Below are 127,929 nucleotides of genomic sequence, written 5' to 3'. Positions count from 1 at the left end.
CTTTATTGGACACCCTTTGAACTCTAGTTAAATTAATTTTCCTTCTGCTCTTGAGATTTTCAAAGACAGATCTGGCAGTTCAGCCGTCATGAGCCGTGCAAACATCTCACCCTTTGGAGATCAGTAGCTAAGTACAACATCAGTGACTAAATACTGGACCCTGGACCAGGGAGGGCATCTCTTCCCTGCCACTGTTGGTGACCACCATACCATCGTGAGAGACCTCCCCTGCCCAGGGATCTCCAAGGTCCCCACAAGCAGCCTTGACCTTTCAATCCCTGCCAGCGCTGGTGACCACCATGCCATCAGTGAAAGACCTCCCCTGCCCATGGGATCTCTGAGGACCCAGCTGGCAGGCTTAACCTTTCAGTTCCCCCTCTCCCTCCCAAGTGGCAGAGGAATTTGTTTCCTGGTTGTTCCTCAAGATGTTCTCATCAAGATAAAATCCGAGGGGAATGGCTCCTCCAGTCCTCACTGCTCCACTCCCTGGTCACCCCGGGGCTGGCACAGCCCCGAAGGCACCGCTGGACCCTGGCTCTCAAACCACCTCATCCTTTCCAGTAATTACTGTTTTGCAACGTGGAAAATAATAAAAGTCTTGGGACTATTAAGATCTCTGGGAGGAGCAGAGAGGGGGGAAGCAAAAAGCCAAGCTGAGCAAATTTCAAACCCCCTCCTGAGGGCTTTTAGACTCCCATGGCATTTTAATCCTCTCAGCATTTCCAGCTGTAGGGATAAAGGAGCAGAAATCCTAGGTGGAGGTGTGGGGGCCTCAGGGCACGTGTCTCCAGCGGGGGCTGGTCCCAGCGGGGAAGCTCTGGGGTGGGTGGTCAGCAGGACGCAGCAGCCCTCTTCCAGAGCCCCCGCAGCAGCAGCCCGCGGCCCCTTGCCCACACGCTCTGCTCATGCAGGTGCCCCAGCGGGTGGTAAAGCCCAGCTAAAGCATGACGTGGCCCTAACAGCTCCCTGTTGCAAGAATAAGGAAGGAACCAGAAAAACATCTTGCTTCAGATGCTTTGCTAGAAGTTGCCTAAGGTGGGGGCAGGCGGCAGTGCTCTGTAGGTGTGTTACAGACAAAGTGTGCTGTATGGGGAGAAACGGCTTGGTGTCACTGACCTTCCAATCGCAGTGGAAAAGGAAAACAAACTCCTCTCGGGGCGTCTGGTCACTGGCAGTGACTGAGGCTCTCAGCATGGCTGTGTCCGTAGCCCAGCAAGACCCAAGCTGAGATCTGTTGTTCCCCCCTCCACCAGAGGCTTTGCCCTTCGACACGCACCCAGATGAGGACCACCAGCACCCTCCTCCCATCCTCTGCATCTGCCAGTGGTGCCCACCACAGGCAGAAAAGCCCTGCCACGCTTCTGCCATGCGACACCTGGATGGACACCACAGCCAGAGTGCACCGAGAGCACATGCCGAGGGCAGAAAGAGAGAGCAAGCCTTGGAGAAACACCAGCCAGCTGTGCAGCGCTGCAAAAGGCATCCCTTACCAAAAGGCATCGCTAGCTCTTACAGCCCCATCCTCCCTCATTTTCAGCCTCACAGAGGGCCTCCAGTGACAAGCCTCCGGGAGCCCGTTCATGCTCAGCCCATCAGTCCCTGCCTGAGCAGCACTGGAGGAGCGCTGGTCCCCAACTCAACCACAGCTCTTACCCTGCCTGGCCACGGCCCCGCTGGTCCAGACCCCAGACCACAGACAGACTTCTCAGCCTTGGACCTGCCTGGTGGTCCCCAGTCTGTGTCTGACCCTACTACTGTCCCCAGACCCGATTCCAACCCCAGACCTGCTTCATCACCACCAGCTTCCCAGATCTGGACTCTGGCCCGACCCCAGCTGCTATCCCGTTCATCATGCATGGAGACAGTGATGGACAGGTCCCCTGCCCTCCTGGCTGTGCCACCACGCTAGGGTCCCCATCCCTTTGGGAACAGTCAGCCCTTGCAGTACCCTGGTGCATAGGAGAGAACACATAATTATCTCCTGGTTAGACCAGGACACAGAAAACACAGCTCCAACTCTCTTGTAGAGCTTTGATCCCACACTTCAGTCTATTTACATCCCACTTTATCCTGAGCAATTATTTTTGGTAGGCAGCAGTAAAGTTTTTCCCATTGAACCAAACGTCTCTACTGAGTGCTGGCTCTCGAAGGAGTCCCACAGCCCCGAGATGACATCAACTCCATCTTCTATAAACATGCCATGAAGAAATAACATGAACAAACATCAGGAAAGGCTTTATGAAGATCCTATTACAAACAAGTTATTTGTTCCTCTCACACATTCCCCTTGAGGTGGGAAATCCCCGTGAAAAGACCAGGCTGGCCTTTAGTCAAGGACATCAGACTTGTGTAATGATGATGGGCTGAGGGAAGCTGAAACTACCAGCCCATGTCTCCTTTCTTGTCTGCCACGAGGGATGCTAGCACAGGTTTTAAGAGCACAGCAGCAAACAGCTTCTCAAGAAGCCAAAAGAGCAATTAGCTTTTTACTCATTAGCATATTTTTATTAGTAACACTTGCAGGCTCTGTTTGTGACAGAGGACTTAATAAATTGGAGAAGCCAAAAGAAGGGACCGTCTCGCTCTGCCTTACCCCTCTAAAAGTTAAATCTAGGCTGCCTCTGTTATCCCAGGGCGTAGACATCTTCAGAGGCCAAGCCACCCCACTCTAGCAGAGGTAGCACAAAGTGTCTCATGGACAGTGGTAGAGGACACAGATGTGGCTCAGACAGGGCACCCACTTGCCCAGTGGCTAGGGGAGGTTATTCCCACCTTCAGCAATCAAAGCTGAATTAAAGGATTAACCGATTGCAAGACAAGCTGTCCTGATTTTAAGGAGAGACATAGGCACCTGGAGCAGTTCAGGGTTAAATCTACGGTACTCAGAAATGCTGAAGTACAGGTTGCTCATTTATCCAGCAGCCACGGTGAAATTTCTTCTGGTCACAGGTGACCGCTTAAAAATAAAAGAGGTGGGGGAGGGAAACGCAGAGGATGTGCCACGGCCGGACTCTCGTGGCAGGGACATTCCCCCTGGCCGGGACACCTTGATGGAGATCTCGGAACTGGGCCAGCTCCTGTCCCAGCCCATGCACGGCTAGCACGTAGGGTCTTGGCTTGAGGGGACGAGCCAGAGGGCAGTATCCTAACCCCAGCCTGGGGCATAATCATCTCCTGAAGGTTTTCAGCAGGATGTTGAGTCTACTCAACTCACTTTTCTGCATCTGCAATCTTCAGCAGCAGAGTGCTGACCCAAGAAGCAAACTTCAGCATCTTGGGCACAAGACACAGCCCTCGTCTCCAGGAACAGCAGCTCTGTCTCCTTGTATGGCTTGACCTGGGACTGCACATTGAGCTCTAACACATGGCAAGATGGGTTCCCAGTTTGAGGAAGGATCCCACTTTTCTTTTTTTTTTTTTTTTCTTTAACTCAGCCCTTACCCAGTTCACAGTTGTCAAACTCTCATTTCATGTGTCTCTTTTTCAGAGACTTACATCTGTAAGATCATGGGCTGTAAGATTAGCTAAGGTTAAGGAGCAATGTAAAGATGGAGAAAGGCCTTATTCGCTATCTGCTGGTGTTGGTCTCTTCAAAGGAAAATAATGCTCCCAGGCTGGCTGGGGAACATCTGGAAAGAGACACATCCTGCAACAACGATGCCCCAAAGGTCTCTGAACACCCATATCCATTCCCTGGGGCACGGGAGCTGTTGCAGAGGGGCATCATGCCAGCTCCTCCCTGGAGCTACCACACATGGGAGCACACAGATCACCTCCAGAGCTGGTCTTCAGACTCTCCAAGGCTGGTGGAAACTGCTGCAGCTGCACAGACACCAGCAGAGCTCTTCCATTCCTTGGGTTCTGACCTCATGTCTGTAATTTGTCCTAGGCCACTTTACGCCATATGTATGTGTATGGCTTCTCCCTTTGCTCCTTTTGATGCCAAACAGCCTGAAGTGCCTCTTTCCTGGGGCTCAGTTCCTCATCTCTTATCTTCTTCCCAACCTGGACTTGCATTCTCCTTATTCAGAAATTGCTTCTTTGAAGAGAGGTCAACAGACATGAAGAGGGGATGGCTCCTCCTGGGAGGTGGCGTCCCACTAGACTGTTTGCAGCACTTTCCATTCCATTCTTCCCTGCTTCCCAGCTGGTTGAACTGCTGAGCCTCATGGGGCGAGCGTCTCCCCTTGGTTCCCTTCAACACAGATCTTCTCTCCAACAGGGGAAAGATGTCTAGAGCCCACTCTGCTGCACGACCGGTACCAACGGTGGTAATACGTACCCTGTGCCTGCCTGCTTCTCGCTGTGACCAACACTGCATGGCACCCGCATTTCCCTCAGCCTTGTTTTGCAGAGAATTGCTTGTTTTCCTAAATATCAGCTCTCACCTCCTTACAGCATCCGGGGAGAGGCACCAAAGCATGCGTTGACCCTGCCCAGCTTTGTGTCTGGTGGGACAGGAGCCCCTCCAAGGTGTCCTGCCAGCTGCCCTGGGTCAGCGTATTGCAGAAGATATAGAGGATAAACATGACGAAGAAACATAAAGCAGCAAAGATAGAAATAAACGGCCCAGAACAAGGTCATTCCCTTGGCCCATGGCAGAGAAAGGGATCCAAAGCCAAGGCAGCGGAGGTGAGGGGGGCACAAGCTGTAATATGTGATCGCCAGAACAAAGTTCAACCAGACTGTAGCCTGATGAATCCCCTCTGTGCAAACAGCGGCTGCTTGCTCAGCAAACACCCCTACCCCACCCCAGCTGCCGCAGCCTCTTCCAGGGCTTTTGGAGGAGGGGATGTTTTAACATCTGCAGAGAACTGGTATTCGGAGCGGTTTAGGCAGCTTTTGCGTGGCGGGGGGGTGTACCTTCGCATGCACCCACAGTGTACCCCCATCCCCCTCACTGAGCCACCATCATCTTCAGAGGTGCAACCGGGAGTACCCTTGCTCTGCTGGATCCAGGAGAGTCCACCAATGCGATGTGGTAGAACACCCATGTCCAAACCCACGGCACGCAAGGAGATCCATCCCCACCTTCCTCAGCTTTCTGCAGGACTGCATTTGCGCAGCAGTTGTGCACTTGCTCCCTCTGGAACAAACACACCCTCAGACCCAGTGGGAAGGGAGCGAGCCCTCCAGGCCCAGGGGCAAGATGAGAAAGGACATCAGAGACATCAGGGCGGGAGGAAGGAAGGCAGGCAGCCAAGGAGATGGTGCAGGGGCAGAGCGCCTGTGCTCCAGCGTGCAGGAAGGAAACAAGTGGATCGTGCTCCTTTTCCTCACTGCTGCATCCACCTCAGTCTTCTCCTGCCCCGCAGGTCCACACGGAGCACCCGCTCTGGCTCTTGAGACCAAAGCACGATGCTCTCCGTCCCCAGACCCCATCGCCTCTCTGATGGGTCACAGCTCTCCTCACACGTACATAGACTCTGGACCCAGATCTGTCCCTCTGAACCTCCAACCTGCCGCTGCCAACAAGAAATGGCAGCGGCAGCCGTGGCCTGGCACACGGTGCTGTTTGCACAGCCCGTGCTCAAACACAATGGCCGGAGCTGGCCCTGCGGGGGTGGCAGCTCCCCACCAGTACCACCGCCACCTGCCCCCACCCTGACCCGCTGCCATGGCAGGATTACAATGCCGCATTGTGCGCCTCCGTCTCTGCTCCAGCGCCTGCAGCAGCTTGCGGGCAGGTGGCCACAGGTCAGCTGCAGAGGATGAAGGTTCACACTCGCTCCGCGACTCGCCTCGTTGCTCCTCAACTCACCTGTGGTGTCTCAGAGGGCACTGGCATGTGAATTAGCTTAATTATTGTGCTTGCATATGGTAATCAAGCATAAACTTCCGACAGTGTTGTACAGGGGGGCTTTTTTGGTCTTGGAGACAACAAGAGTGACTTGGCCACTGTTCAAGCCCTGGTTACCTGCTGTGTCAACACTGTCCTGAAGGTGAGAAGTGATGGGAGTGTTGTCTACAGCCTGGATGCCAGCGGAGCTGCGGCAGAACCAGACAAAGAGCTTGAGAGCCCCAGCAGGAGCCTGACTTACAGCTGTCTCTCTAAGCAAACGTTCCCCACGTAAGCTATGAACCCCCACCAAAGCATCACCATCGCATGCAAAAGCAGTGAAAATAAATAAATAAATTAATAAAGAAATCAATAGATCCGTCAGCAGGCACTGGGCCTCCAAAAGGAGCAACTCCCCTTGTAGGAAAGCTTCAAGTCCAGAGTCCTCATGGCCAAAGGAGGAAGCAGCAGAGCCCCCACCTTTGTGTGCAACGGGTAGGAACAGGGCATCAGCTTTTCATACATCAAAGGTGTCACACACTCCCTTGTGGAAGCTCCAGGGACCAGCCCAAGAAGCTGGTGGGCCCAGCACAAACACCTGAAAGCCTTTCTGTGGGGTTTCAATTTCAAAAGTCCTTCCTTCCTTCTTGGGGTGAAGAGGTTGGTGGCAAAGGAGCCAGGCCAGAACAGACCAGCACGTGCTGGTGGCAACCAGAGGGGCAAATGAACTTCCTCAGCATCTCTGCAGCCTTCCAAGGCCTGAAAATTATTTTTCTTGCCCTGAAAACATTCTGGACATGTCAACAAATTCCTCCCTTACAGCCAGGGATAGAAAATGCAGACCTCAGGGGCTTTTTTCCTATGAAAAGTAGCTCTGATCAGGAAATACTCTACTGTGCCTGTTCTTTGGGCAGCTACTTGTGATTTCCACGCTGCTTTGATGACCCCTGCAGGGGCAAGCAGTAAAAAGTCCTGAGTTTTTAATCCCTTCCTCACCTAGAATAGCTGTGGTGTGGACATGAGCGCTGTGGGTTTTGTAGCCGACAGCTGTCAAGGCCGGCCAGACTCTCCTCTCAGGGGGGAAGCAAAGATTTGACACTAGCAGGAAGCTCCTGGAGTGTGAGGTCCTTGTGCAGGGAAGGATGGCTGCTCTCAGCAGCATCCAGCTGTGGCTGGGTGTGAATGGAGGAAGCAGATACAGCTTCTGATGCATGGAAATCACTGCAGAAGAGCCAAAAATATGAATGCATGGACATTGCTGACAGCACGGCGTGGTGCTGGCCATGTCCAAGGAGATCTCCTGATGTTTTCCGTCTTTCCCTTGCCTTTGACATACAGAGGTCCTCCATCCCATCCAGAACTCCCAGATCTCTAGATAGTTGTTTTGAAGTTCATCCTTCTGCATAGCCGCATAGCCACTGCTTTTTCCTTTTCCCTGTCGGGCACTCTGTCTTCTCCAAGGCCCTGAAGGACACTAGCGCTAGTTTTCCTCCTTGCTGATGGGACTCCATGATCAAATTCCCACCCAACAGAGCCTCACCCAAGGACTAACGCTCTCGGTGTATTGAGGAGGCAGCTCTACTGTCATGATCTACAGGAAAATACAACTGCAAACCCAGGACTTCAGCATCCTTCCTCCTACTGAACTGAGGTTTGCTTGTGCGTGGCTAAGACTTGGAGAGAGCAGAGCAAACTTTCAAATCCCACCTCCCAGACACGAAGAGAAGATAGAAAGATCTGATTTAACTGCAGACACCTCCTCCAACACCAGCTGACCATGACCCACACAGTGATGACATTTCATCATGGCCACGGGTATCTCTAATGTGAACTGAACCAGTGTTTTAGGAGATCTCAGACAAAAGGCTGTTAAATTCATATCAAATGGCACACACCCTGCTCTGATGCCCTCCTTGCAGGGTGCTGGTGGGAGCGCTTTGCAATATCTCTCCGTGCACCCTCCACCACTGCCAGCATTTTCCTTCTGATCTCGTTGTCAGGGGCAGAAGGCAGGACACTCTTTGTGGCATGACCCTGCAAAGACATCTCAGTCAGCAGGGCAGGTATGCAAGGGATACTCCCCTCGGAGACCCAGCAGAGTAGCCTGTCCTGGCTATCATCTTCAGATGATGAGCCTCAGCTTCCTTCCATAACCCAGGGAATACTGCTCGGTGAGAGGTGAGGCCAGGGTAACTTGCACATCTCCGCCTCTAGGGCAGCTGTTTCATACTCACATGTCAATGCTGTAGCTTTCCTAGAAACCATAAAATCTCTCCCAGATTTCACTCTGTTTTGGTTTTTTTTCCAGGTGAGGCATTGACATTTATCTGGGCACCCTGTCCTGCTTTCCATAAATAGGAGGTAGCATCAGACCCTGAGGTCCCCACCCTGTTTGCCTGCTGATTTGTTTCAAAAGGCAGTTGCTCTGTAAACACCTGCTCCACCTGGCTTCTCTCCGTCAACATTGCTTTTCTAGCCAGGCTTCATATGAAACCCACAGTTTTGTTGCAGGCACCGGGTGCCTGCAGAGCCTGCACTTAGCCACTCCTGCAGGTCAGACGCAGATGCACAGGACTCCCGCTGGTCACGGAGAGTCCTAGAAACATCTCTGGCCATCCCCAGGTCAAACACTGCTTTGCAAGCTCCAGCAGCCTCATTTCCCGCTCTGCTCAGTACTGGTGAGGCCACATCTGCAGTGCTGGGTCCAGCTCTGGGCTCCCCAGTGCAAGAGAGGGATGCACTTATCTCTCTGTCCAGTCCAGTGCAAGGCCATGAAGGCGATGAAGGGTCTGAAGCATCCTTCGTACGAGGAGAGGCTGAGAGAGCTGGGGCTGTTCAGCCCAGAGTAGTCTCAGAGGGACCTCATAGATGTCTATAAACATCTGATGGGTGGGAATGAAGAGGAGGGAGCCAGACTCTTCCCAGTGGTGTCTGCTGACAGGACAAGAGGCAATGGGAGCAAACTAAAACGCATGGAATTCCCCCCCGGGGGCTGCCTCTCTCCACCTTTGCTGAGGAGAGCCCATGCACCTCACAGCTGGGATGCCCACTTTCGTTTCTGCTTCCAAACACCTACAGATGGACCGGCAAGTCCTCCCAGTAACTTGTAACCTGGTGTCTTTGCTTGGAAAAGATGACACGGACAACCATCGGGAATTGTTCGGACTTTCCTGGATCCTACAAGGCCTTGAGGGATCTGGACTAATGCCAAAGCCACCCTAACATGCACCAGTCTCTCAGCACCTGAGCGCTGCTGATGCTGCCGACTTCAGAGGCTTCGACAAAGCCCAGGTCTGTAAAGGGGTCACTCTAATCTCTCGGAGGTCTCTGGCATGGAAACAAAACCAACCGACAAGAAACGGCAAAGCCGGTTCCCAAGGTGAGTGGAGATGTGTTTGGTTGTTCAAAGGCTCCTGATAAGGTGTCTGAGATTAAAGAACAAATAAGTGCATGGCTTGGGCCAAAGTCCCAGCGCAAGCCGAAAAGCATACAGCCGGAGGCAACGGCGCGCCTCTCACCTAAACCCAAGCACATCCAGCTGTTCTGCAGCCTTCAGGCCCAGGAGGAGCTCTGCCTGGCACTGGCACAGGCTCGGCCATGTCCCCTCTAGGACAAAGTCCCCATGCCAGTGGGGATCCCATACAGCCCAGCAGCGTCAGCATGTCAGCACCAGCCCTGAGCTTGGCTCTCTCCACGCTTTGCTCCTGACTCCCCAGCTGGACGCACTTGCTCCCGTTGGCCCTGAGCATCCTTTCGGGGGAGCTGGTGTCCATGGGCATGTCACCATGGAGCGGACTTCAGTGTCCTGGGAGAGCTGCTGAGGGACTCTAATATGAATTGAACCAATGGTTTAGATCTAAGACAACAGGCTGCTAAATGTCAAACAGAAACTAATTAAATGAGCATGCCTCGCTCACTCTGCAAAATGTAAAATTAAATAAATACTCACTTAGGTATGAGCTAATGGACTGGCGGCTGCCCAGCAGTGGAAGGGCAGGTCTGGTGTGTGATAGATTTCAAAACAACACGGAAATCAAACTTGAACTTAGCTGATAGCGTGGTGCGCTGGATCCCCCAGAGAACGTAATCTAGAAATTATCGTTGGGTCGTTTCATGAACAGGTCTGTCTGGAAACCGGTCTGAAAAGCAAACAGAAAGCACAAAGAGTTTGTTGGGGGTCAGGGGAAAGCTCACCCCTCTCTGAAGTTTTTCTCCATTGGGGTTTTGTGGAACGACCTAGGAAACTGGGATGTCCCAGACCCTGATTTCCCCAATCCGCCACTGCATCTGGGGCTGACTTGCTGCTGAGGAGACACACACAAACCTCTTGCCATTTCATCTGCCTGTGAGATCCAGCGAGCTCCAGGCTGCCAGGGTACAAATGGCACGGCCAGACTGACCACGTCTAGGCAGAAAATGATGAAGATAAATCCTTGCTCAAGCAAAGTGCGCGCACACGCACACAAACAAAAAAAAAAAAAAAAAAAAAAAGGGAGGAAATAAAGACAGAGGGAAAAACATTGCTGAAGGGATGTGGGCAGGAACACACTGCCAGGCTTCGCAGCACACAGGGCTGTGCTCCTCTCTTGCCAGGGTCAGAACGATGAGCTGTGGCATGGCTCAAAGGTTCAGTTCCATGTGCCAGCTCAGGTCGTACTGCTGTGCTGCGAAGCACTGAGGAGAAGCCTCAGCCACAGCACATCTGCTTCTTGCAGGGTGGGAGGAGGCAGCAGCACCGGGTGACCTTAGGGCTGAGGACCCAAACCAAGAGGCAGGGGGGCTTAGGGGTTTCCTGGTGGGATGCTGTGAGCATGCGACGAGAGTTGGGCCGGTGGAGCCTGGGCAGGCAGCATGGGCAGCACAGGCACAGTGGGGACCAGACAGTAAGAGACAGGACTTTGTGGTCATCCCATGAGGAATGGGACCCAGTCCAACATCGGACGTGCCTTCCCTGGTTTATCCCAGTGGCAACAACCTCCTTCCAGGTCCTCAGTCCAGCTACCTGCCTGAGGCAAAGGGACAACAGTCTCAGGCCGGGAGACTCTGGCTTCAGGTACCTGGACTCCCCCCACAGGTGCAGCCAGTGCCACCTCCAGCCCTCCCCTGTGGAAGGGCTCCTTGGCCCCTCTCACCAGCTGGGCTTCTTTGGAGGTCTGCCCCACCATCACAGCACTTCCATGAGGTCTTCCAGGCTCCTCTAACATGAGAGCAGTAGTACTTTTACTCCTGGCCCTTCCCAGGATAATTTTAATCCTGGATATGGCTTTTCTGTAGCACTCTGGTTTCCACCCTGCAGCTAATGGCTTCACCTGGAATTTAAGGAGCATTGACTGCTTCCATTAGACACAAAAAGATTTTAATTTGTTTTGCAGATGTTCTGCTTTGACACTAAAAGCTAAGGAGCCATTTCCAGCAGGAGCTCCATCCCTCTCCATTCCCTGCTAAGAAAACCTCTGGGGGCCACTCCCATCCCAGGAGATCCCCAGGGGCTCGTCCAACCTCTGTTGGCAAAGCCCAGAAGCAGTTTCCTCATCCGCCCCAGAACCCTCGTCTCTGCTCTCTGCAAAGACACCTCCCTGGCTGCCTGTACCCTCCAGGCTACAGCTGCCTCCCTCTTGCCAACACACACAGGGACATCATTCCCCACCTCGTTAGCCAAGGAAAACACGGTCCCAGAGAGCAGCGGTGGCCTTTCTCCCACACCTGGCTATTGCAGCACTGTCTTAGCATCACTAGCTCTTGCAGGACAGCACAGCTTGGCTGCTCCTGCCTGTAAAGCCCTTGCTGGATCGTCAGCTTTGCAAAGGAGATCTGTCATGCCACCCTTCTGAAGGCGGCTGTTCATGCCTTGGGGCTCAGCAAGGAGCATTGTTGATGGCAAACATATCTGTCTTTAGCAGGATCAAACAAAACCCCACACACAGCTGTCTGCTGGGTTATTTTGGTACTGGAGTAGTTCCCACCTAGCAGGAAAAGGAATAAGGTGCGGAGGAAGGGAGGCAGACAGCTTGTTGGTGTTACAGCAAGGGTCAACCCCTTGCAAACCCCTTTGCTCCAGCAATCGGTCCAGCTCCCAGGGTTGGAAATCTGGATCACAGGCCTCCTCTGCTCCTCACCAGAGAGGCAGTCTACACCTCGGCCACGGTTACAGGCTTGCAAGTGGACCAGAGGTGCAGGTGCAGCTTGTCCAGCAATGCTGTGAAAAACCCACCAGCAGCCCCTCCAAGCCACAGACAATCCAAGTAGAAAAGCCGTTGCATGAGAATGGCAAGGTTCTGGGTGTCTTGAGGCAAGCTGAGGTCTCCTTGCTCATCACCTTAAGCAGGGGTGGGAGTACAGGGATGGGGGACAGGAAGGAACTGGAGCCTTTGGGGCTCTTCGTCTGCCTCCTGCTGAGATCAGCCCATCGCCAGGTAACCAATGTGCACCCACCTAGGACGGTGCACACACATCACAGCATGATGGCCCTATGAGGATCATGCTCAGCAGCCGGCAGCTGGGGCAGCCCTGCACCATCAGGACGGTCCTCACACCTACGCAAAAGTTATGAGCCTGTTAGGTCACCCCAGCAGGACACAGCTGCCTGGTGAGCAGAGACAGAGCCCAACCCTCCTGCAAGGGCACTTTTTCCTTCTCAAGAGGGCAAAAGACAAGTGTCTGCAAAAGACACATTTGCGTGCTTGTACCTTGACCCCTGCTCCAGCATCTGCAGGAGAGTGTGACTACCGGGTGTGATCTCAGATGACTGCCATCTCCACCAAGGCCCTCAGGTGCTGGTCCACAACTGTAGCCCAATCCCACCCAGGTCAAGCTCCAAACCAGCCTCTCTGGGATGCAGCTGCACGGTAACAGAAGCAGCCAAGAGAGCTGTGGGGGCCTGGCAGATGCGGCCCCCGACTCCAGAAGCATGCAGGCAGATGAGAGCACGTGCTGTGCTTCACGTCACTGTATCCCAGCAGGAGCAGACAACTCTGCCTTTTGAGTTTCTCTTCCACAGATGAGTCAAGTCATGCCCAAGAAAGAGGCTGCCAGGCAGCAAACAGGAATACAGGAGATCCCGACCAGGATTACATACCGGAATGGGACTCCCATGAGGCCTCCATGGACAAACAGGCTTGTCCTTAGGGAAACAAGTGAGCTGAGCCGTGGCAAATCCCACAAGTGACAATCAAGCAAGAGGAAACAACCAAAGAGGAGAAAGGACCGGCCTGTTGGGCATCCCCACATGGATGAGCTTCGGGATGCTCCCAAGTGCCCCATGCCCTGCAGGTACAGTGTGTCCCCCAGGGTTCTGGCAGGGGGATGCTCACAGACCCCTCAGCCACCTACCCCACATCACCATGGCACCTCACACAGGCGTATCCACCTCAGATTGCATGGGGCATGGTGTGGCAGAGGGAAGGAGCGGGGAGAAACACCAGCCCTCAGTCCCAACAGCACAAAGGGGTTTGATCCCTGCAAACGGCGAGCTCACCCATGGCTCTCACCCAGCCCCAGGCCCCCAGATAAGCTGCCAGCCCGGGTAGATAGCCAGTGCGCAGGATGGGTGGAGAACTCAACAGCCCCACAGTAAACTTGTGGTTTTGATGAGGTGGATGGGGAGAGGCAGCACCTGCCTGTGCCAGGGCGCGGGGAGCAGCTGCCTGCCCGCCTGCGCCTGGGAAGGGGCGAAGATGGGTCCCTTTGTCCCTTGGGAAAGCCAAGGTCTGGGCTGGAAGTCTCTTACCTGCCTGGTAGGCATTTCCTGAGACCCATGGGCATGGGTAAAGGCAAGGTGCACGTTGCCAGGGGCCTCCCCACCGGTGCCAGGAGGCACATGGGAGCCTGGTCCAGCCCGAGCCACTGGTCCTCATGGCACACATCACAGCCGTTCAGCCTCCACCCCAGCCCAAAGGGTCTGGTGCCCAAATACGAGAAGCATGTGGTCCTGCTGCCTTGGCTTAGGGCCCCTGGTCACACAGAGCCATCCATGGCTGTGTCTTGCTGATGCTGGGATGAGCCTCAAAGCAGAATGACGTGGAGGAAAAGCTACAGAAGAGGGACAAAATCATCATCCTGGCACAGCACAGTCCCAGCATAGCAGGGTGAGGACTTTGCTGGCTCGGGGGAACATGGGAGGCCAGTTTGCAGATGGCAAATATAGGCATCAATGCGTTAAGCAGTAGCTGCAGATGGTTAAAGGCTGTGCCTGGAGCAGCGAGTACAGTGAGAGGAAGCAAAGGAGGGAGCTGGGGATTGTCATGGCCCCAGCCCAGGGCGGATGGAGCCAGGCTGCACTGGAGAGGATTAGCGCCGTGCCATGCAGGTGTGACCCAGCCTGCACAGGGTCTCAGCAGCCCAGACCTAAAGGCTGTACCAGCGTGGGGATTATCAAGAGCTAAACAGTCGTGACCAAACCATCTCTGTCCTCAGGTTTGTCAAGAATTAAAAGCAGGACACAAGAAGGGACAAACACAAAGAGCAGAGCAGGAGGATATGGGGGGTCAAAGAGGAACATCAACAGGCACGGCCACCCCCCACAGTGGCCACAAGCACCCGGACAGCCTGCCCACCGCTCTGCATGACATGGCAGTGGTCTGCAGAAGGCAGCTTGCTGCCAGCAGCCCTCAAGGCCATGGCCGCGTAAACGTGCCACTCACCGGAGCAGAGCTGGTCACTCCCTGGGGCAGGAGCTGGAGAGCAGGGCACGGGTGGGAAGGTCCGTGGCAGGCTCGCCGTCCCAGGCGCTCCCCCTGGGGAGGGGCCACCGGCCACAGGCACACAAGTCAGGCTCCGGGTGTTTGCTTTCCATTCTCCCAGTCCGACGATAACCACCTACTCCCCAGCCAAGGCACTCCAGCTCACCATGCTGAAATTCAGAAGGCATCTGATCACGTAAGTGGATTTCTTGATTTATTTATTCAAGTAAAATACTACTTCCTTCAGTGAAATTCTGTTCCCATCCTACTCAGAGGTCATGTCCTTGTAGGTCGCTCTGTGTTGAGAAATGGTTGGAGATTGAAGTGATGATGGGAATGGGCAGAGGAGCGCTTCTGCTCCACATAAACATGGGGAGGTCTGGGTCGATGGGGCGATCTCTTTTCCAGTGAAGCCCCAAGGGCAGCTGCTCCCTGCATGCCAGCCAGGAAAACCGCATCTTTTGTAAGGCCTGACACCGCAAAGGAAGAAGAGTGGCAAAGACCTTGGTGGAGCACGTAGGATGCTGATCCCTCCTGCCTCATCCCAGGCGAGGGCTCACCACTCTCAGCTCTGCACACTCCCCTGTGGAGTAGAAACGTGTCGCCGTGCAAGTCTTTTCCATGGCCAACCCAATGAATGCTCGTTCCACAGCCTCTGTTTTGGAGAAGATGGACGAGGAGCAGAGAAGGGCAAGGTCTGACTTTGGAGCAGTGCTCTTTTGCTGGGGGAGAGCGTTTTGGGGCAGGACATCCCTTCCACATGTGCCTGCAGTATCTGGGGTGTTGCACACCCTGCTGCCACACAGCAAGCTGCAGCGCTGGGGGCTCGGGGTCTTTCCTAACCCCGCTGTCGCAAGGGTAGGCACAGGCAGGCAGCGTGTGCTACCTTATCTTCTCCTGAGCGCCCTGTGGACCGCTGTGCCCGTTTTCTCTTTTTTACTGCAATGCAATGGTCAGAGGAAGCAGGCTACCACTGGCGTACGTATCACATGAAACCCCCGTGCAACACTGCTCGCTGCCTGGAGCACATCTAGCCACAGCAAATCAATAAAGTCATTTTCTGCCGCCCAGCTGCCCGGTGAGCTCAGCCTCGGCACCGCCGGCAGCACCCGGCAGGCGGCTGAGACCCTGCAGGGCTCCGCAAGTGCCAGCACCCCCAGACCCATCCCACCGCCGCATTCATTTTTGTGCTGGATGGGGAAGGGGCACAGGTCAGAGTCGTCCTCTCCACCTCAGGCAGAGGGGAAAAAATGGAAGGGACATCTGCAGCACCGCTGCAATCAAGCAGCACCTGCTTCCGAGCTGCACCCCAGGCACCCCCTCCCCTGCCAGGAGCAGGCGGTGAGACAGCTGTGGGCATCATCCCTTGCAAATAAATGACCAACATTTATGGGTTTGATTACATCCATGAGCCAGCACAGCAGGGTTCAGCTGCTGTGGCTCTGCTGCTGAGCCCTCGCAGTCAAAGCCATCTTTGGGGTGCTGCATCCATCTTTGCACCCTGCTTTGTCGCTTTTGTAGGTGACAGCACACAGGCTCTGATCTGCGGGGACTCTTCAGGAGGCTTTTCCAAAGACTCTGTGGGTTGCTCTTGCAGCCCCACCCGCCCTACAGGGCAGTGTTGACTCCCGCCAGCTCTGACTGCATCTTGGACATCTTCCCGGTGCTTTGATCTCAAGTACTTAAAACTCTGCACCAAGACACCCACACCCATGATCTCACCCTGGCATGTTAAACTGCGAGAAGGCTGTGAAGGAGGCACCCATGGAAAGCAGTCAAGCCTTTTGAAGGCTCCTTGTCCAGCTACAAATCATCCAGCTGCTCCAGCCTCCAAGACAAAGTCTTCTCATGCTGCATTTGTCCTGGTTTTATTCTGCCTTCGGTGCAACTTCTTGGCATCTCCAGTGCAAACCCCCAGTGCTGCCACAGCTCTCCCTTTCTCAGTGCACCCACCTTGAGGCACGTGTGTCCCACCAGAGCCAGCTGGGAGCAAGGGCTCTGGTTTTACACTAGCAGACCCAAGCAGCCAGCAACACATTGTGTGTTCTCCAACTAGGTGTTCAACCAACACAACAGCAATCTCAAAAGAGGCAGCATGCTATCAGCAAAAGGATCTGAACCTTCCACAGGTCCTCTACAGGCTGAAAGTTGAGTACTGACCGGGGAGATCTGTGGAAGCGAGTCCAGAATTACGCCTGCGGATTTGATAGGTAAAGAAGCCGCCGCACACGCAAGCAAAGCAAAGCAAAGAATTCATTCCCCACTTCCCATCGGCAGGCAGGTGTTCAGCCATCGCCAGGACAGCAGGGCTCCATCACGCGTAACAGTTACTCATTAACAAATACAAAATACAGGTACCAGAGTAGCTTAGGGCGCTGCCTACCTCAGCGCCGCTCGCCAGGGAAGCGCTGCATCGTTCTGCCTCTGCTACTGGTGCTCATGCAGATCTCCCCAAAGAGAGAGTTTGGGTATATCACTAATCACCACAATTAGTTAGATCTTCATTCCCTTCTTGCCTCTTTTCTTAGGCTGGCCAGGCAGACAAACTTATCATCAGCTGTGCCTTGAGTGACGGAGGAGTTGGATCAAGTCTCCAACGAGCTCTGTCCGGCAACATCACTTCATCCTGAAGCAACTCCTCCTTCACTGCCATCTCCCTCTTTGGTCTCCCTGGCCATCAGTGATCTTCCACATGGGTATTTCAACAAACCATGCCTTGCAGCAGCTCTGCAGCAGCCTGGAATCTCCACTTCAACCCTTTCCCTTTAATACATCTTGGCATTTTAAGCACTGCTTCAGCATTTGGCATTTTTCTGATCCGTTGCTCGTCCTACCCATCATTCTTTGACTGCAGGAGGTTCTCCTGGCGTGCTTGCGTGGCCAGGCAGTGAGCTGTGCGTGTGTTCACCAGCCACCTGTCTCTCCTCTGAGCTTGGCAGTCTGCTCCTCAGGTGGAAAATGAGCATGGATACCCCCAGGCTGCCGTCAGGTTTGGGGGGTGCGGTGCTGCTGACGACTAGCTTGCTCACCGTGCAAGTGATTAATGTGCCTTTTGAACCCTCAGCAGCACTGCTGTGACCAAAGACCCCTCAGCCTTCACAGTCCCAAGTACTTTAGACATTAAAAATCTCCCAGGAGGAGCTTAAGCGTTTCAGCTCAGTTAAGTGACATTTCTGAGCGCAGGGCAGAACTGTACCGGCGAGTGTCCCCGCTGATGCACAGCCACTGGAAGTGGTGCTGCAATAAGCAAACTACAGTTAGCTGTAACAGTCGACACTTTTTCTGTTTCTGTTGAAAATCCAGTTTTTCAACAGCAAACCCAGACTCCTGACCCGTAGCGGTGGGATGCATGTGATCGCTTCCAACAGCCCGTATTTGCACCATTGCTAGCTCTTCAGGCTGGGTCTTCTCCCACGTGTCACAAGGCTGCTGAGAGTAGGAGGTAAAGAGGGAGATGAAGACGCCCCGGGATGAGCAGGTCTGTGCACTCCCAGGCTCAGCCTCTTGGTCCAAGGCAGAAGGCTAAAGGAAGCGGGCAATGCCAACACAGATCAATCAGCTGTCAGAACGTGGCTTCCAAGAAAGCTCTGGCCAAATCTCTGCTTCCATTAAATCCTCCTATTCGGAACCCTCCGTTTCATGCTCAGCAAAGCAGCCTGTGCCTCTCCCTGCCTCTGAGAGGGGGAGAGCCGACACCTGGGGCTCGCAGGCTGGACCCCCACCCAAGGAGGAGCCCACAACAGGAGATCTAACCAGGTTCTCGGTACAAATCATCTCCTGTTAGGCAACAGTAGGTTCCCTGGGTAGAAACCAGCAGAAATGAAATGCAAACTAATCCTTATTTCCAGGGAGCTTAGTTGCCCAGCTGCTCCACTTAAGATTAAGGCTACAGTCAAGCTCCACCAGGAGTTTGCTGCAAGCCCTACAACCATAAAGTCTTGTGGCGATGTTTTTCATGGCCTGAATGTCCCCGCACACAACCCAAAACCCCAGAGCGTAGTGCTGAGGACTTGAAGAAATCACGCTGCTGTTGTAGACTTGGCTAAAACCAGACCGAACGCCAGGTCAGGCGCCGGAGAGGCACGGCTGGGGCCACCGCGGTGGCATCGCAACCAGCCCCAGCTGGAGCCTGCGCAGGTGGCCGTCACCTCCAACAGTAGGCATTGAGAGGAGGGGAAAGCAGGGAAAACAGTTTGTTGCCTTTGTTTATAAAGATGGGGTCCTGATGTTTCTAGACAGGGCAAGGCAGGAAAAACGCCGGCAGTGCCTGCTCCTGCTGCTCGGGGAGCCACCACGGGAGCTCAGGCGGTGCCGGTGAGGTGTCCCCGTGCAGCCAAGGGACTTGGCAGTTATCGCTGTTTACCTTTCGGTGCGATATTTGTATCCCAGCTGGAAATTTCCACTAGGCTGCACGGCCTGAGCACAGCCTCTGAGTTTCATCGGTTATCGCTGCCTCTGCACCTCTTCCACCTGTGAAAGCATGACCTTAAAAAAAAAAATATATAATTTTCTTTTAAGTTTCAAGGTATCTGTCCCTTCTGCCTCACACACACATTTCCTCTGTCTACTAACGGTCTGAAATGTCTGCTTCCTTGCAGGAATCTGAAAGCAATATACAGGTGCCAGACAGCTCGGCTCTGGATCTTCTTCAGCCTCCTCATCCTCCTCTTGGTCATGCTTCAAGTCATGGAGAAGCTGCAGCCTGCCAGGTAGGTCCCAAACAGGACTGCAAACCTGCACCTTGTCCTCCGACCTTTCGCTGACCACTGAGGTGGGCTCAAAACTGCCCTCCTGAAGACCACCCAACAGTGTCTTCTGTAGACAGGAAGGAAAATCCAGGTGGGAGAGGACCCCTCCGGGGCTCTCACGTCCAACCCCTACGCCCTGGCCAGAGCTGAACCCACCCTGGGTTCAGACCAGGCTGCTCTGGGCTTTGACCTGGCTGGCCTCAACACCCCACAGCCCTTGAGCATCCTCCCAGCCTGGGGTCATCTGCAAACTTCCCTCCGGCTTCTCCAAGCCACCCGCCCTTCTGTCTCCTTGCCTCCTCATCCTTTGCCCCTTTCCACCAGCCCACCGTGCTGCAGTGGGACAGGGGCATTAGTACGTCACTGCTGACCTCTCCTTCTCTTCTTGCACCCACCCCAACCTCCCGGGGCAGTGGTCCAGTCCTTCAACCACCCCAAGAAAGACGGGGGAACATGTCCTGGGGTGCCTGCAGGGCGGGGGTCTGGGCTGCAGAGGAGCTGCCCTCTCTGCATGCTCCGTCCATCCTCTGCAGCTGAGCCTCGCGTCCTCCCTGTTACAGAAACTGCCAGCACGAGCTGGAGCGTGCCCTGCAGCGGACCATGGACCGTCACCAGAAGCAGCTCAGCTATGCCCTCCAGACCCCCAGCCTGCTGTGGGAGGACGATTCCCTGCACTGGCAGAGGGAAGCTGTGCCAGACCCCACTTCGACAGAGAGTGCGCAGGATGTTTTTCAGATGCAGCTGTACTTCAGCCAGGAGACTCCACTGGAAAACAGCCCAGGCAGCCAAGAGGAGCACTGGACGGGGCAGCCTGTGAAGAGCAGCAAGAAGGTGAAAGCCCATCTTTCATCCGTGAGACTGAAATCCCAACTTCCTGGCCTGAGAAAAGCAAACAGAGAGGGTCCTTCTCCAAGGCTTCCTGGGAGGATCTCTACAGTTTTGGGAGATGCTGATGCTGTCACCAGCAAGTTCATGATCTTTGCAAACAGGATGATCGCAGAGGAGCCCAGGAGAACGTCACCACCAGGAACGATGCAGGTGGTGGTACGGAGCCAGTATCAGCTTCCAGCCATAGGTTCCCCCCACCACCAGTGGGGCAACTTGCTTAAACGTGCTGTGCCAAATTCAGCTCAACCTCCACAAACAGAGGACTTCTACAAGACAGACCCGGCAAGGGGATTTTTCCCAAGCTGGACAGAAGTCTCTAAGGTTGGGGAGGTGACACTTGGAGAAGGCCAGAAGGCTGTAGGGCTCTTCTCCCAAGGAGAGACGTGTAAGCCCAAGACTGACATTGTTTTCCTGAAAGTCCACAAGAGCGCCAGTAGCACCGTCATGAACATCCTCTTCCGCTTCGGTGAGATGCACAACCTCACCTTTGCCTTCCCCACTGGGGGTGGCAACCAGCTCTTCTACCCGCACCACTTCTTGGCGAAGTTCGTGCAGGGCTTCTCCCCCAGGAGCCCTCGGCAGTTCAACATCCTCTGCCACCACATGCGATTCCTGCAGCCGGAGGTACAGGCAAAGCCACAACGCCTTGGGAGGGGCAAGCGGCAGGAGGGAGAGAGGGGGCTTGTGGGGAGCAAAGCGGGACAGCTGCAGAGCATATAAACTCTTCAGGGATGAAGCTCAGGAGAGACAGGATTGTCCCTGGGTGCCCTGCATGCTATGGGCATTTCCTAAGAGCTTCTGTAACCGGGTTTGGTAAATCATTCTGCTGTGACCCAAGACAAGCCAGGAGACATCATCTGTAGCAGTCAGCAGCTATCATCTCGTTCTTGTCTGGTGGGCCCTTGGAGATGTCTTGCTCCCTGGACAGGCCCAGAGGGTACCAGCTGCAAGAGGAGAGCACCTTAAGCACATTAGATCAGCTCAGCTGTGCCCAGCATGTACCCTTCTGGATGCCAGGGCTGGCGGATCTGGGGAAAGGCAAGGGGACAAGACCTGTCTCAAGCCTGGACAGGCCACCCAGCTGTGACAGCATGTCACAGGGAGCTTTGGTCACTGCTCTCCCTGTGTCCCCACAGCTGGCACAAGTGCTCCTTTGACCAGCTGCACCCTGAAATGCTCCCCAGCACCCACCATCTGCAACCCCAACGGGCGTTGCTGCTTCCCAGCGGAGCGCAGGGCTGTGCGCAGGTCCCTTCTCCCAGCCTCACCCTCAAAACCTTCTTTCTCTCCTCCGCAGGTGCAGAAAGTGGTGTCCAGCTCAGCCGTCTACTTCTCCATCCTGAGGAACCCTGTGCAGCTCATGGAGTCCTCCTTTGTGTACTACAAGGGCGCGTCGGCTTTCTCCCGTGTTCACAGCCTGGAGGAGTTCCTCAGCCAGCCCCACCACTACTACAACCCCACAAAAACTGACAGTCACTATGCCAGGAACCTCATGACGTTCGACTTTGGCTTCAACCCCAATGGAGAGGTCTCTGCTGAGCGGGTGCAACTGATGATAAAGGCCATTGAGGCGTCCTTCGACTTGGTCCTCATCACAGAGTACTTTGATGAGTCCATGGTGCTGCTGAAGGAGATGCTCTGCTGGGACCTGGACAGTGTCGTCTTCTTCCCACTCAACAGCAGGGACAGCAGCACCAAGTCCCCTCTCCCAGACACCATTGCGGAGAAGATAAAGGACTGGAACAGGCTGGACTGGGAAATCTACACTCACTTCAACAGGACCTTCTGGGAAAGGATCGACAAAGACATTGGCAGGGAGCGCATGCGGCGGGAAGTAAAGGCGCTTCGGGAGAGGCAGGCAGAGCTGGCAAGGGTCTGCCTGCAAGGGATGGGCAGCGTGGCCCCGAAGGACATCAAGGACTCTTCCCTGCAGCCACTGCAGCACGGCAGCGCAAAGATCTTGGGCTATAACCTCAAGCAGGGCTTGGATAAGGAGATGGAGCACATGTGCCGGCGGCTGGTGACACCGGAGCTGCAGTACAGCAGGGCTCTCTATGAGAAGCAGTTTCCCCAGAAGCCCCCCCCAACCCACCCACCCACCCCCTCTCAGCACGGCAATGCCATGCATCAGAGGCTGGCGGGCACCCAAAACTGAGGCTCCTTGTCTCCTCCAGGCATCGTTCTCCAGCTGCCCTCGCTGAGGATAGTGAGGCACCCGCCTCCTGGGCTCGGGGGCTGCTCGTGCCCCGGGAGGGACAGGCAGGCAGGGACCGTGCTGCCCCCGAGAGCCCCCGGTCACCTCTGCCTGTGCAGGACTGCGCACATGTTGGGTGCTACAAGCTGCTGCGGAGCGGGGCGGGCTGCCACGGGGGTCCCAGGGGCTCGATGCAACATGACTCTTCAGGGTAGGTCATGAGCAAACAGGGCAAAACCCCTGAGCAGGGGCCAAAGCCATGGACGAGGCCACCCGGGGCTTTGTGCTGCGTGGCACCGACTCCAGCCGCAAGGGCAGAACCAGGACGGCAGCCCGAGTCTTCGGCCCTGTGCCGAAGGCCATGACAGTGCAGGGCAAAGCCATAAATCAGAGCCACAAAGCTTGATTTACAGCTTAGGAACAAGTCAGTCTGTCCAGCTGCAGCTCTCCTCCACTACGCCCTAATGCTGCTGGAAAAGCAGCTTCTTAATTAAAAATAACGATATTCACCGTCACTCCCATTAAGTTCCACTTAATTACATCAATCTGCCCTGTAGACGATCTCCCCAGCAGCCCAAGAAACAGACCTCAAACGTCTGAGGATGTTCTAGAAACAATAAAAAAAAATAAAAAAAAATAAAATCAGTGTTTTTCTTGCCCTGCCTCTGTGGTTATACACTGCCTTCGGATCCTGCGCTCGTACGCTGCATTTGTAGGATCAGCACCCTACCCCAGCGCTGGTGCCGACGCCACGGTGTCAGGCTGCAAGTTAAATACCCACGTGTCTGGGAGACATCTCATGAGCATCTCTGCAGCCATGCATCCTGGCCCACCACTTGGAGAGGGTAGGAATACCCTACGCACTGCCTGGGGAAAAATACCCCAAGAACAGGCTGTGGTGGGCCAGCCAACCTCACTTTTCACATCCTACGCTTATCCTCAAATCAAAAGCAGAGCCAGCAAATCAGTTTGGATAAACAAAGGCCCCATCTCAGGATTTCCAGTATGATTTCCAAACTAAAAGAGGTTCAGAAAAAATTGCCAGGGGATCCGAGCACCCCAGGCTCTCCCTTGGCCAGCCACGTGGAGCCTCAAAGGTGCTGGTCTCCACCCGAGGGTGCCCTGTCTCTGGCTCACGGTTTAACCAGGATAAAAGCCAGAGGGACCAGCAGTGCCGAGCACCCAGCCGGGCACCGTGCGGGCCTTGGTTCTGGGGCATTTGCTGCTCAGGTTTTGGGGCGTTTTGTTCCCTAAAGTTTCACTTCTGAGGCTTGTCCACGTCCTTGGTCCCTTCTCTCGCTTCTCCTGTCGGGATGCAGTGCGGCCTCATGGCTTGCAGAGGTGCAGCTCTTCCCTGGGTCCTGGGCGGGCTGCAGTTCGCCCCAGAGGGCAATCCCACAGGTGAGCCACAGTCATCCCCCCAAAATGCACAGGGGACATCGCAGGGGTGCAGGGAGGAGCAGGGCTGGCACCCAGCTACCAAACCTGCCTCCGACACCTTTGCTCCGGATTTGAGCTGGGTGCCACTTCCTTACTCACTGCTTGCACCTCAGTAAACAGGAGCAGAACTTCCCCGCCCGAGCTCCTGCCAAGGTGACCCAGGGCAGGGACACCCGTACACCCCGAGCATCACACCCCCCCATGCCCACTCGCATGCAAAGCACAGCCGGCCCCACACACGCACCCCGCACCGGCTCCGAAAAGCCGTGGTGCATCAAGGACGTATTCAGCTCAGGACTGTCCTGCCCAGAGAGGTGCTGCAAAATTGACTGTTTTCTGCGAAATGGGGGAACTGGCCTTCTGCGGCACAGCAGGGGCGGGGGGGGGACCTCGGGCAGCAGCTCGGTATCCAGCCGTGCCCCAGGGATGCTGCACATGGGATCACCCCAGCTCCCGCTCTTCCCCTTGGAGAGACCCCCAGGGTGCAGCACCCATGGGGTGCCCTCCCCCAGCACTGCCTGGGGGGAGCCCCGTTTACCCAGCAGGTGTCTCCACCCAGATTATCCCTCTTTCAGAGCAAGCAGCAGGCAGGGCAGGCAGTTTGGACATCTCCACCACGGTGTCTCCCATTTTCAGGGATCAGATGGGGCTGATAGCCCTCTGCAGAGCTTGCAGGAATGACATCACTCACCCAAATGCCAATCACAACATTTATTTTCATCATCATTATTATTATTATTGCCACAAACCATCATTTTATCTTTAGGAACATTTCATGTAGACACAGAGAGGAGCCCAGGGATGCACTTGCTCACCCACACTGGCTGCGCACCAGCTGCCTGGGTCTCATTTTTTAACCGCAGACACTGTGCGCTGTGTCCTGATGCCTTACAGCACACAAAACCCAGACTAAGCACCACATCCACAACGGAGCAGGGGCTTCTGTGGCCAGTGAACCCCCTTGCCCTGGCGCATTATTAATTCTTCTCCAAGAACTGACAGGTTCAGCCTACGCAATTCAAGGAGCTTAGTTTAACTCAAAGAACACCAATTTTTGACCAACATACATTTAGTACCTTGAAAGATCAAAGCCTGCTTCCTCCTCACCCGAAGTTTCCAAGGTGGTTTCTGATTTATGCTTTGGTTTTATGGCTGCAGGAGACCCAGCCAAGGTGTTTCAAGCGTTGCATCGCGCAATACCCTGGGAGTTGCTCAAGCCTACCCATGCCACGGTCCTGACTTTCTGTAAGCTCCTGGTAATATAAGACAACCACCAATTTAGGCCAAAGTGTTAGGTTCCCCCCCGCCCCTGCCCCAAGCTAGCGATGCAGGCTTGAAACATTTAGGGCTCTCCAGGGAGACTTCCAAAGCTATCCCCTAAGGAGCGCAGGGATTCAGACATCCTGCAAGGTCAGATTGGCTGATTCCTTTGCAATGCTTAAAAAAAATAATCTCACCCTGCAGGTGGGACTGAACAGGCAGGACAGATGCTGGGTGGGACGAGCAGCAAAATCCTCTGTGCCGGGAAACCCAGGAGAGGGGCTGCGGGGGCCTCCTCAGCTCAGGCTCATGGCTCAGGCACGAGGCTCAGAGTTGCTCTTCTCCCCTTTTCTCTTGCGCTGCGGCTCGTCACCCTCTGTGTGCGCTGCCATCCTTGCCTTGGGTATCTTGTATTTGCTCTTCTGACTGTAAAGGAGGTTTTTCTGGAAGAGTCGTGGGATGTTGCCTTGGTACAGGAAGAGGGCAGCGAGCATCCCTGCAACGAAAGCACCGACCCCTTCCGCATGCTGCATCCAGCAGCTCCCCATGGCTCAGCAGTGATTTTCAGGTCCTTGCCACAACCTCCATCACGACTGAGAAGTAGCTCCAGCACCACCAAAGTCCTCACCGACACCTAAAGACCCTTGTTATATTACTTCAAAGAGGGTTTAACCATTGTGTCTGTAATGTAATAAGCAAGGTGTGTTTTGGCCCAAGAGGGTCATAAACCACGCCAGCAGCCTCCTGTCCCCACTCCCTGCGTCCAGAGCAGCACGTACCCAGCTCCCCGCGGTCACCCTGAGGCTGTGCACAACCTCAACAGCACAGCTCAGCCTATCGCTGCCCTAAAACACCTTTGCTTCACACCCCCCCCCCCCCCCCCCAAACTTTGGCCTCGTGGAGAGTTTTGCCTACGCCCCGCGTAGAAACTGAATCAAAAAAACCAGACAGCAAAGAGTTGACTCAAGTGACAGGGAAGCAGGACAGAAAAGGACCCTTGCCACTGGCGAGGCCCAAGTTCAGCCCCTTCCCAGGAGGTCTGTGCTCTGCCCGGCATTTCTGCCCTGCCCATTGCCCCCAGCCCCCGCCCGCCGGTACCCCCCGGGCAGCCCCTACCTGCGAGGGGCCCCAGCCAGTACACCCGGGCGTAGTCCCAGAAGCTGCTCCCCGAGCAGTGGAAAGTGGTGGCTGTGGCCAGGGCAGGGTTGAAGAAGGCCCCCGTGAACGGTCCGGCTGCATGGGAGGAGAAGCGTGGTCATCAGTCTCACTTGCACCCTTTGAAAGGCCGATAAAGCTGGGTCCTCCTGCCGCCCCTCCTGCCGCCAGCGGCGTCTCTGCTGCATCGGCAGCTGCATCCCTTGGCCCGCGCACGGCAGCAGGTGGGGGAATCCCCCCCTTGCCGCCCGGAGCTTTGCAGGAAGCAGAAGAGCTCGGTGTGGGACCAAGGGGTTGCGTTAGGAGACGTTCAAGGAGCGGTCCCAGTTTTGGGGCAAGCGATGGCTTCCCACGTGCTGACATTTCACCTGCTGCCTAGATATCCTGAACTGCTGTCTTCATCCTCAAATGACTATTCTCCAAAATAACTGGAAAATAAATGGCTTTGTAATCATTACCTATGAAGTCCTGGAAGATGAAAAAGGGACCGTTACTCCCCCCCAAATTAGGTATTTTTCTAAATGGCTTAGAAAAAGAAAGGCAAGTGCTGCTCACCTGTGTAGGTCAGGAAGGTGACAGTCGCTGCCAGCACAGGGACCTGGTACATCGGGTGACTCTGCCGCAACTTGAGAAGGACAAGGTGGAAAAAGAAAGAGCAGATGCCTTCCACAAAGGCAGCGTGGTGCAGAGACGTGTGGATAGAGGAGCTGCACTCTGACGCTATCAGGTTCTGGATGAGATGGAAATGTGTCAGCTCCCAGGACCAGTAGAGCTTGGTGACAGCCCAGCCCGCCCCCGCGCCCGCGCCCTGGGCCAGCAGCTTGGTGGCCGTTGCTGCGAGGCTGGACTCGAGGAGCAGGAACTCCTGGAGAGACACGGTCGGGTTGGCGGATGCTCCATCGAAAGAGACACCATGAACAGCGAAGAGGAGGAAGAGCAGGGTCAGGACCACATCCGGGCCAAAGCCACCACCCCACGGGCCGATCTCCATCAGCATCTTCAGCTCAAGGCAGCTCGCGCACAACTGTAACGAGCCAGCAAGTTCTCTGGCAAGGCAGCCATACGCTCCAGGAGACAGAAGCCTCTTGGAAAGCTGCCTGAGAGCCTGGCACACCCCAGCCACCAGGAAAAAAAAAGCAATGGAGACATTCAGGCCAGCCATAGCAAAGGCTGCGCTGGGGAAGAGACTGGACCAAACCCCAGGAAGGAGCAGCGAGAGCCTCTGCGCCTCCCCTTTATAGGGCTGTGTGCAAGCAAACGTGGCGCAGCCCGGCAGGCTTGGGAAACACCGCACGTGCTGCCTCCTCCTTTGCAGGGCCAGGCCTGCTGCCACGGGGCACTGATGCACTCACCCACCTGGATCCGCCAGCAAGGTGTTTGTCCCAGCACGCAGGTCCCGGCGTTATCTCAGCACGCGGTCGCTGAGCCTCCAGCTCCCAGCAGTCACATCCAAGAACCCGCAGTAGCTCCCCGGAGCTGCTCAGGTCTTCCAGAAGCAGCAAAAACCTTCATTTTTTTTCTGCTTTGCACCAAAAATCTCGACCTACTGCCCCAGTCCCCAAGCCTGGGAGGCAGGGGACCCTCAGAAAGCCAGCAGCCTGGGCAAGGAGCCCACGTTTCTCCGGGGCAGGGCCACCTTCAGCCACAGCGAAGTCCCTCTTCAGCCAGTCTGAAAGCCCAGCTTGCTTACTGCTTCCTATCCTCGTCTTGATGAAGACCTCGCCTCGTTTGTTGGTAGCACTAATTGCACGTGCCGTTGGTCTGCAGGTGGCATTTTAGTGACAGTGACATTTCAACTCCTCCTGCTGGTAACACACATATCAGGGACAGGATCTTTCCCAGCTCCACCAAAACCACCCCATGGTGTTGTCGCTACCAAACTTGTGAAACCCACACCATCTAAACACCTATACACATCAGGTTACACCTCCGAATACACAACAGAGCCATCAGCAACTACAAGTGGCAAAATACACCGTGTTTGCTCCAGCAGTCGCAGGCTCTGCACCAGCTCCGGCAGGTCACTGGGGACCCCCAGGATCCCACATGGCCGGGGTCTGCGGGAAGAAAGGGGACAGGGAGTGATGGGAAATGCAGGAGCAGCACAGGCCATGGCAGGAAGGGTGGGATGGGGTGGATAATGCTGCATTATCGGGAACTCATGGTTAACAGAGCATAAACAATTCTTCATGTGTCTTCTGGGTCACTTCCCTGCTCCACGGCAGCAGTTACCCCACCCTGAGCCCACAATTCCTCTCCCTACAGGGAGAACGGCATTTCCTTCATCACCGGCTCCGCTGCCATGGGAACAAGTGATGGGACAAACTGTGAAACAGCTGCCGGGCACTGGGACCACCACGCTGGGTACACCATGCCCGGGGCAAAGCCTGGTCCTGCACCCTTGCACAGGTGGGTGACACAGGCTCCCTTCATCACCCCACCACATGCAAGGAGCCAACAGCTTTTATTAATGCTATTTTATCCCTCTCCAGTCATTTATAGAAGACATTGCCAGGAGAGAGGTTTGAAGCACACTTGAGCCAGGGATGAGACATTAAATACAGCTCAAGCCGGCTACGGCAATGCAGAGCGGCCCGTGAGAACCCGGAGCGTACACTTGGAAGGCACCGGAGATGCTCAGCCTCTTACGGTCCTTGCTGCAGCGGAACAGAAACACACTGGTTCAGCAGGGCCTTTTGGAGATGTCTGGAAAGGTCACAGCCAGCCTCAGCATCTCCTCCTGCAACACTCTCCCTCCTTTCGTCTTTGTTCCCACAGTCATTTCTATCACCTAGTGCCCGCCCGAGGGCGGCTTTAGGAAGGTACCACACCCCCAGCGATCGCCACAAGCAGCACTTGCTTTGGAAGTCTTTGGAAATGTGAGCGAGGAGAGGAACCACGCTGCAAACAGCCCATTGTCCAAGCCCTCCCCTCCTTCCCACCAGAACTGCCCTGGCTTTGGTTGACCTGCCTCAAAACACAGCATGATTTTACCATTTTTAACCCGTTTCCCTCTCCAGAAGACAGGCTATGTGTGCATCTTTCGCCTCAAATGAGCAACCAACCTTGCCCAAATAAAGGAAGATGACACATGCTTTAAGAGACTCATAAAATTAGTATTTTTGGCCTCATGAAAATTCACTTCTGGTAGCATCAAAGTGCTGGTCAGATCAAGCTATATGGCACTGCAGAACACACCACTAAAAAAACCACCTAACATCACAATCCAATTAGTTTGTGTCTCCCCTACTTCTGTGTTTCTCAAAAGCAGAGAAATTATTTCAGTTTTATCTTCAGAAACAAAGCCGTTCGGGGATTTGCATTGGGCTGATGCCCCTGGATCCTTGGAAGAGAACCACTGGCTCACGGGACGCAGGAGACAGACGGGCAGTTTGCACAGAGGAACACCACGGCTGCCCCCACGCCACGGCTCAACCGCTCCCATAAGCAGCTGAACCGAGCAGACCAGAGCCTTCTTCCAGCTCCCCTCTGGAGAGCATCTCCAGAGCTTCCCTCTGGAGAACACCTCAGCCGCTGAGCAGGGTTCATACAGATCAGCAAAAAATGGGGGTAACAAACGTCCCTGACGCCAATATTTCTAGCTACTCTTAACAGGGGAAAGCTGCCACACACCAATGCCCAAGGAGCGAGTGCATTCGCATCCCCTTCCTCCCAACACAGCTGTGACAGGGAAAACACTGTGACACCCATGGTAAAACGGGAAAAAATCCAACATCTCTTCCTTCCCGCAGGAACCGACTTTTCCCTTCTTTTCAAGTGTTTGAATTGGGCCTTCGGAAGTAAATGTTCAGAGATCTTTAAAACCGGTTTCCCATCCATCGCCTGTAATTATGCCCACGGCACATCCTGTAATTGTGGGACGCTTAACACCAGCTGGAGAGAGGAACTGCAAGCTGTTGCTTACGAGGATAATTATGGGATTAAATAACGCCAGTGGCAGAGGCCAAAGCAGCTGGTGGCAGCGCTGGTGGCAGGCAGGGCGCGCTGGGCGTTCCGTGTTGGAGCAAACCTTCACCCCCTGCAACGGCAAAACACCTCCATGAGCCCATGCAGCTTCGTACGGCTGCTCTTCTGGAAACAAGACTAAAAAGTCAGATACTCCCACTGAAAACCACTTTCCTGTGGCTGAAATACTGGGTTGTCTTCTAAACCAAATTTGCTTTCAGGGCTGCTTAAAATGCAGGTATTTTAAATGTTTTGGGTTTTTTGCTTTTTTCTCTTTTTTTTTAAGCCATGGGATAGGAGCAAGGTGGCATCTCCAGTTAAGTAAAACATGCATTACTCTAAGCCACCCAAGGGTAACAAAAGCTGAGCAAACCTCCCCGGCTGCCCCCCACCGTGCTATTTTCACCCACAGGAGGTACTAGCCAGCGCCCAGTACAGCTGTAAGGTTATTTAAGGTGAGTTTTACTGGGCAGGGAGGTGGGCTGAGAGCTTCCCAGGAGCAGCCACCGGTCACCAGCTGCTGCACAAGGCAGCAGAAACCCAGCACCAGCCTCAATTGTGCTTTGTGAAAAGACCTGAATCCTTACAACAAGCATTCGCTGTGAGGAAAAAATAACAAAAATGGGTTATCCCTGGCTCTGTAAACCTTGAACTCAAGGGAGACATCTGTCCCTAGAAAGGTCACTCTATACCCAGTATGGGAAAAGAGCATCTATCTGTTGTCCCCTCCCCACCCCCACCCCCCGAGCAGCCTGGGGAGATGCCCTGGGTCACATCAGCATCTTCTCCACTGATGTGCAGTTACACCAAGCCAGATTCATCATTCACAAGCCCTTCAGAAAACACCAGAAATTGGAGTCTGTGCATTGAGACATATCTGTGCACTGAGACATACTGTCTGCTATTCCAGCCCCATTCTCCTCTACTGACTCAATACATCTTCTCCAAAGCAGAAGTCTGGTGGCCTTTCAGTGTCCTGAAGAGAATGAGCAATCATTAACTTCCCAGTGGGAAAATCCCATTAAAAAGAAAAATTTAAAAAAAAAAAAATCAAATCAGCCTCTACACACAGTTTCAATAATCAGGTCAATCGGTAAATGGGATCTGAAATGACATTACGCTGTGCTGGAAGATATTCCCCCTGCAGACCCCGACCGACAAACAGAACGGGGAAAAAGCAGCATCACCATTGCAGTAAGGGAGCGAGCGTGAAAAGCTGCATCGGCACTGCCCACTTCCCTCATAACAAGACTGCAGGTAGAGACATTAGTCAGAAACTCATTGTTCTCACTTGTATTTCCCCCGCTCAAGGGAAAAAAAAAATAAAAAATAAATCCTTCTTAAGGCTGGAGTTCAAAGTAGGGAAAAAAGCTCTCAGAAGAACCTGCTTCCTCCACGCATCTGGAGGGCAACATCAATAATTTCGCTGAGCTCAGCACACTTTCACATACCTCTCTGACTGAAGATGGCTATTTTTATTAAAAACAATCTTCACAGCAAAATACAAGTTATAAAAATAGGGAAACAAACCAACTGGGAGCAGGCGTTTGCAGACCACTGCTGTGCTTGCACACAAGCCATGAACTGTGCTGAAACCCAATGCTTTTCTTCAGGCACCGCTGTGAAAACACTAATTAGAAATAAGGATGCTCAGTTTTCAGCCATCCTGTTTTTAACCAGCGCGTTGCTGGCGAAGTCCAAATAATTGTGCTCAGCTCTGCAGTAAACTCATGCAAGCAAACAGCAGGCCCGAAAGGGAGAAATCGTTGCCCCCGACTTAACTATCTTGAGTACGTTTTAATGCCCAATCTTGAATAAACAGATCCAAAAAGATGGAGCTGCTCTTGGTTCTAGTCTAGGCCAAGTATACGCAAGGGATGAGCAAGATTACACAAGACTTAGTAGGATTTATCAAGCAAAGACTAGCAACTTTCAACTTGTGCAAGCCATATTCAGCCAAACCCCTGCTCTCCTTCCAGCAGCACAAGTACCAACACCTAGCTAACTACGGAGTTCCGCTAAGCGCCTTCTTCCTCCTCTTGTCAACTTCCCCACCAACCCCCCCCCCATAAATTAAATGCAAAATCACTTAAATGCAGTGTTAGAGAACATCAGTTTAAATGCATAAAGGGTCAATTATATATAAAGACAAAAGATACTACAACAAATTCATTAACCTGAAGAGACAGTGCTTTGTGCAAAACAACATTCTCATGTCTGGTTGGAAAGGCTTCTGAAGACGAGTGGTTTCTTCATTTCCCTTGTCAGTGGTATGAGCAAAGCTTGTACAACATGCAAGAAAGGGGAAGAAAATTTCCCAATAACACACGGGAAATGCACGACATGGTGAGTCCTCGACATTCGCAACCAAGACGGAAACTTGACCCGGATCTTAACTGAACCGCTCTCAACCCCAGAGTAAATTCATTTAGACGTCCGTTCCTGTAGCTAGACTGCCACGCCAGCACGCCACAGCATTTTTACTGTTGCAATGACAAACACAAGCGACTCTCTGCAGCCAGCCAGCGGGCACCAGCAGTCTCGTCCCAAGTCCCAGGCGAGCTACATCCTTGACCCTTCGGCTCTGCTGGTCCAGCGCTGATGAGCGGAGGCAGGGCAGAGCCAAGAGCCATGCCTTTGGAGTGGGCATCGGGACAGGTCATTCCCCACGTAGCCTGTGCAGACACACGTTTGTATGTAGAATGCTGGATGATATTCACAGTGCAATAGAGCAGTCTTGTTTGGAACAGTTACCGGAACATCATCACATTGCCACGATGGCAGTTTACTGGCCCATCAGTCCCACCCCAGGCACTACCAAAAGGCTACCGTACAGCGAACGGGTGGTGGAAGATGTGACCGTGATGAACTAGGCTGGTCTTTGCTCTGCTCCCTTCGCAAGAAAGGTGAGGATCCTTGCTTCCCCGTTGGGTGAGAAGGGTGTTTCAGAGCTGCTCTCCTCCCGTCGGTGACCTGGAGCTCTGCAGGAGGCACAGCCGCCCACCAGCAGCGCGTGGCAGCAAGGAAAGCCTGCAGCTACCACGAGGCTGGTACAGACACCGATGAGCAGTAAAAATTTATAAAGAAACAGGGCAGGCTAGTATAGCATAAAATTATATCCATCGTAATTAAAGCATTCATAAGCTTAATTACAAACAAATACATTCTGTTAATCTCATTAAGACATCTAAACATGTACTCTTTTCAGCTAGTCTTGTCTTAGAAGGTATAAACTCATGATGGGGAACGGGGGGAAAAAAACCCAAATGTTTTTTAAAAGTTTATTTCTAGCCCTGAAAGAACAGTTATTAAACAAAGTCAACAAATACAGTAGTTAATATTGCAGTAACAATTAAATAACATAATGGGATTAAATTACACAAAAGGCAACATTAAAATCTGAAGACAGTTAAAAAAATAAAAAGAAAGCTTGCACCTACTTCCATCTCCATTGACAGCATGAGGAACAGAGGGAAGAACAGACCAGAGACATTTAATTATTTAACCCCAGCTGGAGACCCTTAACAACCCTCTTGCCTCCTCCCCAGCCCACCCACCACCCCTCCGACCAAGGGACCCAGCCTCTCCCATCTGCTCCAGCTACACTTTTGCACCTCCCTGCACTGGAGAGCCAGGATGAAGCCTACAATTAGTCTCATTAACACCTAAGGCAGGTCAAAGTGCACGTTCCCAGCGCCACGGTTGCTTTAATGAGGAGCCCGGTTTATTCTACACCAACAAGCAAAGCCCAGGAGTCACACGTTCCCTGCACACTTGCGTCTCTGCCACAAGATGCCCAGCTGCACACCCCCCCAGCCGAGCACGCCACACATGGTGCGCTTCATACCACCCCACGCATCTTGGATCCTGACTCAGGATCTCATGCTGGCACACGGAAGTGAGACACACAGGAATCCCAGCACCTTCCGATGCAATCCCTTGTCATCTACACAAACTCTGGCTGGTCTCTGTCTGCCCGCCCTAGTGACACAGCAGAGTCGAACAGCCCTGCAGCAAGTCTTAAGGACACTGATCTGCTCCCATCAGGGGAAAAAAACCAAACACGGCTTGCATTTTTTATTCCTGCAGACACATGCAGCTGACGTCACTGGAAAACCAATGCCCGCCACACTGCGAGACAAAAGCACGGCACAGCAACCTCCTCACGGCTCTCCTCTTCTGCCAGCCCCATCTCCGACCCCGATTTCTGGCAGTGGGGAGAGGAACCTCACCGTCCAACAACAAAGCTGCTGGGGGAGCGGTGGGCATGTCTCAGCCTCAGAGCTAAGCACCTTCCAGGTCACCCGGCCAGGCACTGGGGTATGTTTTGGTAACCTCTGGACTGGGCCAAGTTTTGTGTGCCAAGACGGCTGAAAGTCTGGAAATCATCTCCAAAGTAGACTAAATCGGACAAATTTTGTAACATGTTTTAAACCGTTCTCATTCACCAAGAAAAGTGAACTAATAAGTTAAAATTACTTAAGATTTCTTGGTTTTCTATTTAAAAAAATTAAATTTATTGCAAGGTATCTTACTGCCTAGATTGTGCCATAAAAAAATAAGGAGGAAAAAAAAAAAAAAAAAAAGAGAAAGAAGAAAGAAAGAAAGAAAAGCTCCCAGTTTAACTCCGGCACAAGGAGTTTCACAAAGTCCACTGCCAGCAATGGACAAAGAGGGAATCATTGGTATGACAGTTCTATTTTCTCAGCCAAGCTTCCTCGCTACTTCATTTGGTCAGGGAGCCAGACGCGCCCAACCCGGGGCATTGCCGTTACAGTGTGTACAGTGTCCGTGGCTCGTAATACATTTTGCCTGGGAAATGCATCTAGGTTTCCTTGCCTGGAATGAGACACTTCCTTGAATTTAAAACTGTAACTATTCTTACACTTAGAGCTAGAGGGATTTATTCCTGTGATGGAGCAGCTAACATAATTTACCCGACATTAATTTTTACTACCACGCAAGAGTAGCATACAAGCTGTACTGCGCTACTGTAGTGCCCTGCACAAGGCATCGTGTTGGTACCACACCAATTCCCAGTAGCTAGTGAGCCGCAGCAGCTGATGCTGCAAGACCCCAGCCCCAACTCCCCCTCCACCATCGGCACAAATAACCCCCGCTGTTCTGGCCAGCTGCTCTCAACTGGAAGTTGGTTTTGTCATACCTTGGCTACCAGTCGTCTCCAAAACATAGTTACCTCTATCACTATACAAATACTGAAATTATCTGAAAATGTCTTCTATCTTCTGCCAGCAACGTTTGTAAAAGTGTGCAAAAAAAATTTTATTCAGGGTCCTCTGTCCATATGCAGCCATAACCCTACCTGTCCCAGGTCCTGCCCCACTGGGAACGCGGTAAAATCCCACTAAAGTAACGGTTGTTCTTTCACAGAATCATTTGGCACATTGTCACCACAGTTGGCTCTTCGTTAAACTGTTGGGGAAGTTGAAATGCATAGACTGTAGCACTAGAAGAAGCCGCAGCACAGGCTCTTCTACACTTGCCCCTGGTAACACCCCAAGAACTCAACTGCTCAAGTTGCTCACTGTCCTTCAGAGGGAGGCACTTTTTCTTGCATTGCATGTTTGACTTCAGCCATTCTAGTTGGTACAACGTCTTTAGTGAGAAAGGATCAGCGTGACACATCATGTCTCCTCAACCTTGAATGAGCCAGTCAAATAAGCCCCATGAATGTCTGACAGCGCTGTTCTCCCCCCTCAGCTTTCGTCTTCTCAGAACAGCGCTCTGGCATTTCCAGGTGTTCATAATCTTCTTTTTGAATCATATTTAAAAACTCATGTATCTTCAGTGTCCTCAGATCCGATTATTCGTTCTTCTGATTTCATTAGTACAAACGGAGCACATACAAAACTGGAAAAAATAGCTCTAATACTTAAACTGACAACTCCATAGGTTGATGCATTATTTGCTTGGGGAAAAAAAATACAACATATACAAAAATGTATTTGATACAAAGAAGGGAAATGTAAAATAAAAAAGCCAAAGGCACCAGCATAACTTCCAAAGCCCAAATCAGAGCACAGATACAATACATGTTTTTGAACCACCCACCGCACCAAGCACGTTATCCCTCAAGCTTCTGGCCAGCAAGTCTAACAGGGAAAAAATACAGAGCAGACAGGAAGACAGCTGGAATTTTTTCTTGCCCTGACTATAGCTGATCATTTGATCATAAATAAAGTATCTGACCCCTACCTACATATCGATAAACCAACATCCAAAGACTCGATCCATCATTAAGTTTCCACAAAGAGGCCACACCTTTGATTAAAAGTCCCCAGAGCACAGGCATATGAGAAACAGCTGAATACTACTCTTCCCCCCTCTCCATATTCATCTTAAAAAGTGAAAAACATCTCAACACGTTACGATTTCTTAAGTAGCCGGGTTATCAATTCTACAGTACAGTGACAGCTAATCTGTAAAGGAAATGAGGGGCAAGATGTACCTTCACATTGTCACACTTGCCGTGAATCTAGTCATATGGGAGCTTACTAGAGTGATTTGAAACTAGACAGGTAAAGGGGAGGAAGAGGAGAGTGAAAGAGACCAGCAGGCAAAATTAGTACTGCTCTCTGAAAGCTTGAATCTGTCATTCAAGTATTGAAAGTACCCAGAAGGGTACAATGAATGGGAGTTGTTACAGTGAAGTCATTAAAAACCCTTAAAACCCTGGGCACAGTAAGTGGCATTTCTGGGCTGTGTGGAAAAAAAAAGGAAAAAAAAAAAAAATAAAAATGTCCTCAGTTCCTTCTGGACCCCAGACAGGGATCACTAGAGTCACCACAATTCATTTTGGGTGTCTTCTGGATGACAGTTTCTTCCCTTTTGCAGACGTTTCCCCCCCACCAAAATCCCTTCCCACCCCCCCGAGGTGTAACAATGTCATATATTATAAAGATTTGTAAAATACAAACAAACAAAAAAAGGATGAAGGCTGTGGCAGTAATGTTAGCGGTTACTCTTCATTGCTTCTTTGGCTGCCAAGATCAGTGGTGTCAAGCTAGACAGAGGTTTGGCCAGTTTCAAGAAGGGATGCTGCCAGGAAGAGAGAAATACAGTAAATTAGTGAAAGACTGTTTAAAAAGCCAGCAAAAGCCATATACCTATCCAGCCCTTTTCTTTCCAAGGTATAAAAAGCAATGCAAATGCTGTCAGTGCCCAGCTCCTGAAGGGACAACTCCAGAGCACCTCAAGCCCAGTAATCATTCCTCCTCCTCACCCCAGAAGAGCCTAGGCCTTTTTGCAATAATTCATTACAAAGAGGTTTCCTGCTCAAACATCTCTCAGTCGCATTCTGCTCACTTCAATGTCCCTATTACAGTCAGTTTGTAAACTGCTGGATGCTTCAGCAGCAGCAGAACAAAGGCACTGTTCTTTGTTACCGAGGGAAAGACTTCAGAGTACGTACTACAATCTTCGACGACTGTAGTTGCTACCAACTCCTCCCCACTAGACTCCAGAGAAAACACAAAAAAGGGTGCAGCCTATGCTATGGTTTATCACAGGCTGACCTTACTCACGGCTTCTCTGTCTGTCTGTGAGAAGAAGGTGACTCTCACCTGTAGCAGTTCTTTGGCTGATCCTCTTTTCTCTACATCCATCTCCAAACATCGGTTCAAGAAATCCCGGAATATTGGGGACAGTTTCTCAGGGTTCTGTAGCTCTGGTGTGCCATTAGTTGCTATCAAATATAAAGCCTGTAAAACAAGGAATATTGTATAACCAAGCCAAATCTTTAAAAGATGCCAAACTGACCTGCCTAGCGGTAATCCCTTAGTCTAGATGAGAAAGGGCTCTGCAGTCCACTTCTCTCCCTAGCGAGACGAAAAACTGTAAAAATGCCACAATTATAGACAGTCATGACCTACTCTGGCTAGTAGCAAAATAACCTTCAAAATCTTTTGGCAACAGATACTTACCTTGGCAAAGAAAATACCAGATTCTGACACAAGCAGCATTTTTCATAATGTAATGGATTTACTTTCCCTAAACCATCACAGAAGACTGACTACAAAGTCCAATGTTTTAGTTACAAGCAGGTATGAATCTTCTAAACAGAAAAATTCAGGGTAGGGCTGACTGCAAATTCAAGACTGCTATCTCCCTTTGGAGGAATTTCCTTGCACTACTCACGCTCATTGGGGTTTTTGTTTCATTTTCTTTTTAACGTGTACACTATTAATGAACAATTTTTGAAAATGTTCATATAGTAAACACGCGCAAACAGTTCTAGCAACATCTGGACTTCTTACCCTCAGGGGGTTTTCGTTGAGGTACGGGGGTTCTCCTTCCACCATCTCGATGGCCATGATGCCCAGTGACCAGATATCCACTTTAGGGCCATACGCTTTCCGTGTGACCACCTCGGGGGCCATCCAGTAGGGAGTTCCAACCATAGTGCTGCGCTTGCTCTGCTCTGGGGTGATCTGAGCACAGAAACCAAAGTCGGCTGTAGGATAACAGAATTTTAAAATGTTAAATTGGTGCACCCCAAGTAAGTGGGCTTCCTAGAAGACTTCTCTATTACTACACATATATTCTACTCCTCTACACTTGAGAGGGGCTTGGGGGGGTTTCTCCTCCCCCTCCCCCCACTACATTCTCTATACTACAAAATCCAATGTGCAAGATAGATACAAAACCTGAAGGTGTTTAAGCAGGGCAGAATTCCATGGAATGAAGATAAGGCTTTTTGTCCTCTGGAAAAGGGGCAAAAGTATTACCCTGTAGAAGAACTGTATTTTGTCCAGTCCTTCCTTCATGAATCCCAGACTGGTAACAGCTAAAAAAAAATTAATCAAGCAGAACACAGAAGGCAAGTGTTCTACACGTGGTACGTTATACAGTCTGAACTAAAATAAACCACCAAAACCCACCAAAAAATCCCCAACAAATCCACAAACCATGGCTTCTGCCCTGCTAAACAGATTTGTGCAGCTATCGAGTTCAACATTTCACGCAATTTGGCTATCAAATACATGTACTACAGCTGACAGAGACAGGGAAACGAGGCTTCAGATACATGCTACCCCACTCAGCAGAAGGAGCCTAGACAAACAAACCTTTCCACAAGGTAACTACCAAAGAGAACAACCACACGCAAGAAAACAAGAAAAGTCACCTATTCCTATAGCCTTCAGGTGCAGCAGCAATGCATGTTCCATCATGTTACTTTATCCAGCTGCAGCACTCTCACTTCCCAGGCATGTAAAGCATCAATAAGAACACAGTTAAGGCAGGAGACAGATATTACCTTATCATTGACACTAAGTTTGAGAGAGAGAGAAAGAGAGAGAAAGAGAGAGAGAGAAAGAATTTAAAAATTTTGAGTCGATTTTGAAAGTGTTATGCCAAGCGCTGCTAACAAAAGAGCCACAGTCATGGAAGCGTGAAGTTGTACCAAGAGGACACGTTAACAAAGAACTACCCCCACCCTGCTTGCTGAAACACTGCAAACCAAAACAAAACCAACCAACCAACCAAAAAAAAAAATAAAAATCAAACCTACAGGAGTCACCGAGTTGCTCATCAGCACTTCCTGGCCTTTATCCAGGTGTCATACTCAAAGCACAGCTCATTCCAAAAGCAGCACCAATGCACGTCTCCTGACCTCCCAACAAGGCCGTCAGCAAGGAGAGAGAAGACAGGCCAGATGCAGAACCCAGCTCCACCAGCCAGTAGCGTGTGTAGGTGCGTAGTGGTGACAGGCAGACCGGTATCTCTTCCCTCTCCTGTCACCTGTGTCCCTCAGGCCAGAGCCTCCCACAGAAGGGGAAGAGCTTGAAAAGAAGGTGCAACTTCTTCCAACCTCCACCCTAAAGGACTGCTAGAAGCTCGATAATCACAGCCAAAGAAGAGCTTATCTCAACACTGATTACAATACCATTCTTTACAACTGACTCCTGTTTTCTCCTGTCTCTCCCTCCTCCTCATCCTCCCCCAGCGTCCTGGGGAGGATGGTTCTTTACACAGGCTGCTAACCCTGTCCTTTTGACACTCTGCTTTGCTTTGACAGCTCTTACTTTTTTGAGCCTTCTCCAGCTAACTCTTCTCAGCCACATCCTTCTACTGTAACTATTCACTTGTCTTTAGCCTCTGAATTCACACAGTTTGTCCACAAACACATCACACCCTCAAAAAATAAAACTTCCTATGCAAGCAAGAAGTGCCTCCAACAATGCTGGTAAGCAAATCAAGGTGCTTATAATCTTTCTTCCCACTCAATCTCATAAACAACATGAGACTGCAAACCATCTACACTAAGGAATATTGCCGAGATACATTTTCATGGCATTTCAAATTCCTATCCAACTGTAAAGTCACCATCCCTTAACTCTTTGGTCACTTCACGCTCTGCACATTCCTACATACCAAGAAGTCAGACAGACAATGCACCTCTCAACAGTCCCGACAGCTTCTTCAAGTGGTTTCGCATGTTTTTTTTATTCCCACAAGTTTACACACACCAGAAACTGACTTACTGTACACAAGTCCATGCATGCATAACAATTACCTGAAAAGCAAGTAGTTTCTTTTGTCATTTCATGATTGTATTAATGAAAGTGTGTTACACTGTCAGTCCAAGAAAAGGAGACCCAGTACAGGCATAGCATAAGACTAGACAGCAATACAAATGGTTAATAATGTATAATTTTCTTGTTAGTGACCTTCTAATGAAAAAGGGAAAATGTCAAAAGCAAAGGCATGACAACCTGAAGAGACTAACAAAGCAACTGCAGTTAGCTGCAACTTTTCTCTTGCAATCATTTACATCTTTGCTTCATTGTACGGTGCCAGTTAGTTCATATTTAGCAACGTATTCATGTGACAACAGGTTTGCTTCAACATCCTTCTAGTCTAACACGTTCACAGCCTCAGTCTTAGGGTCCTCAGAATTTCATACCTGCCACCTGCGAGTTATACATTTCATAAGACAGAACGAATTTCTGTTACTCACAGTCTATCAAAATACACCTCAGCTTTCCCTGCCAACTCTCCTTCTACCAAGTTACACTCTCAAGTCAAAGTTTACTGGGACAAGGAAAACAGAACATTGAAATAATTGTCTGGTACTCACTTAGTTTAACGGATCCATCCATTCCTAACAGCACATTGTCACTCTTAATGTCTCGGTGGATGACCTGGTTGGCATGTAGGAACTCAAGTGCTTGCAAGCACTGGATGGGAGAGGAAAAAAAAACACACCAAACAACAATTCAGCATATGGAAATAATGGAAATAGAATTTGTGCGTGTGAACACAAATGCAAAAGCAATGCTTACACCCTCATCCAATGCTGACTGCAAAAATATAACAGGTATTATTTAAAATAACCAGCAGAGGAAGCTCTTGTGCTAAAAAATACACTCCAGATCTCAGGAGGTCAAAAACCTTTTAACCATGGAGTAAGTTTCTCTGCTATCCCCTAAATCAAAGTCCTCACATCTCCCAGTTGTCACCCAGTATGCTCCCAAAAATTCTAAGATGTTAGTTTTGGTACATCCCACAAATTCTACAGAAGAATTAAGTGAGAGATTTTTAGCCTGAAGTCTCACCAGAAGGAATTGGTGAGACTTTCTTCTCAACACACACAGAGAACTCCTACAGGGAAGGCTGCAAAACATCTTACGAAAGTCACTAATACTGTTTTTGCTTTGTTTTTAAGATTAAAACCTTTCACACTAAGTTTCTGCCTAAAAGCATACTGAAATTTACTTTTGCTATTTGAGAATAAAAGGGGAAAAAAACCAGAAGGTTCTTCTCTTTCAGTATCAGCAGAACATTTACCATTTGCAACTTGGCACGGCTGTAGTCCCTAGTGAGGTTTTTATGTCTTCATTTGCTTTAGCAAAGTGGCACCGATTTACCAAACGAAGCGTATCTAATATACTGGGCAGCAGAGTTTTGATGAAGTACAATAGTTCAGTATTAGACTTTTTCCTGAGAAGTTAAATACTGTTACAGTAAATAGCTGCTTTGGGTTCTCTGCTTCCAGCTCCAGTTTCTCTGGAAACCATTGCCTGTCCATACACGTTAATGTACAAGTTTGCTTCCCATCCCCTCCCTTTGGGTGAGTCATCAAAAGCAGATGGCAGGTTGATGTAGCCCAACGGAGGGGTTAAGAGCCTAAGTTTCTCCTGCACAGCAGAAATACAATTACTTCTTCTGCCCTAAGAAACCAAGTCTGAGCTGGACACCAGCATTCTGACTCAGGGCAGAAACTACTGGTAAGTTGTGACATTTTTAACTCTCCCATTTGAAATCTTACTGCAATCTCAAAATTATTCCAACTACAGTCTTCTGGAGAATTATTTCTCTGAGAAATCCATAAAGAAAGCTTAACTGTCACAGAACTATAGATTTCACACACAACGAAAACTACTAAAATGAGAAAGGGACAGTCTGCGCCAAGTTCATCTTTATTTTAGTACATGTTTCTTAAACCATTCTTGTTTCATCAGATCCACTTCCACGCTTTAATCAAACACAGTTCCTCTTCCACCTTCTAGAAAACACTCATAAGCTTTCAGGATGTTTTCCTTTTTTTTTTTTTTTTAAATATGATTACATCTCTACTTTCTATGTTACCTATATATGAACACTCAAGTTTTCTTTTTGGTGCCTTTGAATAGTCTTCATTAGTCAAAATTAAAAAGACATTCTTCCCAGCTGCTAAATTTCTTCATTGCTCTTCCCTGAACTTGAGTTCACGTTATTAATATCTTTCTGTTAGGACTGTCAGCAGGACTAGGTAACCCAGGCACCAAAGCCAAAATCTTTATTTGCTCCATCACCCAACACTCCCCAACACCCAGCTCAAAAACTACTGTAGCTCTTTTGTGTTACAACTTGCAAATCCCCAATTTTCTGAGTTAAACTACTTTTGTTATTTTCTGTAATTTTAAGATTGATTTCTGCTCTCAGTGTCATTCACTCTTCCTAACTCCATGTCTCCAACAGCAATTGTTGCAATTACTCCTAACCTAAGTGTACCACAAAACCTAGGGGAATGGAGTGCACCTTCATTCCTGTACCCACCAACTGTAATACTCACCTCTCTGCAAACAGCAGCAATCTGTGCTTCATCCATACACGTTTCTGTGACCACATCTGTTAGAGAGCCTCCAGCTAGATACTCCATCACCACAAACAACTCATCTCCTACGAGGTAACTACAAACAGAAAATGAAAAGCATGCCCGTTTGCCATCAAGGAATCGAGAACTGAAAAGGGACTGTTAAGAGCTGATCAATGAAACAATTCATAAGCATTTCAAGACAAACAGTAATGAAAGTTATCTCTGGGAAGTAGCCTGAAATGTAAATGCTGACAGGAAAAGCTGTGTGCTTCTTACTACCTAAACAGGCAGCGTAACACCCTACATCTCTCATGCACAACACAAGCACTGTCCCAACTGTGCTCGTGCACCGCTGATCCCCAAAATGACACGTAGCACTGCATTCACGACAGAAGATGCCTTCTTACTGATTCATCAAGACCATTCCCTAGTTGACTTTTTTTCTTCCCACCCACCCCACCCCCCCATTTTTCTGTTTTCTTTTTCTTAGATGACAGTCTAAATACAGATTTATTTGCTTGTAAGACCTTTAGGTACAGGAAGTGTATGTCTGTGTAAGTATATCAAATTATAACCTCTTGAAAACCTTGGGGATTAAGGAATCAGCCAGATGTCTGCATTTACCTGTCCAGGAAGTTGACTATGTTGGGGTTCTTTAGCTCCTTCATTACCAAGATCTCATTAATAATCAACTCCTTCTTGGGCTGTTTCTGCAGGTTTATCTGTTTAATAGCAACCTGAATAGGACAAAATAAAACAGCAATCACTCAAACTTGAGTATCAAAACCTTTCGGTCATTCTTAACACAGTGAAAAGTTAGAAGAAATTCTGTAACAGGATTAAAGGAGTTTAGTACAGCTTGCGGCTGTATTTTTTATTTATTTATTAGCATACAACTTAAAAGAACGCAACTTGATGAGCATAAACTTGCACCCACAGCCAACATCATCCTCTTGCAGCTGAAAAGATCCACAAAAAAATAACAAAGGCCAGAACAGGCAGCAACGGAAACATTCAGGAGATAAAAAGATACTTGCCCAATCTCCTATCAACAGGCCTAAAGCAGAAGAGAATTGTGTAGCAACTAAGAGACAAAGCGTAGGACTTCCAACGCAAGGCATGGCAATTTGTTTTTCTATTTTCTGACTGAATTAGTATTTGGGTGTAACGAACGCAGGCAGGCAAAAGGAATTCCTCTCTAAGCAATTAAGCCAATGATTACCCCAGAGAGAGAACGGAAGAGAAAGACCTATCTTGTCCAGGAAAATAAGCTAAGCAGGACAAGTATTCCAGACTTTAAAATTGAGAATAATTGTGCCAGTTATGTTAGCTGCAACACTTTAAGGAGACAGTTCGGAGTTTTACAAGATAACCTACCCACAAGTCCAAAACCAAACAGAAGAACCAATATAATCTTGTAGAAATTATCATTATCATGTGGCCAAAGGCATTAACAGAAGAGAACTTGTGGCACAGAATCGCAAAATAACAGATTGGAGGGGACCTCTGAAGGCCATCCTGCCCAATCCCTTGCTTAAAGTACAGCCAACATGGAGCAGGTTGCTGAGGGTCTTGTGCAACTGAGTTTTGCATGGAGATCTCAGCAAGTACAATTCCACCACCTCTCTGGGCTCCCGTCCCATGTTCAATCATCCTGACTCTGAGGGAAAAAAAATTCTAATATCTAACCAGAATTCCCCTTATGGCAGTTTTTATCTGTTAACGTCTGTCACTGCATAGCTCTAGAGGAGTCTAGTACCATGTTCTCTACATCCTCCCATTAGAGCGCGGAAAACAGCAATAAAATCCTCCTTTGTCCATCTCTTCTTACCACGGAGCAGACCCAGTTGTACCCTCTGACATGAAGCACTGCGGAAGCCAGAGGGGTACCGCGTCCACGTAATGCATGAAGGCTGCAAGCCATCAGCTGCCAGCCCACCTGCCTGACAAGATGCAGAGGAGGTCTAAGAAAGGAACTGGACTGTGACATTGACTCTGCAGTCAGGAAGAGGACGTGAAGTCCTGCAGTATGTAGAAAGCAATTTAAGAGACGACGTACTGAGATGACTGAAAGGCTTGCGTTTTATCAAGACGTGGTGCTCCACTGCAGTACTGGTAAATGTGGTTACTGTTGAAAGGGCAATTACTTATCAGTGACCTAAGGGATGGCTACTTGTGGATATTTAAAGGAAAATTAAGGAAACCTGAATTCCAAGAATAGCAAATAATTGCTGAAATTTTAGTGCCAGGAAGCAGAGATGACCACCGGATGACAAGCGTGCAGAGTACTGCCAATGTCATCAGTTTCACCGAGTGGGTTTGGAGACACCAAGGAGTAAAAGCAAAGAGCAGGATGTGGAGCAGGCATTCTAAATACATCAAAGAATAACATGGGGCAAGCTGCTTCCATACAGATAGGCACATCCATCACCTTTACTGAGACCGGACTACAGAACAAGTGTACAAAGACAAAACAAACTTTTATTTCTGAAAATGCCAGACACCATTGCCTACAATTCTTGAAGGATAAACTGTTTTCAAAACCCATTTCTGGAACACTTCACTCCCTCTGCTTTTCACTGGAAAGACAAAACTATTTTTAGCTTTCATCATCTGATTACTACAGAACAAGGCACACACTGTTAGAAATGACTATGATAAATATTCTTCTGAGAGGTGATAGCAGAGATGGGAGCTACAGAAAGAAATCTAGTCAAACCATTTCAGCCACCTACAGAAGAACATTTATACAAAGAAAGCGTTTTCATGACAATGAACATAGAAAGCTTACCTCCTGCCCGGTTGCCACATCAATAGCTGTGAAAACTGTACCTGAAGCCCTGTGAAGAAAAACGTTACAGCAAGTTGCACCTCTCTGTGAAAAACATGCACATGAACAAACAAGCCACAAACACAAAATTGTGTCAGATGTTGATGTTGCAAGAGCTGTACCAAAAAAAAAAAAAAGCTATTAAAAATAAGTGGTATCACAGAAATGCCAGTCAGTTAACACAAAGCTGACTAATTGCAAATACACTCTTCTGACACCAGCTAGGCCTCCTGCATCCAGGACATCGAAGCCCCCAGAACTTGGGCTGCTCCCTACGATCTGGTAAGCTGAGCAGCACTTTCTGTAGTAGGTATTACTTTTCATTTTCCCCCAGGGGAACCCTGCCCACAAACACACACAGACCTATTTGGAAAGTATACAGTAGGAGTTAGGCATATATATAATCAAAGCTGGGAAAGCTACAACTTGCATATACTTTCTTCTCAGAAGGATTCAGAGGACCACTAGAAGAATAACTTAGTCATGGCAGTGTTGTTAGCTTAGCACACAGCAAGGCTCGCGGCGCGCCCTCGTGCTGTTCAGCAGTCACGTAACAAAACGGATGAACGCATCTTACTGGGAGGGGAGAGTACCAGCTGCACCAACAGCAAAGCTACAGAGCGACACTTTTCGTGTTAAAAGAGGCAATTCAAAACTTCCACCACCGTGTAAAGCCTTCACCATCCGTTTTATCACTGCTTAATACAGGCAACACTTCTGCCTGCTTCAGTAAGCGGTGGCTACGTGATGTATCAGACAGAACAGTACACCGCGTCTAATGTTGGCTCGCTGGGAAAGAACGTGGGCTGAATACTTACCCCTGCCCAATTTTTTCATATCTGTTGTATTTTTTCTTGGGATCTCCTATGCTTACAATAGTGCCTAAAAAAAAATAACAAAACAAAAGTCAATCCAGCTGTCCCCCCTTAGAAGAGCTGGCCTGGCCAAGGTACCTCCAAGAGTGGGCCAGCTCAGGTAGTAAAGGCTGATACATGAAGAGCCAAAGCTTCCTGACACTGTTCCACTCACAAATGGCCCAACCTCAGACAAGCATTATTTATATATACTAGATTATATTCTTCATGAGACAGATCATGCTATTTCCCCTAGTATCTCAATTTAACAGTAGTCTTCTCTGTAGCAAAACCCAGTATGAGGTTACGACAAATCCATTAGCTCAGCCAAGTCCAGAAACTATTCAGTTCTCGACTTAAGCACAGGAACTTTAATACAGTGAAAAGTTATCTTCAAGATGATTACGGAACAAGCAACAGCAAAAACTACTTTGTGTTATTATGGTTGTATTATACATACAGGTCACATTAGCACAACTGAACTTCAAGCCAGAAAAAACTTCTACAATTTTTTGTTATCCAATAGGGCTCTGAAGCATATTAAATTGGCAAAATTTCTGAAAGTAGTACTTTCAGCCTGACACAAAACTAGTCAAGCACAGTCCTCAAACAACCCTTACACAAAAATAGGATGAGGGCAAAAACTTAACATTCCTCCCTCAGTCATAAAGCTTTTGTTTATCCAAAATAAAAAACACCTACGCAGTTTTTCCATGATCTCTTCATCCGACATTTTGGTCTTCTTTTTCTGCTTATCACCTGATTTTGTCGCACTGTCAACAGAAGTGTCACTGGCTTGTGCAGGGAGGGGGTCAATTACAGACCGTGTATAAATCTGTTAAGAGAGACCATTTACCTGAGCATTTTCTTTACAATCATTGCCCTTCAGTTGAAAACAATCCCAGTTCTTCAAGATCCCTAAGCACCATTTTACATAATATGTTGGAGGCAGAAATTAGACCTGAGAAACGTTAAAAGTCCACTAAGTCAAGATGCTGGCAACCTTACTGACCTCTGAAAGAAAGACCCAAACACCTCCTGAACAGCATAGATGCTAGGGGATTAACTCCAACTTCCACAGAGATGTTTTGTGGGTTTGCTACCTGTTTATTCGTTATAATCTATGCTAGTTAATACAACAGAAACCACTATTTCATAGCGAGATCAACTACCAGTAAGATCTAAAGGAAAAAAAGCTTCATGCTTTGCCATGAAAAGAAGCACGAGACTAAGAAATTTCCCAGTTGCCCCAGTTTTGGGCATTTTCTTGGAGCTTTACTTAACTCCCACCTGAGCAGTTCACAGACATACACAGCTGCTCTAGAAATATCAGACTGTAGACTTGTCACATTTTCTACGTCTACATACTGAGTGGGCAATATAAAGCAGTAACACTTGACAAAAGAAACACAACTCACATTTGCACTCCTGGAGCGAGAGTAAGTGGGCAAGAGTAGCAAAATATACAGCTACCACAGCCAAAAGAATGAGCCGGAGTAAGTGGGAACCCTGGGACACTATTAACAAGGTGTGTAGTTCAGGATGACTACACTAAAACTGAATGAACAACTTCTTAAGTGTTTATATTCATGCAATGTTGATGACTGAGTGAAATAAGCAAAATAAGCTTTCAAATCTTAAAACTGAATTGTGTCGGGTTTAGGTAGTATATTTGCTGAAGGCTATCACACTGCAATCAAACAAAACAAAGAAAATTAAATACATTACACTTGTACCACTGTCCTGTGCAAAGTTACAGAAACTGGCTATAGCTTTTTAGAGCTAAAAAGCTGCCGCCTCATATGTTGGGTTGAAGGACAAGCATAACTGGATACCTTCAACACATGCCAACAAACAAAACAGCACTAACCTCAGGATTTCTGATCCAACTGATATCCAGAAATTAGGCATTTTCTTAGCAAACAAGTAAAAACCAGAACTTTTCCCTAAAAACTTACAACAGTTCATTTCACAAATATAACACTTCACTAGAAAACAGAAGTAGAAACTAAGTTCTGCAATACTGAGAAATGCAGGTCTGCACGGTAATTTTTACGGCTGCTCACCGATTTTGTGTGATCTGGTCGTGGAGCAATAACAGGAGGAGGAGCTTCTTCATCATCCTCATCATCATCTGCCACAGCTGTTGATGGTTCTGAACCTTTGGCATTGGTCTACATTTTCAAAGTTAAAAAAACCCAAACCACAAGATTATCTCCTGCACAGTGTTAAAGACATGCTTTTTTTTCCCCTCCTCTGACATGAAGATAAAAGAATTTTGATGTTGAACCAAAAAGACAGGTTGAGTGGTTTAAGTGCCCTATTACATTTTATTATGAGACTCAAAATACTACTGCTCCAGTGAAATACTCTCTGTTGACCCCCCCAATTCATGTTTTTATTCCACACAAAAAAAATATCTCATTTTGTTTTATATTGCAAGATTCAGCATAACAACAAATACAGAAGACTTGAACTTGCTTGCACCTAAGAATACATAAAGAATAGTAAACACACTCACCGTTGGTGTTCCTGATGGGAAACCATCTTTTTCTAAATAAGACAAATAGCAGAACATATAAGATCATCAGAAAAATAATGAAAAGTGAACTTTACAGAGTAAAGAACACAGACTGCTTTGGAGATTATTTTTTTTTCCATCTCTCAGAAAGCAAATTTCATGGTCACAAATACAAGAAACCAGTATTGCACTGTAAGACCATGCAGAAGGAAGCTGTAAGTTTCTAAAATCCTCCCCTAAGGGTATACAAACCTATTCATTCCCCAGCTTGCTCTTCACCTCACTTGAATACCCACACATAGTTTTCTAAACTGATCACTGCTGGTCACACTTACATGTTCTGTCTTACTGAGATGTTCCCTTAAGGGTATTTTGAATCAAGGATGAGAAATACAAACTCTTATTACTAAGCTACTTCCAGAAATAATTTGGAAGAAAACTAGGTAAAACTGCATCTGCTTGTACGACAGTTATTCTCTCAGCCCCCCACATAGCTCCCAATGTAGAAGCCACAATTTATTTTGCATCTTTGATGTCACCATATGGTGATATCGAATTTACAGATAACCACTTTGGCCACAGACGGGAGGAGCAAGGTCTCCGGCACGAAACCAATCAATTGCAGTCTCAGAGTCCCAGCTTCATCAACACAGCCCATTAAGTTAATTTTGACTGCTATTTTGAATTATCCAGTTCTATTTCTTTCCCTCTCCACTTAAAACAGGAAATTAACTGGACAATGCCAGTTTCCATTAAGTTTTAAATCCATCTTCAAATATTTGTTCCTCATTGAAAAATAGCTTGCTCTTTCAGCATTTGAATCTGATTTATTATTCTGAAAGAGAGAAAGACTGTTCCAAACACCCAACTCCTCTGCAATGTGCCTTGCACACACTTGGATCTCACCTGGAGCAGAAAAACTCAGATACTTCTGTTTTGCTGTGTCTTTGGAGTCATAGAATTTCAGCACATCTAGTACCGCCTGGGGGTTTTTCTTCTGTTCTAGCTTCGTGATATTTGAGGTCTGAAGCAACCGAGCCCATTGCTCTGGCATTCCCTGAAGAAAAAGAAAAGGCTGCTTTAAGCATCCTTCTAGTATTTTGAAGGTTTTTTAAAAAGCAGAACAGATTTCATTCTTCTACAAAAAGCATAACACACGCAGCCTTAAACACATGACCAAGCAGGATGGGGTTTAATGGGGAGCCATACATGCACACCACACATCTCTGTGCCCATGACACCACCTCTTTCAGGTGTATTAAGCCAGGAATGGGAATACAAAAGCACTCAACAGAACCAGCGTTACCCGCTAATGAAAGTAAACTGAGGAGGGTTTCTCAGGGAAGGCTCTGCCAGGTGACACAAAGCATCAGATCTGACATTCACACTGCAGAAGTACTAACACGCCACAGTCTCATTACTCTGCATGCAGTACAAATACACAATAAAATAATTCTTTTGATAAAAACAAAGACTAACTTGCACTTTATTCTAAAACACCGCAATGGCTTCACTACAGTGCTGACCCACAGATGTTTTCTGAACAACTCCAAGGCAGGGATACTTACAGTGAACTCTCCAGTAACAGCATCAAAGCCAACATGGATGGTGTGCTCAAAATCTGACGGTGGGGAGATTTCTGGCCTTTCCTTTTCCTTCTTCTTGCTTCCTGAAACAGACATTCAAAGATCTACTGAGCAAAGATTTAAAGTCCTATTGTCTCCATTTAATATAATCAAGCCAAGCATTACAACAGTTAGGATTAATGTAATCATTATTCTGTTTACTGGATGGAGGTCTTTACATAGGCAGCTCAGTGATTTGGTATTTTCAGGTTGGTATAGATTCACGTAAGAATCAACAACTTGTTCCATTCAAATCATTCATACTATGGTAGCAAGCAAGCAAGAGATTAAGAGCACCAGAGTGCAAGGAGCTCTTTTGAGCATATGAAATCTAAACATATGAAATGTTTACAATGCAAAAAAGGACATTTTAATATGGATTAAGAACACCACAGAAGACAACTTCAGTTCAACCTCAAGTTCACCCTAAAGACAGTTAAAACTCAGTTGCCTCACTGCTTCATTTCAAGGTAATTAATGCAAACTAGGACTTCCTGTGATGAAGATAAGTTTATAGTCTTAGAGCAATTACCTAATTTAAATTAAAAGAGAAAAAAAAGCCAGCATAAGTACCAGAAGCAGGAACAGATAATGAGAAGAACCATGTGCACAATCCAACCTAGATTCAATTACATTTGTAACATAGTTTATAATTCCAGGGGCTTGGGTTTTTTGTTTTTGGGGTTTTTTTGTTTTTATTTTTCCTGACAAAGAGAAAATAAAGAAAAATGGAAGACATTTTTCAGTTAACCCAATCTAAAACACACCATTCTGTTCTCTTTACTCAGAAAAGGTCCACAGTTACGTTGGAAGGTTTCAGGACCCTGTTTTCTTGTTCTTGCCAAAAGCCTGAGCCCTGCTTTCCTTCCCTGCCAGAGGAGTGTACTTGCCGTTTGCTCTGCAGGTAGAAAGATGATGCTCAAGGCCTCATCTCACAGTCCTCGGCGGAAAGGCAGAGGCCTGGCAGTGAGCTGTAGAGCATGTCTAACCTGATACCAAGAAAACTGCATCTGTAATCCTGGGAACGCCTGTGGGCTCGCAGAACACACAGCTGAGTCAGCTGCATTTATTATAGCGTGCATGGAGCCAGCAAGAACACCATAGTGCTCATAACCACAAAGGAAAGCAGCACACCATTTTGCAATCTAACTTGATTCCTTGATTTTATGTTTGTACATCAAAAAAAAGGGGGTTTTGCTTTGTTTTAAATTCACCTTAAAAATAAAAAGTCATGTTGTTTCAGTACAGAAAAAGAGCAGCTAAACCAGCAGCACCCTCTTCGTTACTACATGGCCAAAAGTTACGGAACATGGGACAAGCATAGATCACGCTACTCAGACCCAGGGAATCTGTCTGAAATCCCCCTACGCTGGCAGGAGATGGACAAGAAGCCGAGGACAATACTTACAAGTGAAAAACCATGTGGGCTGCCTCCAGCTGAACAATGCAGTGGAAAGACACGGCTATTATAAACAGGATATCTTTAATATGGCTGCACAGGTCAGAGCCAAAAAGCAAATGGACTGTCAAACATTCCCATTAACATCAGTCACAGGACAGAAGAAACTTGCTTATGTGAAAACTTTAAAGAAAGAATTGTTTCTTCCCAATCTCTTGCAATTATTTATGTGAAAGTAAGGTGGGAAGGAAGAAAAAAAAGTTATATTCCTCCAGAAGGTTCCTGTTCGGGAGCACTTGAGACGTAGGTAACAGGAGCTGGTGTTCAAACCCTCCAGCCTGTGCTGCGCAAATAAACCCACTCCTTCCAAAAATACACAAATCTTATTAGTAGGCTAGGCAAGGAGACTAAAAATCACTCCTCTGCCCACAGGAACAGCTGATCTGAGCAGCACTTCAAACGAACGCGAGCAACTCTTCAGTCAAGAGGCAAGTCCCGTGAGTCATGTGTTGGCAGGACATACTCGAGGCTCTTTGAACAAGGCCACTGTGAGGCCACGCTGCTTTTCAACCTCTGATTAGGTTTGCAACACAGTTCTGTCTTTAAATGGGCACCCCTTTAATAAAGGGCAATGCTCGTTTGAAACGGCAAGTCAATCTAAAATGCGGCCCCTGGGCCCTGCAGAGACAACAGCATATGTTCCCAGGAGTGGGGAGACTCGGTCCTTCAGAAGGATTTGGCGAATTGGAGAACTGATTAAGAAAGTGCCTCAAATACAGTTAAACTCTTCCCTAAATGAAGCCACAGGCATTCAGCAAGGTGTCACTCCAGGTGCTTCACATACCGTCCTGCATGGCAAACCCATCCTCAAGCATCCCTCACTTCCCGCCAGCCGACCTCTGTACGCAAAGCGAGAAACAGACACTTCCCAGCAGCCTGGTCGTGGCAGGTAGATGACTCCAGCTTTAGCGAGTTACTTTAAGTTTGAGTTACTGAGCTGCAGCTGAAACCACACTGAAATCTACCCCGAGCTGCAGCCTTGCTGGGTGATGCCCCACAGCACCTCCTTTAGCAAGTTCTGCTTGAAGACAAACATTTCTTGTTTCAGGGGACTGTTTTAAAGCTTTCCATAAACATACACACAGTTTCATTTGACTTCAGAAGTCTAGCCAAGGAAATTCATGGCAATTAAGTACTCTAGTAAAAGATGACTATCACTTCATTTATCCTAAACAATGAAACTGGGGGTGGGGGGGTGACCCTCCATGACTAGGTCATTAAATAATCCCTTCAAACAGATGATTATTTCAGTGCAGAACTAGCTCAGACTTGGGGCAGAAGCTCTGCATTGGCTAAACCCCATCGCCTGCAGTGAGTTCCCCGAAGCCCACCCCCCCCCAGCACCACCTCCTACGCTAGAGGAGCCTCCCAAGAGGGGGTCTGGGGGCAGAGCTGTGGCAATAGATGCGATGGAGCTGGCCAGGAGGGACCTTGCAAAAATCAGGTGGGCAGAGATCTGCAGAACAAAGTCAAATAACGTTAACCAGTAACAGCTCCGTTGCAGTAGCCTTGTAGATCTTCCTGTAAGGCATCCCTTCATTTTCAGAAAAGGAGAATTTACCATTTTGGTAGTAATTTCTTAACTTTTGCACTGGCTGGGGAAATTTTTCGCATGAACTTTTTTAATTCACATGTACTTTTTTAATCCAAGCAGGAAGATAGGATTTCTATAAAGCTTCCCAGCAGCAGATTTTTTTTTTCCTTTAAAGAAAGTATTTAAATTGGCATTTCTAGCGAGGGTGCATCTCAGCCATGCTAACGAACAAAACAACTAACATCTGACCACTGTTTTAGTGCCAGAAAGCCACTGTGTCCATTTATATCCTGCTTACGTTTGACAGCCAGTTCTGCAGTCTTGAGGGCCAAAACCATTTTTTTGGATGTTTACATTATCCTTGCTGCAGGTCATCCAATCAAGAAGTTTTTTTCCTAATCGACAAAACACAACTTTCAGATAGTTTCTTTCAGCTAGGTAATTCAGTTACCATTTTTCCTAACCACATTATCTTACCATGCAGTAAAACCTGCTTTTTTTCAGAAGGACATTATCTGAAATACTTTTTAACATCTAGAAAACACACTGACACCATTTTCTCTAAAATGTACTTTTCTCAACAGAAGTTATTTCTTCTGGTTTTAGTTTACATCACTAAATATCAGTAGGTATAAAGACACATGCTAAACAAGTATGCAGATTAATTTCCATCAATTTAGTACACATGAGTATTTACAGAGTGGTCTCAATAATCTTTAAGTACTGGGACTCCAAAGCAATTTCAGGTGAGCCAATACAACTCTAGACAAGTCTTCAACCACCTCCCCAGCCATTTCATCAAAAAACCAACCCACTGTCAAGATGGAAAGAGGAAACAGTCAAGGAGAAGTAAAGGCGCTATAAAATGTCACAAAGCTCTCCAGCTGCGCTGCGCCCGCTTGCATTCACAATTTGTTTCAGAACACAAGCAAGTCTTATGCAGTATTACTCATCCAGAGCAAGGAAAACCTTCTTTCATGTGGGGTTTATGTTCTACTTCATTATATCCCTGTCTGTAAAAAAGGGCTACAAGTGCTCTGCTGAACCATCGATGGAACAACATAATGACAAATGCCATTCCAGCTCCTAACCCATTCTCCAGCCTGAAGATGGCCAGATTTGATCCTTCCCCAATATTTTCTTTCAGCACCCACACCAACAATTTCTAGGCATTTCCTCCCATGACAAACACCATAATGGTAAAACACCAGTTTCTGCAGTATCAAAGAGCTAAGCTAGAACCTGCTCCAGACATGTGGCACTGCACCCAGCTAGCAGCACCCAGCTTCACCACCTTCACCAGCCTCAGAGGCCTGGAGTCTCTCTCTTGGGGTGCTGCCACCAAGCTGTGGTAGCTTCCCATGTTCTCCTTATAGGCTTACTTCTTTAAAGCTTACCCATGCCAGTAAACAAGACCACCACTTCCACTGCTGTAATCCAGCCATGGACAGTTATTTCACAATAAATGACCTCGTGAAATAACTACAAAAGCTACACTGGCCAAATCCTTCCATCCTCCAAAAAGGAAAACACGCCCACTGTTGAGAGCAGAAACACTGCCAGATCATGGAAAGCCAGGTCTTCCAAACAGCGGGAAGCCTGCCGCCAGCGTTTCTCTCCAGCGTGAGGCATGGCTGCAGAGGGACTGCTCACACAGCTGAAGCAAGAGTGAAAACCAGCCCTGGGGGAAATACTTAGCCAAGTGAATAAATAACCAGAGGAGCAAAGTCTCTTGAAACAGTCAAACCTGTGTCGGCATGACTGAACCAGTCCTGCCCAGCACATCAGCAACGAGGCGCAGGAAGCCAAGAGCAGAACTAGAAGACTTCAAAGAGCAGCAGGGTCTTCACCTTGTGCATCTTAATAGTAATCACAAAAATACTAACCGGTAGAGATTAATAAAATGCACATCAGTTTCAGGTCAGGCCTGTAACTCCCTGCACAGTTTTACCACACCAGATGTTAGAAGATATTTCTGTCTATGCACTATTTTGCTGTACATGGATAGAGACATCCCGGAGAACCAGGATCAGGGCTACAGCACTGTACATACATTCATCATACAGAAAAGAGGACAGAAACAAAGCACAAATACAGTCTATTTCATATATGAAATATACATATACATGTATGAAATACATGTATTTCATTACAGCAATTTTTTCCTCAGAAATAATCCTTGTTTGCAGCAATCCAGATTTTTCCCCCCCACTAGTAATTAATACTAGCAGTGCAGTTACACACACAGAAGGAATTAATTTTTCTCAATCCTCCTTCATGCACACTCCACCCTCACCACTATTTCTTTATTACCTTTTTTTCTCCTCAAGAAAACCACATAAATGGTTAAAATCAACGTGACACAACTTCCAAAACAGCTGGATGCTATTTAAACTAGCTATCTGAATTTAGCATAGCAAAATGGTAAGTAACACAATACCCAGGAATCACAAATATTTATTAGGGTTGTTTGGAAATGCATTACTTTCAACTGGGCAGCAAACATGAGAAGCAATAGGTGGTGGTTTTCCTCAGCAAGCTATTTAGTTTTTCGTACTTAGCATTTCATCTTCAAACATTACAGTGCAAACAGAAAGAACATCTCAGCTCATTGAACACACATATCCAACTTTCAACACTTCCTCCAATCCCCTACACTTGGACAGGCTGGACTCAAACGTCTAAAGCGCTACCAAAATTTAGAAATATGCGTAAGGAATGCAAGTAGTAACCTTGGAAAATAGAGGCATCTTACCTTTTTCAGTGCTAGAGAATATGGAGATGATTTTATTTCTAGGTTTTCTCTCTTCTGGTACAGAGGGCAGGGGTTTCAAGCTGTGGTTGGCAGACAACTGGTCTTTGCCCCCTGAACTGAAGATAGTACTGCTCATCCGGACAGGAGGAGCTGGTGGTTTGTCTTCCAGTTCTCCGTTGTCAGACATGGTTCTCAATAGCTAGTGAAAACACTGAAATAGAAATATGTTTTAACATAGGAAGAAAGCATAGAACCCATAAACATAGCATTTCTTCTGTTGGCTAACAGAGAAAGGAGGTACAAACTCAACTCTGAGGAACGTTGCAAGCACCACACTGGCAGACACTGATGTCTCCACCAAAGGAAGCGGATCCCTTTCTCACTCCCATTTCTGGGCCGCCCATTCACCTGCACAAGCAGGAGCATTTGTGGGATGGAGCAACAAATTTTTCCAGTGATGAAATTCACCCAGTCAAAAAGAAGACTCAGTTCTAATGTGGCCAGATTCCCAGATCTGGCTCACTACCACAAAGGCTGCATATGTGAAAAGGACAGTACGCGTAAGGGTGTAAGTACAGTATCTTGTAGGTATAGCTCTAGCCCAAAGAGCCTCATCCTCTGAAGTCAAACACCTTTAAAAGCCTCAGATGCTTTCCTTCTTGTCGTTTATCAGACAAGATCTTGGGGAGAAAGGAAGAGCCTGTAAGTCATAATTCAGCACACTGCCCAGGTTAAGTCATACTAAGAATATCTCTACCCAAACTACGCAGCCTGCATTAAAGAGCATGGGACGAAGATCCACTGGATGCATTCCACTTCTGAGTGACTTGCATTGCTTAACCACTTTGTGCCACTCTTTCTCCATTTGTAAAAAGAATACACTGTTACCACAAGCCTCTGAGTCCTTAACAAAAACCTGAGTGAGATCACAAAGAAGTGGCTGCTAAAGCTAAGAACACGGCACAATGAAGTACCTACATGACATATTCCACATTCAAGAAAATCTGCACTGGTCTTTCTTCCCTCCCCATAATATCCTGGAGATTCTTTTCCGAGCACGAAGAAACAGGCAGCCTCTCTGCTACAGAGTAAACAGCACAAAGAACGATTTATAGAAATTACCTCTCAATGACAGCTGAGGAACAAATATGCCCCTCATTCCTCCATACGCTCAAATGATGAGCTACCCCAACACATCTCTGTGCTGACCTCCTCCTCTCACAGCAGTTTGGGAAATGAATGGCCTACTGATGTCTACCAGCTGCCCGTCATAGTCCCAGAGCGTGACTCTGTCCTAGCCACACCACTGCAGCAGTCATTATCAGTGTCATTTAAAAAATTCAGGATAAGACAGTGCAGAGCACTCTCAATTATAACACCTGATTTTCCAAAGTATAAAGATTGTGCTATACAGTGCCTCAGCACAATACGTATAACTCACAATATGGTCTTAGCAGAACTAAAAACATGTGGACTGCCATTCCCTATCATTTCACTGGGTGGGTGAATACTGCAAAATCTGAAAAAAAAGAAAACCAATCAGGCTAGCAGCCTGAATTCAAGCAGCACAAGAGCACACTGTTTTATGTCGTAAAGCTCAAGACAGATTAAAATTAATTATCATGTAATTTCTGTTCAAATACCTTCAGAGCCACAAGCAGCACAAAGCAAAGTTCTGGCAGTGCAAGTAAAAGCTGGACATGTGCTAGCTGTCCCACCTACCTAAACCCTGACAGGGAACAGCAGTCAAAGCTGTGCAACACCCACCTAGACAAACCTGCCTCTGAGCCCTCTGCCTGATGAGGGAGCGATAAACAGCCCTGCAACACTTGAACATGTCTGCAGGGATGGTTGTGAATCAGACTGATTCCCATCCTCCAACGGTCTTCCAAATTCACTTGCTGATGGCTCTTTCAAATGTTGCAACTTAACTATAGGATCTTCTGCATTTTCCAGTATCTACGCTGCAATATGAGGAAAAAAATTTAAGAACCCTGCAAACGTAACAGCAGGTCTACCCACAGGGATTTTAATTCCAAACACTCCCCTAACAACACATACTGTTTGCACAAAGTGCATGCCACCAATTGGAGATGGACAAACTTCTGGTCTGTACCACCAAATCAGATATATGGTGTTCAGTCTTGTTGAAGTTGGGCTTGGCATGATGCAGTACAGGGGACCATAATCCATTTCCCTTGTGCTAATTAAATCTCCGAAAAGAGTAGGATATAGGGTGCTTAGCTACCCAAATGGGAACAGACATAAAAGAAAGTGCTCCTCCTTTTGAACAAAGAAATACAATTAGATGGTTAAATAAACCATAGTAGATAAATAAGCATATCACAGAACTTTTAACACCAAAATTATATACTCTGTGAAGAAAGCAACATCATGAGCAGTGTTTTGTATTTTTCTGATATAAACCCTATTATTTCTTCCATCTGTGCAGGTTTTTTTAAGCTGCTTGAGTAGCAAGGGTAGGATGTAAGGATAAAAACTAACCCGCATCTGAAACTGGACAAGCACAGACTTGGCCCTCCAAGCCCATACTAATTCCCCACACGCTTCCTTGGAGAGCGCAGTCATCAAATTAACAATGCTGTAATCAGGCTTCAAATTTAAAATAAAATTTAAAAAAAAACAAAAACAAAACACATTTACTGCTCTTTTGTTTATATATTTTTTAAATAAAGTTCTCGGCATAGAAAAAATTCTTAATTTTCAGTGACACAAGCAGTGCAAGTCAGCTCATCACATACTCATTATTACAGCTTCTTATCTGAAACAAATTACTCCTAAGCAACCTGCGTGCTCAAGAGAAGAAATTTTTAAGCAACAGGCTGGACACAAGTATATGGAAATCCAAAACTCATCCATTCCAGGAGAAAACCAGGCACTTCAGCAAACCAGCACAACAGCATCTGTGCAGAACCCTCAGAGCTGCAGCTCTGACCAGCTGTTCAGTGTTCCAAGGTGTTCAGGAAGACCCCTGACCTCGCTCGCAGCCGAGCCCAGCAGCAATACCGGGGGCTGCAGGAAGGCAGCCGAGCTGGGGGGCTGCTAGAACAGACTGGAGTGGCAGAAAGAGCTCCAGCATCGGCTTCCCACCAGAGGGACAGGCGCCGTCATTCGCAGTTAAACAAGATCCTTCAAGTTCATTAAATCTGTGGTTTAGCAAAATCTCAGGTTTTAGGAAAAACTTAAGAGACATGATTTATTTAATAACACAAAGTAGTATAATTTCTGAGCAGCTGTTTCAAAGGCCTTTGTTAAAATAAATTGCTAGATCCAAAACCATTCTGCAGAAAGGACCATTTCAATGCACAGCACCTTTGAATTAATTGTTTAAATAAATTACAACAGCTCCACTCACAACGGACCGCTTCAGGAAACGGAAGTCTAACCCTTCAGCCATCATTGGAAGTTAAAAATCAATCGTTTTGTTCAGGTTCAAATCCAAACAGCTAATCTCTTTCTGACTGCACTCTTAGCTGAGTGCAGAAGAAGAGGGCAGTTCCCTCCCCCTTATCCTTACCCTGGCTTCATTCTGCAGGGAAAGTTTGCACAGGATCAGGAAGCACTTTTGAAATTGCTGGCAGAGGTTTGGCATTATGGGCAACGACTGGAGGAAGGATTAAAAAAAGAAGGGGGGGAAAGAGGAGTGCAAATATACCCTGAAGCTCCTTTTTCTGCTCTCTCACTCTCCCGAAGAGAAAAAGGAGCCTGTTCATCTCTCAGCAGCTAGGCGTAATCGCTTTTGCACCATCACCCACGTGGCTGCCTTGCTGAATCATGGCTTGGAAAGGGAATTGCAAGGACCAGGGGGAATTTTCATTTTTTTCCAGTGCCTGCCAGGAGTCTGTATATTGGCTAAGGGGATGTCAGGTTCATATTTTTCTGACAGAATCAGACAACCCAATTAATGGTGGGGTTTTTCTGGAGCTTGGCTGAAAGACATTTACTAAAATGGTTAACCTAAGTTTGAGCAGCCTCATAAAGGTATGCTGAATCTGAAAGAAAGATGACTGAAGCAGCAAAGGTAACATATTGAAGAGGACATAATCGGGGGAAAGGGATTCAGTTTCATCTTTGCCAGCAAAGATAATACCAGTAATAATAATGTATTCAAGCACATCGGCATCTCCCCCACAATCACAAGTCTCACAACATTTAATTACAAGAACTAGAAAGCAATGGAATGAACCACAGAGACAAGCTGTGAAACTGCCAACAATACTTAACTACAGACTTCAGATAGATTCATTCCCAGCACAGGACAGTACTGCAACCCATTACACGCCAAAAAAAAAGACACAAAAAAGAACTAAAAGCTTTCCTCCCAACAGTTCTGCTGCTTACTCCACAAAACATACTCACAGGTACCAGCGTGGGTGACCATAAGGCTCCGATTCTCAGTCCTCATCTGCAGTATACGATACTACTCCCAAGAGCTGTTCCCTCCTTTTACCAAAGGTTTCTTGCCCTGCACCAGGGCAGCAAAAACGGAAGTACTCTCTTCGTCCTCGGCAGCTTTAGACATCATCATAACACAGACTGCCGCAGTTGAAGAACAAATGCATTCTCTCCTCTGCTGCAGAGGCAGCAAGCGGCCAGCCAGGGTCTGTGCCATCCTAAATCACTCGCTACCAACAGTAGGAGACCTGACCAAGTTCCTCAGAAGTGCAACTCTTCTCTTTCTACTTTTTCCGCATGAGGCTGTGGCAAGACAAGCACTGGGAAACTCCTTTTTTAGCTTAACCCACCCTCTTCCTCCCAGCCCCTTCCAGAGACCTGCAGTGACCAATTTGCACGTGCATTCAGAGTTTCATTTTTACAACAATCTTCTAGGAGTCAGTTCTGCTGCTCACTAGCTTTCTTCCTTTTGGGGAAGAAAAGGGCCCAATAACCTACAGCATACCCAGGCCACAGAAGAGAGACAGCAGTTCCTGTTGCTGCCATCAGTGTGAAAACACCCTGCAATATAACCCTGACAGCGAGTACAAGCTAGAAAGTAAAGTGAGAATTGGGCAGCATTTTCAGAAAGCTGAGGAACACAGGCTGCTGCAGTGCATTACTCTGAATGTTCTGGCTGTGAGTTGTTTTTTTTGTTGGTGTCCATCCCCCCTGTCCCTCCCCAATATTCCCCCTTGTGTGAGCATAAAGCTGGGCTGCTTCCTGACGAACTTCCCAAGTACAGCTCGTGTGCCATTCCTAGCTCCCTCGACCGCCCTCGTGATCGGCACCAAGGCTGCCAGGCACTCCGGTCCCAGCTGAAGCGGTGTGCTGGTGTGCTGGCTCGGCAGCAGGCTCGCCATGGAGGCCCCTCTCAACCGCAGGGCTGCTATTTAGTTCCTCTGACTTCTAAAAAAGGACGAACATTTTTCTTCTCAAACTGGTTTGCAGAATGACTAAAGGGAAATAAAATTAAACTGAAGACAATTTTCCTATCTGCTACAGTGCACAGTCACATTTTCCCTGGAGCACTCGAACAGATTCAGTTTTAAATACGCATTATGCATGCATACACATCAATCTCACAGCGTAGTACTGTAAGGCCCAGAGCAGGGGTAGGAAAGTGGTACCACGCATCAAATTAAACAGCTGGTGAGAAAGCCCTCATATCACAACGAGTTGAATTTGTCTTCTTAAGATGTTGATACTAATGTATTTCAGGAGCCTAGGCTGCGTCTGTATTGCACTGCCTGGGATCCAAAGCAAAAGTAAATTGGACTACAGCTTAGGAAAAAAAAACCAAAACAAAACACATGAAGCTCTGAGCTGTGTGATAACACATACATAAATTCCTACTCTTGGCATACAACATCCTGGCTTTGCGCTGCATTTAAGCAACAGACCTCCGAGGAGCCAGAACTACAACAGTGAAATAAATCAAATCCTCTGCATGAGCATACCCTGACAGGGGGCTCACAAAGCTGCAAATTGAACTCAGTTCTGTTTACTGCAGGTAAAAATTACTCGGGTCATTCACTATCAAAGGGGCAACACAAACATCAAATTTAAGTCTGTTTTGCAGGGTTGACTAAAAAGCAGAAGTAACTAATTTCAGGCTAACAATGCATTAAGAAACATAACCACTTTGCTTTTGAAATCATAGTCCTTGATGTGCCATTACATTTGCAGAAGCTTATTGAGACACCACCTGAACTGCTGCAAGGAGAATGGCACAACGGGCCAGACACGGGCAGCAGGCACAGTGCTTGAAAGCAATGCAGCAAAAGCACCTGGCGTCCGACCGAAGGAACAGAGGAAGAAAAATTAACATATCAAAAGTGAAAAAAACCCTGATGGTAAAGTGCACTTCCCTGTCCCTGCTGCAGCAGAGGGCACCCGGGTTGAGAAAAGTTACCCTTACAGCAATCTGTATGGCGGCAGCTGTCATTTGCTGTCTTCCTATGGAGCCCTGTAGGGTGTTGCTGGCAACATCTGTCACACACAAAGAGCAGCATCCGGGACAGCCAGGACCACAGCAGAGGAAAATAGCAAAATAGGTGTCTCACAAACAAATCTCCGAGGCAGAAGATGTCAAGTGAAAGGAAGCACAAAGTAATTAAAAACAATACAATAAAAGAGCTAGTGTGTGATGCTCCAAGAAAAGACCCATGTGACAAGACATTTAAAACAGTCATGTGCCACACTGGGTTTGAATTATAAAAACTCTTGTTGAAAACGTCTGCTGACTCATTCCCAGTCCGTTGACCCCCAGTGGTTTTGGTAGCCAGCTGATCTGCAGCCCCTCCACACCACCACCTTTTAATACCTGGAAAAACACTCTACTGGAGGAGATGAGACTTGATGCTTCATTATTCTGGAAAAGAGGGCAAACAGATCTATATATCATGCAGTTTTTAAGTGGAGATCCAAGGCTGCTCGTTTCATCAGATATTCCATTTTCTTGGATCAAAAAGATTTGGAGTCTAAAAGCAGAATTAAACAACTGCCTGAGTATTTTTCTTTTCCCCCTTTCTCCCCGCCCCCCCCACCTTTTTTTTTTTATTTTTAAACAGGCTCCTGTTGAGCAATAGATTTCCTGTGATTAGCTCACTTAGTACTGATTATAGCTCACTTCCTCCCAGGGATTAGCTGAAAGCAGCTTTCTGACAACTTTTTATTCAGATGGTGCTACCTAGCCACAGCTTACTTCCTGCCCCATCCTAACAGCATGTTAGTTCAGCAGCTCATCAACTTGAAATTATTTCACCACTGCTGAAAAATTCACAGAACCAGCAAGTCTCAGGCTGTCTTCTCCACAAAAAGCAAAACTTTCCAACTTGAAGCATTTGGATCCATGAGATTTTTTTTAATCCAATCCAAAAAGGAGTTTTCTGGAACAGTATGAGATTACCTTCAGAGACAAAATACTTACGTCTTCATTTCAACTCAGAAAAGTTGCACAAAAAAACCCAGCAGTAGCAGGTGAAGAATTACTTTCTCACAGACGGGGCAAACGCAGTCAGAGTTCTTCTGCCTGCCAGAAAAGGACTTGTGCAAAAGCAAGAAGAAGAGTAACCTTAATAATGGCCAGCAAGAGCCAGCAGTATAATCTGTTCCACCTACAGTTATTAAAAACACACACAGATGCTCTAATGCAACATGCAGCTGTCAAAGCCTTTCCACCTCTTAAAAGGCAGGCATCAATCTCCACGGGACTTGCTGAAACATCCCTTTCCAGCTTTAGGGGATCCCAGATAAAAGTGTTTGGTCAATGCCAAACCACATACCTGCAAAAGCCACCAGTTATTTTTATTTAACTTTCCCTTACAGGGAGGGGAGAGGAAACTAGACTAACCCAAAATACTCCAACAAGCACAGATCTCCCTAATTTACAAGCACAAACAAGCAAAATACCCCCTTCAAATGATGCAGTTGAGAAAACACCAATAAAAAATATGTGATCACATAAATTTCTCACAAAGATATACAAAAGGTCACATATTAACCAAACGGACTGCTCGGCACAAGCCTGACCCACTACTGGAGCCAGTAAATTGCCAGCATTTTTTTTTTTTTTTTCAAAATTAACAGCCACCAAGCACCAATTTGCCTCCTTCAAAGCAGCAGGGCTACAACCGTGAAGTTTCTAAACAGGTCCTCTCTTGCTGTCTTCCTTTTACCACTGCATGTGACAGAAGCAATGCATAATGCTCCCACTCTAACAGTAGTATAGGAGAACCTCAGTCTTCTGCAAAATCAGACTGGATGACACATATAACATACCCAGTTAAATTCTTTCCAATTTGCCTTTTTCCGAGCCCTCAATTGCCTTTTGATTTTTGCCGAGTCATGCAAATAGAAGGGAGAACATAGCACAGAGAAAAAGAACAGCCATTTAACTGCCAAGTGAAGAAGAGAGTTAGGGGGTGGGGGGGTGGGAGCATGGTTGAACAGAAGAAATAAAAACAGAAAGGAAACTACCTTTTGTTCACTAGAAGGAATAATCTCTTGAAAACTGTGATGAGGTGTGCTTACCATCAGCCAATTTATGGCAGACAAATATTCATGGGGTATTTGAAAGGGTTGCTAGGGCTGCCTGAAGAAAAATATTCTTCAAAACCATTGCCAAAATACGTTACAACCTAAAGCGATTCAACTATTTACTCCTTAAGGCACTCGGCAGATGTGCAAAGTCTTGCACTGAAAATGAGCAACCAGTCCGCAAAAATGTCATTTTTTAAATAAAAACAGATCCCAGTCTAAGAAGCGACCAGTGGTAGGCATCATTTTGTCATCCCCTGGACAGCTAACACAAATGAGCACGTTCCAGCTAGTGCTTCTTCACCACGCAATACTTGCAGGTAATCCAGCCTCACCCCTCAATGCAGGGTACATCTTCCATATAGTCATTGACAAGACAAGTGAAACAGGTTACAATTCTAAGATTCTGGCAGCCTTCCAAAGTGGCAGATCAGATTCACAAAGTCTGTATATATAGCAAAAAATCCCCACACAAACCAAATCAGCAATACCAGAAAACCTGGTAAGGACTTCTCCCAAATTTTCAACTTTTTTATTATTTGAATTGGGGAAAGGGTGATAATTTCTCAATTATCAGCTACTTTTCTTACTGAAAAAAGTATCAACAGGGAAAACTCAGAAGAGGCACAGACCAGAACAAGGTGCGCAAGAGTCCTGATAAAAAAAAACATTAGTTCATTGAAAATACAAGCAAATTGATACTTGACTTCACTATATACTGCTGCCACCTGCAAGTCTTGTGATACATCCCCACTTCCTCCCTTTAAAGCATTCACAGCGATCAACTCCCACCTGAATATTCATTTCTGCTTCACTAAATGTATTTGGCACTATTGAACTGTGTTGGCATATTGTACCACCAATGAACTAGAAACCTCTTCTCTGCTTTATCGCCTCTGAAACAGCTCAAACACCACTGACGACAGTAGCAGAGAGGCCTCAGAAGTAACCTCCCAACTGCCTTTATTTCCCATTTCCCCTAAGGTTGGCAGGAAAACTTACTCGACAAGGTTATGACGTCATTATTGCCAGCTGACGACAGCAGCACACAGAAACGAGCCAGCCAGCCGAGCCAACAGCCGCAATGCCCATTCCCACCTTGTTCCAAGAGGCAGCCCTGGCAGGGCCGCAGAGCGCAGTGGAGGAGGAATTAAATGAAGCGGGACCTATTTCCACCCTCCGGGACCTATTTCCACCCTCCGCTGCAGGGATGGGTAGTTACCGCCTACCAGCTGAACCCAGGCCACACTTCGTTTTATGCAGCCCACAGCCACAGCTTTCCTTCAACGAACCATTGTGCAAGGCTGCATAATGATAACGTACTCAAAGGTGTTTGAAAAAGCCTATTCAACCCTCAACAAGGAAATTACTTACCCCTGCACTACCTACTTAAAAATCTGACTCAACTAAAGACAGACGAGACAGCCCGCAGCCCGCACATCACATGCAAATCCATGATTCAAGGTGTTTGTGCTTACTCATATTTCACTAACTTAGAAGACACTTTTCAGCCTTTATTTTCATGAGCTGAGGTTTTCTAAAGATCAAAGGAGAATGGGAAAAAAAGGGCAAGTAGGGAAAGTGTACAAGAAGAAAAAAATTAAGTCTGCATTTCATCATTGAGATTCTCTCTTAATTAAACTTGACATTTACAGGCAGGGCGGGATCACGCATTCCAGAGCAAAAGTTATTTGAATAAAGGCTACTCTGCATGAGGTACCTATACAGCTTGGTGCACTTTTATATTTCTAACAGCGTTCACAGCCATTTAACCTAGCTAACCACCACTCAGTAAGGCAATATAGTTCTAAAACCACCAGGCTACTGATGCTGTGCGGAGCAATCACCAGTAAATCTAACAGAAAGCAAAGGCTTTTTTAACCTCCGGAAATACTACTGGGCAATGGTAAAACAAGGCCATGGCTTACTCATCCAGATTAGAGGTCCAGGGCTAACTGGAAAGAGAAGAGGAAACATGCAGTGTGTACCAAGGTGGCAAAAAAAAAAAAAAAAAGCCAAGCATCCAAGATTAAGGGATCCATCACTCCCTCATCACACTGGTAGAGCTGTCAAGTTTCAACTATGGAAAAAAGGAGTAATAAGAGAAAAGATGAAGGGGAAACAAGAGAGAAATAGTTTCCCCAAGAAAAGCTATCTTTTTCATAAGCAGGCAGAATAGAGCTCGCTCTTTCTCTCTAGTGGCTGGCAAGGCTTGCTTCAGCTGCAGCTACTGCTAGCCGGTAACGGTAACTGCATCTCCGCTCATCAGCCCTGGGGGCCAAACACTTGACTCTTCACACAGCGCTGTCAAACAGTGCTGGCCTGGCATAAAACCTCACAAATGTGAAATTCTGCCTCTTCCAAGTTGGTTTTCCCAGCCATGGTGCACACCAGCGGATACCAGTACAGCGAGCTGCTAAATGATTGCAACCACTTGGAACAGTTTGCCAAAACCCCTATGTGAGCAGCCCCAAGCCCGAGAGGCTTACTTCTTCATGCTCACACCGAACATAAATTCAGCCAGAAAGAGCAACGTCTACAGGAAATCAAATGCAGTACCTGTAAATACAAGCAGCACTTGAGCATGGCAACAGGCCTTTCAAAAAAACCCCACGGAGATGGCTTGAGTGGACATAACTCATTTCCTAAGCATATTCTAGCAGCATCATACAGAAGACTAGAGATCATTTCACCTGGGAAAATTATATTTCATTTGTGCCATGACAGACAAGTACAATGATTTCTACACACTCAAACGCCTACATGAGCGGAATTCCCTGAAGCATCCCATTTCTGCACCAGGCAAGTTCACTTGCCACTAGCTGAAAAAGCTGTTTGTGGCTACTATGCACAAACTGTACAAGCCTTAAGCCCTTTCAGAAACACACACAGCTTCTAAGCCTCACTGTTGCCAGAATAACCTAAAAGTATAAATAGGTGCAGCCGTCTCCAAAGCTGTAGATAGCACTGCTGCCACCAGCAAGTTCAGCAAGGTCTGGCTCCCTCGACCCCAACCAGGGTCCTGCCCACATCAGCAAAACTGGTAACGCCCCCACCATGGCCAGACTGCTTTTGGTAACAGGAAAGTACAAAGCAGTGTTCAGTGCTGCAGTTATTTGGAGGAAAACTGGGAAGAGGGGACAACAGCAAACTAGTTTCCTTGCAAGGCGTTAGCAGGAGCCAGCCGTAGATCTCGTGGGGGAAGCAGGGCATCCTATGAGTCTGGAAATGAGGCTGTCAGTTTATTAAAACAAGAAAAATCCAAGCGAAAGCAACACAGGAAGGGTCAACCCAGTGTTTCTCTACCAACAGCAGCTCAGGACGGTAAGATGGCATTGGATCTTAGTAAAATACACCCCAGAGCTCTGCAACAAAACCTCACAACTTCTGCCCACAGCTAGTTTGTACAAATGTTTCAATATTGTCACATTCAGAGAGAACTTCAATACGCTGCTGATTTTAAAATTTTATACAAAGAGAGACAAGTGATTAGCCTATATTTTCTTGGCATATTTAACTCTATGAGGAGAGGTAGAGATATCTAGATAGGGCATGCAACCAAATTCTGCAGTCATCGCACCCACAGACAATCCCTTCCCCATTATTTCAAACAGCAATAAACAGTATGAAAAGCACAAGCTCCAGCTGTCACAACTCAAATCAACATGAATTCAAGGTATCAACACACGTAAAATTTTGGACACAAAGACCTGTGTTCATCAACAGAAAAACAGCAAACTAATACCTAGAACAACTCAGGGAAAAAGCAATGAGGGAAACTGGCTCTGCAAATCATTCAGCCGTATTCACACCCCAGAACTCTTTTTTTGTGATACTACCCTGGTTTGCCTGGTATGCTGTTACAGATTTTCTACTTTAAAATTACTTGCACACATACAAGCAACACATTAATGTACAGTTTAATGCAGAAATTCCCTGAAATTTGGGCAGATGCTTTGCATATCTTTCAGGAAGCCTGGCACTTATTTGGAAGCTGGAAAGAAAAATTTGCATTCAAAAAACTTGCTGCCAGAATGAGGTTTTTAAATTAATGCTCTCATTTTTCTTTTTTAAGTCATTCCTAGTAAAACTACTCTCACTCTTTGCACTCAAATAGGTTTCTATCTAAAATGCTTGAAGAAACTATTCCAAACCAACTAGAACTGGTGCACAGGCTACAAATGAAAATATATTAAAAAAGAAAATCAGCCAAAAAAAGCTTAACATTGTATCATAAGTCAAAAACAACACATCTTTATTCCTCATATCCTCATGTGGAAACTTAGTTTTTGCCAAGCCTACACAGCAACTATAGAAGCCAGTAAGCAGGAGGAGGGAAAAAAAAAAAAAAAAAAAAAAAAGATAAAAAGCCCCGACTACTTCCATTTATTAGTACTACTACATACACTTCTTGCAGTTCACAAATCAAACGTATGGTAAAAATATCCTGAAAATACATGCATGTAAATAAATTTACAATGGTTTAAACACCAACTGTGAATGGTTAAACAAATTTATCAAATTTTCAAAGTGATGTAATACATCCTACCATTTTATGCTAGCACACTTCACAGAATTTACTATTTTACCCCAGCTTTACTGATGGAAAACTAGACACAAATTATCTCTAGCCGTCTACAACTGTTTATACATTATGCTGCAGCACCAGGACCACAAAAATTGATTTTATAGATCAAGAATGAAATACTTTTTAAAAACTAAAAATACAAAATTAAGAACAGTTACCAACTGAATAGACAAAGAGATTGTAAAAATTATAACACAGGATAACCAGCACCCTCTGAAGCAGAGCAGCTTCCAAAGGAAGCTGTCAAGTTAAAATATTTAAACAGCTGACAAAACATAATACTGAACTTAGAAAGTTGCAAAAGACTTTAAAAACCTCATATAATTGTACAAATTATAACAGGAGTTTAACACAAGCACATACGAAAGCCAATTCGTGTGAAGGTCTCTATGACTGGTGACAGGTTGTCTTTTGGCATCTATCACATTGCTAAATTTATACAAGATGTTAAGCAACTGTAAATGTGATCCTATTGAAGCTATTACTCAAAGTGTTTCCTTAGGGTATTTCATACTACTAGCATTTCAGCTATCACAGCTAAGCTGCAAGGCCTGAGCTGTCTAGGCAAGGGTGCTGCAGTACTGCAGCACTTGTGGAAGTTTAAACTTAATTTGCCCTGCCAGCTCTACCTGTAATAACTACGTACCAACCGGTTCAGTAAAGAACGAGTTAGATTATGGGCAGAATTCTAAGATTCCAGTGAAATTGTTACAGAACAAGAGTAAAGCTTCAGAAAATGCATTTTTCTGATGAGGCTCAGGCATTTACATATGAAAGGACGCAGTTTTCTAACCCAATTCTACCTTATCATCTTGCCTCCAGTAACAGTTGTGCAATTATAAAGCAGCTGAAGATGTCTGAGAGGATGAGATGGAACTCACATAGACCAGACCTCAAAGACTAAAGTCTACCAGATTTACAGGACACAAAAACTCATAGGTGAAATGTAGGCTTCTGTCCATGAGGTCCATCCACACCACCCCAATAAAAAATTAAAGCTATTCACTCCAACAGAAATAAGAGATACCCCACTTACCTGAGGGGCTCCAATTCCATTGCAAGAGATGCGTGATAGTAATCTGTCAGGGGAGACATTGCTCATGCTGTGCCATCAACACAAGAACTGAAGACTCGCATTATAGCGTTACCTTCATCTTCAGCCCTAGCCAAGCCCTGAATCACAGGACGATGAAGGATCTATCAGGGAGGCGTCACTCTGTGATAATCTACTCCTTCCTCTGGAGGTACTGCAAAACCAGGGTACTGCAGACAGCAGCTGAAGCAAGGCTTGCACTACATCCCAGCTCCAAAAGGCCATTTAAGAGAGTCCTTACACTGAAGCCGATATCCATCAAAAAGAGACTGCAATCAGTACCTTGGGTGAGACACAGCGATAGCCTGACCCAGCTCAATTTTATGCCTTCCAAGTCTTCTGCTTTTTAATTTACAATACTATTAGCTGCTGGTACCAGGAAGTCTGAACATATGCACGAGGGCATAAAACCTTTTTTGTTGCAACAAATGAGCATGGAAGACTTACAAATTCTGTGATTATGAAAATTCAAACACACTTTTATTGTAATACACAAAAGAAGACTGTCCTCTTATAAAATTTATTGTAACTATGGAAGAAGTTAACCCTAATATAATACCTTTAGAAGTGGTCAACTTTCCAAGAGCTTGTCATCTACGGGAAAATTTTCTCAGGTCCTTTCAATTCTGTTAAGAAAACAGGAAGTGAATTTCAGTAAGCCATTTCCACGGAGTGAAACAGAGATAAAAATCTCTAATAAACTTGGCAACAAAGAGAGAGTCCACAAAATATCAGTCTGAGCAGTCACTTGCCACCAGTCTTATCACCATGCTGCTCACTGAAAAATGGCCCATCATCCTCCGCTGACCAGGTATGTATGAGCACATAGGCAGCACATGTGAAGCCAAAAAGAAAGCACTGATGATACCCAAACCTCCTTTAGGAAATTAAAAACATAAACAAGAGAAAGGGACAATTGTGACCCCAAATGTTGAGAATTACTGACAAGTTATTTGACAAAATGGCAAAACCATTAAGGGTTAGGAAGAGAAAGCTATTTCAGCAGCATAGGAAACACGATCATGCTCATTTAATCAGAGTGACACAGAACAAGATTTACATCTATTTTCAATCGTGACCAAGATCCTCGAAACAAAGACATTTCTCCAGTGAAGGTGCAGTTTTAAATTTAGAAAGCTGGCATCTCACTTTGGCCTGTGGGCTTTGGAAGGGCTAAGAAAGTAAAGTACAACCATCACCAGTCACCCAGCCAAATAAGACCTGGTAGAAAAGTACTACTGATTTTCAATCCAGGGCAAGGAGGATCCCCAACAACTCATGCTTGAAGTGTTACAAGATAAAAGTCAGTGCCAACCATGCATCCAATAAGTATCTCTTAGCAGCAATGAGGGAATGGAAAAAAATATTGTTTCAATCCTGTTGGTGTTAATACAAATTTTCTTTTGCTGGAAATGCAAAAGAAATGCAACACTACCATGAATTAAAGAAAAAATAAAAATCATTCCCTCTTGGTATTTTCACTTATCCTTCATTTAGTTTTTTCTCCAACCCTCTTTCCAATTTATTTTTTTAAGACACTGAAACATTATTACATTAGATACTCCAAGCTCTAGTAATACTGCTGTGGGCAGGCTATTATATAGGTTTACCAGGTGTCTTAATTTCTTCCACAAGTAATACTCAGTCCAGTTTCACCAAGCATAAGTACATTTACTTTTGCTGAAAAAAGACTGTAAGACTTTCCAGCATACAAACAACAAGCCAAGGAGAATGAGAATTTTTCCTCTTAGAAGTAAAATAATTTACAGTGGAATAATTATTAATAAATAAAAAAAATAAAAGACATCACAACCACACAGTAAAACACACAGCCCTACTTGTGATGAAAGTATCCAAACCAGCTATACTGAACTACTCTTAAATTTTTATTTTCCATTTCCAACAGCTACCTAGAAAAATAATCTGTATCCAAAATCCTCAACACCAATCTCCTCAAAAAAAAAAAAAAAAAAAACCCACCCAAAAACCAACCAAACAAAAAAACCCAAAACAAACCCAAACCAGTACTATACCACACATATAAAAACCCCGCAAATAGGTCTAGAAGGGCTGGGCAGAAGCAGCAGCATTCACAGCAGCACTGACTCGCCAGCACTGCCAACACTACTTCGGTTACTGCGAAACTGTCCTCAACCCACCGCTCTGCCGTCCACTTTGCAACATGCCAGAAACAAAACGCAGAAGGTACTCGCATGAATTTCCTGAGCGCAGCAGTCAAGGCCATCTTTACCACAGCGGATTACTTCGTAAGCTTGGACATTTGTATCAAAGTGCCTTAGCTTGTTAGCACCAGATTAAAATTAACTCTTCTTATTGCTAAATATCTTTGAAAATCCTGGACTTCACAACCAAGACAAGCAGAAAAGACTTTACTAAGTATTTCACACTTAGTGATAATGTCCCAACTCTGAAAATCAAACATTTCTCACAATTCATTTTCCTAATAGTTACAGCTAGCGTTTCACACACTGAAAAAAAGGCATTTTTGAAGTAATAAATCATTTAACAACATCAGAAATCTACTTTCTATGCCACAGAAAACAATGCTAGTATTTTGTGACAAGATCTACAAATAAACACCCATTTGTTTGCTTTGCATTTGACCTGAAGTAACATTTCCAAAATCTCAGAAACACCTGTGAAAAAAGCAGGAGCAGAAAGCCAGGCACGCAACTCTCCAGCAGCTATAAACTGGGCCACTCGTGTCAGATCACTGAGCAAAATTTTCAAGCCAAGTTTAACATCAGTGATTCCTTTTCCATCAGTTCAGTTCCCTGACACAGATCACCACGCTCAGGGATGCCACAGCACAAGCTCACTGGAGTCAGGGTTTGGGGAGAGGATGACCTTCTCCTCTCCCCTTCCAACCCAAATGGCTGGCTCCCATACCTACCTAGGTGTAAAATCAAGCAGCATCCCTCACAGTCAGGTATTTCTGGTCTAAATCAGGCACAGCAGGTGGACTTAATGTCCTGGGGAAAATCTCGAGCACTCAGCTTATTTAACACTAGTATAAAACATCAAGTATTTAATGAACTGCAATTAACCTGCTGGCCCAAAGCAAGCACACACAGTACCAGCCATCTGAGACCACGCAGGAAGTCAGCCAGGCTCAGAAGACTCAACTAAGATCCAAATGTTTTGCAGCTGCCCAAGCTGAGCATTAACACCATTGCTACGTTCTGTATTCCCATGCTACATGAGCTGCAAAACTAAAATCGCATCTTTTTATGCCACCAAGTAGCCGCTGTTGAACGAGGAAGCATCTCTCTGCACACCCACAGCACACCAACACAGCAGTGGGAGAACTGCCTTAGCATGAGCATTTAGACCAATGTTTCCATGTAAGTCGGCCAAAAAAAGCTTATGGACACATAGCTGGGACTCCGTGGATGACTGTCCTCGCCCTTTGGTCCTTCATCCTCCAACACCTTCAGGGACTGTTTGCTGCTGGCATTTTAGGCAGCCTCCAGGCTGTGGGACTGATGTGACCTGCCTGTAGCAAGAGAGGGAGATCCTTTCCATTACCTCCTAAATTCCAAAGAGGCCCTTTTCAAGAGCACCTGGAATTTGGCCAGAATTTTTTTTCCTCAAGTCTGATAAACATTTTTGAACATTTTGCCTGGATTCAGTGTAATTCTTTGTCTTAGGAATTCCTGATTGGTCAAACTGTTTAAAACAGAAGAAAAGGTTGAAAGACTCTTACATTTCTTCTCCTTTTACCTTTTGAGTAATGTTTTGGAATTATAAAAGTTGCTCACTTTGAATTGTTAACATAACTTATTACACAGTTTTTATTTTACACCCTAAAGCAGGTACCACACAAGCTGAAGTGTACTTTCAATGAGCTATTTCCACAAGAAACTGCCCAGGCAGCTTCTGTCTGAAGCCCAAATCCCCAGAAGACCACTTTATAAGAGGAGGGCCTTTTAAAATAGACACTTAGGGGAAAGATATTTTCATTCCTCCACGTTCTGACTTTATCGGAGACATTTTCAAGAGGAAAGGGGCTTAAACATGCAAAGATGATTTTAAAAAGCATCTTCCAGAAACAGCCTTTTCTTGCTCTTGCCCAAGAGATACCTCTGTTAGTCAAAGCAGTTCTAGAACGATTGTAAGTGAAGAACAAATACAACAGAGCAGAAAGTATTACAATTGTTTCTAAAATAAACCCTATGCAATTGGATAACTGGAAACCCTACAAACACTGACAAAGTCCCATGGGTATACACCCAATAATCCAGCACCAGCACCTATCACAGGAAGCAGAAAACCTCAGAAAAAAAAAGTAGAAGTTGAATTGGAGACACTTTTTAGTACATTTCCATTCCTTAACACACCTGCCAGCTGCTCTCATTCTGGTTCACATGATGTTAAATCCCTTTCTTAACATTGTACACCACTTCTAAATCATAGTCACCATTGCCCTAACATGTTAGTTCCTTCCTACAGCTACTTTTCTTCGAAATGAAAGTACAGAATTACAAAGTATTAAACCTGTCTTATCAAAATAACTCCTTTAAAGATAGGAAACAATTTTTGCTAATTGGCAGAGAGAACAGCCCTGACCAAAAATTCAAATATAGTATAGTTATTGACAACAGGTAACCATGTATCTTCCAGGACAACATCCAGTATTTCAGTACAAACTCACGCTGTTTAAGCATTCAGCTTTGAGCAAACTTGTCATTGCCAGAGCTGCACCAGCGCTGGGCATAGATCTTATGGGAAACAACAACAATCTATCTATTATACCCAGTACTTTCTGGGAGTCTTAAAAATACTGTATTTCCCTAGTAAGGTGTGTTCATTAAAACAATTCTAAGCACCAGTACATCATTAGCAGCTGAAGCAAATTTGAAATTCATGAACAAAAATTAGATACATGAATTAGAGAATTTCAAAATTCACTTGTCTTGCCTGAAGAAAAAAAGAAGCCTCACCAATTTCTCAAGTGTTTCAGTATACTGCAACCTCAGCCTTTCAAAAGCATAAGGAATTCTTTTTGTGAATTGACAGATAGCATTAATCACCCAAAGTGTATCTAAACAGCAAAATGAAACTTGTCAATTTTAAGGCTTGTTCCTAACACATCTCTGCCTGCCTGCCAGGTGAGACATTTTCAAAGCCCAATTAAACCCCATTCCCAGCTGAGAAAATAGAAAAAATGATCAACTTAAAAAAATGGCAAGTCAGATACAGAACTGGGACCAAAACCAGTGTTTCCAGCTCTCAGTGACACTGTCCACTACATCAGTCAAAATACAAGCATTAAAGTGTGTATTTTCCCAATAAAGTAAGGCACAACTTTAGGTAAAATCATGCTCTGAGATCTCACAAGCCTTGAGCTCAATCTACACCTCACCATCTGGCCCCTGTTCGCTAGGTCACTAGATCTCTTATTCTCACCTGAAACCATCCGTTACCTCTTACCACCTGCATTTAAATACAGGTAAGAGCTTTCTAAAATCTTACAGGATGGCAGTCTCAAGACACCCTAATTCCAAACAGCAAAGCACAGGAAGAATCTTTAGGCCTTCAGGGAATGCCGCAGTGTTTCCTTGCTAAAAGGAAACTGCCTTCAAAACCGGTGCCTTGCCCAGGGGTTTCTTGCACTTTGCCGTAAGGCAAGTACCCAGGAATCCTTCCCTCTTTCCCAGCTGCTGCCTACCACAAGCACGGCTGCTCTCACACCACGGCAGGAGTCCAGAGCTTCCCCCTCTTGCTCACACATGCCCACACCCCTTCCCCCATGGCCTTGCTAGGCCAGAAGGCTGGAGAACACGCTGATTTCTGCCTAACAAAGTCCTGCGAATGTGGAAAGCTTGCAGGAGATGCAGCCTCCTCCATGGCGCTTCCCCAGTCAAACTGACCTTGCAGAGAGGCAGAATCAACACAGCACCAGCCAAGCGCTGCATTAAGAGGACTGTATCGTTTCCAAGAGGCAACCTGGTAGCTGAGCCTGGCACCCAAGGGCTTCGAGTCATTGGTTACCTTTACCAGCGCTGCACTTCACAGGGCAAGGGGTAACCTCAGTGTTTGCAATGTTGAACTGAACTCAAAAGGAACATTCAGTTACTGTTACTACCACAGCAGGTGCAGAAACCTCTCCAAGAGGACATTGTGCAATTACACTCTCAAAGTCTTGGGCTGGACAGTCAAATCCGATTTAGATTGAGGAAGGAGGTGTCTCCTTGAAAAAATAACAACTGAGCTTGGTGCAGCCTTTCTGAGTCTCTCTACTCGTCCAAGAGAGTGCCTCTGCTTTGACAAGAACAGAGCAGAAGTGATCACAACTACTGCATTTCTGGAAAAAGAAGGCAAAGCTCCAACAACCACCTTCTCTTGGCAACTCGTTGCTTTTTCTCAGCTGCCAGCAGAAATGCAGTTGAATAGGACGCATGCTAATACCTGGTGCCTGGCTGCTGAAGATCTCTCCTTCCTCTTGCTCCCCCCATCACCATACCTCCGCTGCCTTTCCCTCCTGCATGCTTTGGCAAGTCAACTTGCTTTCAAAGCTTTCTGCCTGCATCCTGGTTTCTGACCCCAGGACTTCCATCACTGCTGGCATTATCGCTGGGCCCTGCCATCTAGAATAGCGTCTCTATAACTAGGGGTTGTTTTCAGAACAAATAGCTTTTTCATTGTCGTGGCTGCTGCACAGACATGTCAATAAATGTGTGTGTTGTAAGAAACAAGAATATACTGGCACAAAACTCACAGGGAAGCTCTCAGTGCCTCAGAAACCTCCTAATGCAGAAAACAGATAACAGGTGGGGGCAAATCTAAACCGAAAACCCAAGACTGATACAAGAGCTCTGAAGCAGAACTCTCTCTTCTTAATAAAACACATAGACCTAGATTTGGATCCCTACAGCTTTCCACACCACCACAAGGACAAAATCTGCAGCATCAATAATACCCTTTACACATATTCTAAAGTTATTTAAAAACCAAAGGTGCTTGAGTAATTTTCTCTTTTAAGCATAACCAAAAGGCTGACTCAAACAGTGCAAGCTTGCATGAGTTTTTAAAAGGATACCTTTTAAAACAAGCACAAGATTAGACCTACCATACATGGTCAAAGCATTCACCCATCCTCCCCAGCACCCATCCCAGAGAGGTGGGTGAACATAAGCAGGTGCCTCCGGAAAGAAACTCCCCTAACTTGGCCAAACATCCAGGTTGTAACTCGGTACAAATTTCATTTCAGTACATCAGCCTCTGACAAGCTGCCACACAGCAGCTCAGAGAGCACACGCCTTGGATGCACCAAAACACACTGCACAGTGTTAAAAAGTGTAAGACAGACAGAGGCATTATCGCCCATTTAATAGCCCAACATTTTTTTCCTTCAACAACTATGTCTGCACAAAGCCAAGTCAAATTTCACATACAACTCGGAGTAACTCAGATCTTCTGTGCTGTCTTTCTCAAGTATTTCTGTTCTGGCCTCAAGAACTGAAACGCCCAACCAGTGAACTGCAGAACAGGCTTTTCCTTCCTTTACAAAATATTCACTGAGTAATGTTTTAAAGTGCTTCTCTTATCTTAATGATTCCACTCAAAAACTCATAACACAAAGGCTTTGCATTTTTATAGTTCTAATGTTGCTTCTATCTCAGTCTATTAGTCTGTAATAATGAAATGTCTGATTTGTCAGTTCTCTGGTACCATAAAACTGGAACAACTCATTTGGTTACATACGGATATTTCTCAACCTGCCTCCACAATGTCCGTGTGAGTTAAATTACCTCCATCTCCTAAATGAAGAAACTGAATCACAAAGTAGTTAATTCCCTGGTTTTTTAGGGAGGTACCACTCCAGGGCTCATATTATGAGGATACTCCATGGTGCAAAGTAGATCTGAAACTTTCACAAGAACATGCCTGCTTTTTTAAGTATAAAAAACACAGCCCAAAAAAAAAGACAGGCAAAACCAGAGAAAGACTGAAGTAACACGATAAAAAAACCCATGATACGCTGCGTTTGAATTGCGCCTAACATTGCTATTGTTGCAAGACCTTCAAAATAATGATGATTAAAATACTGCAATATCTGAACCACCTTTGCTCACCCCGTGGCAGCCCATGAACCGAGGTATTTTGGCTGCCGGCAAAGCACGACATTGCTCCTTGAAGGCCAGCTGATGCACTCTGCTCCCAAACCAACTTCTGGGCAGCTGCTCGCACATACTGGGCTAAAACAGCCTTCACTCGCCCTGCTCCCCGAGCCGCTTACCACTAAGCAACCAGACCCCCCTGCAGGGCTTTGGCAGAGCGAACACAGAAAGCAGGAGCAAAACTACAGCAGAAAACACAGAGAAGAGAAGAAACCAAGCAGGTGAGGGGCACGAAGAGCCACGGTTTTCAGCCGGCGCGGCAGGCGGGGGGCTACGGGCACCCCGGGCACGGCAGCCACGGCATGGGCGCGCCCCCCGCCTGCCGCGATACCTGCGCCGCCCGCACCCGCTCCGCTTCCGCGCCTGCAAATCCTCACGGGAAAACCCACGTTAACAGCCACATCCACGCCGACGTTCCCCGCCCGGCGAGGTTACCGAGGTTCTAACCGGCTCCCCAAGGACTCGGAGAGCCCGCGGACGGCGGCGGCCCCTCGCAGGGGCTCCCGGCGGCGGGGCAGCGAGGCGGGGCCCGCCGCGGCCCGCAGAAAGCCGGGGCCGAGCTCAGGCCCCGCCGCGCCGCCCTCCCGCAGCCGGCCCGGCCGCCCTGGGTGCCCGAGGCGGCGGAGCCAGCGGGCCCGCGCTGCCGGAAGCGCCGTGAGGAGCCGCCGCCCCGCGCCCGCCGCAGGCCCGGCCCGGCGGGCCCCACAAAGGACGGGCAGGTGGGAGCGGACTCACCGGGCTGGGGCGGCGCCGGCCGCCTCGGGGGGACGGGCGGGCTGAGCGGGGCGCGGCCGCCACACGGCGCCTCTGCAATGGCGGCGGCGGCGGGACCCACCGAGGCGGCGGCGGCAGGAGCCGGAGGGGGAAGCGGAACCGCCGCGCGTGGCCACAGCCCGCGAGGGCGGGCGGGGGCGGGGCGCCGCCCACGCGACTACAACTCCCGGCGGGCAGCGCGCCCGCGCAGGAAGGGCCGCGCCGGGGGCGCGTGGGCGGCTGCGCCGAGGGGAGCGCGGCGGGGCGGAGGCTCCGCCCCCCCCCGCCCTTCGCCCCTCCCCCGAGGCCCCCCCGCGCCCCCCGCCCGAGGCACAGCCGTGCTGCCCGCCGGTCGCGCCGCCCGAGCGTTATACACGATTTCTTTTGCTGGGGGACGGTGGGCTGCACCGAGCTGCAGGGCCAGAAGCTCGCAGCCCCAGGGCAACAGAGGGGGCCGCGGCTGAACTGGCTCTTCTTCCCGCCTCGCTTCCATCTTCTGGCGTTTCAATCTGAGATTATTTCCTCAGCGCTTCGTTTCATGAGGAAAACGGGTTTCGCACGGCACAGGGGCTTCAGGCGGTGCCAGGGGTCTCCCGAGGCCCCCCCCAGCTCCCCGAGGTGGTGGCGCGGGGGCAGCCTACCCGCTCTGCAGCCGGGTGGGGAAGGGTGAGCACACCAGGGTGATGGCCTTCGTGTTCCTCCTCGGTGCTGTGCTCACTCTTCCTCTTGCCCTGAAGGTACTGGAAGGGGCTCATTTTTTGTATCAAAACAGCTGATGACAAATTAACCCTTCTCCCACCAACTTCCAGGTCCAAAAGTCCACAGGGCTCAGGGCTCGGCCCTGCTGGTGCAACCAGCATGCGTTGGACACGCAGCAGCTTCCCACGTTGCCTCCTACCCTCGGTGACCTAAGCCACTGCTCTGATGCCCCCAGGTCCCAAGAGATGCAGTAGTAACACAGCTGAGAAAGCAGCGTATGTGCCCTCGAGACTTCTTTGCCAAAATTCCTGTGACATGTTTAATCTTCCAGATGACTTCCCCAAGCACCCACCTGTCCTGCAGCCTTGGACCCTACCTCTCAGTCCAGGCCTGAAGCAACACCTGATTTTTCTTTCAGAAGGATGTGCACCAGGCAGCTCCTCTTCATGAAGGCCTTGGGGGAAAGCAGCAGGCTTCCACAAAGGCTTCAGACCTCTGTGCAGGTCCTGGCACGAGGAGTACAAATCAAACCTTCCAGCTTCTGTTGCTTTCAGCCAGCATTTGCTGGCTGTCTCGTCTCTTACTCTCCACGGAATTACTGCAGAGCCAATGGCCACAGAAAACTTGCCCCCATGGACCTGCCTTGTTTCAGCCCCTTTCTGCCAGGACCAGTACCTCAAAGTGACCCTGCTGTGGCTACTGGAAACTGCTCTGGTCCGCTTCCTACTGCAGCCAAGGCCATAGCCTTTGCTTCTCTTTGCATATTGCTTTGTTACTTTCCTACTCTGACTCAACTCTATTAAATCCTTCTAGGATCAAGCTTTTGCTAATACATCTCTGCATGTACCTCTCAAGAAACACTGCAGATTTCTATACTTCACGATTCCCTCAGCTATACCTTCCTTCCCTGTAAGGTAACCTTGCCTCTCCTCGCTGCTTCAGCCTTGTACCCCTAAACCCACTTGGCTCCTGCTCCAAGCTGTTTTCAGAATCCTTATCCCCCGTCCCATTCTTCTATCTCCCTCCCCAGGCAAACTAGGGTGCGGGTTTTTTGTTTTGTTTTGGGTTTGTTCACCCATTCATTCACGACTCAGAAAGTCTCAACTCCTAACATGGCCTTTAACACGCCTGCAGCTTCCCCTTTTCTCGTAATGCTCTGATTCAGTCCTTGCACACATTAACGATGGACATATTTGTGTCCAACCCTTACATCTATGTCTTCTTGCTAAGAACTCACAGCCACCTCATTTCTGCCTCCAAAGCTGCCAGAATTTTTCCACAGGGAAATGACTGCCTTACAGCTCATCTTTTGAACCTGCCAGGGCAGCTGCATCCCCCTGCGTCTGGCACACCACCGGGGCATGCCTGCTAAATGCAGTGCTTGATTAACAGCAGTAGTTTCTGGTATGGGAGAGAAAGTTCACTGGCAAATCACTTCATACTTAACACTACAATAATTATTAGACTTATTTACAGATTTTAAAGAAAAACATGTCTACTATATTTATAATACAAGTGCTATGGATTTAAAAACAGCGAATATTCACTATTTGCCATTTAAAAAGGTCCGTTGAGAAGTACTGCAATTTCTCTCATATTTTACATTAATTAGTATTACTCAAGTTCAGCTGAAAAGCTTATTAGTGGGATCTTGATGAATTTAGATTCACTTAGTGAGCCATGCGCCAGCCAAACTGACTAGTGCGCATTTAAACTGAAGTCACTGTTCAGTACTGACAGTGCCAAGCCCCCTACAATTCAAGCCCCTCCTGCCTCCATTTCTCCTACAGCATCTTACTGCTAACGTGGCTTTCCCTTCTCACATCTCCACTTGGACAGATTTCCAAATCATCCACTTACATATTTTTGCCACTTGCAATATTTCTTCTCGTTTGTCCAAAGGACATTGCCATCTCCTTTCACTAGGCTATGCTATCAAGCAGCTTGTCTTCAGTACGGAACTCAATCTGTGATTTCCAAATGGTATTATCTTAAATGATGTTAAAAAAACAAAAGTGAGCTTTCAGGTGATAAAGACCTGCCAGAGCCAAGAGACAATCTGGAACGTTGCCATTGCAGGGATCAGATTGCAACATAGAATTACTTACCTGTGTAAGAGAGACCAAGCACTAGAACAAACAACTCCCGGAATTAAAAATCCCACTCGGAGACAAGCATTACAATACTAGTCCACGGCCCTGCTGCGCCGATGTGGTTAAACAGGCCGCCAAATCGCCCTGCAATTGTTCTCTGTAATTTCTCCCTTCCCCCAAGCAGATGCAGCGTATGACTCCTCTGAGGTAGCGGATGAAGTACTGGCGCAGCCATCATCATTCAGCACAGTGCAGGGAAAACAAGAGCCTAGTGTCAGAGCACTTGCCAACCTGTCGTGGGCGAAGTCACAAGACGAGCTCTCTATTGAATTCCAGCAGAAGCAGAAGAAAGATGCCCAAGGGATCCTGAAGCTACAGCTGGACAGTGATGAAAGGTCGATTCTGCGGATGAGAAGTCTTGGCTGCACGCAGAGCCCTCAAAAGGAGGGCAGAATATGAACACCAGAATTCTGATTCATCCCTCTCACACACGCACTCCCCAAAATCACCTGCTTTTACTAACTTACTCTCAGCTTATAGGAAATAAAATCTATTTTCTCCAGCAATGGTCTCCAGGAGTTGCCATAAACTCACAATGCCACCTACTGACAACTAGCAAGAGCAACCGATCTCGCCTGTCAATCCAGAGCAACTCAGGTTTTCCATTAAGTAATTTCCTCTCCATTTCCTTGTATTTATCAACTGCTCTGATGGCTGAATGCCAAGACTTCTAAATATTTGCATCTAGTTGCTCTTTTCACAGCTTTCATCTTCCAAGGGTTACTCTTTCTGCTTCTAACAGAACAAAGTTTCCTTCAGATTTTCTAAACTCTTTTCAACTAATTTGACCAAGAGCAGCTAATCCCTCCCAGTTACTTAGAACGCGAGAGATTTCTTAAACCTTCTCCTGCCCCAGGTAAGCACAGAATGTTTCTTCACAAATTCATACATAACCCATCCAAACAACAAACTTAAAATTCAGAAACTTTAATGACTAGATGTTTTCCATACCCTTAATAACCAATCCCCGAGTCCGTTATTTTAAATTCAAGAAATACAAACACCTGTACAAGAGGCAGCACAGTAGTTAAAGCAGGCTCTGGAGCAGGGGGAGGCAATCTGAGGCAAACACTCCACTCCTGACTGTTGCCACACTGCCCATGGCAGTCCTTGCAGCTTTCTGAAGTGCTGTTCCTACCCCCCGTCCGCTTTGTCTATTGTCACTGCACCAAAACAGTCCCCTTGATCTAATTCTTACAAACACCTTTCATGCACCAGGAGACTATAACCCATTATGGCACCCTTGCATGTTACTAAGATATAAATAACAGTATAATAGGATTCATTTAGGATGCTGATGTAATATTCAGTTATTTTTGCTGGATGGAGGTCAGTCATTCTCTATTTCTTTATCCTCAGGAGGTCACCGGGGAGAAGTATCCATATTTGCATACAGCTGTGAGAATCAGACTGGAACAGAGCACTGTGGCAAGAAGAGTCGCGACACACACTAAGGAGCTATGCTGCCTGAGCCCCACTGGAACCTGCAGAATCGATTCCTCAGATGCCTACAAAGAAAAATAAATGGATTACAGGCATTTAGCAAGCTATTTCTTCTTGACTGCAACTTAGAGGATTAGGTACCATACTACTACTTAATTAGCCCTTTACTAGGGCTTCTTCTGGGATTTGAAATCAAAACCAAGACGTGACATCACCCTTCCATTCACAGCAACTGGAGCACCAGCCACTCATGCAGTGCAAAGCTCAATAAATTTATCTCCTACCCTTTTTAAATGGTAGCCATTTATATCCTCTGTATCTTTGCTCTTAAAATAGGCTTCCCATTGAGGATATGCATGTAATACAGCATGGAAGAAAGAAGCTGTCAGAATGAGCATTCCACAGATCACCAAGAAGCCAGTTTTCTCCAAGGAGAACTACTATTTGGTTCATCTGTTAGTCAGGAAGCTCCAAAAGGTTTTTGGACAAGACCTGAAGGTATCCCAGGCATCTGCAGGTATCTTAAATGTAGGAAGGCAAGTGTGTTACTAAAACAACAGATTTGTTATGAGACGAATTAAGCTTATTTCTGAATCTCTGTGCTGCTGCACCCCATTCAAGTATCAAAGGCAGTTGCTGACCACACTAAAGATCCAACTTTCCTTGGTTTTGCACACAGAATAAAGAAACTTCACCTTTTCCAAAATACTTAGCCAATCAGATAACAGCCAAACAAATAGAAGTGGCCTTTTTTTTTTTTTAAGATGTTATTCCTTCAGTCTTTACAGTTTTACCACTCCCTTAGATCATAAAGTAGTTTTCCAGCTTGCTACTCCTCTGAAGCACCTCTGTTGTAGACTTTTCCCAATTTGATCAGTGCCAATTATATCCTAGAATTCCAAGTAAACTGTTAAGGAAAAAAAAAAGGTGTGGAGAGCAGCCATCACAAAGGGCTAGAAGAGCACACAGAGTGACTACAAGCATGTCAGAAGGGCAGGATGACCCGCATTAAAAGCTGGTCAGAAGGGAAGAGGGGAGTCTCTCTAATGGGGAATCACACACCTAGTCTTTTACTGATTAGTTCCTGTACTATGCAAATTGCTAATGAAAAAAAGGCAGCGATTGTTCAAAGAGAACCTAGGATTCCCACCAGAAATAAGAACTCACAGGTTTGTGCATTACGCTGTACCACTGACAGGGCCCGACACCTCTGCCTGAACAGGGAGCTTCCACTTCAGCCGGCTTCCAACACTCTGCTGACAGGGAATCTACGGAAGACGTTAATGCATCAGCAGGACCCAGATGGGATGAAGCCATATGGCCTGCAAGAGTCTGCCAAATGAGGCATCCTTCCTCCACAACAGCTTGACAGAATCCACTCCCTGAAAGCCAACAGGTGAAGCAGCACCGACAGAAACATGCCAGCTAACCTGCACGGTCAAAGTGGTGCTGGGCAGTGCTCTTCACGAACTTTGCAACTCTTCCCTTCCTGATACAGTAGGTACCCAAGAAAGAATCTCACCTGTGTGGTATCCTGACACTTCTGTCCTAAACAGGGCAAAGAATTCATCACTGGCCTGTAGACTCCTCACCTTTAGCCATGCAGTTATTATTTCTCTTCCCCCAAAACAAAGAAGTCATTCTTCCATTTCTGCTTGTTGGCCTCCTCTTGGCCCATGCAAAAACTCCCCTCCAATGGACTAAATGCTTTCATACTAATAATAAAAATGTCTTCCTGCTCATAAGTAGTAAACATGCCAGGAAAACTGAAAGATTTCACACCCCTTTTTTAATTGACCAGGCAGTCTTCCCTGCCCCCAAGTTTACCCCAGAAAATCATCTCTCAATTAATGTGCAAGGAAAGATAAAGGAGCTGAGAATCATTGGCACATTTGACTTGGCAGCTAGCAAGAATGGTTTTGTGAAAGGAAACACAATTTGTAGCAAAGTTGTAGGATTTCATTGTTCATGTAATTTGAAATACTGTCAGCGGACATCAGGTTCTGGTTTCACAGGAGTCTGAGACTCCAACCATTCTAACCTTCAGGCACACAGTTTTCTACATTCTCCCCTTAAAAAAAGAAATGCAGAAAGAAAGTGTTAGAAACCATCAGAATACTTTGATTACTGTAAATACATGACTGTGAATATTAAATACGTCCTGCATAGCTTCAGCTGCCAAGAGAAACACTGCAAAAACACAGCCTGAGCAAACAAAAAAAAACCAAACCAGGGCCTGCCAGGACTGTGACAAACAGACCAACTGCCAGTGCTTTCAGGTGAAAGAGCCCAAACAGCCTGCCACAGTACAACGGTACAATGGCAGCAGTGCAACACCAAGAGATCTGTTGACAAATAATCTGCGTTTGGTCAGGGAGCAGCAGCAGCATTCAAAGAGGAAGACAACGTGGTCTTTATCAGGGCCACTATCTTCCCCTCATGTTCACATGTCTACTGAGAGCTCCATCTCCGGAAGACAAATAAAGAACTAGATTCCAAGCTCTGGATTGCCTGCGGTTATTCCCTTCTCCCCAAAAGAGCACGTAACAAGAATCTCACTGTCACAGCAGCAGACCAACACTTCTGGGCTCTTCAGAACAACCAGCACTTCACTGGTCTCTTCTGCTGGCCGGTGGTACCGCCCGTGCACAGGCAAGGCAGCTCTGAAACAGTGAGAACACCGAGGGTCGGGTTCCATGTACAAGAGAAGAAGAAAATCTGTGGCTAAGTACTCTGGAGCCTCCACATCAATGACATCAGGAATTAACACCGCCTGTAAGCAGAGAAAAAGGGAGGGATGTGGGAGAAAAAAAGTATGAACATTTTGTGCATGGTTCTGGGATTTAAGAGGCCACTGCTGCGGTAACCTACTGCAGCATCATAAGGGAAAATAATATTCCTCTTTCTGTTTTCTAATTTTGTGGGCTGGAGGCTCAAGTTGGAAATTTTGTCCTTAAGTTTTACCAAAATAACTTTTCAAGTCCCTCTCCAATGCCAATGAGTGATTTCTACATGTGAAAAGTTTACAGTGCAACCATACCTGCAGCCAAACCTAAGAGGCAGTGGCTTAGTGATGCGTATAAGCAAAGCCACACGAGCACCCGCAAGCATCTCAACCGCACAAGTCACCTAGCGTCTTTGCATCCGTATGTTTTAACTGCATTAAGTACCTAAGGAGATTACCTTAAAGCCACATTCTCTTCTCTCCACCAAAAATGCAAAGCAAAGACTGGAATGCAGCATGGAAAGCTGTGGTGAAAATAAAGCTGCAAAGCCACTCAGTCCAAATGCATAGCACGCTACTTAGAACTCAGCAGCACCTCTTCTGTGGAGGTTAACCTTCCATCTTCCCAGCCTTTCACCATCGCTGCTCATCCAGGGCTAAGCAGAGCAGCAGCAGCTCCCCAGTACACATGCCTACGTATAGAACTAGCACCAGCACATGCCACAAAATGCCCTGACTCGGCGATGCTGATCAAGTGGAGAGATAAGATGAAATGTCAAGAAGAAAATACAGTGTGGCATCTCCTTCCGGGAAAAGAAATTAATCACCTTTGTTCAATGACCAAGATAATGAACACAGATTGCAACTCGCTGAGCATATTCCTCCTTATCTGAGTAACTGCCAGATGTCTTAGCGTCCGGGTTGTTACCTTTGTTAGGTTGTGCTGCTGCAGTGATGCCAGCTCATAGGGATCCACGTAGATTCCTGCTGGAAGACGAGTTCTAGCTGCCACTGTGCATCTTCCTGCATCCTCCCCCACCACACCAAGTTCTACCTTCACCAGCAGGTCCCTACAAACAAGTAACAAAAGGAAAACGTTCATACCTGCACTTCAAAAGATTGGAACAAAACCCCAAGAGACATATGCTGAAGTGCACAGAGATGAGATGCAGCTCTCGCCTACTACGTGTGACAAATTTGGAACACAGTTCCCTGTTGGGCCATGCTGTCCTTCTCCGGTTAGGATGATGTAGCTCACGCTGACTCCACATCCACAACCAAAATGAAGTCTCACGTCTTTGGTAACTTCTCAGAACTACCAACGGCCTCCACACAGATCTTATAAAGGGGCCTCCTGTTCTTCTGCTGCTATAGCTTGCAGAATTAATGCCTTCATCATGCTAACACATTCCTAGTGCCTGGCCATGCCTAGGGATCACAGCTCCCTGCGGATCACAGCTCAGCGAGCTGATACAACTGTGCACAAATGCAAAGAGAACCTCCTTCACAGGTAAAGCCCCGCCGGGGTGCCAGCTCACCTGTGAAACCCCTCGTTCAGGAGCTCCTGCGTGACGCCGGCACCCTGACAGGCCGCCTGCGCATCTGCGGTGACACAGAACACACGGCGGCGGTTACAGAGCAGCAGGTGAGGACCCCACGTGCGGGCACCCCCGAGCAACACCAGAGAACCGCACACACAGTCCGCACACCGCGCACGGCAGGCGGCAGGGAAACGGCGCCGCGACCCGCAGCAAGGCGGGTCCTCGGGCCCTGCCCCGGACCCTCGGCGCCCGGCCCTGCACACCTACGGCGGGGCCTTCCCGGGGCGAAGGCCCGCACCGCCGGGCCGAGCCGGTCGCCGTCGGTGCGGCCGCCCCGGGGCCGGTGCTCGGCGGAGCGGGCAGGGCCGGGCAGCGGCACCGGCTGCACGAAGGCGCCCGCCCCGCGCTGCCCGCCGCACCCTGGGCACGGGCCCCCGCCACCCCCGCCGCGGCCCAGGCCCCCGCCACCCCCGCCGGGCCACCGGGGAGCAGCTCCCCCGCGGCCGGGCCCGGCGGCACTTACGGAGGACGCAGAGCAGCGCGGCCAGCCCGGCGCGGAGCAGCGCTCGGCCCCGCCGCGGGCCGCCCGCCATGCCGGGCCCGCTCCGCACGGGCTGGCGCTGGGCCGCCCGACCCCGCGGGGCACGTCCGACCCCCGCCCCGCCGGGCCCCGCCGCCCCGGCCCCGCCGCCGCTGTCCCGCCCGGTGCCGCCCGGTGCGCGGCGGCAGGGCCCGGGCAGCCGCGTCCCGCAGGCGCCAGAGCGGGCAGCCCGCGGGGGCCTTCGGCGCCAGAGCCCGCCGCGCGGCCGTCGCCGTGGCAACGCCCCGAGGGAGAGCGCCGCCGCCGCCGCTGAGGGGAGGTGAGGGCGCGGGGCGGGCGGGCTCAGCTCCCTTCCCTCCTCGCCGCCAGCGCTTGGGCCTCGGCCGCGTACGGCCCCGGGGCTGGCTCGTCCGGCGGACACAAGCGCTAGGAAAGCGGGTTTAACGGCGCCGGGTGGCGGGGCACAGCCCCACCTGCGCGCTCGGGGCCGCCGGCCGCAGCCGCCGTTACCGGGGACACAGGCCCTGCCCCTCCTGTGCGCGGCCCCAGCGGCGTCCTCCCGCGTTTGTCTCGCCTACCCGAGGGTTTCTTCGCTGCTCCGGAGCGGGTCTCGCTCTGATCGTCAGTGACCCTTCAAGAAGCCATTTCGGTGCCGTTTGAAGCTTCGTTTCTCGTTTTAAAATAGTGAAAGTGGCTCTTGAGAGACTTCTGCTTTTCTGCCCAACTCCTAGAGCTGTTTAAAAGCCAAAGGTTGTGGTTAATTTTCAGTATTGAGAACATCACTGTAAATCTGAACTCTTTCCTACGTGAGAATCTTTCTAACAAAGAAGGAGGGCCTTGCAATCCAACTTAAAAGTAGCTTTTGAAGGTTAATGCAATTTTTCAATGCGCTAAGGCAGGAAAAGAGAAGTTGCTGCTGCCAGGCAGGCTGACATCTTCCTCTCCTGCTGCAGGACAGAATTCTGCAGGGAAGAGTAAAAAGGATAATTATGGATTAACTTCCTAAGCTCATTCATGTAGTAGCTGATGACGTGCTGATACTTGGGAGTTCAGTAGTCCTTACTTTAAGATGAAATTCTAGTTTATACGGTCTGTTCTTGCTGTCTGTATAGATAAAGCCATATGTTTAGCGGGTCAGTCGGTGTTTCCTCCTCACTCATCCCCATTCTCCACCTTTTCTGTAAGGCAAAAGTTCTCGGTTCCTCAGCACACACATGCGGCAGCTCAGCATTTTCAAATCTTAAGACACCCTTGACCCTCATGAATGTTTTATAGCTGAAGCTCTACCAGTGGTAATGTGTTGTGTAAAGAGTATTTCCATTTGTTACTTGTAAATTCTCAGATTTTCAGTTTCGTGGATGGTGTGTTTTAGTTTGATAAGGAGTAAATGGTTGAACATCATCTCCTCTCTTTAAAATTAATATTTTCTTCATTGCATAATAAGGAGTTTAATTATTTTTGATCTTCATTTCTGAATCTCATCTCTCTCCTTGGCCCATATGACGTAGGTTACAGATATGGTGCTGTATTGACATCACTCTGAAACTGTAAAGAAGCTTTATAAAAACTGAATAGGTACCCTTCCTTTTAAGTTTATTTTCTTTTAAAAAGGGGAATTCAGTGTTACATGCATCAACATTATGTATGCAAGGTTCTCCCTTACCATATTGAATAAGGGTACGCTATCCCCAGGTTTGTGACAGCAACAGAGACAGATAAAGGACACTTTGTATCCTTTCAAAGCAAATATATATAATAGACAGGTATGTATAATAGAATTTTGTCCTTGTTGCATCTCTTGCAACATTCAGGTTTAATTTTGTGGAAACTCTTTCAGTGGGGTTCCAAGACATTTCAAATTTTCATTTTATCTGCATTTTTCTGAAGATTTTTTTTCCCCAGATATGCTCAAATAATCTTACAGCAAAAACACATCATCATATCTTTACTGAAAAATCAGATTCTCCCTGAAGCCACACCTGGAGCTTTCGTATGAGCTATCAGGTGATATAAAGTTAAAAGCCTGGGTTAGAGTAGAAAAGGGTTTGGTAGGTAAGCAATTCCTGGCTTTTCAGAGCAATGGATATAATACGCAGTAAAAGTTGCTTGTGAAGAAACTGTAATACATTGATTTACTATTTTATGACATTTTTCACTTAAAAAAAGGAATAAATGTAACAAAAAGTCTTTTAGGTATCATTTAGTAGTAGCATTATTAGTGTCATTAGTGTCATTACTGAGCTGGTGGACAAAAAATATGTGTGTGGTATGTACTCCCGGATGAGTAGTGACAAAGATGTAAAGCAGCAGCTGGGCGTCACTGTGCCCCGGCAGCCAGCTCACGGAGCGTGCGGGGACACGTTCAGCTTCCACTGAAACCAAGGAGACTTGCAGCCTGGCTGCGTGTTTTTGCTGAACTTGTATCACTCTAATTCTGATAAACAGAACAGCACTGAGAGACACTCACACTTTCTTTCCCTTTTTTCTTTTCCTGTTTTTCAGTGAGCTTTGACATTGCTGAGGACCTCTCTGATAAAGCTGACCGCACTTCAGCCAGCAGCGAGAACTGTAATGACTTACACTGCAAAGAAGTGCGGCATCTGCTTTCAGCCCCTGTCCATTATCCTGATCTACAAAGAAGACGGCAAGGATAAGACTCGCCAGCGTATCATGCCCGTCAGGAATTTCTCCAAGTTCTCAGGTGTGGTGCATTTACTTGCAGTGTTCCCCAAGACCCCTCCAGACACAGTGAGAGGAACAGCTGGTTGGTAACAGCATATTTAGCTGCTTACCAGCACACCGGGATTGCAGAGAGGGGTGGTTTGGGGTAACACTGTCTCCCCTGAGGAGCCCAAGGCTACATCTTAACCCAAGGAGTGGCTCTGCTAAGTCTGGAGGTCTTGCTTTTGAGGGTTTGGGAGAAGGGGATGTGTTTCTGGGAAGAGATTTGCTTGCAGCTGTAAGTCTTCACAGTGGCTTTCTCTTTAGACTGCAGCATGGCTGCTGAGCAGCTGAAGAATAACCCTCGGCACAAGGCTTACCTGGAAGGAGTCTCGCTGCGTCAGCTACAGAAGCTGTACAGGTTGTTGAAAGGCCATTTGGGAGGAGAGAGCCTGGCTGAGAGCTTGGAAAAGCTGCGGCAGGAAACGACCATTGACCCAGAAGAGGATATGAACAAACTAGATGACAAGGAACTAGCCAAAAGGAAGACCATCATGGACGAGCTCTTTGAAAAGAACAGAAAGAAGAAGGATGATCCGGATTTCATCTACGACATTGAGGTTGAGTTTCCACAGGATGGACAGCTGGAGTCCTGTGGCTGGGACGTGGAGTCAGGTGAAGAAATCTGATTCTGGACAGATGTCTTGCGTGGGCAGTTCAGAGACCAATCTCACAGTCCTCCCAGCGTACATGTTGTTCCACGCCGTTTCCAGCTGCTGCAATTGATGCGCATTACGTTGGCTGCGGGGAACCCAAGGCCTAAGGTGCTGCAGCGCTTCCAGGTTTAAGTGAACTTTGTTTAAGAAGCCAAACTTGATGAAATGGAAACTGAACTTATTGAGTGTTTTTAGTCTTTTCCTATGGATGAGTGCCTAAAATAATTCTGAATTATTTAATCTTTCTTTTGTTTACATTTCAGTCAGCTTTGGCTGAAAACCTCACCAGCCTGCCTTGCTGTGATTTCTATTCAGCTTTCTCAGAAAACAAAGTGTTAAATATTTATGTCTCGAAAGCAGTGTTAAAGCTTTATTGTCTAAGTACGGTATTTATTATTGCTTGCTGGAATGTTAAATATATCTTAATCTTTCTGGATAAATCAACATTGCATTTAGAATATTACTCTGACATTTCCTGAGCGATGTGTAAATCTCCAGCTTCAGCTTTACAAATATAAATCCTTATATTTAAAAAATGGAATGTCTACCAAAACAAAATTAGTCTTGAAAGTACTTTTGAAAATACGGTGATTTCAGACTGCTGAAGTGATGTGTTTTGCTTCCTTCTTACTAGACAATGCTTTCTCAGTTAGTGCTCAGCTCAGGAAAAATGTGCTTAAACTAGCCAAAAAAAAGCAGATGGGGGGCAGGTCACAAAGGCTGGGGGTTGTTTTAGAGCAGAACAAAACCTTTATGCCTGCTGCCTCATCAGGGCTTAGTTCCTGGCTCGCTTGGAATCATTCTAAGGGACAACCTGATGTGACAAGCAAAGCTACAGCAAAAAGGTCCTCCAGGTAATGGAGGTTTGATGGTTAGTGGGAAATTCATCTCTGCAAATAAAGATTTTACTTATCCCACTGAAGTTTTTAATCCCACTGTCTACCGCTTCGTACTAGCCGAATCCTGCCCTCTTGTAAGAGCTGGAGGACTAAGTCCAGGATTCTTTAGAAAATCATGCAACTCCAAAAGCTTCCCAGGTTTTGGGTTTCTGAACCTGGGTGGCTGTGAGTGGGATGGGCCTTCATCCCCAGCTGAGTGGCCTCAACAAACCGATGGCTGAGGTGACTTAAGAGGAGTTGAAAATTGCTTCTGAGACTAGTTTAGTTCCTGGCTTCCTTTGCGAAACCACAAATTAATTAAAACACGTCAATTTTATCAATAAGGCATCATGCCATAGCAGAGAAGCTGGGGGCTGGACGAGCTCTCCTACACACTGAAATTATAGAGTCAGGTCTGTGAAAAATCTGAAGGGGATGTCAATTAAACTGCTGTACTCTGTCATCACTGGAGATGAGTGACCTTACGTTTGTCCAAGGGAGTCCTCAGAAAATAAGTGGAAGCTGATGCCTTGCTTGCCAAAAATTAAAAAAATACAAAGCCTGACTCAGCTTTCCCAGGAACGGAAAGGGTGTGTAGGGCTCCAGCACGTGCCTTGCTCTGCTTCCAGTCAAAAATTGCAACATAACAGCATGTAACGACCTCCCACTTGGGTGGGAGGGGACCCACAGGGACCTCTCCTCCCCATCCAGCCCGCACCCAGCTTCGTCCTGGCGGGGCCTGCACCCCCCTCCCCCGGCACGGCTGTCCCCACCGCGTGAGGTCTAATGAGGGCCAGGCTGAGGGAGGTGATTGCCTCCCTGGATCGTGAGGTTCCTGCTGGCCTGTTCCTCGAGCCCACCCCGGTCCTTTAGGACAGCAGCCATACCCAGTGCCAACTGGTCGTCCCAATTTGACTTGTCTGTGAACTTGACACAAAGGCACTCCACGGCCGCCTCCAGATCATGGACAAAGACATCCAGCAGGACAGATCCCAGAGCAGACCCCTCGTGTCTTCTCATCAGCCTCCTGGTAGAGCGTCCTGCTAACTGCTACCCTCTGTGCTTGATCATCCAACTGATTTTTACCTACCTGGCGGCCCACCCATCCAGGCTGCGACATCCTCACTTGGCTGCCAGACCGTCGTCGGACGCAGTATTGAAAGCCCGGCTGAAGTTGCGGTAAATGGACCCACTGCTCTCCCCTTGCCTATGTCATCCTGAGAGGCAGGCGGGTTGGCCAAGCGTGACTCACCCTTGGTCAATCCACGCTGACTGCCCCCAGCCACCATCTTCTAGAAACGTGCTCCAAGAAAGCATACTCCATGGCTTTCCCAACATGAGGGTGACCGTCCTGTTGCTCCCCAGGATGTCCTTCTGCCCGTTACTGAGGATGGGTGCAACGTTTGCCTTACTCCAGTCACCGAGACCCTCCCCCGATCTCCATGACCTTGCAAAGATGATGAAGAGCAGCTTGGTAGGGACTTCAGCCACCCTGAGAGCGGAAGCTTGCCTTGTTGCCCTGACATCCCTTGCATGTCCCAGCTCCAGGTGAGCCTCAGCTTTCTGGGCACCATCCCCCCATGCCAAGATACTAACACCTCCCATGATGGAGGAGCATTGAGCATCCCCCACATCGGCTCAACACGAGCAATAGCACCCACTTTTTATCCACACCCCCGGGCAGCGCCAGTCCCCCAGGTTCCCACCTACATGGCACACCCACGGCTGCACCCCACATCCCCCCACCAAAAGGAGAAGAAGCAGCAGCGGCCGGGGCGGTGGAGGAAGCGCACACATCCACCCTCTGAGGCTGGACCCAGCACCCAAAGCAGGGGGAAACAGCCCCGGGGAGGGGGTGCTTACAGGGGCACCCTGCTCACCCTGCCAGCAGGGAGGCATTGAAACGCGGCTGCGGGACCTGGTGCCGGCGCAGACCCGATGGGAGGTATCGCAGGGAGGTGTTTACAGGTCACTTGTCCCTCGGGTGCACAGCTTACGGGCAAAAGAACCGCTGAAATAGGCTGAGGGATTCCCCAGCTGGGGCCCGGTTTGGGTTTGGCTATTTTGGTCTAAAATAGGGCCAAAGAGCAGCCCCTTTTCTGGGACAGATTCGACAGCAGGTTTCCAGAGCCAGAACTTGGCCCCAGCGGTGCTGCCAGCTGGTCCAGCATGGTCTGAGCTATGCTGTTTCTTTTCCTTTTTGCTCAAGCCCCCGGCGCACCCCACATCACCGCACCGCGCTCCTCCGAGCCCAAGCAAGGACAAGCCGTCGGTGTGCCCACACAGGCACTGCCGCGCGCTTCCCCGCACCCTGTGCTCCCGTTAAACTCAGACACCGATTTCACTGGAAAAATCCTGACAGTGCCACAGGAATAAAGCTGCTCTGGTTCTCAGCAGGGCTTTTGAGTTGGCACAACCCACCACCACTTCTCATTTCCACCCACGGAAACCCTCCCAGGACCAGCGCGGCACTTCCCCAGGTAGCGCAGTGCTGGCGCGGCAGAGCCAGGACGTGCTGCCAGCGGGGCTGGCCCGAGGAGCCATGGCCACCAGGGCACGGCTTGCACAACAGTGAGAAGGCTTGCTCGTATTTTATCTCGTTTACATCTGTTTAATCCAGCAGTTGCTGGAGAAAAGGAAATCAGTGATAAAATATCACCAGCGATATAATTTATTCTCCTCTGCCTTTCAATCATTTCACATCGTTGCAGCTCGGGCTGTTTTTAATGGTCTTTTCTAATCAGATTGTGACTTAACCAAGCAACAACGTGCCCTTCAGCCCCGCTGGCCGCGCCTGCCTTAGCACAGGCACATGGGTGCTCCCGGGGCTGCCGTGTTGGCAAGAGCAGGGTGGGAGGCTGCAGCCGCGGAGCCCCTTCCCGGCAGCGCCCGCGCAATGCTTGCTCCAGCACGGGGCAACCCGCGGAGGCTGGCTGCAGCCCCAGACAATGCTGTGCGGTGGAGACTTGGCTACGGGGCGGAATAAATAAAAGGAACAGCCTGAAGCAGGGGGAAAAATGTGGTGGGGGAAACTGTCTGTGCCCCTTTGGCTGAGAGGTGTTTGGTATTGTGTCTGCTCGGCTCTCACCAGCTTCAGCTGAAGGTTTCTGCTGAAGAAGCGTCCTCTGAGCGTGCTCACCACAGCCCCAGGCTCCATCACCGGACACGGTCCTGTACTCTTTGGGTACCCTTAGGGCATCTGTAGCAGGAACGGCAGCTCTGCCAGCACCCCCTCATCCTCCATCCATTGAGTCTCCATCTCACCCACCTTGGAGGGGTTGTACCCTGCAATCCTGACAACCCGCTCGCGTTCACCATTCACGAGCCCTTCTTCCTCCTCAGCCATCAGTAAGGGCTGGACACCCCACACCGGCTTTTCACCATTTTCAGCAGCTTTTGCTTAAGTGTGAGGAAGATGAGAGCGAAGGCCACCAGGAGCGTCAGGCAGGTGGGCAGAGCCAGCACCAGGTAGAGGAGCGCCAGGTCAGCCGTCTGCCAGCGGCAGCTCCACCGGACAGGCTCGGGCAGTGCCCTGGGGCTCAGCGTGCGGGAGGCATAGCTGCAGGTCACCTCCTGGCCGTCCGGGACATGCAACCCCTTGACGTGCTGCAGAGAGTCCCACCAGCCCAGCGTGCAGCAGTTGTAGGGGTTTCGGCTGAGGTAGACCTCCCGCAGGCTCTTCCCCAGCGGCGTCTGCACAACGTCCGTCGGCAGGGCCGGGAGGCAGTTGTCCCGCAGGTCCAGGCTGCGCAGTTTCAGGATGCCCAGCGAGGTGGGGAAGACAGTCAAGGAATTCCCTGAGAGGTCCAGGTGCACGAGGCTGTTAAAGGCAGAGAAGTCCACCGCAGTGGAGGAGAGGGTGGTGTTCCTCAGAGACAGCACCTGCAGTGTCAGAGTGAGGTCCTGCAGCCACCCCAGGTCCCCGGAGAGTGCCTGGTGGTTGTCAGAGAGGTCCAAATGCATCAGCGACGTCCCCTGGAAAGGGTGGCCGCCCAGTCCCCGCAGACCACAGCTGGCCAAAGAGAGATGAGTCAAGGTCTCAACACCCCTGATGTCCACGCAGGGGGGGCTCTCCACTTCGCCTGCAACAGCTGGCTGGGGACAGAGGTCAACTCGGTTGCGGCTGAGGTCCACGGTAGTGATCTTCCTGGTGTAGGTGAAAACCCCAGGAGGAAGCGCCTTCAGCCTGTTGGTGCTGAGGTTGAAGAGCTGCAGGTTGGGCAGGATGTTGCCCCCATTGCCTACCTCCACCCCCAGCTCCTCCAGCCGGTTCTGGCTGAGGTCCAGCTCCGTCAACGTGGCTAAGGGGTCCCCCTCTGACAGGTGAAATGACTCCAGGCAGTTCTGGTTGAGCTTCAAGTGGGTAAGGGAGGGCATCTGGGCCAGGAAACCCTCTGGCAGGTACCAGACCTGGTTCTGGCTCATGTCCAGGAGGCGCAGGGAGGAGAGATTGCTGTGGCAGATCTCATCCCAGAGACTGACCGTTGTGACGTTGGTGGAGTTGCCATCAATGAGCAGGAACTGCACCGTAACGTTCTCCAGGGATGTGCCATTGGGAAGGCGCTGGTAGAAGCTCATCTCGTTGTTCTTCAGCAGCAAGGAGCGCAGCTTGCTCTGCCGGGGCAACACAGGGAAGAAGAGGAGGTGGTTGTGGGACAGGTCCAGCACCTCCAGCTCGAAGAAGTCATCACTTTCCAGGGCCAGAAACCACTCGATGACATTGTTGCTGACATTGAGCACCCTGAGCTGGGTCAGGCCGAACTCCACCACGCACGGGAGGTAGTTGTAAGCTACATTGAGCCTCTGCAGCCTCTGCAGCCCTTCAAAAGCTTGGTCAATCTCAAAGATGTAGTTCTTCTCCAAGTTCAGCTCCAACAGCTGTGTCAGGTTCATGAAGATGGATGAGTCCAGCCTCATGATGATGTTCCTGGCCACAGACAAGGACTCCAAGGAAGACAGGTTCCAGACCAAAACCGATACCATGTCCTCAGTGAGGCGGTTTCCAGCTAGGTCCAGTGTCCTCAAGGCTGGCAGAGCAGAAAGAGCAGCTGCTGTCAGCGAGTAGTTGGTGAAGAGGAGGTTGTCTGCCAAGGAGAGCACGCAGAGGCCTTGGCTGCTGAGGAAGGCACCGGGCTCAACGAGCTCCAGCCGGTTCCTGGTCAAGCTGAGATGCCACAGCTGGGGGTACGAGAGCAGAGAGGCATTGCCCAGAACCTGGATAGTGTTGTCATCAAGCAACAGCTCCTCGGTGTCACCTCGAAGATTTCCTGGGATGGAGCTCAGCCACCTCCCAGTGCAGTCCATGGTGCTCCACACCTAAAGGGAGACGTGGATATGTAACACCGCTCTGAGAGGTAGGAGCTGGGGCAAGATGAGGAGGGAGAAGTCTGGGGAGCAGAGTAAGGATGGAGGAGGTGGCTTTACAGTTAGAGCGTTGGCACCCCAGTCCACTCCTTAGCTAAGCTGGTAGCTGGGGGAGGGAAGCTTTGGGGATGCTGACACGGCCGGGCTCTGCTGGGCTGGACCAAGCAGTCAAGATGAGCCAGGGTTTGCAAGGGAGGACTTACGAGCTCGCAGCCACCCGGAGATGGTGCCCAGGCTGTGACCGCCTCGCTTCCCCATCCCGCTGCCAGGAGGACCAGGAGCAGGGAGACACCAGGGAGCAGGGCCTCCATCTCAGCGGTGGCACTCCTGTGGAGACAGAGACAGAGGTGAGAAGGTCAAAAGCTACAGATCACTCATCCCAAAAGGGCCAGGCTTTCCCAGGGAGCCCATCACGGCAACGGTGACCCTTCTGTGTGGCCAGCCTCCTGCCCACAGCTGCTGCCTGCAGGCAGCGTCCAGCTCCTGTTGTTGCCCCCAGAGGCACTGGGCTCCCAACATACCACAGCGGTGGCCACCAGGCCCCACAAGACCTGGCCCACTGCAAGCTGCCCATGGAGAAACAGCGTAGAGCCCTGGCACCGAGCCCACCCACCCCAGCAGGAGCCCTTGTGGGGTCCACCAAGACGAACCTGGAGGGGTGGAGAAGGGACGAGGAGGTGACAGCCCGGTCCCCACGTGTGGGAAAGGCACCATCACCGCTGCACAGCTGCTCGCAAACGCCCCTGAACTGCAACTCTTGCGCAGAGGCTTCCCCCCCACCAGGGCTCACATCCCTCCTCTCCACACCACTCCTCCCCCAGGGACACTGACCAGCCACCACCGAGTCCCCTCCAGCACCCGTCCCTGGCAGAGGTCCTGGGGGACCGGGGGCTCCCCAGCGTGAGATGCCCCATTACTAACTTGGTGGAACTGGAGCTGACGGCATTTGCATCTGGGGAAAAGCTGAACCTCAGGCAAATGAGCAGGTCCCAGTGAGGTCTCAGCAAGCGGCGTTTTCATAACTGCCAGTGCTTGAAGAAGAAAGCTGGGGGTTATTTTTGGCAACCCAGGTAGCCAGAGCCTCGCAGCAGAGGGAGCAGGGGCCAACCTCCTGGCTTGTCTCCTTCCTTGGGAGAGCCAAAAGCGATAAGCCGGTGTCTTATAAAAAAAAGCATTTATTAATCTGTGGGGATAAGGCCGCCCTTCCCTGGGCTGGAGCTGACACATGGCAGTTTATGTCCTCCCAGGCTTCTTTCTCCAGCACCACCCTGCACGCACGGCGGCAGGAGAAGGACCCTGCTGCATCCTCACCGCACCCAAAATCCAGCGGCCTCAGCTTGCCTTCAGCCCCTGAGCCCCTCCGATGAAGCTCACGCTTTCCTTCACTCAGCTCAGCCTTCCTTTGCTGCCCAGTGTTGGCCACCTCCACCAGCAGAAGCACCTCCATCCTTCCACCCTGCTCCCTGCAGCTGCAGGGCTGGCGGCAGCGTGGGCAGGAGCGCGGGCAGCAGCACGGGCAGCAGCACCCTGCCCGCAGCCCCTCGGAGGACTCCACATGCAGAGATCTGGGGGTGCCCAGGGTGCTCCCCACGGCGCACGCCAGCCCCGGCACGGGCCCACACAGCCGCAGCTCCTGCGAGCGTGGGCATTAGCAACTCAGGGGCCACCACAGATCTTCAAGCTGGCAAACAGGGCTCCCCAAAAACCCCCGGCGGGGTTTTCCCGTGGCAAAGGTATTGGGGGGCAGTTACTCACCGCGTGGGGCGGTGCGCAGGGTTTGCTGCAACTCATCCTGCGGCCGGCAGCCCCTCCGGCTGCACTCGGGGGACCTCGGGGGACCCTCGGGGCCACGGGTAGGTGCAAGCCGCCTGGTTTCTCTCCCCCCCCTCCGGGCGTACAGCACCGATATAGCCTCTGCGGAAGGAGCTAACGGAAACGGCAGTCACATGGAGGCAGAGAGCGCAGCCAGGCACTTCGCTTACTGATCTCAGCACTTGCACCCAGGGTCATGCACTCACCAGCAGCTCCCCAGCAAGGAGGAACCGTGGGGACTGGCCAGGCGAGGCGGGGGGTGCCGGGGCAAGCAGCCCGCGCCAAGGGTCACGCCGCTCCTGGCCTTCCCACTGCTCCCGGGGACAAGCCAGCGCTGGGGACAACCCTGGCACCATGACTGCTCGGCACAGCTCGGGCAGCAAAGCCCCCACAGGGTTTCAGGCAGCATGGCTAGCGACCTGGGGCGGCTCTCGCTTGCGCAGCCACGCCACCGACCCCGCCAGGGCCGCAGAAAGGCCACCGGCCGGCTGGCGCTGCCCTCACGGCACCTGTCCCCACCGCGTCCCTCAAGTCCCCCGCCGGCCTCCAGCGCGCGGCACGGGGGCTTTGACAGGAGCCAGGGGACGAGCTTCCCGCAGAGGAAGGAGAAGGTGCCGTTATTTCCCGTTGTATCCTGGACCTTGGCTCATGTCCCCAGAGTCCCTGCTTCGGGACACCGGCACCCAGCCCCTTGTTGCCTAGGACAGACTCAGGGCGCTCGGATCCCACCGCCCACAGACCTTTGGGTCTCCTGCTGCTGCTTGGGATTTCGGCAAACCCAGCACCTGGGGTGCAAGTCAGGCCCATCTGGATACAGGGACCTGCCCGATGCCAATCCCTCCACAAAAGTCAGCACAAATGGCTTCTCCCACAACTGCTAAGGAAGAGACGGACAAAAATCCACATTTCCGAGGCAATAAGGACAGGGAGGCCCCCTTCCCCTTCACCACCATCTACCCCTCCTCTCCACCTCCCTTCCACCCCCTGTGTGTCCCGTAACCCCCCAGGGTCCCCATGCACCCCCAAATCCTCAACAAATCCAGCTGCTGAGGGGCAAAAATGTTTGCCTGGATTTACCTAGCTGGGAAAGGGTTCAAAAAACACAGAGAAAAGATTGAGCCCCACCACAGGAACCTGTCCGGTGGGATCAGCAGGTACCACCCTGCGATATCCGTGCTCCACATCCCAGGCACCGGCACCAATGGGACCTTCTGCAGCAATCAAGAGATGAACCGTGTTACTGTGGCACCCCAAGCACCCCACCAAGGGCCGCCACGGCCTGGGTCACCCCCACCCGCCCCGACCAAGCGGCCCCCAGACCCCTGCCAGCCCGTACAAATGGCTGGGGAGATGGTTTTTCTGACTTCACCCTAAATTTCATTTCTTCTCTGGAAAGAAGCTGAACTCTCCCATATCACTCACAAAAAAGCCCTGTGGTTTCATTTCCTCCATTTTCAAGGAAGTTTTAAGTACAAAAATCAAGAAGGAAAAGAAAGAAACACTCCTCATCCAAGTGAACCAGAGCAGATGGCAGAAGCTCCGCACCAGGGCAAAATTCCCATGGCGTTGCTCAAGGTCACATGAAGGGCTGAGACTGGCCAAGGATTACAAACCCGCTCCTCATCCCCAAAACCCTGCCGTGAGCCCAACCCGAACAAAACCCACTCATCTGATGCTTGGAGCCAGCGGAGATTTGCCCTGGGCTGGGAAGTCCTGAAGCCATAGAACTCTGGTGTCCTCACCTGGGGCAATATCTGCTCTGGATGGTCTGGAGGCCTCAGGAGACCTTCTGATGTGATGCCTCCACGTGGTGCCACCAAACAGAGTGGCCCCCCGTGGGTCGAACTGGCTCCCTCCTGCAGCCCAGGAGCAGCTGGCAGAGAAAACAGCACATGTCACCCCCAGCCCGCTACTCTGGGTGACCAAAGCCTGGCCAGCGCGACCCCCTCTCCCCAGCAGCCAAGGCGCTCGCTGGTGGGGCACCGTGGGGCAGGGGGGCCCCCGTGCCACCTGGCGTGTTTGGCCCACGCTGTCCTCCCCGGAAAGCAGCCGACGTCAGGGCTGCTCCCGCGCCGGGCAGCTGGCAGCACCCTGCATTTCACACTTGCCCCACATCCTGCAGCCAGAGGCGTTTGAAAACATCCCAAAGCTGCTGCTTGCTCCCCTCCTCTTCCTCTCAAGCAGCATCACGCCCCCACCCAGCCCTCCCAGTAAGGACTGGATGTGTGCTTTGAGGGCTTTTTATTTATGCTTTAAGAACAGTAGGGTAAAGGGATAGGGACTGAGCTGCCGGGAGCTGCTGGCCTGACCAGCTCCTCACCAAGCTCCACCCCAGCTCGGCAACACACCTGGATTAAACTGGAGACGCAGCCGCGAGGAGCTGTGTCCACCACGCAGCTGCAGCTCCTGCGGCTGTAGGACAGGACTGGGAATCCCCACAGGGTTTCACACCCAGTGAGCTTCCTCCATCCCTCCCTCCTCCTGTTCCCTCCAAACCACTTTTTCCCCCTGAACAGCTCTCAAAGTTTCAAGCACAAACCAAAAGAAAAGCTGCAACAAGAGAGCAGCCTCCCGGCCGGCCCGGCCTGCGGCACCGGCACCGGAGCCCGTGGCACGGGAGACACCGTGACCCCACGGCTGCGCCTCGGCGTGCCCCGTTTTCCTGCAGGAAACGCGGTTCCTTCCAGGGTGGAAGCACCAAGAGAAAGGTCACTCACGGTTCACACACCAGCCGGACCACAGCCTCGGACGGGTCAGGGCAAAGCAAGAGAGAAATGTTTTCCCACGAGCTTCCTCCACTCCCACTGCGATGGAGAACTGGAGGGAATTAAACAAGTTGTTCCGCCAGGGGTGAGTGCGCAAAGCACCCCCAGACTGACTCCGGGCTCTGCTCTGTCTCCAGCATTTTGCCGGACAAGGAGAGAACGCAGAGAGCACCCCTGCAAAGGGAAAGAGACTGGGAGAAGAACCAGCTGCACTGGGAAACAAGCCTGGGAGCCTTAGGTAAATACCTACAGAAACATCATGATCTCCAGGCTCCTGGGAAACCGCGAACAGCATCACAGACAGTGTCAGGGGGGCTCCAGCAACTGACTCCCTCGCAGCGGCACGTCGCCTGTTGGAGTTCACCGAAAGGGAGGAGCAGCCGTAGGGCGAAGGCAGCGTCCCCCCTGCGCCGCTCACCCCCCGGCACCGTGTCAGTGATGACTCTGAAAATTGAAGAAAATCCAAATTTTATCTTTAAAACCCACATCAAATTTTCATTTGCTGCTTGGCTGAAGTGCGCACAGGCAGCGCAAACATATCAAGACACAAGCAAAGAAGTTTAATCAGCTGCTCTGGTTAAAACTGGGGAAGCTGAAGCTCTACCGCATCTCAGAAGGCGCCGTTAGTGGTGATTGCCTCTAATACAACATGAAGTGAGAACATAAAGAAGAAAACAGATCATTTGCTACATGGCCGAAAGGAAAAAGATAAAACAGACAGCTGGATAGCTTCACTTTAAGCTACAGCTCTGAAAGTTCACCTGGCTGAATTTCTCAACCGGAATCCACCCAGTTTATCCCCAGGGAACAGCTAGGGACACGTCCCATCCCATGGCGCAGATGCATCGATGTACATGACAAGGGGCATCCCCACAGCCCCAGCACTGCAGCTGACCTGGAGCTCTGCAAGAAGCACGGCTTCCCTTCGGTGTATTTCTTACAGGGGAAACCAAGAGACAAAAATCAGCGATTTATAATCGGCTTCGAAAAATCTTCTTTCCCCGCCAGCTGTTGCCAAACCACCTGCCTGCTCATACACCCAGCCGTGCTTGGTCTCCCGCCAAGGAAACGCTTGTGCTAGCGCTGACACCAGTCACTAAAGTAAAGCTTCAGGCTCCGGTTCCACAGCGGCTCGAGTGCCTGGGAGCCCCCCGCAGCCACAGCACCCTCCCCCGGGCCCAGCCTCCCCCGACTCCCTCTCCCCCTCCAGCAGCAGCCCCCGCTCCTGGCTCGCTCTTGCTCTGTGACTCCCATTCACCCACCGCTCGGCCCACCTTTGCTCCCCCATTTTCAGCCCTCATCTCCTGGCTCCTGCCAGGTTTTCGGATGGAAAGAGTGGGTTCAAAGACGCCGTCTTTGAATTAATTCTAGGTTGTTCTGAGCGGAGCGCAGAGCTTGCTCGCTCGCCTTTGCAGCGAGGCGCCGGCTGCTGGCACCAGTGGACATCAGGGCTGTGCGAGCCCAGAGAGGAGAAGGAAACCAACCCACCATGGGTGCGACGAGCCCGCCGGGAACCAGGTGAGCTTCCAGCACGAACAACTGGGAAAATTACACCTTTGGGCTTGGAGGACATTTGGTTGAGGACATAGACACCAGCCAGGAGCCCCACAACAGCAGTCTCACAGGAGATGCCCCCTTTGATCCTTTGGTCACCAAAAGGTGCGAGTATCCTCTGTGGGGCTCAGAAGAAAGGCAGAAATAGGTCTTAGTAGAAAGCAAAACCACGTTTCTGAGGGCGCTGGGCCACGTGGGAAGCAGGGAACTGGTCAGCAGCTCGGCCACAGCTGCTCCCTGGACCCCTGCGCCGGGGGGCGAGGATGCGTCCCAGTGCCCCCCCCGCGGGCAGGTCCAGCACCAGCAGCTTCATCCCTGCGGTCACCATCACGGCTCTTCCCTTTCCCACATCTGACAGCGTGAGAGATGTAAATGAGGAGGAGCCAGGCCACAGAAGGGGGAGCCACAGAAGCGATCTCGTTTCCCCCTTTGCTCGCCGCACAGGCAGCCAAGCCCACCCCGCGGGCTCTCCCAGGCTGGGGCTTTGAGGTCTGCACAAGGGATGCTCCACCACACCGATGCGAACCTCCTCCCTGCAGAGCCGCAGAGCGGCCAGATCACAGGGTCCTCTGAGCAGAGCATGCAGCAGGACACAGCAGGTGTCCAAGCAGCGGAGCCCTGTATTTCTGCAGCAACTGGAAGCCAAATGCATCTGCTCCCTTAGGAGCCATGAGACAGACACTACTGAAGTCCAGACGCTCTAGAGAACTGCTTACGATGCACCTGCAGGAGAAACAAGCGGCTGACACCAGAGAAGACAAATGATCTTTCCTCCTAGATCTCCTCACAAGCTGGAAAGCCCCACGACCAGGTTGCTTACATCTGCAGTTTGGTCTGTGCTTATGCTAGACCTGGAAGTGTTGCCCAAGTCTTTCCCACAGGGCTGCCAGATATGGATAAATTGACCTTTTCTTTTGTACTGTACAATAAAATAAGCCATTAAAACCAGGAAACCTCCCCCGCTTGTCTACTCCAGTACATTCACCGAAGTTTTGAGCATAAAACCACTGGGACTGGAAGCTGTAAGTCAGGAGAAGGCACGGACAAGGCACTGCCAGGGCACCATTCAGCAACGTCAACTGCGGCAAGAAAAACTACTCCCATTTGTAGTCACACGTACTCCTTTCCTGCCGCCTTCTGGTTAAGAGAAGTGAGTAATTCTGTCATTAATGCAGAGGGAAGTGAAACGATCTCAGCTCCTCACAGGGTGAAGCGTATCCCACCCAGCTTTCCCCTCCGGCCAGGACAGCCGATGTCCCTGCTACGCCATGTTATCTCCCCAGCAACCCTCCTGCAGGCGGACGGCAGCCCAGGCTCATGCTCCGAGATCTTCCTTCCCCAGGTCTTCAGCCGCAGGGCTCAGCATCCCTCCCTTCTAGCATGAGACCTGTAGGACAAGTGACAAAGAAAAGCCAGTCTGCAGGGTCTGGGGATCGGCGCACACTCTTGCATTTAGGGCATATTCCTTCGTCTCACATAAGAAAACAGAAAAAGCTGGCAGGATGGAAGTTTCTGTGGTTTTTTAAAACAAATTCTAACCCGGATGTGACATCACTGTTGTATCTGAGACCTCATTCCTGTAGCTCTGTCTGGGAGAGACTGGGAGCTGGCTTTCACCTTCCAGTTTGAGACCTGAATTAACACAGGAGAGTGAGAGAGGGGGAAAGTTCAAAAAGTTGCATCAAACAGTAACACAGATCTTCCCCTCCTGTACTCCACTGTTCTTCCGAGAAGCGCCGCAAACTGTCTGCCAGTAAAGACAAGCCACATCCCAGAGATGCACAGTATGGTGGGCTGAGATCACCGGGCCACAGGTTGACTGGTAAAACAAACTTATTTCCATACTGCACGCTCCCCCGAGTCCCACTGGTGTTGGTTCCAACTCTGCTCCAGTTCTGCATAGGTCAATTATTTTTCCAGGAATAAGACAAAATCGTATGCTAAAGCAGAGGTAAACTCTCTTTGCCGTTTACAAAGCGCAAGATCCTGCCCTCAAGCTCTGCTCCTGCACGAGGCTTTGCAGGAGGTGCCCAGTGTCAGATGGGATCTGGCATGAGAGAAACGTTCTCTGTCACCTGAGCACATAAAAAAAAGAACCAACAACAACAACAAAAAGCCAACAAAACCCCCAAAATGCAATTTGGAGATGGTGGACAGACTGAAAAGCTTTAACCACTGCAGTATCTGGAATATCAGACAAGAACATTTGGGTTAACATCCATCCCCTCGCTGGCAGGTTTGTCCAGCACTTAGTCATTATAGTCACGTCCTGAAGCTGGCGGAGTGTACTCTCTTAAATAGCCATTTAAAAGCAACGAGACACGGCTTACTTCTAAGCACAGGATGCTCAGGAAAGAAAAGAACTTCATAACCTCGTAGTAACTCGCTCGTAGGCTGTCGGTCCCCGATGCACCAAAGTCGCTCTTGCAGCTGAAGCTGCAACCAGCAGTTTGTTACCTGTAAACTGGTACCATGGAGGTGCTGGGCAGGGAGAACAGCCCGCACCCCACTCGCTCGCAGATTTAACACGTTACCGTGGTACAGAGAGTCCAGGGAAGCTCACACACGCAGCACACCTCACCTGCCTGGGGTGAACATCGGCCTGTGCTTCCCGGGATCCATCAGGTTTTGTCTCGCCTCGATTTCCCAACTCAGCCGCTGCAGACCAGAGCGGACGGACCGCGTTAAACGGAGGCAGGGAACGAAGGATGCCAGCACGTCCTGCTGCGGCTATGCAACCGAGCCGGAACGTTTGCCAGAGCGCAGCATTTCGGGGCTTCATTTGCACAGTGCATCTTCAGAGGCACGCTCCAACGGCGGGGACAGATGTGAAAGCAGCTGTTTTACAACAACGTGTAGGCTTTTAACATAGGTAGAACAATACAGATTAAAAAGACAAAATACATCAAGCAAACATGAAACAACTCCAGCTAGCTCAACACATCTGCAAGAGCAGGCACGGAAGGAAAGAGATACCCTGGAGCTGGTAAAATTGCAGAAAAATAATCAACCCTTGCAATATACAACAAGTTTTATTTAAAATTCCCTTTTCAATAATAATTTGGGAGTGGGGGTGTTCAGCCACAATGGAATTTAAATTATTATTTTTATAATAATATTTTGACGATATCACTATTTCCTGACCGTAAATGCCTGAGAGGAAGAAAAGCAGCTCTGGGGAAAAGCAGACCTTGAATGGTAACCATGACATTTTGTTTGAGCCTCTCAAACCCCTTTCTACCTTTTAAGGTGATCTCGGAGTCTCAGCTCAGTTTACTGTCACTGGAGAGGATTTTCTGAAACGCAAAGATTTGCTCAGCCTAATTTCAGGATCAAGGGTTCAAATGAAGTACATTTTAAAAATCCTAAGCCCGTTATCCACTTCTCAGCAAGCACCTGCTTCGTTGAGGTTTTTTTAGTTTGTTCTGGTTTTTTAAAAGGACGGGAGGCAAAGGCTAACGGAGGAGGTTCCATATTAAATGTTTATTTTGCACATCACTTAGGAAATGGGAAGCCTAGGCTGCCCCAAGGCTGTTAACTTTGCCCTCTTGTGGGAAGGTGTCAGAAGTCATTCAGAAGTCACCATACAGCGCTAGAGAAAGCTGCTTCAAGTACCAACCAGCAGGTTTAGCATCACTGCAGGAAAAGCCTTCTGTATTCATTTCCCACTTCATTAATTTTCCTTCCAACCAAATTATACCTTGGTGCGAGGTGGACTGCTATCGCGTGCAGAAATCAAACACATTGCACTCCCAAGCATTTAAAACCTCTTTTGTACAGGCAGAAAGGCTCCTAGAGCAGGTTTCAATAGCGACATTTGCCAGCTACAGATTTCACCAAATTATCTGCACTGTGCAAGCACCGGCAGCGTTCTGGAGAACGGCAGCACTTGTAGCTGCGATCCTGCCGGCGTCCACAGCTATTTATAACGTGCAAAGATTCAGCTAGAACTGGAATATCAGTATCAAAATACACAGGTTCAGGAATCGCTGGGGGCTGGTTACCTCTCGCATACTTGGGGAAAATACGTTTTGTATGATCAAACTATGATCAGGCCAAGCACTATTTTAATTGTCATCCCTGCTGTCATCATCCCAGTGAAAATGGAAGAGGAAAAAAATAGCGGCAGCCATCTGGAAAACGCACCCGGGTGTTAAGGAAATTTAAAAAGTAAGTCATCGGCAAGCGGAGAGAAAAGCTAATATTGCAGCTTGCAATCGGATTCAGAGGCAGACAGAGAACACAGCCGCATCCGAGGCAGCCGCAGCTCAGCCCACAGGATCAAGGCCATCTGCTCCCGGCTGGCTCCGTCACCTGAAACAAGGCCAAAAGTGACAAACCAAATGGCATTTGCTAGTAGAAGACTCCCAAAAACAGACACTCACCGCTGCACTGTCAGTAGGGAGGGGAAGGAAACACAACACATCTTGGGGAAAATCTCCCTGCCCGGGTAATTTTCCCATGCCCTTTTGATTTATTAGTTCATTCCAGCAACACCCCTGTCCTCTCACAAAAAAAGAGGTCACACAACTGACTTCAGGCCAACACAGTCACCAGCAAAGCCAAGGACCTCCTCTGCCCCGAGCCCAACGGCTGCCCCGAGCTCCTTGCTTCCTCGGACACAGCAACATGCCCAGATCAGATCAGCAACTGTTAAGCTCCCGAGAGATTTCACAGCGCACTTAAACCACAAGAAATTCTGGGGTTTATTCAAACAATAGAAAAAATGCTCACCTATCAAAAAATTCTGGATGTCCTGCAGGATTCCGAAGCCAAGACTTGGGAATCTGACTGTTATGGGAGCTATGGACAGTTGATGTTCCTCCTGACCAAAGCAGTCAAGTCACCAGTTGGGGTAGGGAAAATACTGCAAATGGCTGTTTATTAGCCGACTCGAAAGTAGCTCAGGCTAGAAAAAGTGATTCTACATTTTTGGCAAGCCAGCATCAAACCTCTTCGCTCCTGAAGTGGCTCAAAGATATTAGTCAGAAGCTCACTGCTTAAAAGCAGATACCTGATGCAGAGGGTTTGGAAAGTGCCTTGGAACTCACAACCACAAGAGTCTCCTACTTCTTCCTAAAAGCACCACAAAATATTGACCATCATATGGAAAGCTACAGAAGCAGAGAGCAGCAGAGACACTGACAGGGCGGCAGGGCAGGAGCGAGCACACCACGTTTTCAAGTCCTCGTTAACCACTCATCAGATCAGATTCTCTCTGCTCAAGCAGTCACACAGCACATCGCCATCCCAACACCTCCACCTTCTCTGCACTGAACCGCTCCTCCTTTTCGCCTAGCACCACAGCAGGTGGTGATCCCAACAGTCACACCAGCCGGCTGGTCATTACAACAATCCACACCACTACATCCTTCGGAATTATAGCAGAGTTTATTTTAATATTTTGTACAGCCAGCATTGGTCTCCAGGAATAAGTTATAATCATACACAAGTGAGTCCCCCCCAAACCCACCCTTAAGGAATGTTCAACTTTCAGCATTTCTAATTTAAAGAAATTATTTATAGGGTAAGAAGCAGTCTGAAGAATGGAAACCAATCTCAATTCGTGGATAAAACTCCTCAGAAGTTCTCAGGGTTTACTTGCATCTAATTGGATTCATGAACAAGCGCAGAGGTCGTGCCTTTCAGGACTGCATTGAGCACACATTCATCTCGGGGACAATTTTATTTTCTGAAGTTGGACAGGGTTTTGCTTCTTTTTTTCCCCGCCTCACACCCCCAGTTCTGCTATGCAGACACATACTGTACAGGTTAGTACAATCAATGCTTGTAACAGATTTCTCCAAAAGTTACTCGCGTGCCCGTCCCACATAATTTATTCAGTTCTCAACACCACTTAAAACATCTTCATTTCTCACCACGTATTTTGTTTCTTTAACCCAGCCAAGAGCAACGGACCCCGATACTGCCTTTAAGCAATAAACAACACACAAAACAAATAAATACTTTTAAATCCTTTTAAATGGTAATGACATACATACTCTGTTCCAGTGCAGAACTTGGTTACCTGCGAGGCTAGAAGCACTCCAAGACAGCTCAGCAGCAGCAGACGAGGAGCCTCCCTCACCTGCTCGCACCGCTCCCCTCCCATGACCCGCGTAATGCCAGGAGGAATTCCTCTTGCCGGTGTCTGATATTAAGCAATTCACATTCTCTAGCGCAAATAAAGCAAAAAGGGGTTGTATAAACATTTCCTTCTCCCTCTCTGAAAAGCATGGCCAACTCTGAAACAGTTCAGACAGCTCTGGGAAACACCAGCCAAGGAGAAACGAGAGACAAGAGCCGCAGGGCTGGCAGGTGTCAATGCCCCGGTAAAAGCAGCCCTTCTGGGGGTCCCCACCGAGCTCTCAGCCTCAGGGGGAAAGGGTTTCCCCAGAACGCGGCTCCCCGGTACACCCCGCAGCCCCCGGCCGCCCCAGCCCATACGCCAGCACACCCGCACGCCGGGGGCTCTGCGCGTGGTCTTCAGAAAACCGGTGCAAGCGAAAAGCCGGCACGTCGAACCTGATCCAGAATTGCCACCGAAGGGCTCGTGAGAGTTTTACTCCTCCTGACTGACAACAGGCAGGTGAATACCGGGGGACGGGGGGATTTTATTTAATGAAAGAAAGGTTCAGTCAAGTCTTAAAAGCCTCACAAAAGCCACCTAAGCCAAAAGCAAGGTCTGGATTCAGAAACTTGAATGCTCCTTCCTCATTACTGTGAAACATTTTGCAATAGTAATTAGGAAGTATAGGGATGCTTTTGAAAGTCAGGACTTTTGATGTTGAAAGGAAGATGAGCTGACCACTGTGTTGCGGTTTCCCTTCCTAAAGGGAACCGCAGATTTTGGCGAAAGGAAACTCACGGGGAAAACGTTCTGCGTTTCCTACAGAGAAAAAAACCTGTTGCTAAAGCAATGGAAACTTCCACAGAAAATGACCCGATGTAGCACCGTACTCCGCAAGAGCATCCCAAAATGCTTCACAATACAACAGAAGTACACTTACATGAATGTCATATACCTGTCCGAGGTATATTTTCTGATGCCACGCAGTGGGGTGGGGTGGGTTTTTTCCCCCGTTAAGAAATTATGTCCCAGTTAGAATAAAGCAAACCCTTTCTTTTAACTGTTCTTTTCAACGTGTTCTATATATACAACCCTTAAAATACACTTAAAAATAGCTGCACACATTTTGTGTCATTATACTAGAGAAGGACAGTCCAGACGGACCATGCTTCTCAGTATGTTAAAAACTGTAAATAAAACCCAACCAGACTCGCTCTCCTCCGGTACCCACATTGGCCCAAAGGAGGGAAGGGAAGGAACAAGCAGTTTTAAAATGGGAGTCTTTCACAAAACACGCTACTTACAAATCTCAGGTTAACTTCCTCAAGCAGTTTTGTTATCAAATCCTTTCTTAAATATTTGAGGTCACATACTGCCATCTTAGCAATGAAATCTGTTGCAACATGCATGTGTCAGCTTCCCACTCAACCAACTGCAACCCTGAGGATTTTTCTGGCCTGGTAGAAAGAGGAAATGTCACACAATTCCCGAAGTATGGCTGGTCCTCTGTTCCAAAACGCCACGTGATTCCCTCGATGGTTCCTGGACACACACCCACACTTTTTCATTTTTCCTCTAATACACGTTTCCCTCTAACCAACATGCAGATTTCTCCTCCCAATCATCCACATCTCGATGTCCCAACGGAACGATCCACGTCATCCATCCAAAGGTTTTCCCAGGTAGACCAAAGTCACTTCTGTGTTACCGTACACAGCAGACACTGCCGGATACAGGCAAACTTTTGGCAGTCCTCTGAAGGCAACTCCCAAGAACTCGTAGCCCCTCTCAAACGCTAACGTTTTGTCTTCCATGTCCAGGATAACTCGGATCCTTTCACCTATCTGTAAACAGAGACAGAAGGGGGAAATCAAATTTAAAAAAATAAAAATGCACAGACAGAGTCAGCATATTCAAATGAGACACAAAAATCAAGCATCGCCAATGTTTAACGCAGCAGGTAATTTTAAAGCAAGGCTTTCTTGTTTCTCATGATTTCGTTACTTTTATGACAGGAATTACTCAATTTTGCTCAAATGCACGAGGATCCCCAGTACCTCTGCTGCCTGTTTCCAGCGGGCAGCCTGTAACTAACCACCTACGTGATAATAAACATCACCCTTCCCATATGAACCTTGCAAGGGCACCGAGAGTGACCATACTGCATGCCACGTGCTTCAGAATACTGTAGAGTTTTGAAGACTTTGTAATGGCCTCCAAGTACCTGGACTCAGTATTTAGCTGTTGCTATCGCTGAGCAGTAGCTCTATGAAGAGCAGACAACTAACTTGTTTTAGAAAGCTCCCACACACAAAATATACCGGTATAGGCTACTGTGCAGGTGCTGTCGCTGACAGAGGTATTCCCTCACCAATGCAGAGGGAAATTCCAGTGCAAAGCTTCAGCAAAAAAAGTGAAAAACCTAACATATTTTTATATATATATATATATATATATACACACACACACGAGTGAAACTAACACTGAACACGGCAAGAGTCTCAGATCAAAGCCTGCACGGTGCTCCCTGCATTTCTCCAGTACACATTATTTTAGACATAAATAGAAGTCCCAGCCACCAGCAGCAAGCACAGCAGGATGCCGCACAAACTTCTGATCCTTCACCAGCCAGCCCCAACGCCGAGGATTCCTTTTTTGCTCTAACAGACGCTAACACACATGTGCGTTTCCTTTAAGTGTGCTTTCTATGAGCAGATCACTGTACATGTCTTAATAAACATAAAATACTCCAAAGGATCACCCATTTGAGCTCTCACCAATTCTTACAGAGAAAGCAGCGACTGCATTCACCCTTGAGTCCCCGCGTGAGCTGGGGGCTCTCAGCTTCAAGACCTTTCCTCACCCTGCTGCTGCAGACAGGCCTAGGCAAGGGCAGCAGAAAGCAACCACAAAGGGTTGAGGCTGGAATGTGCAGATCCAGTTTGCAGGCGAGGGAATGTGCAAATGGAAAGAGATCTAAATCTTTTTAATTACACTAGTTTTAGCGATTATCCCCAAAACCTGCAGGAATAACCTTCAGACAGAATTGAGTGCTTAGCAGTGAAATTTTACGTGAAAGGCAGGAATATCATATCCAAGTTACTACACAGATCTTCACCCACAACTGAAACATAAGCCAATGCTCATACAAAGCCACAGCATTACCAGATGGAAATTATACTGCATACTGCTTAAGCTGTAACGCCAGGGACTCCAGCAGTCAGGATGGAGTTGTGCGAGCAGCCAGAAGAACAAAGATAAACTCTTCTATAGGGACAAAAAGGTGGAACTGGCACTTGCTCTTTAATAACCTGAAATTATCTGAACATCCCAGCCCAGCCAAGGGCTGTCACCTACGGGAACGCAGCCAGCAGGCAAACGAGCAGCACTCAGCAGCTGCAGGTTTGTGCAGGAAGACTCTTACCTAACCCTAACCTCAGCTCACACAGCAAAGGGGCAAAATCCCACCGAGGTTCACCCTGCTGCGGGGCGAGTCACTACTTCAGGAGGCTGCAGCAGCCCTTCCAGCTTTTATTTCAAAAAGCAACACGGTGTCCAAGAGGCAACCACAGCACACGCTCCGCGCTCGGGAGTTGAGGGAAGCGTGGAAACGAGCGAGGGCCAGGTGCGTTCAGCACCGCACCGGCGCAGCCCGACGAAGCAGCAAACAAAGGGGCAAAGGGCTCGCAAGGCAGAGCCACCCGCCTTCCGCAGGGAGGGCTCGCGACACCCCTGAGTGGGCACTCAGGGCCAAGGCAGCAGCCGGCCAGGACAGACGAGGGAAGAGGCTCATGACAAACAGCTGCCGTCAGACATGGTGGAGCTTCCAGCCCACGCCAAGCCCCGCTCACCTGGTATTTGGGTGCGTTATTGCACTGGGGGAAGCTGCCGTTCACCTCGCCGTTATGCAGCAAGTTATTGTCCACCAGGTTCCAGCCCCAACTCTGGTCATCGCTCCCCAGCAGGGCCACGTAGCCCTGGCACTGCATGGCCGCCCGCTTCGTGGCGATGCCAATGACGGCCACGGTGCCCAGCGGGCCCTCCCACCACACCTCCCAGGCATGGCGGCCCTCGCTGAAGCCGATCTTGGTCCGAGCCCCGTCCGTGCTCTGGGCAATGGGGTTGCGGTGCAGCGTGAAGCCGTTCTTCTTGATGTAGACGTTCCGCGAGCAGTCGTTGGTGCTGAAGGCGTGGTGGAAGGCACGGACCTAAGGGGGAGATGGGGGGCAGGGAGGGGCAGAGGAGATAAAATCCTGCCGTGTTTTGCTGCCCCTCCCCGGGGGGGGGGGGGGGAGGGGGGAAGGATGCTCAGGGGCTGTCGCGGGGGGGGGGGGGAAGGATGCTCAGGGGCTGTCGCGGGGGGAGGATGCTCAGGGGCTGTCGGGGGGGGGACAGGGGGAGGATGCTCAGGGGCTGTCGCGGGGGGGACGGGGGGAGGATGCTCAGGGGCTGTCGCGGGGGGGGGGGGGGAAGGATGCTCAGGGGCTGTCGCGGGGGGAGGATGCTCAGGGGCTGTCGGGGGGGGGGGGACGGGGGGAGGATGCTCAGGGGCTGTCGCGGGGGGGGGATGCTCAGGGGCTGTCGGGGGGTGGTGGGGGGCTCCGCCGCGGGGCTGGGGGTGCCGGGCTCACCTTGCCCTTGTAGGTGGGCACGTTGCAGAGGATGTCGGTGCGCAGGGCCTCCTCGGCCAGGCAGCGGGCCGCCAGGCTGCGCCACACCTCGCTGTTCTCGTCGCCGTGCAGCACGCGGTGCCACAGCTTGCAGACCAGCGCGCAGCTCCGCAGCTCCCGCAGCTCCAGGTAGGAGAACACCAGCTCCAGCACCCGCCCCGGCAGCCGCCAGCCCGGGCCCCCCGCCGCCGCCGCCCCGCCGCCGGGGCCCGCCGCCATCGCCTCGCACCCCCCCCCCCCCCGAACGCCCGGCGGGCCGGGCCGGGCCGCGCTGTGTCCCCCGCCTCGACGGCGACAGCGGCGGCGGCGGGCGCGGGCCCCGAGGCCCTCACGGCGCGGGGGCGGCCGGCGCCGCCATCACCGCCGCCGGCAGCCCGCCCCTGGCCACGGCGCAGGCGCGGGGCGGGACGCGGGACGCGGCGCAGGAGCGGGCGGCGCAGCGCGGAGGTGAGGCTGCCCCGGGCCGGGCTGCGCCCCCGCGGCGGGCGGGCGGGGGCCGGCGGCGCTGCGTGAGCGGCAGGACCCTCGTGGGCGGCGGGCGGCCGGGCTGTGCCGGGCACAGGCGCGGTGCAGCGCAGGGTCGGGTCGGTAAAGGCCGGGCCCCGACCCAGGGGGGCTGCGCTGCCTGTAAGCAGCGGGGCTCAGGCGGCGGGGCCGGGCGCTGCAGCCGGGACAGCCCCCGCGGCGTCCCCGGCCCCCCCGCTCTGCCCCCCGCTGAACCGGCCCCGGAGCGCTCGGGGGTCGCGCCAGGGAAGGGGCCGGGGCGGGATCGGTGGCCGCGCCTGCGGCCCGGGCGGTGCCGGTGGCCCGGGCGGTGCCGGTGCCGAGGGACCCGCTTCCCCTCGGGAGCACGGAGCCGCCTGCGCCGTGGGTTAAAACTTAGTCACGCCAATGCCTGCCCCTAACCCGCCGCCAAGGCAGCGCCCTCCGGCTCCGCCAGTTCCTCCCGCTCCCCCGGGCCAGGCGGGCTCGGGCTGCCCCGGCCTCGCAGCCGGGCCGGGCAAGTGTCCGTGTGCTCCCGCCCGGTGGGGCTGCCGGCTCCGAGACCGGCCCGGTTCGCCGTCCCCCCCGCCCCTTCCCGTGCCCCGTTCTGCCGGCCGTGCTGTGCCCTTACGCGCTGGGGAAGCGGCTCTGCCCCTCGCAGCCATCGGAGCCGCCGTCCTCCACGTGCCGCGCAGCCACGCGTGCCAGCGCCACTGTCCCGCACCGTTGTAGCTGATGTTGACGCTGTTTGAGCCAAAGTTTCATTTGGGGACTGATCTGCAGAGGTGCCTGTTTTAATTAGCCGTTAGAGTTTCAAGTGGTTTGAGTTACAGTCAGCGGGTTGATCCCGTTGCTTTGATAAGCTTTCCGCTGTAAGGAGACCATCAGGAGCGCCATTCAGGTTTTTGTTTGTTTCAGAGGTGTCCCTGAAACATGGCAGCCAAATGGACGGGTGGACATTCGACCTCTGTATTGTGCTTGAATGTAAACACGGAAGGCCTGGTGGCTTCAGGTGCGGAGAGAGGCGAGCTCGCGCTCTGGGACGGGAGAGGTGCCCTGGTGGGACAGCTCCAGCTCCCGAAGGCAGACGACGTGACCTCCGTGGTGTTCTCTCCCCGCCATCCCGCCAGGCTGTACACCTCCCACGGAGAAACTGTCAGTTTGCTGGATGCCCGATCCCTCAAGGAGCCCGTTGAAGGCTTCCATGTGAATGAGGAGGAGATCAACTGCCTCTCAGTGAATGAGACCGACAGTTTCTTGGCTGCGGCAGATGACTCGGGGGCAATAAAGGTTATGGACCTGGAAAACAAGAAAGTCAGCCGGTCCTTGAGACACTTAAACATCTGCTCCTCTGTTGCCTTTCGACCTCAGCGGCCTCAAAGCCTAGTTTCCTGTGGACTGGACATGCAGGTGATTTGCATACAAGTAGATGGTTATTAGAGAAGTGAAATGGTAACTACCCACCTGTGTAGTGAGGCGCCAGCAGACTTTCACCAAGAGCAAGAGTGTACAGCCTTGTCGCTGGAAAGCTCCTTAACTGTTCCAAAGTAGTTTTGGTGGACAAGCTCAGTGTTGAGGCTGTTTGTGCCAGATTCTGCTCAGCAGTTCCTCTCCCCGTTTTTCTCTTCCCTCCATATCCATTTACAGTCTAAAAGTGAGGGGGGGGGGGGCAGGAATCAGAATATGGTGCAGAGCATGCTCATGCCATGTTAGCTCCCCGTTGGACTGAGCAAAACCAGCAGCTGTCCCTGGTGATCAGTTACGGCTGCAGACCAAATACAGATGGTAGTTAGAAAAAGGCAAAATGCTTGAAGTGGACAGGATGCTAGGAGGAACTCTTCGCTGCAGGTAGATAAATATCTTTCCAAGTGGCATGTATCACTCTAAGGACAAGTCATTTTTATAATTTATACTTTGTTCTGATTAACCTCTTGGAAGCATTAAATATTCCTTGCCTTTTATGCTTCTCTGTCCTTGCGAAGAGGAAACTTTGTCCTTTTCACACCTCTTGTGGAAGCATTCTGAGAAAGACCGTGCTAGGAGTTAACGGAGCCTTTTGAGTTATGTTGCCAGAGTTGGCCACCCAGAACAGATGTTTTTCAGTAATTTCTTCCAGTGGTTGAGATCTGACCATGTTCCTGATTTAGCCCGAGATTAAAACTATCACTTCTGCATAGGTTTCAATGGTTCTAGCACTATTACAGCAACACTGAGCAGTTTCACCCCGTGTTACTGAAACTGAAGTGCATCTAACACCCGTTGGAACGAATACATGCCGATACTTAGTGTAAGTGGTATTTTTCCATATGAAAGGCATAGATTGTATAAATTCAGTAAGTTTATCCAAATAGGGGCTGATTGATGGAAGTATGCCAGGTTTAGACTTTGCCAAATATTCAGAAATTTTCCAGGTTTTTTTTCCTTAGGTTGACTAGAAGATGGATGTAGGATTCTAACTGAAGTACTGTGAGAAACTTCAGAGGTACCAAAGTATCAGTCTGAGAGGAGTAAACGCCCAGCATCTTAGACAGCTGGCTTAATTCGGGTCTCTAAAATACAGATTCACAAGCCTATGGCTGGAAACTTTTTATCAGAATTCTAAGCGTTTGTATACCACTGCTGTGCAAGTGAACTGGTCATTTTTTGTGACTTTTCAGTTTTAGTACGGTTTACTGTAGCTCAGCAAGTTGTTTTTTAGGTGAAAGTCAATGTCCCCAGATGGTAGGAATTCGTTAGTGGGGTTTTGTAAAATGAAAAAAGTGGTTTTGTGCATTGAGGCTGGCTTTAAGATACATCATTTCATAAAGAGACGCTGAGCTGCAGTACTCTGAAATGCTGTGCAGCAGCCTGTCTTTGGACTTGTTTACAAGCTCTATGAGCATCAGAACATGTTCTGTGCTCGCATGTCAAACCCTCAGTGAAGCTGTAGCTGATGGGAACTGAGATTTAGGTTGCCAGGTTTTCTTCAGAAGTTCCATGAAAGCAGGGAAAACGCTATGAGGACAGAAAATACTTAGGCTGCAGAAAACTTGTTAGCACTTGATGAGTTCATAAAGCTGTTGCAGTTGTCTGTGCCGAAAATGGGAGTGTTTGCCTTAAGCGTTAGGACCCAGCCTCTCTGATTTACTTTGCCCTGCACACACTGTTGTCATGGGAAGTCTTCCCTTGCATCGGTAGCAAAGGAGTTCTAATGTAGCAGCAACAGTGGTCACTAAAACAGCGAAATTGCAGGAAACGACATAGTTTGGAAGTCTTTGTGTGATCTGGATTCCAGAAATGCAGACCCAGTGCAGTGTGACAGTTCTTTTGGGGCACAAATTTAAAGACTCCTGTACTTTCTACTGGAGATCACTAGTGGAGGAATATTTTTATTAACAACAAATTAAAGCTTTGATTAAAAAAAGCAAACAACACACCAGTCCTGCATTAGACTGACTCGTGCTTTCATATCCGTTGGCCTTGAAAATGCTCATTATCCATTCAGGTCCTACAAAAGTATCGACGGAATTATTTTTAACTGGTGTGGTATAAACCTATGGTACTTGAATTGCTGTACGAGAGATGCAGGGTGCATTTGAAGGCACGGTTATTGCTTCATGAGGAGCTTGGAGGTGGGGTGGCATTTTAAAAGCAAACCTAAAAGCACAGCCTCCCCCCCATCTCGTCAGGAAAAGCGTGCCCTGCCTCGATATGGTGGAAGCACAAACTGGATCTACTCATTGGATAGAAAAAAAAACCCCAAACATCTGTCTGTTTAAAAATGAGGGCCTGAACTGCTCTTTGCCTTTTGCTGTTCCATTTTTCACGCACATTCATGGGAGTGATTATTTTAGGACAAGTACGTAGCAGAGAGAGAACCAAAATTCAGAATGCTAATGTTCTCTATTTACTGCTAGCGTTTCCGTGTCCTTCCTTTTAAATAATTTAATATATTTTAAATAATTTAAATAATGATGGGCACTATGTCATGATTACTACTGCCGAGATGAATGTGAAAGCATTCAGAACAGTTTGTTCATCCGTTTTGTGGTCTGAAGGTGCGAGTCACTGACTCTGTGCTGAGTAGGGCGGTATGAGGGTGTGGGAGGCACGCCGTAAAGGTTTGCTGTATTTATCAGGTAAAGTTTAACCACTCCTCGCAGCACATCTTGCATATCTTGCACTCATGCGTAGCCTTTCCTCTGCTGGAGCCAGAAGTGCGATTGTTTATTTTTACTGTTAGCAAAAGATCTGATTTTACGTAAAACAGACAAATTACCGATTTATACTTTTCTTTCAAGGTTATGCTGTGGAACCTGCAGAAAGCTCGCCCCTTGTGGACCACAAACCTGCAGGAGTGTGAAAGTGAGGAAGACAGTCCACAGTCAGCGGGCCAGTTCTTTAACCCGCCGCTTGCACATTCCCTGTCTGTCGCACCGTGCGGCAACATCTTTGGCTGCGGAGCTCAAGACGGTAAAGTCAGAATATTCAGAGTCACTGGTGCCAAGTTTGAACGTGAGCTGGAGTTTCTAGGTCACAGCTTAGGAGTATCGCAGGTCCTTTTTATGCCAGAAGCGTACTGGTTGTTGACTGGAGGCAATGACGGGAAAGTCTTGCTCTGGGATGTCAGCAGTGACATTGGAAAGCAGGAGCAAAGTCCAGCAAAATCTCTGCAGAGAAGGAAGGCCCAAGCACCTGCATCCACCAGAAAAGACAGAAAGCTCAACAAAGTGGCTTCAAACGCTAGAGTGTTACCAAAGCTAACCATTGAGCACGGAGAGAAGGTGAACTGGATCTCGTGCGCGTGGCTCAAAGGCTCCAAGAGAGTATTAGTTGCTGATCAGAGTAGTTCTGTATCTGTGTATCCACTGCCAGAAGCTTAGCTGCTGAGACGTTTAAAGAAATTTGTGGGGCATAAACCACTTCTTGGAGTGTTTGAAATGACTCCAGTTGCATCCACTGACGGTGAATTGAACAGTGAAACCTGCTGCATTCTTTGGAAGGGGATTTGCTGTGTACTCACGCAAGGACTCGCAATGTAACTGGCCTCATGTTAAGGCTTTCAGCGGCTGTTTGTATTCACTGCAGCCATGTCTTGCAGGGTTGGCAGTTTGCTTCTTGAATTTAAGTGAAACTGGTTTCAATATATTTAGGGGTAATACTAGTTCATGACTAAGCTGACATAATTGAGGTTGGAGGAAGAAAATCACGCTGACAGGGACACCCGCAATGCTAAATGAGAATGCTGAGCAATAACAGAGATGTCTTTGGCTGAACTCCTTGCATTTTTAACTATAGCAGTGCTTTACATTACTCTCCCCGTTAAACTGTGTCACAGTTAGCTTAAATTGGCCATAGTGGAAATATATTTTTCATTAGTTTGTCAGCAGCTGCATATAAGACTAGAGAAGCATCAGTTAATGAGTAATCAAATTAGTTTAACTGTCATTGCCAATTGGATTTTTTCACACTGTGGTAAACAAAGGAGCAGGGGAAAAGTTAACATCTGTTTAATGGGTCAGCTGTCTTGTGCATTTAGTTGTTTATCCCAGGGGAAAAATAACTATTACATTTGTCTTAATAAATGCTTTCTCTCTCACTGCTCCCATGTTCCTATACTCATGCTAATCTTGCCAAACTTACACAAAATTGTGTCAAAAAGTACGCTGCATACCCCATCACAGGGGGACTACAAAGGGCCAAAGGCACAGCCCCTCCTTGCCCCGATATTTCCACTGTCTTCCCAAAGCTTTAGAAACATAACGAGCAGAACTTGGTTTCCTGGAAACATCTCTGAATTTGCAGGTTGAAGGTGGGGAGAACGTAAGTGGGAATGCTGCAGCTCTTGACGTGTTCAGTTCAGGCTGGATTTCCCATGGAACAGGCAAATTATTAAAAGGAAAAAGCTTTTTTTTTTTTTTTTTTTTTCTCAGGCTGTCCTTAACCTTCCACCAAACTGAATGCCTGGTACTGGCTGAAGATCTGCTTTGGTAACGTGGAGTTTGTGCTGTCTTGTTTCACCAGCTGTGCTGGTACCAGACGCACATTATCTATGTGCCTCTTTTCTTCTTTTTGATGGAAAACTTTCCACCTCTTTTTTGCATACCCAGCTCCTGAAAATCATTAGCCAGTTGTGCTGGCTGTCCATCCTTTATGGAGGAGATTCCAGCTGTCTTGGTTTTGCTCAAAGCAGCTCCTCACAGCCGAACACAACTCATTCTCAGCCAAATGTGATTTTACCATCATCCCCCTTTTTTTTTTTTTTTTTTTTAAAAAAAAAAAAAGGCAATCTGCCTGCACAGCCTTTAACAGCAGGAGATTTTGGCCCAAGACACGAACTAGCTGGTGCTCCAGCAAAATGAACCCAAAACACAGGAAAAAAAGCAGAATAGTGTAGGTACCCCCTTTCGTGTCACCTCTGAATTTACGTATGAAGATGGAGAGGATCAGAAGTGGTGCGGGTGGGTGGTTCAGTACGGGATACGTTCGTGAGCATGTGTCTGTGCATCTATGACCTATATTTGGACATCAGTCTATAAAAAGCCTCAGTACAAACAACCCGCAGCAGGAGTCAGATCCTCTGTCCCTGTCGTTGCTGCCTGCTTCAGGAGAGAGGATCGAGCCCACTCCGGCTTTTATTTCTTCTCTTTGTGCTCTCCGGGAAGATGGCTAAAGCCAGCATCTCTCTGCGCTCCCTGAACGAGACGTTAAACAGGTCACTAAAGGGTCGTGCTAGCGCTGCCCTGAGGGACAGGGAAGGATGAGGGGCTTAGAGGACTGGGGGCATAGAGGGCTGGGGCAGGGAGAGGAGACAGCAGTTCTTGGCATCAGCTCCCTTGGAAATTTTCATGGGTAACAAAGAGGTGGTAAATATACGTTGTGTGTATATGGGAAAGGAGTAGTTCATGAGCGATCTTCTGTTTCGCCTTTACCGGTTGGGGAGGGAAGTGGGATAGAGCCACACGCTGCACCCTTCTGTGAGCGCAGCCCTGGGCAGCCTGCACGCTGCTAGTGCTGCCCATGTGCCACGGGACTTGTGCAATTGCTCCATGGCAAAGGCCTGCAGCTGCGTGAAGTGTGGCTGGGCGATTACGAGTAACGAAGTTAACGTTTGCACTCATACTGCTGTTGTAAATGGGAGATTTGGGATGAACTTGTGGGTTTGGGAGAATGCCTCAGTGTCTGGAGGGTTCAAAGACAGGGTGTAAGTGGTTACGGTTAACACACACCGCCACCCCCCGCCACCCCCCCCCTCCCCGAGAACAGACCGTTCTTAGGAGTTTAAAGAGAATAACTGTTGCTGAAGAATTGGGACATAGATGATGCTGATTCACTGTCCATTTTCGAAGCCTGTACTTGGAAGAGGAACACCTGACCAACAGGTTCATTGGCTTCATGTAAAATAATCTGGCCTCAGCTGCCCCCGCTGGCACCAGTCCTGTGCTCAGCTGCAGTGCGGCAGCACCGGCACTGGTGGATGGTGTCTCTAACCAGCTGGGCAAACAGTCACAGGATCAAGTATCAGCCGTCAGCACAGCTCGTCAGGAAACAGCTGAGAGAGGCTCTGAAATTCCCCACCGTTACAGACATGCGTGACAGTGCTCCCTCTCAGTAGGTTTTCACATACGGATTTTCATAGGTACTACCTTTAAAGGTATTGTGTAAAGAGTATCAAGCAAAACAACTGTAAGTCAGCTTAGGTGTCATACATGTAACCAGTTTAACTGTAGTAAAAATGATCACTGTCTATCAAGACTGTCAGAGCTGATGGAACACAGTACTTCTGTTTATGAAATGTTTATGAAATTAACATTTACAGACTAACACTGGCTGACAGACTTGCTAAGAAACTGCTGCTCTGGTCAAGATCCTAACGTTGCTTTTATGACTCCAATTCACACAACAGTAACCGCAAAAAAAGTTACTAGAGACCTGAACAGAGAGAGAAACAGAAAAGCAGGAACCACTCCTGAAAGAAAAAGTGAAAATTAAGCCTGTGGGAAACTGGCTGAAGAAGTGTGTGTCTAACTGGCTCTGTGAACGGAGGGTACAGGAGCAGCTGTGGAGTGTGGGGCTCTGCGTTGCCCTGGAAAATAAAACTGATGTGACAACTCTAAAGTAATGAAAAATGTCATCTTCTGGAAATGCCTGAGCAGTGAAAATAAGGTTACGCGTACAACCACACTTTCAGAAAAATGGGAGTGCTAGAGCTTTTACTGCGAATCTTCCAAGTACGTTCTGTGTGCTAACAAGAAGAGAACTTCAAAAGCTTCCTGGTCAAGATTGGAGGTGTTTGCACATACGCTAGACAGATATTAGAGGCCACCGACTGAATGGTAACTTCGCTTATATTAAAGGAAAAAGTGTCTAGAGGTTACGATTGAAACAAAAGCAGGAGGTTTAATCCTTCTTCCTGGTTTCATTCAGAGCTTGGATCAAGAGACAGAAGCACTCATTCTACCAGAACTTACAAGAAGCTGTAGGTTATTATGGAGATTGGTCCTACCATGATGTAACCGAACAGACATTTTTAGAATGAAAATTAGCAAATATTGAAATGTTTGCGACAGATGCTTAAAAATATACAAGAGTAATTTACAGACAGACAATATACACCATACCAAAAAAGTGCTGGAAAGGCAAAACTGGTCAAATAATTTTGTCAGAATCCAGCACACAGTAAGAACTGTGCCCAGTTTCAAAACCTCTGCTGTGAGCCAGCAGGAAACTCTGAGAGGCTCTGAGAAATAAAAATCTTGCTGCAGCAATAGAAGTCCTACCAAGGTAAAAGCAGGATGTAAGCAGCTTTCAGGAGATTGTGAAGGAAGTCTCCCAGCCTCGGGAAACTATAGAAAGTCATTAGACAAGAGTCTGCACAAGCTGCCAGAAAATGAATTAAGGTCAGGGAGACTCGGAAAAATATGCACTGTTGATGCTCTTTTATTTTCTCCTCCTTCAGGTCGACTGCAGGCAGAGCCCAAAGCAGGAGGAGAGGGAGGCAGGTAGAGGGGGGAGCTACTGTTAGGAAGCAATGGTGTTCTTGGTCCTTCTCTTCAAATGACAGGCTTTGAAATGGGCAGTATGCGTGAAAGAAGGGGAAACCACTGGTAAATTACCGAGTCTGCTGTTTATACCATCTAAAGTTAACCTCTCTTTGTTGGGGGGGTTGGTTTTTTTTTTTTTAATGTCATCACCTGAAAGCTACTGCTTATTTTGTTCTTACAAAAAAGTTCAGTGAAAGATAAACGAAACAGGGCCACAACAAACAAGGTGAAAACCTTAATACAGTGTTTAACACAGGCAGATCACAACTCGGAATCCAGTTCCTTTAGCATTAGATCAATACAATAATAGTAACAACACTGCTTAGTGGAGCAGTGCGGATGAAGACAGGGAAGCTACAAAAAAAATATGTAGGGTCTTGCATCTTGCCTGTAATAAAATTTAGCAGTGGCATAGTTTTGGTTTTGTTGATACAGCCTGAAGTTCTGCCAGTAAAATGGAAAGAAAAATCACAAAAGTCTGTGAGGAGCAGCTGATGTTTTGCTAGTAAGTCGCTTGCAGAGCACACAGTACTGGGATATTTGTTCAGTATTTAGGAAGGAACTTTGAATGATTCGTATTTTGATGGCTTTGAGATCCTCAAGATTCTCAAGAACCCACCTTGGCATAAATCAGCTACCTGAGGCACACTTAAAGAAAACAGCCTTTGTAACAAGCACCCCGGGAAGGACAGGAGTCCAACGTCCCCTGCTGCTGGGGCGAGGAGCATCCGGCAGGTGCAAAGCACACGTACTGCCGTTCCCTCATACTTCATCCCCAAACACAGCAAGTTCTTTTAGAGTGGCCAGTTCTCTTAACCAGAAGTGGCGTAGCTCAAACTCAAAAGCCTGTCTTTAGGGTTGTAATTTAAAGAGAGTACAAGGATGCACCTTTTGGGTTTTGGGTTTTTTTTCCTTTTGCTTTGTGGTTTTGTGTTGGTTTTTTGTTTGGTTTTGTGTTTGTTTTTTTTTTAATAAGGAAAAATGCAATGGTTAGTAATGAAAAGGCAGCTAATAAATACCAGCTAGGAAGCAGTTTTCTTATTGCTGCTTTACTAAGGTCTTCTTACGGCACAGTTCTGTGGAAGAACAGTCTTATAAAAGGGAAAACCAGAGCGGGATGAGCTGACAGGAGAAGAGAAACACTGCAGGTGGCTTGGTTATTACTTCTGCTGTTAATCTGGGGAGGAATGAGGAGTTCTGCCCAATGGCAAATGAGAATTGTTCAAAAGATATGACACTACAAATAAAAGCATAGATCACCTCAACATGTATTAGAGGAAAAACCCTGCACCCCTCATGTTAACGCAAACAGTCGAGACTTGCAGACATAGCTAAATTCAAACCTTGCATTGCATTTACAAGTTACAAGACCTCTGCACGAGGAAGGGCCGAAAAGACCTGGGCTGTGTCAAAACACCTGAATTTCTCGTGGCATGCACACTCACAGTGCTGTCAGGAGCCTCCGCAGGGGTCGGGGCCGCCCAGCGCAGCGTGTCACCTGCTGCCAGGGCCAAGCCCTCACCCAGCGCCCTCGCTTTCCATCCTCCAGAGTAGAGGCCCAGCTGCAGAGCCTGGAGGCTCGGTTCACCCGCCTGGACACCAGCCTGCAGGGGCTGGCGCAGAGGTTCGAGCTGCAGGAAGAGGCGACGGAGGAGCTGAGCCGGGACGTGCTGTGGGCCGTGGTGCCGGAGGAGAGGTGAGCAGGGGTACGGCCTGTGGGGCTGGGTGTGAGGAGAGGTGAGCAGGGGTACAAGGAGAGGTGAAGCAGGGGTACGGCTCGTGGGGCTGGTGCTGGAGGAGGGTGAGCAGGGGTATGGCTCGGCCCTTGCCCGGTGCCAGGGACGCTGGGGTGGCTGCGGGCTCTGGCACATGCGCCAGTCCCCAGGGACTGCAGGGCGGGCGATGGCTCTGCCCTCACACCCAGCTGCATGAATGGGCAACGGCTGCTATGTTTTATATATATATATATATATATATAAAACTACACAAATGGGCAATGGTTGCTGTGTTTTATACGTATCTGTAACACTGCAGAAATGGGCAAGATTGCTATGTCATATATATAAATAAAAACCTGCAGAAATGGGCAATGACTGCTATGTTATAAATAGAGATGCATATATAAAGCTGCAGAAATGGGCAATGATTGCAGTGTTATACATACATATTTGCAGGCATGGGCAACGATTGCTCTGTTGTGTATGTGCAGCAACGGGCGCCGATTGCCGTTTTAGCGGGACCGCTCGATGGGTGGATCGCTCTCCCTCGCAGCCCTCAGGGGCGGGCGGGGCGGCCGGGGCCCGTTCGCCTCAGGGCCCGGCAGCGTGAGGGGCACCGGCCCCCCAGGAACGCGGGGGCTCCTTCCCCGCCGGATCGGGCCGTCCCCGTCACCGGCGGGGGGCCGTCCCCGTCACCGGCGGGCCGCTGTGTCTCCCGGCAGGCGCGGCGGGGAGGAGCGAGCGGCCGGGAGGCGGGAGCGGCGCCTCAGCGACGGACGGGGCGGGGTGGCGCGCGCGGGCAGCGCCACGGCGGCGGCCATTGCGGGCGGCCGCGGCCTCGCCTGCCGCCGGGCCGGAGGGGCAGCCGCAGCCGTCCCGCCGCGGAGACGCAGCTCGGTGGGTGCCGACTCGTCGCTTTGAGCGCTCGGGGAGCGGGGGGGAAAGGGGGGGAGCCGGGGAGGGTGGGGGGCAGCCTCCTCCCGCTCCGCGCCCCTGACTGTGGCGCGGCGGCCCTGCGCGGCCTAGGGGCCCCCGCCGCCCCCCGCGCCTGACCCCTGGTATTTGTTAATACCTACAAATTGAAATAGGCCCAGAACGGGCGTACGTGGACTCGGAGGTTTTTCTAACTAACCGCCTGTAAAACTAGGTGTCTCCGTGTCACCTGGCATCCTTTTTAAAAAAATTAAAGGATTTGTTCAACCAACAGAGAGCAGAAACAATAAAACCCAACTTAAAAGTACCTTTGCCTTC

The 127,929-nt window shown here is 49.0% G+C and overlaps 8 protein-coding genes and 1 long non-coding RNA gene across 25 annotated transcripts in view; 3 read left to right on the top strand and 6 right to left on the bottom strand.

Annotated features, from left to right (window-relative positions):
* Positions 1-25,153: 25,153 nt before the first annotated feature.
* LOC102047340 (aquaporin-12-like) lies at positions 25,154-27,470 on the bottom strand. The gene is made up of 3 exons (XM_005437142.3): positions 26,698-27,470; positions 26,104-26,220; positions 25,154-25,483 (listed from the first exon to the last, which is right to left on the bottom strand). The coding sequence occupies exons 1-3, from the start codon at positions 27,302-27,304 to the stop codon at positions 25,302-25,304; spliced, it is 906 nt and encodes a 301-aa protein (XP_005437199.1). The 5' UTR covers positions 27,305-27,470; the 3' UTR covers positions 25,154-25,301.
* A 4,732-nt stretch (positions 27,471-32,202) lies between these two features.
* Positions 32,203-80,003, bottom strand: PAK2 (p21 (RAC1) activated kinase 2). Of its 6 annotated transcripts, none has more exons than XM_055723294.1 (16): positions 79,845-80,003; positions 71,525-71,591; positions 56,789-56,999; positions 50,984-51,084; positions 50,322-50,472; positions 49,416-49,447; positions 48,961-49,068; positions 47,597-47,729; positions 46,859-46,922; positions 46,002-46,050; positions 43,835-43,947; positions 43,187-43,304; positions 41,210-41,309; positions 38,385-38,581; positions 37,692-37,829; positions 32,203-37,167 (listed from the first exon to the last, which is right to left on the bottom strand). In XM_055723294.1, exons 3-16 carry the CDS (start codon positions 56,973-56,975, stop codon positions 37,081-37,083), a joined length of 1,578 nt encoding a protein of 525 aa, XP_055579269.1. In that variant the 5' UTR covers positions 56,976-56,999; positions 71,525-71,591; positions 79,845-80,003; the 3' UTR covers positions 32,203-37,080. The 6 variants fall into 6 exon arrangements, with proteins under 6 accessions (XP_055579269.1, XP_055579271.1, XP_055579270.1 ...); XM_055723296.1 differs by lacking the exon at positions 79,845-80,003 and adding an exon at positions 79,441-79,707; XM_055723295.1 differs by lacking the exon at positions 71,525-71,591 and having other exon boundaries at positions 79,845-80,001.
* A 3,622-nt stretch (positions 80,004-83,625) lies between these two features.
* On the bottom strand, positions 83,626-89,150 carry PIGX (phosphatidylinositol glycan anchor biosynthesis class X). Its single transcript, XM_055723304.1, has 6 exons — positions 88,947-89,150; positions 88,421-88,484; positions 87,811-87,952; positions 86,717-86,930; positions 85,325-85,425; positions 83,626-84,222 (listed from the first exon to the last, which is right to left on the bottom strand). The coding sequence occupies exons 1-6, from the start codon at positions 89,014-89,016 to the stop codon at positions 84,070-84,072; spliced, it is 744 nt and encodes a 247-aa protein (XP_055579279.1). The 5' UTR covers positions 89,017-89,150; the 3' UTR covers positions 83,626-84,069.
* On the top strand, positions 88,388-95,722 carry CEP19 (centrosomal protein 19). 4 transcript variants are annotated; one of them, XM_014278310.3, is made up of 3 exons: positions 88,388-88,527; positions 91,467-91,665; positions 91,953-95,722. In XM_014278310.3, the coding sequence occupies exons 2-3, from the start codon at positions 91,536-91,538 to the stop codon at positions 92,312-92,314; spliced, it is 492 nt and encodes a 163-aa protein (XP_014133785.1). In that variant the 5' UTR covers positions 88,388-88,527; positions 91,467-91,535; the 3' UTR covers positions 92,315-95,722. The 4 variants fall into 4 exon arrangements, with proteins under 4 accessions (XP_014133785.1, XP_055579281.1, XP_005437194.1 ...); XM_055723306.1 differs by lacking the exon at positions 88,388-88,527 and adding an exon at positions 89,197-89,283; XM_005437137.4 differs by lacking the exon at positions 88,388-88,527 and adding an exon at positions 89,546-89,714.
* A 152-nt stretch (positions 95,723-95,874) lies between these two features.
* NRROS (negative regulator of reactive oxygen species) lies at positions 95,875-101,312 on the bottom strand. Of its 2 annotated transcripts, XM_027802338.2 has the most exons (4): positions 100,339-101,312; positions 99,505-99,614; positions 98,787-98,910; positions 95,875-98,535 (listed from the first exon to the last, which is right to left on the bottom strand). In XM_027802338.2, the coding sequence occupies exons 3-4, from the start codon at positions 98,892-98,894 to the stop codon at positions 96,565-96,567; spliced, it is 2,079 nt and encodes a 692-aa protein (XP_027658139.1). In that variant the 5' UTR covers positions 98,895-98,910; positions 99,505-99,614; positions 100,339-101,312; the 3' UTR covers positions 95,875-96,564. The 2 variants fall into 2 exon arrangements, with proteins under 2 accessions (XP_027658139.1, XP_005437193.1); XM_005437136.3 differs by lacking the exon at positions 99,505-99,614 and having other exon boundaries at positions 100,339-100,509.
* An 84-nt stretch (positions 101,313-101,396) lies between these two features.
* LOC129737034 (uncharacterized) lies at positions 101,397-109,858 on the bottom strand. Its single transcript, XR_008734381.1, has 3 exons — positions 103,407-109,858; positions 102,138-102,268; positions 101,397-101,606 (listed from the first exon to the last, which is right to left on the bottom strand). It is a non-coding gene; the product is annotated as an uncharacterized LOC129737034 (long non-coding RNA).
* A 228-nt stretch (positions 109,859-110,086) lies between these two features.
* FBXO45 (F-box protein 45) lies at positions 110,087-115,804 on the bottom strand. The gene is made up of 3 exons (XM_055723302.1): positions 115,416-115,804; positions 114,636-114,992; positions 110,087-112,628 (listed from the first exon to the last, which is right to left on the bottom strand). Exons 1-3 carry the CDS (start codon positions 115,671-115,673, stop codon positions 112,443-112,445), a joined length of 801 nt encoding a protein of 266 aa, XP_055579277.1. The 5' UTR covers positions 115,674-115,804; the 3' UTR covers positions 110,087-112,442.
* Positions 115,805-115,852: 48 nt separating this feature from the next.
* WDR53 (WD repeat domain 53) lies at positions 115,853-121,519 on the top strand. 3 transcript variants are annotated; one of them, XM_055723299.1, is made up of 3 exons: positions 115,853-115,901; positions 116,856-117,347; positions 120,218-121,519. In XM_055723299.1, exons 2-3 carry the CDS (start codon positions 116,871-116,873, stop codon positions 120,797-120,799), a joined length of 1,059 nt encoding a protein of 352 aa, XP_055579274.1. In that variant the 5' UTR covers positions 115,853-115,901; positions 116,856-116,870; the 3' UTR covers positions 120,800-121,519. The 3 variants fall into 3 exon arrangements, with proteins under 3 accessions (XP_055579274.1, XP_055579275.1, XP_005437192.1); XM_005437135.4 differs by lacking the exon at positions 115,853-115,901 and adding an exon at positions 115,943-116,722; XM_055723300.1 differs by lacking the exon at positions 116,856-117,347 and having other exon boundaries at positions 115,863-115,901.
* Positions 121,520-127,418: 5,899 nt separating this feature from the next.
* RNF168 (ring finger protein 168) overlaps positions 127,419-127,929 on the top strand; it is an 11,211-nt gene continuing 10,700 nt past the window's right edge. For 3 of the 6 annotated variants that reach the window (XM_055723721.1, XM_055723722.1, XM_055723718.1), the window contains exon 1: positions 127,419-127,575. The gene's annotated coding sequence lies outside the window, so the exon portion shown is untranslated. Of the gene's footprint in view, positions 127,576-127,648 lie in introns of those variants that run through there. The other 3 variants (XM_014278326.3, XM_055723723.1, XM_055723719.1) reach the window with 2 other exon arrangements.

The sequence above is a fragment of the Falco cherrug genome, chromosome 11 (genome assembly GCF_023634085.1).
Source record: "Falco cherrug isolate bFalChe1 chromosome 11, bFalChe1.pri, whole genome shotgun sequence".
NCBI lineage: Eukaryota > Metazoa > Chordata > Aves > Falconiformes > Falconidae > Falco > Falco cherrug.
The sequence above is the reverse complement of the archived record's forward strand: the minus strand, read 5'-3'. Positions and strand labels throughout refer to the sequence as shown.

Bases quoted from the DNA above. Each gene is read 5' to 3' on its own strand.
- PIGX (XM_055723304.1), bottom strand. From the start codon at position 89,016: ATGGCGGGCGGCCCGCGGCGGGGCCGAGCGCTGCTCCGCGCCGGGCTG. The intron at 87,953-88,420 runs GTGAGCTGGCAC...ACTTGTTTGTAG, and splicing joins CTGAACGAGGGGTTTCACAG to GGACCTGCTGGTGAAGGTAG. The intron at 84,223-85,324 runs GTGAGTTCTTAT...TTTTCTTTGTAG, and splicing joins ACAGCGTAATGCACAAACCT to GCATCTGAGGAATCGATTCT.
- CEP19 (XM_014278310.3), top strand. From the start codon at position 91,536: ATGACTTACACTGCAAAGAAGTGCGGCATCTGCTTTCAGCCCCTGTCC. The intron at 91,666-91,952 runs GTGTGGTGCATT...CTTTCTCTTTAG, and splicing joins GAATTTCTCCAAGTTCTCAG to ACTGCAGCATGGCTGCTGAG.
- PAK2 (XM_055723294.1), bottom strand. From the start codon at position 56,975: ATGTCTGACAACGGAGAACTGGAAGACAAACCACCAGCTCCTCCTGTC. The intron at 38,582-41,209 runs GTGAGTACCAGA...GTTATCCTACAG, and splicing joins GGATGGATCCGTTAAACTAA to CCGACTTTGGTTTCTGTGCT. The intron at 37,830-38,384 runs GTAAGAAGTCCA...CTTGTTTTACAG, and splicing joins TCAACGAAAACCCCCTGAGG to GCTTTATATTTGATAGCAAC.
- FBXO45 (XM_055723302.1), bottom strand. From the start codon at position 115,673: ATGGCGGCGGGCCCCGGCGGCGGGGCGGCGGCGGCGGGGGGCCCGGGC. The intron at 114,993-115,415 runs GTGAGCCCGGCA...TCTCCCCCTTAG, and splicing joins TGCCCACCTACAAGGGCAAG to GTCCGTGCCTTCCACCACGC. The intron at 112,629-114,635 runs GTGAGCGGGGCT...CTCTGTTTACAG, and splicing joins ATAACGCACCCAAATACCAG to ATAGGTGAAAGGATCCGAGT.
- LOC102047340 (XM_005437142.3), bottom strand. From the start codon at position 27,304: ATGGCTGGCCTGAATGTCTCCATTGCTTTTTTTTTCCTGGTGGCTGGG. The intron at 26,221-26,697 runs GTGAGCAGCACT...CCTCCCATGCAG, and splicing joins CACCTTCCTGACCTACACAG to CCGGACCGTTCACGGGGGCC. The intron at 25,484-26,103 runs GTAGGGGCTGCC...CTTTCGTTGCAG, and splicing joins CTGGCTGGGGCCCCTCGCAG to GGATGCTCGCTGCCCTCTTC.
- NRROS (XM_027802338.2), bottom strand. From the start codon at position 98,894: ATGGAGGCCCTGCTCCCTGGTGTCTCCCTGCTCCTGGTCCTCCTGGCA. The intron at 98,536-98,786 runs GTAAGTCCTCCC...GTCTCCCTTTAG, and splicing joins CTCCGGGTGGCTGCGAGCTC to GTGTGGAGCACCATGGACTG.
- WDR53 (XM_055723299.1), top strand. From the start codon at position 116,871: ATGGCAGCCAAATGGACGGGTGGACATTCGACCTCTGTATTGTGCTTG. The intron at 117,348-120,217 runs GTGATTTGCATA...TTTTCTTTCAAG, and splicing joins CCTGTGGACTGGACATGCAG to GTTATGCTGTGGAACCTGCA.